The sequence below is a fragment of the Elaeis guineensis genome, chromosome 16, assembly GCF_000442705.2.
Source record: "Elaeis guineensis isolate ETL-2024a chromosome 16, EG11, whole genome shotgun sequence".
Taxonomy (NCBI): Eukaryota; Viridiplantae; Streptophyta; class Magnoliopsida; order Arecales; family Arecaceae; genus Elaeis; species Elaeis guineensis.
This window is the reverse complement of record NC_026008.2, coordinates 38,542,337-38,657,866: the sequence shown is the minus strand read 5'-3', so window position 1 is coordinate 38,657,866 and position 115,530 is coordinate 38,542,337. Positions and strand designations below refer to the sequence as shown.

The 115,530-nt window shown below is 40.9% G+C and overlaps 5 protein-coding genes across 5 annotated transcripts; 2 read left to right on the top strand and 3 right to left on the bottom strand.

Annotated features, from left to right (window-relative positions):
- The first annotated feature begins 20,818 nt into the window (after positions 1–20,818).
- On the top strand, positions 20,819–24,048 carry LOC105059626 (protein NUCLEAR FUSION DEFECTIVE 4). The gene is made up of 3 exons (XM_010942997.4): positions 20,819–21,257; positions 21,337–22,151; positions 23,351–24,048. The coding sequence occupies exons 1-3, from the start codon at positions 20,928–20,930 to the stop codon at positions 23,832–23,834; spliced, it is 1,629 nt and encodes a 542-aa protein (XP_010941299.1). The 5' UTR covers positions 20,819–20,927; the 3' UTR covers positions 23,835–24,048.
- Positions 24,049–44,486: 20,438 nt separating this feature from the next.
- LOC105059625 (uncharacterized) lies at positions 44,487–51,504 on the bottom strand. The gene is made up of 5 exons (XM_010942995.4): positions 50,571–51,504; positions 49,202–49,307; positions 48,984–49,096; positions 48,597–48,664; positions 44,487–44,801 (listed from the first exon to the last, which is right to left on the bottom strand). The coding sequence occupies exons 1-5, from the start codon at positions 51,374–51,376 to the stop codon at positions 44,731–44,733; spliced, it is 1,164 nt and encodes a 387-aa protein (XP_010941297.1). The 5' UTR covers positions 51,377–51,504; the 3' UTR covers positions 44,487–44,730.
- Positions 51,505–57,687: 6,183 nt separating this feature from the next.
- Positions 57,688–66,310, top strand: LOC105059624 (endoplasmin homolog). The gene is made up of 15 exons (XM_010942994.4): positions 57,688–57,844; positions 58,013–58,139; positions 58,239–58,392; positions 58,482–58,562; positions 58,648–58,759; positions 58,853–58,979; positions 59,099–59,237; positions 63,035–63,152; positions 63,270–63,451; positions 63,621–63,836; positions 63,951–64,116; positions 64,242–64,383; positions 64,516–64,666; positions 65,123–65,527; positions 65,786–66,310. The coding sequence occupies exons 1-15, from the start codon at positions 57,715–57,717 to the stop codon at positions 66,050–66,052; spliced, it is 2,517 nt and encodes an 838-aa protein (XP_010941296.1). The 5' UTR covers positions 57,688–57,714; the 3' UTR covers positions 66,053–66,310.
- A 7,524-nt stretch (positions 66,311–73,834) lies between these two features.
- Positions 73,835–76,152, bottom strand: LOC105059622 (thaumatin-like protein 1). The gene is made up of 3 exons (XM_010942993.3): positions 75,859–76,152; positions 75,027–75,702; positions 73,835–74,204 (listed from the first exon to the last, which is right to left on the bottom strand). The coding sequence occupies exons 1-3, from the start codon at positions 75,923–75,925 to the stop codon at positions 74,045–74,047; spliced, it is 903 nt and encodes a 300-aa protein (XP_010941295.1). The 5' UTR covers positions 75,926–76,152; the 3' UTR covers positions 73,835–74,044.
- Positions 76,153–86,693: 10,541 nt separating this feature from the next.
- Positions 86,694–87,775, bottom strand: LOC105059621 (cold shock protein 2). Its single transcript, XM_010942992.4, has one exon. It carries the CDS (start codon positions 87,678–87,680, stop codon positions 87,009–87,011), a length of 672 nt encoding a protein of 223 aa, XP_010941294.1. The 5' UTR covers positions 87,681–87,775; the 3' UTR covers positions 86,694–87,008.
- Positions 87,776–115,530: the final 27,755 nt, after the last annotated feature.

The following is a 115,530-nucleotide window of genomic DNA, read 5'->3' as shown; positions in this document are numbered from 1 at the left end:
ACGAACCCATTACAAGTAGAACTCAAGCTCAACTGCAAATGCTTAGATTAATTAATGCAAATTTCCTTATATGACAGAGGACTTATACCTAAAAAAAACCAGCACAAACACAAAGAAATCCTTGATCCGATAACACACAGCAAGAAAGATGCTGCTATCTCAGAAATCACATAACACACTTACGTACACGTATGCTCAAAATGATTTAATGTCAAGGTCATCAAGATTTTGCATTCAATGAAATTTTCAACTTTGGCTCATGGTTCCTCTCCCCTGTTTTACATGTCATCCAATCCTCACCCACAATTTGACTAGAAACCAATACCAAATCATTGGTTTTGAATATTTGATGATGGCAAATGACAGAAGAATGGATTCAGATTGTATCTTCCACATGAAAGAGTAATTATTCTCTTCTCACAATATCGATCATTAATCCAGACTTTACATAAATTTTAAAGCATAAAGCTTCATGATCTATATTATAGATGAAAATAAGAGATTGAAATGCTTTCAAAGATGTATAAAATATGATCTGATATTGAGAAAGAAGATTAATCATTTTTTTGAGCAAAAAATATGGTCCGAATCCCACGTGGGATAAGATAAAGAGAAGATAATAAAATAGAAGATAAGGGCGGGGGGTACGACGAGAGGAAAGAGGATGGAATCTGCTTATCACCCTATCTGCCGGCCCCTCAGCGGCCATTTGGTCTTTCCGTACCTATCAAAGCTGTCCATCCTTGGATTGCCTGCCGGAGACGCCGACCCCTGAATGGAACTCAAGCGTCCAAGGCCAGACGTGGGACCCAGGGAAAAAGCAACCCAGAAAAGCCGATAGCGAGCGTGGGGTCCACTACTTTTGGAAAGTTTCTAGCTGCCACGGCCGCAGTTGGGCCCCAAAGAGACGTGCACTACTGGGCTTCAGATGCTGACACCCACTTGACGCTCGAATACACCCCACAAATGAATACTGGCCGTACTTTTTTCCAGGACCAGCTTAGAAACTTTGGATGGTACATTGATGGGATGATGTGTGCACCATGGAAAATTTATGTCCTCAGTCCAAATCTCCATTGCTAGCAGGTGGTTGTCCAACCCAAGTGGTAGGTGCTCAAATGTCAGAGAGAAGATAAGATTCTGGGTACTGTTGTCACTCTCATCAAAAGCAAGTGGATGATATGTACATTATGCTTTATTCACTGAGAGAGATTCTACAATAATCTTATCAATGGAAATAAAAACTTTAGTAACTCAGAGAGCTTTGAGCTTATCTTTAGCTCAGCTCACTGCTTTCACCAATTACAGCTAGGTAGCTCAAATGAAGGAGAAGGGAGCCTCACTTTTTTCAGACCCCAAAAAAAAAAAAAACAATGAAAGTGAAACTAGAAATCAAATTAAATGCTACAAGTGTAATTAATACTGGTTCCATTGTTGTGGGTCCATAGAGTATGAAATATTTAAGAGCAAAGAGACATGCAAAGGTCACCAACCACCAAAGTTGCCTTCTGGTCTAAAGGAGGGCTAGATATTTTTGTTGATAGAATTAGTTATCTATATATGCTAAAAGCCACCATACTTGAAATCCACTTTAAAAGTTAAGACTGACAAGTTTGGCAAGATGAGCATGGATCCAGAGGCTGAGTTGCCAAATGAGAATGAATGGCTCTCATTTGACAACGTGTTCGATATGCTTGCCACCAAATAAGAAGAAAAGTGAAACTGAAAATAAAAAAATATTTTAAAAAACGAGGCTTCATAGTTCTTTTTTTTCCAGTCCATAGTCCATCAGACTAACAATTCTCTGCCGTCTTTTACCTATGATGATAAGGTATATAAGAAAAAAGAGAGATGAAGGAATATTGGGGACGTCTTCTATTTAACACTCAATGTCTGATATCCTAAACTACAACTACTAGATGATTTATTGCTCCAGAAATAGACATTATATCTTCCTATAAATCTTGTTGACTTATTTGACACTAAAGTTAATTATGACATTAGTTGATTTGATCTCTTGCTTTGATAACAGTTAAAGACAACGATTAACCAGTTTTGAGCATAAAAAATGTTTTGTATCATTCAAATAATTTAATATATTTGGTCTCATTTTTGCTTGTGCATTTTCTTTCTTTCCATCCTTAAAAGAAAGCAAGGATTGAACTCAAGTTTATTTATTAAAGATAATAATATGCATATGCAGTGGAGGATGAAGACAGTTCTATAAGAAGATACAATTTTTTCCTTCTCGTTTTGTTTTAATTCCAACTTTTAAGAAGTGAAAATAGAACGGCGCAGACACGATAGAGTTTGTATTGCAATTGTAAAGCTTCATAGAAAATTTGAATATAAAACTTATCACATATTTGGCATCAAAGACATGATATCATCAATCAAAGTTGGAGTCAAGTGCGATTGCTGATCACTTTTGAATTAGAAAAGAATTTTTGAAGAACGGTGTATTATTCTAAATAATTGGCTTGGGAAGTACATGGAGCACATAAACTGCCAAACTTGAGGTCTAGTTTTTGGTGGTTGATCCTTAGATTATTTAGAGATCAGCATATGATTTCCATAGATAGCGATCGACGCACTTGAATCTACAAAAATTTTTCATTAAAGGCCTTTTCTTGTCTTGACCAAATACTTTCTTAGCGTCGTTACTTTTATTTCTTTCTCAAGCTTACGTAGAGATTCTCTCATCTAAGATAGACTGAGTAATTTTACTAGAAATTTGCAAGGTTAAAGATTCGATAAAACTCCAAAATTTACATCCAACTTAACAAAAGGTATGACAACTAGAGGATCTTTCAAATATCCCACAAAGAGCAGTTAACTTATCCTAGGCATTAATCTAATTAAGATAACTGCTGTTAGTCACCTTTATCCCGGTATACTGCCTGCTATTTACTGTGAATAATAGCTGTTATTTGATAATTTCATTGTTCATCAAATTTAAAAGATAATGTTTGAGATTCAACTCTCCATGTTATGTCAGAAGATTATGATTAACAATAATAAAGTCAAGTATGTTATTATTTTGTATATTTTCCAATATGATGGTGACCATTTCTGAAGATATCATCAAGGAATCAAACTTACAAAAAGAAAAACTTGTACTCCTATTGTAACAATAAATAAATATTTCAGAAGGGCCTATTATTTGTATATTTGGCCATTTTAAAATTTTGGACTAATGTAACTAGAATTGGTTAACTTGGTTATATATCCCATTCGCTGCACTTTCTTTTGCTCACAATTGGGTTCTTGGTTTAAAATCTTAAATGATGCATCCCCATAGAATTTGGCTAATTTATGTGGGGTTTGCTCCCTCCCCATGCAAAGAGAGTAGAATAGATCAAATATATAATTTAATCAATACAGGGTCAAAACCCCTTGTTTATTATCACATAAAGTTGGTATAGTATATTTCTTTTTGTTTTTTCTTTTTTTTTTTTTTTTTGGTTGAAGCTATAGAAGGATGATTAGCTCCTCCTACCAGGTAATTTATCAACAATTAGACATAAAGGAAGAACAGAAAAATGAAACAATAGAAATCGGACTCTCTACTATCAACGAGATGATAAAAGATCTCGTGAAGGATTACTGCATGGACTAGGTCCAAGTGGATCGGGGCAAATCTCGAAGCATTTGCACGGTGGATAACATGCAATCATGAATTGGTGAAATACAAGGGGTAATGCGGCGTGTTATCGACCTTAGGATTTGGTGTGATCCATTGGACCTGGTCCAAGTAATTATTTGACCTCATGTTAGAGAAGGATTTATCAGCGATTAAATTCCAAATTGGTTTATCTTAATAACTTTGGGGCCTAACTGATTGGACGAGACCATAAAGGTTCTCAAGTGCATCCTGATCCTATCTAGGCAAAGGCAGAGAGTTACACTAATATCCCATCTCAAAGTCCTCTATTTTCATTGCAAATCTACCGAGTAATTCTTTCTCCACATATGAGTATATATAGAGGGAAACAAATTCATGAGAAGAATACCATTCAGCCACCCATCTTCCAAAAAAATAAATATCTTGCTATATATTACCAAGTCTAAAAGAAACACAATTCCAAAAAGCATCAAGGTTTGTGTTGATGTCCTTCCAAAGTGGTGAAAGACCAGCTAGAAACTTCCCTATTCTACATCCCGGTCTTCTTCTTGAATAGTAGACAGCTTGAATAATTTGTTTTGTTTTCTTCCTCATTTTATAGTGGATTACTGTGATGAAGGTGCCAACTTGCCAAGCTAGTAAAGTCCCGTGGTAGTAGGATTAAAGATGGATTGAAATCTCATTTTTACAAGGAGAGGTAGAAATTTATATGGGTGGGCTATTCCTTATTTTGTACATATCTCATTTCCAATAGATTTCTTCCACAAAACCATGCTGGCAGAGACTTTTTGGAAGTTATGGTATAATGACAAATTTTCATGTCTGTACAGTCAAGGCTTCATCCAAATCACCAAGAATAGTTGGTGTTGGGACAATTCAATCGATTCTTGATTCTGATTCTGAATCGACCTCATGGATACAAAATACCGACTAACAATCAGTTAGCCGACCTACATTCGGCTATCTTTAGCCATCGATCAACTTAGCCATGATAACTCTGCTAATCTTTGACCAATGACCATCGACATATCAGAATTACCGACTGATGCTCATTCAGATCTTCACGACTACTACCAACATACGATCATTATTACCGACATAAAGTCGGCTTACCTGAAACTACCAGTACAAGAAGCGCATAATGGCCAGAATATGATCAGTGGCAGGTATAACCACTCACCCCACGATCACATGATGCCGAAACGTACGGGATCTACATATCTAACCGTTACAAACGGTTACCAACTACTTATCTATAAAAAGAGGTAAATGAACAGCATTTGGTAAGGCACTTCTGGGTTGAGACTTTGCTATTTTCAAAATTCTATCTGCTATTCACCACTTCCTAGTGACTTAAGCATCGGAAGATCCCCGCCGGACACAACTTCGGTCAATACGGACTTCTTTTGCAGATGCTTTTCTCTGACGACAGGCACGACAGGGGATTGACCGCAACAGATTGGTGCGTTAAGTAGGAAAAAGATACGAGTAACTATGGCTAAGACTAGAACTCAGCATTCAACGAGATCTGCGAGGCAATCTTTTCACCGGAAAGATATTCCTCCTCCTTCTCCATTGGCAGAGCCCAACTCTTCGTGTCCTGTAGTCACTACGGACGCACAAATTACTGCCTTAATGCAGCAAATGAAGGTATTAACGGAGGCAGTTCATAGCCTCCAACAGCAACAAATACAACAGCAACAGCAACCGTCAGTGGAGGAGCCGGTGGCTCATTTAGTGCCGTCTAGGCACAGTCGTCATCCTACACGGCATTCACACTCCTTATCTCTAGAGCAGTGACCGTTTCGACACTCTCATCGAGACGGATAACCTCATTCTCGATACTTCCATCGTGCCACCCATCCTTCGCAGCACTCTCCTTCTCATTCCCGTGTACATAGTATCAAGAAGGGGAAAAGGCCGCGTACACCTTCTGCTTTTCCATCCTCAAATTCTTTGGGGGACTCTACCCATGGATTGTCTTAGCAGCGGCGGCTCGATGACTACAAACGCATATTCAGGAAGATGGACCGCCAACTTGCCCGACTGCAGGTGGAAGATTGAAAATCTTCTAACGATTATGGCTTCCACATAGCCCAACCTCTCTCTCAGTGCATTCTGGATGAGTCGATTTTGTCTCAGTTCAAGATTCCACAAATGAAGCCATATGACGACTCCACCGATTCAATTGATCATCTGGAGAGCTACAAAGCCCTCATGATGATCCAGGAGGCAACCGACGCCCTCCTATGCATCGACTTCTCGATGACTATTTGGAAGGCTGCTCGAGCCTGATATTCTAGACTTCAGTCAGGAAGCATAAACTCCTTCGAGCAGCTTGAGCATTCTTTTGTGGCCCATTTCAGCATTAGCTAAAAGGTGCCACGGACATCAGACAGTCTCTTTTTCATTAAGCAAGACGAGACAGAGACGTTAAAAGATTTTGTGGCTCGCTTCAATACGGCCACATTTGAGGTCAGGGACCTCAATGAAGATATGGCCATATCGACTATGAAAAGAGATCTGAAGGGATCCAGATTCACCTATTCTCTAGATAAGACTTTTCTCCGGACCTACGCTGAACTTTTAGAGCACGCATACAAGTATATTCACATAGATGAGGATGCTTTTGACTGACGTCAGACAGAAGAAAAAGGTCAGAAAAAGAAGCAAAAGAAAAGTGAAGCCCCAATCGAACTAAGTCGGTCAATTACCAATAAGCGAGCTTCACCTCGACAATAGAGTCCAAAATCGAATAGCTATGGCAGGTATGACTCCTATACTCCTCTTTCTACTCTCTATACGCAGATCTTGTTGGAGATCGAAGGAGAAGAGTATCTTCGACACTCTCCACCGATGAAAGCGCCATCAAGGAGCCATGATAGAAAAAAATACTGTCAATTTCATCGTGATCACGATCCCGATACCGAACAGTGCATTCAACTCAGGGATGAGATAAAAGCTTTGATTCGATATGGCTATCTCAAAAAATTTCGACGAGATCGTCCGACTCAACCTCCCACCAACCAACAGCCTCAGCCACAAGCTGAGAAAATAATCAATAATTGACCAATGATATAAGTAATCAATATGATCTCTGGATGACAAAAAGATTGGGGGGCAACTTTCGAAGAAGAGTCGGCGAAGAAACGAAGACTTGATAATGTAATTTTTTTTTGAAAGATGATATCTAGAGAATACAAACTCTCCATGATGATGCTGTCGTCGTCTCGACGATGATAGTAAATTATGACATAAAAAGAATTTTAGTTGATAATGAAAGCTTAATTGATGTTCTATTTTACTCGACTTTCTTCCGAATATGACTACCGACTGACCGACTCAGAAAAATCTCGATGTCATTACTCTCCCACTAACTGCAGGAATAGATCCACAATAAAGTACTATTTTTCTAACATTCACAGTCGTCTGAGTTCCATCGGCTTATAATACCATACTTGGACGACCTGGACTTAATATCCTGAGAGCAGTAGTTTCGACATACCATTTACTAGTCTAATTTTCAACAAGAAATAGAGTCGGAGAAATGCATGGAGATCAACAACTTGCTTAACGTTGCTTTCTGGTATCCACAAAGAATAATCAATCTAAAGACTCTTTGTCCATTGATAAATTGGACAAAAGAGAAAATGAAAAAAGGGATAAACCAGTCGAACAACTGGTTTCCATCCCACTAAAAGAAGAAGATCCTGAGAAGACGATCCAAATTGGATCGCGGTTGTCTGATCCGGAGCGGCAACAACTGGTGAATTTACTAAGAGCAAACGTCGATATTTTTGCTTGGTCGGCAATGGATATGTCAGAAATTTTTTCGAAAGTAATAACCCATTGACTGAACATTGATCTTAAAATTAGATCAGTGAGATAAAAGAAAAGATCTTTTGCTCCTGAAAGGCAGAAGGTTGTCGACGAAGAAATCGACAAGCTCCTCATGACTGGCTTCATCAGAGAAGCTAATTATCCCGACTGGCTCGCCAATGTAGTGATGGAGAGAAAAGTCAATAAAAAATGGAGAATATGCATCGACTATATAAATCTAAATGAAGCTTATTTGAAGGATAGTTTTTCTTTGTCAAATATCGACCAACTAGTTGATGCGACTTCGAAACACTGACTTTTAAGCTTCATGGACACCTTTGCGAGCTATAATCAAATTTGAATGGTATTCGAAGATGAGGAGCACACTACCTTCATAACCGACGAAGGTATCTACTGTTACAAAGTAATACTGTTCGGGTTAAAAAATACTGGAGCTACTTATCAACGGCTAGTCAACAAAATATTCAAAACATAAATTGGGCAGAATATGGAAGTCTATGTTGATGATATACTGGTGAAAAGCCTCCAACTTCTGATCATATTTAGGATCTGGAAGAAGTCTTCAGCACACTTCGACGATATTAGATGAAATTAAATCTGACTAAGTGTGCATTCAGAGTAACTTCTGAAAATTTTTTTAGATTTCTTATGTCACAACGAAGAATTGAAGCCAATCCTAAAAAAATAAAAGCTATCATCAATATAAAGCATTCAAGCTCTAAGAAAGAGATACAACAGCTTAATGGAAGGATCACCGCACTCAACCGATTCATCTTAAGGTCGGCAGAAAGATGCTTGCCTTTCTTCAAGCCTTGAGATAGGCAAAAGACTTCTCATAGTTAGAAGAGTGCCGACAGTCCTTCGAAGATCTAAAAAGATATCTAATATCTCCACCATTACTTACAAAATCAAAGGTCAAAGAAACTTTGTATATCTATTTGGTGACTTCAACGGAAGCAGTTAGTTCGGTACTCATTCAGGAGGAAGAAAATCAAATTCAATGACTTATTTACTATACCAGCAAGGTGCTTCATAATGCTGAAATAAGATATTCAAGGGTGGAGAAGATGATCTACATCTTAATCATATCATCACAGTGACTTCACCCATACTTTCAAGCACATCCTATTATTGTCTTGACAGATCAGGTGTTGAAGATGATTTTATACCGATCTGATACTTCAGATCGAATGACGAAGTGGACAATAAAACTCAACGAGTTTGACATTCAATATCGCCCACATCCATCGATGAAGGCACAAATTTTGATCGATTTTATCATCGAGTGTACCATACTTGATAATAATTCTGAGGATGAACCCAATGACAAAATAAAGTAAGTTGAAACTCCCGAGCCTAACTTAACATCGGTGTGGGTGCTACATATTGATAGAGCATCCAACGCACAAGGTAGTGGAGCCGGTCTCTTCCTCACCAATGTCGAAGAGATTGTAACTGAATATGCCCTTCGATTTAATTTCAAAGCTTCAAATAATCAAATCGAGTATGAAGTTCTCCTAGCCGACTTGAAGATTGCTAAAGAGCTTGATATTGAAAACTTGAAGGTCTTCACCAACTCACAATTGATTACCGGATAAGTTAAGGACGAGTTTGAAGCCCGAGACCCCGTTATGATGAAGTATCTTCAGAAAGTGAAAGATCTTACATCGATTTTAAAATATTTTAAGATCTTCAGAAAGTAAAAGATTTTACATTGACTTTAAAATATTTTGAGATCTTTCATATTCCAAGAATAGAGAATACTCGAGCCGACGTACTTTTTTGACTTGCAACAACTTCATTCAACTCGCTGGATCGGACATTCATCGAATGCCTTGAACAGCCGAGCATTAACAAAGTCAAAAAAGTGATACAAATCAATGACGAGCCAAGCTGGATGGACTCGATCATTCAGTACCTGACTGATGGAACTCTACCTGTAGATTCTTCTGAAGCCAAACGACTAAGATGGATGGCCTCACAATATATCTTGATGAATAGATAACTCTATAAAAAGTCGTTCTCTCTTCTCTTCTTAAAGTGTTTGAGACCAGCGGATGCCGACTATGTACTTTGAGAAGTTCATGAAAGAATTTGTGAAAATCACTTGGAGGGTAAATCTTTGACTTATAAACTTTTACGACAAGGATATTATTGGCCTACCATGAAGAAAGATGCAGTTGAACTCGTCCAAAGATGTGAACTGTACCAAAAGTATGTTAATATACAACATCAACTGGCCAGTCAGCTGACATCAATTATTATGACAAGGATATTATTGGCCTACCATGAAGAAAGACGCAGTTGAACTCATCCAAAGATGTGAACTGTACCAAAAGTATGCTAATATACAACATCAATCGGCCAGTCAGTTGACATCAATTATTGCACCATGATCCTTTGCACAATGAAAAATTGGCATACTTGATCCTTTCCCTCCGACATCTGGTCAGAGAAAGTTCATTGTAGTTACCATCGATTACTTCATAAAGTGGGTAGAAGTTGAACCTTTGGCACAGATCACTAAAAATAAGATGAAAAACTTCGTTCAAAAATCAATCATATACAGATTCGATCTACCACACACCATCATCACCAATAATGGTCGGTAATTCGACAATCAGAACTTCAAAGAGTTCTGTGCGAAATTTTATATTACGCATAAACTCACATCAGTCGGTCATCCACAATCTCACGATGAGGTGGAGGTAACCAATCGAACAATCCTACATGGTCTCAAGACCAGACTGAATAAAGCTAAAGATCTCTGGATGGAAGAACTGTATCCGGTCTTATGGGCATATTGAACAACTTCTCGCATACCGATGGTAGAATCACCATTCAACCTGGCTTATAGAATAGAGACGATGATTTCACTTGAGATCAGATTGCCATCAGTAAGAGTGAAACAATATAATGAGCCAAGCAATTCAGAATGTCAGAGAGTCGATCTAGACCTACTTTCAGAAGTCCGATAGCAAGCTCAAGTTCGGATGACAGCATATCGGTAAAGAGTAGTCTGGTATTATAATGCAAAAGTTAAGCCAAAGGTCTTCCATCCAGAAGATTTGGTCCTAAGAAAGGCAGAAGTTTCAAAGCCTCTGGACCAGGAGAAGTTGTCTCCAAATTGGGAAGGACCCTACAGAATAATCAAAATACTTCGACCCGATGCATATCGACTAGAAACTTTTGATGGAACAACTATTCTTCAGACTTAGAATGTCGATAATTTAAAAATATATTATCAATAAAGTTATTCACATGTACAATATTCAGAATGAAATATTGGAATTCAGAATTATGAAAGCTTCAATCAACTACATCTACAAAATGGCATTAGGCTGATAAATAATCGATCAATTTTATCAACTGTATCTTGATTTTTCATTGTAAAAGTCGACATACCAATTATATCTCGATTTTTCACTGTAAAAACTGACTCTAGTCGAATGACTACTTATGTCGACTTAATTTTAATTAAGCAAAATATTATGTCAATTCAACTCTGATCGAATCGAAAATATCTAAACATATCAACTTCACTACGATCAGTCGAAGGATATTCTGCTTACCACCATCTATCAAATATCTAAACATACTAACTTGACTACGATCAGTCAAAGAATATTCGGCTTATCACCGTCTATCTAAATGCCTAAAAGATGTATAAGGTATGTCAACTGACATTCGACTAATGGACAAACTCTACTACAGTTATTACTAAACATCCGATTTATCGATAGGTAATTGGTTATCCAACTGTGATTCCACGATATTGAAAATACAAATATAAAAAGAGAGTCTGTACTTAAAATAAAAATTTATTCATTGAAAAGAAGGTTACAAAATTGGACCTAAGGTCCGATTACAAAATTTGCCTGATTACAAAAAAAGAAAAAGAAAAATATTACATCGATCACCAGTTGGTTTCTTCATCACTTTGCTTCGAAATAGCTTCGATAGTTGGAGCAGATCCTGATGCAATCGGTGTATCTCCTTCAGCCGGTGTGGTGCCCTCTTCAACAGCCTCTTCTCCCAAACTAGGAGAAACAATGCTGCTCAAGTCCAAATTCGGATACAATTTTTTGACCGTATCTCGACTGTTCTTGTATCCGACACAGTAGGAGGCGAATCCATCCTCGAGAATCTCCTCCTTGAATTCTTTCGAATCCTTAAAGTTCTCAATAGTCAGATTCAGGACATCTCTTGCCGACTCTGCTTCAGCCTTTGCGGACGTCGACTCAGCATCAGCCAATGCCAACCTCTCTAGGATGGCCCGATGCCTTCCACGCTCCATTTTCAGCTCTTCAATGCAGTCATCTCTCTCTCTCTCTCTGGAGCTGACTGATGGAGTGCTTCTTGCTCCTGATCCGAGACTCGAGAGACATGATGTTCAGATGAGCCAACTCAAGCTTGGCTCTGGAGGATGGAAGATCGGCCGTCAGACTAGAGATTTCTTCCTGAAGCTTCTTCTCCCATTCAGTTGCCGCTTGGAGTTGTTCGACTGTAACAGTTTTTTCGGTGTTGGCAACTGTCATCTTATCCATCCATGACCGACAAAAGTCAGTAATTTTTCAATATCCGCTCTCTAAAGCGTGCATATCGTGCACCCACTGAAAATAAAAAAAAATGTCAGAAAATTTCCCCAAGTATCGTCAGATAAAAAGAAGAAAACATCTCGGACACCATCCGATTCTTCCTGTTCTTCTGATAAGTCAGAAGAAGAGTAGCTTTGATGAGTCATCTAGCCAATAATGGATTGGCCAGAGTTGACTCACCAGCAGAGATTTGAATGTTGAAGAAGGAAGGAAGGCCCGAAGATGACCCATCATTGGCGAAGATTGCCGACGCCTTCCCCCGATCTCCAATCGATGGTCGCACGCATAAGACCACTGCGAAGTCATTGCTTGACTGCGCCTGAGACCGCTCTACTGGAGGAACAGCTGGCACAGCAACAAATTATTCAGATTCGACCGCAACTACTGATTCAGCTCGAACCCCCACTAATGGAGCCATTGATGGTTCTGCCGCAGCCCCTTCGTCTTTTGTCGTCCCGACTCCAGCGGATGGCACATCAGTTGGAGGAAGCGTTGTCAGGGCCGACAATGCTAGGATCAGCTCGAGAGCTATCTCTGATGGAACATCGAATTTTCTTGCTGGTACCGATGGGGTATCAACCCAACTCTTTCTTGGCGGTCGGGAAGATCCAGCATCGGTCGCTGTCCTCTTCTTGACAACATGTGAGAAGATATCAGAAACTGAAACTCATGCCCTCATCCACATAGCTGCAATCAAAAATAAAAGATCAGTATAAAGTTCGGAAACAAACAAAAGAAAAAGTAAAGTGACTGATTATGTTATACCTAAGGAAGTTATCAAACTAAGTCCGACATCATAGAGAGCCTGTTCGGTCATCAGCTCTCGCTGTAATGAAACTTTCATATCTTTTAATCGAAGGAAGTCTTCCCGATCGACAGAATCCATCTGACTATTCTCATTGGGACCAGTTCTCGGATTGCCCCAGCACAAAGAAAAGCCCCAGGGAGTTGAAGAAGAAGCAAAAAAAAAAATTAGTTCTTCCATCCGTGAATAGACGATGGAAGATCAGAGATAAAAGAAAGACCCTTTCTCGGGTTTAAAAATCACTAACCCTTGGTCTTAGGATGAGGACGGAGAGCAAAAAAAATCTGAAATAAAGAAGGATGAAGATCAATCGGGATAAGACGACATAACAAAGCAAAACTAATAATCAGTCGAATGAAATTTGAAGCCAGCTAAGTAGGACAAAGACTGTAATAGTTAAAAAGATTTCGGACGAACTCCGAAATCAAAAATTGAAGATCGATCTAAAGATCCTCGACATAGAATGCTACCTGATCTAGAGGAGGAGAATTCATCCGACCATCCGAACTAGGAGCGGAAAGCTGATATTGCTCTGAAATATAGTACAGTTTCTGGAGCTGTTCAATATTGGACCCAGATAAGGAAGAGACTTCCATCTCCAGATCTGAAGGAGAATCGTCGGTCGAATTTCCCGACCGACTATCTCGAGAAGATGAAGCCTTTTTAATTGCCATTGAAAATGAGAATCAAAAAAAAAATCTTAAAAGAAGGAAAGTGGAACTCAACTTGGAGCCAAAGATGATGCAAGGAATAGAGCATGGAAAGCTCCTAATACTGGGGCAAAACCTTCTGGCAGAACCTTCTGTTGTAGAGGAAAGCGACAAATGCAAAAGTAAAGTCCAAATGAAAGCAATTTTATATATATAGAGCCCCTCAACGGTCCAGATGAAGTCATTCAAATCAGGATCTCCTCAGATGTCGACACGTAGCTGTATCGAGACCGACCATTGATCGGACAGTTCGATGCACCTACTCCCAAATCATGCCACCTCATCATTATTCGTATGAATGGTACAGAGCCAATAACATCTGGACATGTGGTCAAGATCTATTAGTCAGAATCAAATCGTTCGAATTTTCTGGACGTCGAATTATCTTTCCGAAATGATAGTCCAATGATGATCTCACATTATCGAAACAATAAAATAGCTGGAGATCCCTCGTATTTCAAAAAGGTTATTAATGCCAGCAGCTGAATCGGGGTTCGAAACAGCACATGACAACTCCCTTCGTCCAACATAATAGATTACGTGACAACATGCACATCAGACTGCCTTGGACTTGGGAGTGGGGGGCAACTATTGGGATAATTCAACCAACTTCCGATTTCGACTCTGAATCAGCCTCATGGACACAAAATATCGACTAATAATTAGTTAGCTGACCTACATTCAACTATCCTTAGCCATTGACCGACTTAGCCACGATAACTCGACTAATCTTAGACCAATGACCATCAGCATATCAAAGTTATCCACTGATGCTCATTTGGATCTCCACAACTACTACCGATATATGATCATTATTACCGATATACAGTCGGCTTACCTGAAACTACCAGCGTAGGAAGCACGTAATGGCCAGAACATGATCAGTGGCGAGTATAACCACCCACCCTATGATCACATGATGTCGGAACATGTGGGACCCACGTGTCTAACCATTACAGATGGTTACTAACTACTCATCTATAAAAGGAGGTAAATGAACAGCATTTGGTAAAGCACTTCTGGGCAGAGACTCTGCTATTTTTAAAATTCTATCTGTGGTTCACCACTCTCCATTGACTTAAATCTCGGAGGGTCCCCACCGGACATAACTCCAGTCAGTGTGGACTTCTTTTGCAGATGCTTTTCTCTGACGACAGGCGCAACAGAAGATTGACCGCAACAGTTGATTTTAAAATGGAAAAAAGGAATCATCAAAATTTTTTGTTCCATCAAAATCTATATTGTACAAAATTGTACTTAGTATTTGAGCTTATGTTGCAGAGGATTAGTATTTGAGTTTATGTTGCAGAGAAATGGCTATCTAAAATTCACATTTCAAGTCTTCTTTGAAGGAATATTTGAAGTAATTAAGTCACAAATTTTATGTGCATCAGAATTCTCCATGTTGAAGAGCCTCATTATTACATCCAATCAAAAATTCATATATTCAATATTTGACAGCATGGAATTATGTAAAAAATAAGGCCAAAAAACACCGATCTGCACACACACTACCATTGTTTTTCTTTGAGCATTGCCCTGATACAGTGACATCTTAGTAAAATATCCCTTGGTAGTTTCATTCTTAGGACCTACAACAATTGGGATCCCTCTTTTATTGGAATTTGGAGATAGATACTTCTTATGCTTATGCTCTGATATCACTTTGTTAAGATGGATAGAGGAGGAGAGGAGTATTCAATCACATATGATAAGAAATACTTGAGAGAGGAGAAAAACAATATCATAATTTTTATTCATTTCATATCCAATTACTACTACACACTAAGAAAACCACTTCTATTTATACTACTTACAAGCACATTAATTACTAGAGTTACATGACTCTTTGATTTCTACAATATATTAATTAATATCTCACACACTTCTCTAAGAGACACATACATATTTCTAAACTTCTCACACATATTTCTAAAAACACAAATATATTTCTAGATATAAGTTCATATATCCATATTTAATACATCTCTTATACCTAGACATGCATGGATAATCCCACTCACATAGTTTAATGTAATTTATGAAAATAATAAATTTATGTTTATCTTCCAACATCCCCTCTTAAACATGAATTTTTGTTTAACTCTCTTTCAGCTTCTCACAACTGATCCATATCCTGAAGGAAAATCTCTGACAACTGAAATATGTTTTCGATATAAATATTCTTTCTTCCTCTCATAATTGCTATCGAATTCCTCTGCATTATTATCCAATATTGCCAGTTTTTCTTTCAATGCATCATATTCCTCTACCACTTTTTTGTACATCTCAGTTAATTCTTGATGGTTATATTTCAGATCCCATAGTTCTTTGTAGTTCACGTCTCTTACTACAAAGTCATACATAGTTCTGAGATGCCTAATTACTTTTAATATTGCTCTTTGCTTTGCTTCTTTCTCTATACTAGCTTTACTTCCATTAATCACATGTCTCCTATATTCATCATCTAGATTAGTATAAGCCATAAAAGTAGGATCGTAGTCTGATCCATACTTTTTACATAAAAATGAGACTGACGGTAAATTTAATTTCTCAAGCAAATCTTTGAGTACTGTTTTAAATAAGATTGTCACAACAGTTGACATTACCTCACCGGATTTATTATTCTCTATTGTATTTTTACCAAAATTCATAATTCTTTTGGCAGTTGCATTTCTTCAGAGACTTTCTTCATCTCTTACACGAAAGACTTCTTGTCTTCTTCTCTTGTGGAGTATTCTTTTCGACTTGCACTGTCTCAATGGATATCTATTTTTTATCTTGAACCCCGAGTATCACACAAATTGCAAACTGCACACTCAACAGATCTTCTAGCCTGGAGTTTTCTGCTTCAACTATGGAAAAATATTCTTCCACCTTTCATGCCTCTTTGAATTATACCTTGCTTTGACTGTTGCCTTAGAATTGAACCGGCTCTGACTATTATCGTAAAATCGAATCTTGCTCTGACTATTATCGTAGGACCGAATTTGGCTCTGATACTACTTTGTTGGAATGTGGAGATGGGTACTTCTTATGCTTATGCTTTGATACTACTTTGTTAAGGTGGATAGAGGAGAAGAGGAGTACTCAATCACATAGATAAGAAATGCTTGAGAGATGAGAGGAACAATATCACAATTTCTATTCATTTCATATCCAACTCCTACTATACATTAAGGAAATCACTTCTATTTATATTACTCACAAGCACATTAATTACTAGAGTTATATGACTCTTTGATCTCTACAATACATTAATTAATATCTCACATACTTCTCTAAGAGATACACACATATTTCTAAACCTCTCACACATAATTCTAAAAGCTACAAACATATTTCTAGATATAAATTTATGTACCCATATTTAATATATCTTTTATACCTAGACATGCATGGATAATCCCACTCACATAGTTCAATATAATTTATGAAAGTAATAAATTTATGTTTATTTTCCAACATCTTTATAGGTAGTGCAGCTACAACGAGGAAGATAATGCATTTTTTTAACGACAATGATATATTTCCTTCTTATAAAATAATTCAAGAAACTTTCATCACCTTGCCTGTAGAACAGAGCAGGTCCTTGAAAGCTACTGCATGGTTTTTTACTCTAAAACCCTCCTTGTAAATATATTTGATGACAACTGGACACTAACATATATCAAACAGAGAACCTCACATTCAAGCATGTGGTTCTTCATTCCTTACATCACTTAAATGGATGCTAATTTGGTTTCATGATGGGAATTCTCACAAGATTTTGTTTTGGCATGTCATAATTCTATAATGGAAATCTCATGACTAGTTTGTCAAAAAATAATAACACGACGAAGCATGAGTTTAGCAAATCTTTCATTGCAAAATCATACTTAATTAGATAAGACAAAGCATAACTTTAACGTGCCTTTCATCAACTAGTCATAATTAATCACACATAGGCCATGTTTGCAGGTGGTGGATCATGCATGGCAGAATTTTCAGAGTACTGAGACTAGCAAGCGGATTTTTCAAGTTGTATCCTATCACACAGTATTGCTGGCTTGACTTCCAACGCTTCTAAGAAGGCCATGTGAGAATGCATGAGATGCCTGAAGAAGCTCCAAATACAATGCGCAGCTTTACTACATGCATGCAACGCCAAGCGATCACGTCCATGAAAACTACATAAGCATTCTATACTCAAAAAATATCTCCATTCTTTGAGCCCCACCAGATTTTTTTTTCCTTTTTTTTTTTCTGAGGTAAGAAGCTAGCAGCTTCTTTCTAGTAGTTAGATTAATTATGTTTCACATCACTGACAGCTTTCATCTCTTCCGAGTATTGTATTGGGGAACACATGGCATAGCACTCCATCAGACATTAGTAACAGAGGGATTGGTGCGGTACACAAGTGGGATCCATGTGTTCCTTAGTGAAAGAACAATTTTATTTTATTTTTATTATATCGATCAAATCTATCTGTTTTATCTCGATATGCACGGATTGAGTACGATTAAGATGTGATGGCTACTGGCGAACTACTACAATGTCCTTTTTTTTTTTTTCTTTCTTTTTTTTTTTTTCTTTTTTTGTGGTGTAGAAGGAGAAGGAAATGGACAACTCGTGGGCAGCTGCTGCATCTTCGCTGCCCGGGTGTCTCCACCAAAACAATATAAACAGCGGCTTAAACGCAGTGGTGAGAAGAAAATTCCCGCTCCCAGAGTATTTTTTTTTTTTTTTTTGACAAATAGAACAGAGTAATTAACGGTATTCTCAAGCTACTGGAAACTTTTCTGAGTCAATGGATCAAGAATTTTAATGATTTATTATTTACTGTCAGAACTTTTTTTTTTTTTCACTTTGGAGCGAGCTTTCATGACTTGTTCAAAATCCGTGGACCACCTAATGGTTACCATCTGCCGGTGGAGACAGCCGATTCTGTAACATTGCCTATTGAGTTGAACTTTTCTATTCTTATCCATAACTTATTACAAAGATATACATTTATTAATAGGCTTTTTTTTTTTTTTTTTTTGATCTTTTGACAAATTTTTTACTTTAAAGTTTGAACCTTATCAAAAGTTTCTGATTACAGTTCCACTGCCCTGGATACCATAAGGCTGTTGATACAGCAACTAGTTAGGGATATCTCCTCTAGATGGAAGTATATCATATCAAACACCGCAAAATTATCGTGGGATAAAGTTATTCGGTTAATAGTAAAAAATTGGTGTTGGATAGGATACAAACTATTAGACCTCTAGGATAAATACTTTTGTTCCATGACATTGGATAAGAAAATATGCCACCCAATTACCATTTTGTCCCAAAGTTGCTTTCATACACCATTCTCTTTTATACTTAGCTATCTTCCACAAAAAGAAGGGCAATTTCATCAAAACAAACTTATCTCTCCAACTAAAGATCTAGTGAACTTTTAGTTTGGGGATGGAGGAGAACAATGGCGTAAAATTATGAACTCCTTTACTTTTGCAATGGAGGAGAACCATAACCTATAATTATGAACTAGAAAGTTGGCATTAGTTTCTCAAATGAACCTTTTTCTATCTGACCTATGTCATTGGAAAATAATTTGAAGCACTTGCTATTCTGTATGAAAAGTTCCTTTCTCTATATATAATTCGAACTTTCATGATTAAGCTCCACCTAAGGGTCCAACTCCATCTTTTATTTTTCGAAGGTGCTTCAACATATTTTTTTGAAGAGAGCGCAAGTCCAACCACCTCAGGGTGCAGCCTTCTATATGGTTCGCATATGCATGGTTTTAGTTGCATAGTAATATGGCTTGGCAACAACAGTATAAGCCACCCTTTTTGTATCTTATGTTGCATAAAAATTGTACCTAATCTTACAAGGCAGGAGGAGTTTTCTTTGTGCATGAAACAGATGCCCTATTTACCATCAATCCATCTATATTAATTTTGGCATAATCCTCCATGAAGGGTCTCCATCAAACTATTTAATTCTTTTTCTTTTGGTCAAAACCTTTCCTTCTCATTCCACCAACTTGTAGGAATAAATTTGTCTTCCAGAATATCATCCTCACTTTTATAGTCGGGCATTACCAAGTTCCTATCCTATCCTCACATAAAGCAAAATACTACAATTGCACCCATATCCAACTTACCAGCTTGGAACCCCAGCAATTTAAGCATCCAATACCATGCACGCCGTAAGCCCCATCCTACGGATTCCTTCCTAGAGCTAGCTTGATTTTCCCTAGGGCAAGAGTGCAAGGTAGATTCAAGGTTAATGTAACGCTGTGGATGGATAACGAGCCAAAAACTAGATATCCAAGCTTAAAATAGATCAACAAACACTATCAAAAAATAGAAAATCTTTAGTAGTTCTACAGTCTACTACTGGCCTCAGTTTTGTTCATTCTTTGCTATTTCTATCCTATGTAATGTTAGTATAACTTTATTCTTTTTTACTTCGGTTCATGGAACCGCATTTGTACAGTCCCCCCCCACCAAAAAATTTAAAAAAAAAAAAAAAAGATTTTCCTAAACAATCCCCTCAGGCCTATGACATGCCTTCGTCAGCACATCTTCCTGCCCCCAACTTCTTGTCTTCCACTTCAAAACTCCTCAAGCTGTCAAACATATACTTCCCCCCTGTTAAGTTTTTAAGCACTCCACTTGTCTTTTCCTTCTTTGCCCAAACAGGCATCGTCCTTTCTTCCAACGGCATATTCCCCAAGCCGTAACGGTGGAAGCGCCGGTGCCGGTGCCGGTGCCGGTGCCGGTGCCGGTGCAGTTGTGCTGCCCACGCAAACGCCCCCTTGCACGCCACGTGTCACTACTACTACTACTACTCCCTTTCTCTCCCTCGAACCTCGTATACAGCGAGCCCTCCCGGGATAAACCTACGCTTATTAGTTATTTTTTTTTTTGGTAAAGTTATTAGTTACTTATTAGGAAGCGGAAAAGTCAGCAAAGGAACGCCGTCGAAATCTTTGACGCCACCCTCCCCAACTATTCCTCAGTCATTCCTGACCAATTTCCAATTTTATTACCGTTCTTTTCTAATTTGAGGATCTGGAAACCGTTTGGTCCACCGGAGCCCCAGGATTTTGTTTCTTTCTCCCACCTCCTTTCTTGAAGACTAATTTTAACGTCGACATCACCACCCAAAAAAATCCATATTGCCTTTAATTTATCCCCAACTTTGGCCACGAAATCTAAACCCCCAAGCCCTCCCTATAAGTATCCCCGCCATTCCCCCTGTTTTCGTTGTACCTCTCAAATCTTAACCCCTGCCTTGGGCTTGTGGACTTGAGTTCGAATTATAGTGAAAGAAAGTGAGAAGGAGATATAGTGAAAGAAAGTGAGAAGGAGATGGAGGTTTGGGCGAAGAACGGGAGTGGGTTGGGGAAATGGCTCGGGTTCGTGACGGCGGTGTGGGTGCAGTGCATCTCCGGGAACAACTACACTTTCTCCAATTACTCCGACGCGCTGAAATCTTTAATGGGGCTCACTCAGCTGGAGCTCAACAATCTCTCGGTGGCGAAGGACGTCGGCAAGGCCTTCGGCCTCCTCGCCGGTCTCGCCTCCGACCGCCTCCCCACCCCACTCATCCTCCTAATAGGCGCCGTCGAAGGCCTCATCGGCTACGGCGCCCAGTGGCTCGTCGTCCGCCAGTCCATCTCCCCTCTTCCCTATTGGCAGGTTGGTAATTACTGTTTCTTTTGTTTTACTTCTCGGAGGCATCTTACCGAACAGTTGGTGCGGTCATCTCTTGGGGCAGATGTGTGTTTTCCTGTGCCTGGGCGGTAACAGCACCACGTGGATGAACACCGCGGTTCTGGTCACCTGCATGAGGAATTTCCGGCGGAACAGAGGGCCGGTGTCGGGGATCCTGAAGGGCTACGTGGGTCTCAGCACCGCCATCTTCACCGACCTCTGCTCCGCCCTCTTCGCCGACGACCCGGCCTCCTTCCTCCTCATGCTCGCCATCGTCCCCGCCGTCGTCTGCTCCGCCGCCATGCTCTTCCTCCACGAATCCCCCGCCGGGGATGACGAGACCGAGGCGAAGTACTTCGGGGCAATCAACGCGATGGCGGTGGTGATCGCGGTCTACCTCCTCGCCTTCGACCTCACCGGCGACCACGGAGCCGCCGTCTCTCGCGCCTTCGTCGCCGTGCTCCTCGTCCTCCTCGCCGCCCCGGCGGCGGTCCCGATCTACGTGGCCTTCAAGGCCAGATCCAAGAATCCGGACGTGGAGGAGGGTCAGATCGAAAAACCACTCTTGATCGAGGAGGCGAAAGCAGAACCGTCGGCGACGGCGGTGGTGACGCCGGATACGGCGGAGGAGAAGGGGAAGAGAGGGCCAGCGATCGGGGAGGATCACACGATATTCGAGGCGGCGAAGACGGTGGATTTCTGGATACTATTTATCTCGTTCTTGTGCGGGGTGGGGACGGGATTAGCGGTGATGAACAACATGGGGCAGATGGGGCTGGCGCTGGGGTACACGGATGTGTCAATATTCGTGTCGATGACCAGCATCTGGGGCTTCTTCGGCCGGATCGGATCGGGGTCCATCTCCGAGTACTTCCTCAAGTACGTCCCCTTAATTAGATCTCCCTTTCGCCTTATTATTAGTAGATTACATAGATTAGATCTTTAATTTAGTATCAGTACTTAGTTTAATAATGAGTTTTTTAGGGTTTGGTTTATTATGGTACTATTTTATCTACAAAGGTTGGTAGAACTAATTAATTTGGGAGTGATGAGGGAGTTATAACGGAACGGACTTTTGCGTTCTGGGTCCGTTGGGAGGGCGGAAAAGGGGCTTCGGGGCACGTGAACATGGGCAAGCGTGCAAGAATCTTTTTGTTTTATAATTACTTATTCAAAAGTAACAAACCGTGTGCGGTCGCTTGCATGGAAATACTAAACGTTTAAAGAGAGAAGTATTTTTTTATTTATCAACCATTTCTTAATGTCTGGTGGTCTCCTGGTTTGCTAAAAAAAAATTAGGTTCGCCCTGAAAGTGGATAAAGTTTTGAAAAAATAAATACTTAAAAATTTTGATTATTTCAAGCAAAATTTATTATTTTAATATGATATAAAATAGTGAGACATATGGAATATCCCAACGAGGATACAGTACCTTTAAGATAAATAAAAATATAAAAATATTGTATATAATTTTTGTAAAAAAAATGAATTATATCACTGTTGCCACAAATATTTTAAACAAATGTAAGGCATGTGATTGCTTCATTCTTATTAATAAAGCATATAGGCCGTTGGTATTTTAATTAAAAAAAAAATTGACGTGAGAAATTAGTCCAGTCTCTAAAAGAAAGTTATTGATTAAAATTATTGTACCATATGAATTTTGGATCATCTAATAAAACATCATCGCATTATATAAAATTAAAAAAATTAATTAGATAAAAAATAACTAATCATAATTAATTATATATTTTATTTTCATTCATACTTTTCAACCAAGCTACGGGTTTTAAAATTTTGAATCATCGAATAATATGATGATATTTAATTGGATGGTCTCAAATTCATGTGATGAAACACTTCCAACTAATATTTTTTTGGCTTCCAAGGGCCGGCATAGATTCTCTCCGAGGTCCGGTTAACAGTGTCAAGTTAAACAGGACAGGGCATATTTGTTGGTGGATTTCGCTCTCTGTACCTGCTTTATTCTATCCCTTTCCCAGTGACAAAAGTAGCGTTCTTTTGCTTGTATTCCAAGTCACGAAACGCTTTCTACTCACAGTTCTCATAATTTGCAGGAAAAGTGCAACGCCAAGACCTCTATGGAACGCAGCCTCGCAGGTTCTAATGGCAGTTGGGTACGTGGTCATGGCTTTGGCCTTGCCGGGATCCCTCTACGTGGGATCCATTGTGGTGGGGTTATGCTACGGCGTCCGCGTTGCCGTCTCTGTCCCTACGGCCTCTGAGCTCTTTGGCCTCAAGTACTATGGCCTTATGTACAACATTCTCATATTAAACCTTCCCCTTGGTTCCTTCCTCTTCTCCGGCCTCCTCGCCGGGCTCCTCTACGACTCCCAAGCAACGAAGACGGCCGGGGGTGGCAATACGTGCGTTGGAGCTCACTGTTATAGGCTTGTGTTTGTGATCATGGCCATTGCATGCCTCATTGGATTTGGATTGGATGTGCTGCTGGCATTACGAACAAGGAAGGTATACTTAAAGATTCATCACAGCAAGAAATCAAGGAAGACGGCAGCAGGGCAACAGACCATTAAGGGCTGAGTTGGGCTCTGTAAGAAGTAGTTTCTCCATTGTTTGTTCCTTCTTTTGTTGGATATGTGGATTATTAGACTACGTGATGTATCATGGCAGCAGCCTTCATTTTTTTGAGAAGAGTGTGAATAATATCCATTCTTTGAAGGAAAGAGGCTAATGCTTTTGGTAAGAATGAGAGGAAATATTTTAGTAAAATACAAAGATCGCTCGATCATTTGAATTTGATGAGTCACAAGTTGTATGCTCTTTGATGATGACTCTACCTGCCTTAGATCGAACGTCAATGTAAGAATATCCACCTAAAGCATTGGATCTAAAACAGCATTTGACATTATTTTTGGATGTTAGACTTGCAGGTTGCCTTGGTTTTCGTCTCATGCCATAGGCTAGCATCAAAACAATTAATCTAACAGTGAGGATCCAATTTAAGCTCGTTAGCAGTCTTTATATCATAACAACAGCAACAGACAACATTTTTTTTTCCCATGCTGTCTGGTGCTTTTTGGGTCGAGCAATCCGAGTATCTTTGTTGCTGGAGTTCCCTACGTGACTGCCTCCAACAGCTGCAATGAAGAAATGAGCTACAGCTTCCAGCTACACTTGCTTATTTCATTATTTTCTTCGAAAGTTGTTATGCTTGCTGTGATTTACTCTCTATTTATACCGTGCATTTCATACACTATTGGAGAGGTGGACCCCAGGTCCCAACTCCTCTCTACATCACTGGTAGTGTTTATCAGTTGTTCATTGTTCATGTACGGAAAATGGTGATGCGAGTTGAGGTATATTCTCCGATCCCAAAGGGGTGCGTGGGCATCGTACATGGGAACAATTAGTAGCTGCCGGCCTGACAACTGACTCGGGAAAAGTTGGAGGCATAAAAAAAAATGAAAATAAAAAATAAAAAACTGTCAATTTCATCAGTTCAATTCTCAATTTAAGAAATATATTTTTTTTTTTCCCTATTGGGTTCTGCAGTGAGAATTTGAAGACGGAAGTTGTCAATAGCCTCTCGTGCTCTCATGGCTTCTTTTTCACAAGACCATGTCGCCAAAACAGTTCCTGATCATGGAAGGACAGAAATCCATGGACATCCATGCGTAGATGCAGGAGAAAATTCAGGTAGCAGAGTAGAGAAACAGATTTTTCTTATAAAAAAAAAAAAAAAGCATGAATGCCTTGGGGGTTCATTTTTGGTTGGAGTATATCAGATTACAAGTGTTGGGATATACCGATCGGTCTCCCTCACGTCGACTCACCGTCGGTCCCGCCAGACCAGCATCCGACTCTGCCGATACCGACCGATCGAGTATACGTCGGTCGCTCCCGACTGGCCGAACTGTGGAGCCCGATATCCGACTCCCGCAACGCCCCCGACTATCCATCGGAGGGTCCCTGGGATCCCATCCGACATTCCTCAACCAGACACCGATGTACAGTCGGTCGGCTCCCCCGAATGCCGTACGACTGCTGTGGGCCACCACCCTGACAAAGGCGTGCGGAGTAGCCGCCCTGGGATATTGTCCCACCTAAGGCATGGGTCAACCCTAGTGATTTGATAGCCCCACGGCGACTTGACCGTCCCACGGTGACTCTGACAGTCTCCGACGATTTGACAACTCTCCCATTGTCTGTGCCATTAATGACGGCGCCATGCCGCGCCCCACTATAAAATGGGGAAGGCAACAGTGCTGGAGGAGGTTCTTTTTCGAAATCCCTGAACTCTTCCTCTCTAGCTCTCTCTCTTTCTCTCGCTGAGCTTCTTGATTCTTTTCTACTGTTGCCTAGTCTCCTCTCTGACTTGACCGTCGAAGGCTCCCCGCCGGAGCCACCTCCGGTCAGTGCGGACTTCTTTTGCAGGTGCTCGCTCCCGGCGACCAGGCGACGAGGGGATTGGCCGCAACAGGTTTTGGCACGCCAGGAAGGGGAAGGATAGGGATTACGACCCCCGCAGAATTCAAAACATCCTTTCGAGATGATAAGAACCAGGGCTCAGCGATCGAGGGCCATCGGATCGGCGAGGCACTCTTTCCGCCGGGAAGAGGCCTCTCCTCCACCCTCCATGGCGGAACCCAGCTCTCCGCATCCTGTGGTGACCACGGAGGTGCAGATCGCGGCGATCGTGCGGCAGATGACCGTGCTGACGGACGCGGTCAAGAGCCTTCAATAACAGCCAACCCGATTGCCGCACTCACCGGCAGGGCAGCCGGCGGCACGCCCAATGCCCTCCAGGAGCAGCCGCCGACGTCCGCGTCGGTCTCCGTCTCCTCTTCGGGAGCAGTTGTCACAGCCCTCCCACCGAGAGGAGGAGGGGCGGCCACGGCGTGATACTCATCAGTCTCGACGACCGTCTCCTTCCCAGCTGGAATGAGCGAGGAAGGAGAAGTGGCCGCGAACACCGTCCGCCTCCCTCTCAGATTCGTTGGGAGACTCCACTCCCGGGATCTCTCAGCACTAACGGGCCGACGACTACGAATGCAGGTTCAGAGAAATCAACCGTCGCCTTGCCCAGCTGCAGGTGGACAGACAGAAGTCCCCGAACGACGTCGACTTCCAGACCGCCCAACCTCTCTCCCGACTCATCCTCGACGAGCCGATTCCTAGTCGGTTCAAGATGCCCCATGTGGAGCCCTACGATGGCTCCACCGACCCAGTTGACCATTTAGAGAGCTACAAGGCTCTCATGATGATCCAAGGGGCGACCGATGCTCTTCTTTGCATCGGCTTCCCCGCCACACTTCACAAAGCTGTCAGGACCTGGTACTCCGACCTTCGTCCAGGAAGTATCCACTCCTTTGGACAGCTTGAGCATTCTTTTGTGGCCCACTTCAGCACCAGTCGGAAGCCGTCACGAACCTCGGACAGCCTTTTTTCCCTCAAACAGGGAGAAAATGAGATACTCCGACACTTTGTGATGCGATTCAACGCGGCCACGCTCGAGGTCCGGGACCTCAACGAAGACATGGCCATCTCAGCCATGAAGAGGGGACTAAGGGGGTCCCGATTTACCTACTCTTTGGACAAGACCCTCCCCCGGACATACGCCGAACTGCTGGAGCGCGCGTACAAGTACATGCACGTGGACGAAGGAGCTTTCGATCGGCGCCTGACTGAGGCCAAGGACCCGAAGGAGAAGCGAAGGAAGGGTCAGGCCCCCGACCGACAAACAGATCTCACCCCAGTGGCGGAGCCAGAGGTCGCCTCGACGGCAGAGTCCGAGGCCGACGCATCCCAGGTATGACTCCTATACTCCTCTCTCTGCTCCTCGTGCGCAGATTTTGATGGAGATCGAAGGAAAGGAATATCTGCGACGACCTCCGCCTTTGAAGGCAAAGGGCCTCGACCGATGAAAGTACTGCCGATTTCATCGGGGCCATGGCCACAACACTGAGCAGTGCATCCAACTTAAGGATGAGATCGAGGCCCTCATACGCCGAGAGTATCTCGGTAAATTTTAGAGAAATCCACCGACTCGACCCGTCCCCGACCGACGATCCCAGCCAACTAAAGAAGCGACGAATAACCAACCCACGGTCGGGGTCATCAGCATGATCTCCAAACGACTGGGCCCGGGCATGACTGCTGGAGGGGAGCCGACGAAAAAGCTGCGCCAAGATGATGTAATTACTTTTACAGACGAAGATGTTCGGGGTATCCAAACTCCCTATGACGATGCTGTTGTTGTCTCGGCGACAATAGCAAATTATGATATAAGAAGGATCTTTGTTGATAATGGAAGTTCGACGAATATTTTATTTTACTCAACCTTCTTCCGAATGCGACTGTCGGCCGACCAGCTCAAAAGAGTCTCTATGCCCCTGGTAGGTTTTGCTGGAGATGCTGTCACGGTGGAAAGGGAAGTTACTTTGCCCGTAACAGCTGGAACCGAACCACGACAAAGCACAGTCCACTTGACCTTTGCGGTCGTCCAAGTACCTTCGGCCTACAACGCCATATTTGGAAGGCCCGGACTAAATGCCCTCAGGGTGATAGTCTCGACGTATCATCTGCTGGTTCGGTTCCCGATCAAAAATGGAGTCGGGGAGATGCACGGGGATCAACAGCTCGCTCGCCAATGCTTCCAGATCTCTGCTCAAAGCAACGAATTAAAGGGCTCCCTGACGGTCGACAAGTTGGACCAACGAGAAGAGGAAGAACGGGGTGAACCGACCGAACAGCTTGTTCCCATCCCGATAACGGGGAATCCCGAACGAGTGGTCTGGGTCGGGTCTCAATCACCCGACCCCGAGTGATGACAGCTAGTGGAGCTGCTGAAGGCCAATGCCGACGTATTCGCTTGGTCGGCAGTGGATATGTCGGGCATCCCTCTGGAGACAATGACACACCGACTCAACATTGACCAAGTAATGAGGCCGGTAAGGCAGAAGAAGCGGAATTTTGCTCCTGAAAGACAGAAAGCCATTGACGAAGAAGTAGACAAGCTACTCGAGGCAGGCTTCATCAGAGAAACTGCATACCCCGATTGGCTCGCCAACGTTGTCATGGTGAAAAAGGCCAACGGAAGCTGGAAGATCTGCATCGACTATACCGACCTAAATCGTGCCTGCCCGAAGGACAGCTTTCCACTCCCGAAAATCGACCAGCTGGTAGATGCGACGTCCGACCATCGACTGCTTAGCTTCATGGATGCTTTTGCCGGATACAATCAGATCCGGATGGCGCCTGAAGACGAGGAGCACACAGCCTTCGTGACCGCCAAAGGCCTCTACTGCTACAGAGTAATGCCCTTCGGGCTGAAGAACACCGGAGCCACTTACCAGCGACTCGTCAATAAGGTCTTCAAAGACCAAATCGGGCGCAACATGGAGGTGTATGTGGACGACATGCTGGTAAAGAGTGCACAGACTATAGATCACGTTCGAGATCTCGAGAAAATTTTTTGTACTCTGCGACAACACCAGATGAAGCTGAATCCGACTAAGTGCGCCTTCGGGGTGACTTCGGGGAAGTTCCTTGGATTCCTCATTTCTCAACGAGGAATTGAGGCTAACCCTGAAAAAATAAAGGCAATCATCGCCATGCGGCATCCGAACACCAAGTAGGAGGTCCAACAGCTGAACGGAAGAATCATCGCACTCAGCCGATTCATCTCTCGGTCGGCTGAAAGATGCCTCCCGTTCTTCAAACCCCTGAGATAGGTGAAGGAGTTCTCTTGGTCGGATGAGTGCCGGCGGGCCTTTGAGGACCTGAAAAGGTACCTGGCCTCCCCGCCACTGCTTGCGAAGCTGGAAGTCGGAGAGACGCTGTACCTCTATTTGACCACTTCCCCTGAAGCGGTTAGCTCGGTGCTCATCCGAGAGAACACGAGCTGAATCCATCAACCTATATACTACACCAGCAAAGTGCTCTACGGTGCTGAAGTTCGGTACTCAAAGACGGAGAAGATGATATTCGCCCTGATCGTGTCTGCACAACGACTCTGTCCGTATTTTCAAGCGCACGCCATCGTGGTCCTCACCGACCAGCCCCTGAGAGCGATATTGCGCCACCCCGACACATTGGGATGACTGACGAAATGGGCAATGAGGCTCAGTGAGTTCGACATTCAGTATCGATCGCGACCTGTCTTGAAGGCCCAGGTCCTGACCGACTTTATTGCGGAGTGCCCGACAACCGACTAACGATCAGAAGGCGGGAGCCCCGGAGAAGTTGCAATCTTGGAGCCTGACCCCGGGTCTACCTGGGTGCTGCAAATCGATGGAGCTTCCAATGCTCGAGAGAGCGGGGCCGGGCTCCTGCTCACCAACTCGGAGGGGGTAGTCACTGTGTACACCCTCCGATTCAACTTTAAAGCCTCCAATAATCAAGCCAAGTATGAGGCACTCCTCGCTGGCTTGAGGATGGCGAAAGAGCTTGAGATCGACAGCCTCCGAGTCTTCTCCGACTCCCAGCTGATCGTGGGGCAGGTCAAGGGCGAATTCGAGGCGCGAGACCCGACTATGGCAAGATATCTTCAGAAGGTGAAAGATCTCGTGTCATGCCTCGAATATTTCGAGATCTCCCACATCCCTAGGTCAGAGAACACTCGGGCCGATGCACTCTCTAGGCTTGCGACTTCAGCTTATGATGCCTTGGGTCGGACGTTCGTGGAGAATCTCGAGCAGCCAAGCATCGACAGGGCCGAAGAGGTGCTACAACTAGCAGCCGAACCAAGTTGGATGGATCCGATCGTTCAGTACCTGACCGACGGAACTAGCCCAGAAGACCCCACGGAGGCCAAACGGCTTCGATGATCGACCTCCCAATATGTGATAATAGATGGCCGACTCTACAAAAGGTCGTTCTTCCTTCCCTTGCTGAAGTGCCTAGGGCCAACCGACGCAAACTATGCACTCAGAGAAGTACACGAAGAGATCTGCGAAAATCACTTGGGGGACAAATCCTTGGCCTACAAAGTCCTACGACAGGGTTACTATTGGCCTACTATGAAGAAGGATGCGGCTGAGCTGGTTCGGAGATGTGAGCCGTGTCAGAGGTACGCCAACATACAACACTGACCAGCCAGCCAAATCACCCCTATTGTCGCCCCGTGGCCCTTCGCCCAATGGGGGATCGACATACTCGATCCTTTCCCTCTGACATTTGGCCAGAGGAAGTTCATAGTCGTCGCAATCGACTACTTCACTAAGTGGGTGGAAGCCGAACCTCTGGCACAAATCACCAAGCGGAAGATGGAAGACTTTATCCAGAAGTCCATCATCTTCAGGTTCGGATTGCCGCACACCATTATCACCAATAATGGACGACAATTCGACAACCAGGACTTCAGAGATTTCTATGCGAGGTTTCATATCACGCTCCGACTGACCTCGATCGGGCATCCACAGTCCAACGGTGAGATCGAGGTGACCAACCGGACTATTCTACATGGACTGAAGACCCGACTAAATGAAGCAAAAGGCCTATGGGTCGAAGAATTGAACTTTGTCCTGTGGGCATACCGAACGACACCCCGTGTCCCGACCAGAGAATCTTCCTTCAACTTGGCCTACGGAATGGAAGCAATGATCCCGCTGGAGATCGGGTTACCGTCGATCAGAGTCGAGCAGTATCATGAGCCGGACAACTTCGAATGTTGGAGAGCCGGCTTAGACCTCTTACCCAAACTCCGATGCGAGGCACAGCTCCGTATGGCTTCCTACCGACAAAAGGTGGCCCGGTACTACAATACTAGGGTTAAGCTGAAGCTTTTCCGACTCGGAGACCTGGTCCTAGGGAAGGCGGAAGTCTCGAAGCCCCTGGACCGGGGGAAGTTATCCCCGAACTGGGAGGGACCCTACAAGATAGCCGATACCTACGGGCCAAGAGCTTACCGACTCGAGACTCTGGAAGGAACGGCCATTCTCCGGACCTGAAATGCCGACAATCTGAGATTGTACTACCAGTGAACTTTGTATCACCTCATCCGGAATACAAATTCAGTTTCAAAATTTCAGAGTCCAGAATCTCGACTCTTCGACTGAGGGTCGGTGCTCGCCAGAAGTACGAGCCCCGACACCCCGACTTGGGCCCAACGTCCCATCAAAAATCAATGGCCCGATCACCAACGACACATCGGATACTTACGAGGATCGATATATCCATAACGACGGGAGTCGCACTCCTTCTATAGTCAAACTCTCGGGCGAAGCGACCAACTAACTTGCCGACTTGGCCCTGGACAAGAAAGGCAAAGCACCAATGCGACCAATGTCGCATTCGCAACTTACCGACCAGGTCACAACCGATCGAAAGATATTCGGCTTACCACCGTTTATCACATGGTGCGACGTATGTACCCGACCTAGGTCTGGATAATGGGAACTCGACTTGTCATCATTTTTTCGACTGGACGCATCGGATGCCATCCGACTGAACGCATCTGACGACATTCGACTATCGGATCCTACGGAATGATCCGGCCATCAAGCTATGTCCAGAGGTCGGTCGACCTTCGACTCAACGAACATGCTCGACTCACGTCTGAGCGACGGGCGTTCGACTTAAGCTCTCGACTGACGAGTTATACGACAGTCGGGAGGCTGGTCTAAAGTCGGAGTTCGTTCTGCCTTCGCCATGGTGCACACTACCGACTATTCCGGATCGTTACCTAAGATCCTACCGAACGTCCTAACTAATACGTCGGGCTCACGACTTATGCGTTCAAAAGCATTTCGGCGAATTACACCAGACACGTCCCAGGATACATAGAGATAAAAAAAAAAAGGGAAGAGGAAGAAGAGTCAAAGCTAAAAAGATTTCGATTTCATTGGTGCTCGAGCTAAGTTTACAAAATTAGGCCGAAGCCCGATTACAAGTGTACCAAGCAAAAATAAGAACAAAAGACCGACTAATCCTCGGAGTCGGCTTCCTCCATCGGATGGAGACTGGGGGCGGTCGGCGCATCTACTTGGGCTTCAGAGGTCGGGGCCGCTTCGGGAGTCGGAGCCGCCTGGCCTTCGGTAGACTGGTCTATGTCGGCTTCCACCACGACGGTGCGATCTCCCGACGATAGGTCAGCCATCTCCTCCGCAGCTTGGGCCTCCGACTCCGATGGGATGATGCTGCTGAGGTCGAGCTCCGGATACAAGCTCCGGATGGCTTCCCGAGCATCCTCGTACCCCACTTGGTACGAGAGAAAGCCGCTCTCCAGAAGTTCCTCCCGGTACTCCTCGGAGTCGCGGAAGTCCTCCACAGCCCGACCCATGGCTTCCTTCGCCGACTCTGCCTCCGCCCTTGCGATGTCCGCGTTAGCCTGAGCGGTGGACAGGTTCTCTTCAGCCTTAGCGAGGTTCCCTAGGCTTATTCAGAGCTGCTCGCGTTCAGCCTTGAGCTCCTTGGCGAAGTCATCCTGCTCATGACGTAGCCGACGAACGGTGCGGGACTTCCGCTTGGCGTCATCCCGGGCTGACTGCAGCTCGATCCCCGAAGCAGCCAGAGCGCCTGTGAGTCGGGAGACCTCCTCGGTGAGGCGGGAGATCTCCCCCTCAAGCCGGGCCTCTCGGTCGACCGACTGCTGCAGCTGGTCGACCAGTATGACCTTATCGGCCTCGACAGCCATGGCCTTATCCTTCCAGGCCGCGCGCAGATCGTCGAATCTTCGATATCCGATCTTCAGCTCGGATATGTTATAAATCAGCTGCAAAAAATAAAGCCGACCATCAGAAGACCAAACTTACGAAAAACGGTAACGAAAACGAAAAGGAGGAAGACTTACCCGGATCATAGTCGGGTAGAAGGAGGATAGCATGTCGGATACCTGCTGATTCTTCATGGCCTCGACATCGGCCGGAAGGATGAGCGCCTGGCATAGCCTCCTAGCCAAGTCATGGTTGGCCAAGGCCGACGTCCCATCGAGAAATAGGGAGTCGGTCGACGCTCCGCCCCCGGCCGACCTCCTGTTGTCGTCGGGTGCCATCGGGGCCTCCCCCCGCACGGACACCCAGGCCCTGACGTCAGAAAAGGAGGGCATGCTTGAGCCCGACTGGGTCCCTTCCGAAGGCGCGGCAGTCGTCGATGCAGGTTATTCGGGCTCGCACGCCTCTTCCCGAACCTCGTCTACCGGCTGAGCAGCCGGCACACCCTCGACCGATTCCTCGGCCACCCGTCCCTCGGGCGAGGCTACTCCCTCGATCGATGGTCCCTCGGACGGGACTTCAACGAGCACCGTCGGCACCGACAGTGCAATGACGGGCTCCCGGTCCGATGCCCGTTCAGAGTCAGGCCCCGCCTCCGCCCCGACCGGCTCGCTCGACGGAGCTACCTGAGGCCTCTTGGGAGGCCGCGATGGTTCGGCCCCTTACGCCGGCCTCTTGCGTGCCGCATGCTGTCGGATGTCGGTTGCCGTCAACCTCATCCTTGGCGGCATATCTGCAACAACAACAGACGATCAACATCGAAAAAAAAAACAACACACAACAACAGCAAAGACACAGACCTAGGCGGGGCACCGAGCTGAGACCGGCATCATACAGGGCCTGCTCAGTGACGAGCTCCTTCTGCTTCGGCATCGAGATGTCCTTCAGATGGTGGAAGTCTTCCCGTTCTCCGACCTCCACCCGACTGTTCTCATTTGGTTGGGTTCGGGGGTCCCCCCAACGGGTAGGGAACCCCCAAGGAACGGAAGAAGAGACAAAAAAGAACTGGTTCTTCCATCCATGAATCGACGATGGAAGACCAGTAATGAAGAAGAGACCCTTCCGAGGATTGAAATACCACCACCCTCGAGCTTTAGAGTGGGGTCGGAGAACAAAAAAAGCTCGGAAGAGTAAAATTCGAGGATTGGTCGGCAAAAGCCGACACAATAGGGCGAAGCTGACTACCAGTCGGACTGAGTTCGGTGCAAGTTGCGTCGGACATAGCCCGTAGTAGTCCAGCACGTTCCGGACGAACTCCGGAACCAGAAAGCGAAGACCGGCCCAGGAGGTCCTCGACGTAGAAGGCCACCTGGCCCTCAGACGGGCTGTTAACCCGACCATTGGCTCCAGGGGCGAACAGCTGAAATTACTCCGGGATGCAGTACTACTCCCGGAGCCGATCAACGTTCGGCCCCGAAAGTGAAGAGACCTCCACCTCCGGGGTCGACCGAGAATCGTCAGTCGGGTTCCCCGACCGACTTCCTCGAGGAGACGTTCTAGCCATTATGCCGGAACAGAGGTCAAAGAATAAAAGAGGAAGAAAGAGGAGGACTACGAGGAAGCGAGGAAGAGAACAAAGGACAATGGGGACGGTTACCTGAGACAAGGGACCGCTCAACCAGAGTCTCGACAGTAAGTTTGGAAAGTGAAAATCCAGATGCAAGTGACCCTGTATATATAGTGCCCCTCGACGGTCGAGATGAAGGCACGACCAGCAAGGATCTCCCAGATCGTGATGCGTGGCGACATCTGGGCCTTCTTTCGGCCCGACGGTTCGATGCACCTGCCTCAGATTAGGCCACGTCGACTCTATCCGCCTGAACGAGTTCGGCCCAACGGCTCCCCGCCACATGGCGGAAGAGTCGTGGCGGTTCGCGTTCCCGAAAAGACGGCAGAAATGGCGGTTTCTATTCCCGATGAGTCGCCTGACACCGATGAGACGTCTGATACCGATGAGTCGTTTGACACTCATAAGACGCCTGACATCGGACCAACCAACGGTATGTTCGCCAAAGTCGGGACACAATATGGTGGATATCCACTCCTTTCGCCCGACGCCGCCGCCCACGCAAAGACGCTGGCCAGTACACCATCCGACTCAGGAGTGGGGGGGCAACTGTTGGGATATATCGACCAGTCCCGCTCATGCCGACTCACCGTCGGTCCCGCCTGACCAGCACCCGACTCTGCCGACCGACGACTGCCGACACCGACCGATCGAGTATACGTCGGTCGCTCCCGACTGGCCGAACTGTGGAGCCCGATATCCGACTCCAGCAACGCCCCCGACTATCCGTCGGAGGGTCTCTGGGATCCCATTCGATATTCCTCAACCAGACACCGACGTACAATCGGTCGGCTCCCCCGAATGTCGTACGACTGCTGTGGGCCGCCACCCTGACAAAGGCGTGCGGAGTAGCCATCCTGGGACATTGTCCCACCTAAGGCATGGGTCAACCTTAGTGATTTGACAGCCCCACGACGACTTGACCATCCCACGACGACTCTGACAGTCTCCGACGATTTGACAACTCTCCCATTGTCTGCGCCATTAATGACGGTGCCATGTCGCGCCCCACTATAAAACGAGGAAGGCAACAGTGCTGGAGGAGGTTCTTTTTTGAAACCCCTAAACTCTTCCTCTCTAGCTCTCTCTCTCTCGCTGAGCTCCTTGATTCTTTTCTACTGTTGCCTAGTCTCCTCTCTGATTTGACTGTCGGAGGGTCCCCGCCGGAGCCACCTCCGGTTAGTACGGATTTCTTTTGCAGGCGCTCACTCCCGGCGACCAGGCGACGAGGGGATTGGCCGCAACAACAAGATAATCTGATAATTTATAGGAATCACTTATCTGAAAAAATAATTATGGAGAAAAATAATTTTTATTATGTTTGATCGATGAAAAATTATTTTGAACAATAATACTGAAAAAAAATTACTATGTTTGATTGGAGGTAAATTTATATACAAATATGGTTAAATTTATAAATATATCTTTCAACATAAAATATTTTTTTGATACTAAGATAGCATTGTCATCTCCAATTAGTTTTAATATAATAATTATAATCATATAGTTTTTTATATAATGTCATATCTATTTTAATTTTTTTATAAAATTTTTTTGTTAAATAAATTTAAAAAGACATCAAAACAAATTCAATAATTGCATATACGATTTTTTTAGATGTATTTTATCAAGTATGGATTACCACCACTCAAAAATTTAGTAAATACCAATTTCTCATAGTATTTATTTTACCTTCTCTCTTCGAAAAATAAATATAAGATCCGTCAATTTTTTTATCATTTCTTCCTTTTATTTTTTATATCAAATATGATAATCTGATATAAGATTTATTTTTTCATAACAGATTATCTTCAATCAAACGAATCCTAAAAGTTTTCAAAAAAAATTCCAAAACAAGCCCAGCATCACAGCTAAAAAAAATTCCAAAACAAGCCCAGCATTACAGCTAAGATCTAAAAAGTTTCTCCTTAAGAAATAGAATGGAAACCAAATCGGCCAGCCAAGCAGAGCCAATATGTACCCATGAACCAGAAACACTTTTAATAAATTTAAATAAAAATACCTTAAGATCCATAGACATCTGGGCATGAGTTTGATAGAGCTAGGTATGATATTATTTCATTATCCTTCGTCTTGTTGGGATATATCAACTAACCCCTGTACGCCGACTTATCCTCGGATCGGTCTGACCGACGCCCGACTCTATCAACCGGACAGACAAACGACTCCGACAATAACTGTCGACAATGACTGTCGACAATATCCGATCGAAGATATGCCGGCCAAACAGACCAATACTGGTTTTCAATCGACCGAACGACCAAACCCATATCACCGACTCACTGTCGAGGGTGGCAGCTGACGTCCGACTTCCACAAGGCACCAGATCAACCGACGGTGTTCTCGAGTCATCACCCGACGTCCTGACAGCCGAATATCGATATATAGTCGGCCAGTCCGTTCGAATGCCGTACAAGCGCTATGGGCTGTTGTCCTGCCAAGGACATGCGGTACGACATGCGGTATGACCGTCCTGGGACATTGTCTTGCCAAGAACATGGATTAATTCCAATGACTTGACAACCCACGGTGATTTGACAGTCCCCGACGAGTTGACAACTCTCCAGTTGTCTGCACCATTAATGGCGGGACCATACCACGTTCTACTATAAAACGGGGTAAGGCAACAGTTTTGGTAAACGTTTTTAAGCTCTCAAGCTCTCTCTCCCCCGCTGAGCCCCTGATTTTCCATTGTTGCCTAGTCTCCTCTCTGACTTGATCGTCGGAGGATCCCCGTCGGAGGCATCTCCAGTCAGTGAGGACTTTTCTTACAGGTGCGCGACCCCGGCGATCGGGCGACAAGGGGATTGGCCGCAACAGATTTGGCGTGCCAGGAAGGAGGATTCGACAGAGGTAAGACAGCGAGCTCCATAAAGCTTGAAAAATCTCTCGAGATGATGAAAATCAGGACTCAACGATCGAGAGCTGCCGGATCGGCGAGACACTCTTTTCGTCGGGAAGAGGCCCCTCCTTTGCCCTCCATAGCGAAACCCAGCTCTCCGCATCCGGTGGTGACCACGGAGGCACAGATCGCGGCGATCGTGCGGCAAATGACCGTTCTGACGGACGCAATCAAAAACCTCCAACAACAACCAACTCGATTGCCGTAATCGCCGACGGAACAACCGGCAGCGCATCCGATGCCGTCCAGAAGTAGCCACCGACGCCTGCATCAGCTTCCGTCTCCTCCTCAAGAGCAGCCGTCTCAGCACTCCCACCAAGAAGGGAGGAGGCGGCCACAGCATGACACCCGCCGATCTCGGCATCCCTCTCCTTCCCGGCTGGAGCGAGCAAGGAAGGAGAAACGATCGCGGACACCGTCCACCTCACTCTCAAATTCATCAGGAGGTTCAACCCCTGGAGTTTCTCAACACCGACGGTTGGACGACTACGAACGTAAGTTCAAAAAAATCGATCGTCGGTTTGCTCAGCTCCAGGCGGATGGTCAGAAGTCTTCGAACGACGTCGACTTCCGGACCACCCAACCTCTCTTCCGATTTATCCTCGACGAATCGATCCCTAATCGGTTCAAGATGCCTCATGTGGAGCCTTACGATGGCTCCACCGATCCAATTGACCATCTGGAGAGCTACAAGGCTCTCATGACAATTCAAGGGGCAACCGATGCCCTCCTCTGCATCGATTTCCCCGCCATGCTTCGTAAAGTTGTCAGGGTCTGGTACTCCGGCCTCCGCTCAGGATGTATCCACTCCTTCGGACAGCTCGAGCATTCTTTCGTGGCCCATTTCAGCACTAGCTAGAAGCCGCCACGAACCTCGGACAATCTTTTCTCCCTCAAGCAGGGAGAAAATGAGACACTCCGATACTTTGTGGCCCGGTTCAACGCGGCCACACTTGAGGTTCGAGACCTCAACGAAGACATGGCTATCTCGATCATGAAGAGGGGGCTAAGGGGGTCCCGATTCACATATTCTTTGGACAAGACCCTCCCCCGGACATATGTCGAATTGCTGGAGCACGCGTACAAATATGTGCATGCGGACGAAGGAGCTTCCGACCGGCGTCTGACCTAGGATACGGGCCAGAAGGAGAAGCGAAAGAAAAATCGAGCTCCTGCTGAACCCAACAGGTCCTCAACCGATAAACGGGTCTCGCCCCGATGACGGAGCCCGAGATCATCCCGACAGCGGAGTCTGAGACCGACGCATCGCAGGTATGACTCCTACATCCCTCTCTCTGCTCCTCGTGTGCAGATCCTGATGGAGATCGAAGGAGCAGAATATCTGCGACGGCCTTCGCCTCTAAAGGCAAAGGGCCTCGACCAATGCGGCTGGCTAACTTGCCGACTTAGCTTCAACTAAGAAGGGCAAAACGTCAAAACGACCGCGGTCGCACTCGCGACATACCGACTTGATCACGATCGGTCGAAGGATATTCGGCTTTCCATCATTTATCATACGTCCCGACGTGCACGTCCGACCAAAGACCGAACAACGGATATTCGACTTGTCATCGTTATCCTATCCGAATACATCGGACACTACTCGACTACCAAATTCTACGGGATGATCATATCGACTCGACTATCAGATTCTACGGGATGATCGTGTCGACTCGACTATCAGATTCTATGGGATGATCATGTCGACTCGACTATCAGACTCTACAGAATGATCGTGTCGACAAGCTACGTTCGGAGATTGACCAACACCCGACCTGACGTGCATGCCCGACCAAGGGCCAGACAACGGATATTCGACTTGCCATCGTTATCCTATCCGAATACGTCGGACGCTACTCGACTATCAGATTCTACGGGATGATCGTGTCGACAAACTACATTCGGGGATTGACCGACACCCGACCCGACGTGCACGCCCGACCAAAGGTCGGACAACGAATATTCGACTTGCTATCGTTATCCTATCCGAATACGTCGGACGCTTCTCGACTATCAGATTCTATGAAATGATCGTGTCAACGAGCTACGTTCGGAGATTGGCCGACACTCGATCCAACGTGCACGCCCGACCAAGGTCCGGACGACGGATGCTCGACCTACAGTCGGGACGGCTCTCGACCATCGGATCCTATGCAACCTGTACGACAGTCAGGATGTCAGCCTGCGATCGGAGCTTGCTCTGCCCTTAGCATGGCGCGTGCTACTGACTACCTTGATCAACTACGCTGAATCCTACCAAATGTCCTAACGAGGTATGTTGGGGCTACAACTTATACTCTCGGGGATGGCTCGGTGAGACATACACTTTGAACCGCATGCAAAAAAAAGTTTGAAAAGTTTTTAATTTCATTTAGTTGAAATTAGACTTACAAAATTGGGCCAAAGTCCGATTATAAGTATCAAAGGCAAAATAAAAATAAAATAAGAACTACGGAACAGACACTCTGACTATTCGTCGAAATCGACTTCCTGCACCAGAAATAGTTTGGGAGCAACCGATGTACCCGCTCGGGTCGGAGTGGGACCGGAGGTTGGAGCCACCTCACCTTCGGCAGCTCGTTCCACCGGCCCAGGGTCGGCCTCCTCCGTAGCCGTCGGATCCTCTGGCATTGGGTCGGCATCCCCCTTTGCGGCTTGATCTTCCAACCCCGGAGGGACGATGCTGCTTAGGTCGAGCTTCGGGTGCAGACTCTGAATCGCATCCCGGGCGTCCTCGTACCCAACCCGGTAGGAAGGAAGCCGCTCTCGAGAAGCTCCTCCCGGTATTCGTCCGAGCCGTGGAAGTCCTCCACCGCCCGGCTCAGCGCTTTTTTAGCCGACTCCGCCTCGGCTTTCGCTATGTCGGCGTCGGCTTGGGCGGAGGACAGGTTCTCCTCGGCCTTAGCCAGATTCTCCAGGCTAATCCGAAGTTGTTCGCACTCGGCCTCGAGCTCTCCGATGCAGCCGTCCCACTCGCGCCGCAGCCGGTGAATGGAATGGGTCTTGCGCTGGACCTGCTCGCGGGCCGACTGAAGTTTGGCCTCCGAGGCGGCTAGGCCGTTGGTGAGTCGGGAGATCTCCTCCTCGAGCCTGGCCTCGCGGTCGATCGACAGCTTCAGCTGCTCAACAAGCGTCGCCTTCTCGGCTTCGGCGGTTTCGGCCCTATCCTTCCAGGCCATCCAGACGTCGCCGAACCTCCGGTACCCGATCTTCAGCTCGGACATATTGTAGATCAGCTGCAAGTAGAAGGCCGATCGTCAGAAAAATGAAATGATGAAAATAATAATGGAAGGGAAAGAAAAAGAAGAACTCACCTGGATCATGGTCGGGTAGAAGGAAGAGAGCATCTCGATCACCGGCCAACTCCTCAAGAGCTCCCGATCGGCCGGGAGTATGGTTGCCTGACACAACCTCCTGGCCAAATTATGGTTGGCCAGGGCCGACGACCCCTCGGGAACCCGAACGTCGGTCGAAGCGATGCGGCCCACCGACCTTGAGTCATCCACCGGCGCCATCGAAGCCTTCCCCCGATCGGTCGTCCAGGCCCGGAGATCGGAGAGAGATGGGAAGCTCGAACTCGACTGAGTTCCTCCCAAGGGTGCGACGGGAGCCGCCGCAGGACATTCGAGCTCACATGCTTCGACCTGAACCTCTTCCACGGGCGGGGGCACCGACACTCCTTCGGCTGCCCCCTCCACCGCCCCTTCCTCGGACGGTGCCTCGGGTGGCACCGTCGGTGCCAATTAAGTGATGACCGGTTCGAAACCCGACGATCGTTCGGTGTCGGACTGCGCTGCCGCCGTCGCAGTGTCGATCAGGGATGATGTCTGAGGCCTCTTAGGGGGCCGCGAAGGTCCGGCCCCGGGCGTCGATCTCTTCCTCACCGCATGCTGTCGAATGTCGGCATCTGTCAGTCTTACTCTCGACGGCATGCCTGCAATTTCAACGAAAAATTAGCACAAGTCCGAAGATGGATGAAAAAGTCAAAAGACGACCGACAGACCGAACTGTACCTAAATAGAGAACCGAACTCAAGCCGGCGTCGTACAGAGCTTGCTCGGTGACGAGCTCTCTCTGCTTCGGCACCGACACATCCTTCAGTCAGTGAAAGTCCTCTCGATCTCCAGCCTCCACCCGACTGTTTTCGTTCGGCTGAGTCCAAGAGTCGCCCCAGCGAGAAGGAAACCTCTAAGGTAGCGAAGAAGAAGCAAAGAAAAATTGGTTCTTCCATCCGTGGATCGATGATGGAAGATCGGTAATGAACGAAAGACCCTTCCGAAGATTGAAGAACCACCACCCTCGGGCTTTCGGGTGGGGTCAGAGGATGAAGAATGCCCGGAAGAGAGAGATACGGAGAAAGATCAGCAAGAGCCGACACAGCAGAGCAAAGCTGATTATTAACCGGACTGAGTTCGGTGCCAGTTGCGCCGGACAAAGCCTGTAATAATCCAAGACATTCTGGACAAACTCCGAAATCAGGAAGCGAAGACCTGCCCGAAGGTCCTCGACATAAAAGGCCATCTGACCCGGAGGCGGGTTGTTAATCCGACCCTCAGCCCCAGGGACGAAGAGTTCGAACTGCTCTGAGATACCATACTGCTCCCTAAGCCGTTCGATGTTCGGCCCCAAAAGTGAAGAAGCCTCCACCTCCGGGGTCGATCGGGAATCATCGGTCGGCTTCCCCGACTGACTTCCTCGATGAGAGGTTCTAGCCATAATGCTAGCCCCAAGAAGAGAGAACAAAGAGGAAAATGCCAAGGATGCAAGGAGACAAGAATGAAAAAACTTTGAGAAGAGCTTTCAAAGAAGAAGGACGGAAACAGCTATCTGAAACTGGGGAACAACTCGACGGGGCCTCAGCGCTAGAAACAGGGCAGCAAAAAGTGAAGCTTTGGATGTGAGTGGCCGCATATATATAAGGTCCTTCGACGGTCGAGATGAAAGTGCATCGAACGAGGGTTTTCTGGATGTCGACACGTGGCAGTGTCTAGGCTCTTCCTCGATCCGATGGTTCGATGCTCCTGCTCCAGATCGAGCCACGTCGCCTCCATCCGCGTGAACAATTCTAGCCCAATAGTCCCCTGACGCGTGGCGGAAAAACTGCATCTCGAAATTAATTAACCAACGGCGGTTTATGTTCCCAATGAGACGGTGGTTTGTGTTCCCAATGAGACGTTTGACACCAGATCGTTCGTTGGTACGATCGTCAGAGTCGGAGCATAACGTGGTGAAAAACCACTCCTTTCGTCTGAAGCCGTCGCCCACATGGAAACACGGACCAACACGACATCAGACTAAGGAGTGGGGGGGCAACTGTTGGGATATACCGACTGACCCCTGTATGCCGACTTATCCTCGGACCGGTCCGACCGACGTCCAACTCTATCCACCGGACAGACAGACGACTCCGACAATAACTACCGACAATGACTGCCGATAATATCCTGCTGAAGGTATGCCGGCCAAACAGACCAATACTGATTTCCAACCGGCCGAACGGCCGAACCCATATCACCGACTCACTGTCGGGGATGGCAGCCGACATCCAACTTCCACAAGGCACTAGATCAGCCGATGGTGTTCTCGAGTCATCACCCGATGTTCCGGCAGCCGAATACTGACATATAGTCGGCCAGCCCGTTCGAACACCGTACAACCGCTATGGACTGTTGTCCTGCCAAAGACATGCGGTACGACATGCGGTACAACCGTCCTGGGGCATTGTCCTGTCAAGGACATGGATTAATTTCAATGACTTGACAATCCACGGTGATTTGACAGCCCCCGATGATTTGACAACTCCTCAATTATCTGCACCATTAATGACGGGACCATACCGCGTTCTACTATAAAACGGAGTAAAGCAACAGTTTTGGTAAGCATTTTTAAGCTCTCTCTCTCCCGCTGAGTCCCTGATTTTTCACTGTTGCCTAGTCTCCTCTCTGACTTGACCGTCGGAGGGTCCCCACCGAAAGCATCTCCGATCAGTGAAAACTTTTCTTGCAGGTGCGCGATCCTGACGATCGAACGACGAGGAGATTGACCGCAACACATCTGTTATAGTCTAGCCTAGCCCAAACAACCTACATTGGCAGATCCATTCATATTTGCCAGGTTTATTCTTTGAAGTTTGAAAAAGATTTTTGAGTTTTTGTCCAAGAAAGGGCAAGATTCCGAAAAGTTGAGCAACAGTTCGTTAACGATTCTGAAGTAGTGAAGTTGTTTATATTCGCCACGTACATTATCTGAAACAGAATCTAAAACATGGAACAATAATTTGCTAGCATTTTAAGGAAGTTCAATTCATGACTATTACTTAAAGGGGCTTACTTGTCACATCATCGCTACATGTTTGTCGAAGAATGATAAAAGGAAGATAACAAAGTAGTCTTTTATCCAACAACCGAATTGCTTTTATAGTTATTTTAAGTGTATGGGTATTTCTATGAACAATTTTACTTGATGAACAAACGCTAAAGTCTTCAATAAAAGTGGTTTTTCATTAAATATTTTCCATTAGATACGTGATTCCTGTCGTGTAATTATTTCTGGACACCTCTCATTCTTTAAACAAAAACAGTGTACAAAAATTAGCATTGCAACCACCGAGTCCTGTACAGCAGTCAGAACATATGACGTTGTTAGCATTTCATAAATTTTCATATAAATTTACTTAAATATATCTAAATTTTAGTGCAAAAGTGCGACCTAACACCAAGCTGTAATGTACCATTGTAACTGCTAAGTTTGCAACAAAAGAACAATGCCACAGGGATCTCTGATTTTTTCATTTTGAACTTAACAGCAGTCCATTATCTTACCATGATCCAAGAAGGTTCAGCTTTCTTTTCGGATCATCACTGCTAGATTTTAATAGCTTCGGACCAAGAACACTGCCCAAACAGACCCTGGACTCGGCAGCACAAAACCGTTGCCAACAGAAGCCAAGATGAACCAATCTTGCTTGTGCTGCCCACATATAGGTCATGTCTTCACATCCAACAGGTATATAAAGATGACATTTGGTACCGTGCAGGAATCATCAAGAATATATTACTGATAAAATAACAGCCCCAAGTATACAATTACCAGTAATACATACCTTATGAACTATGTACACATATAAAGTCATACACACCATGCAAGCTTTACAGTGAGACTAACCGTGAGACTGAGGAATAACAAAAGAAGACATGATCTGCCTACAGCCACCTCTCCAGAGCAAATAGTCCCAATTAGAACCATGAGGATCCTCAGATATAGGGTTAGCCCAGCTCATAAGTAGAAACTTGCGAATGTCACTCTGGTTGGAGAGAGCAGGTTAAAAAGGAATGTCTTGGTCAGCCCTGCAAGAAAGGTAGACCAAGTCAAGGAAGATACTAAAATAGAAGAAACAGAAGCAAGACATACGGAAGAAAGTTAAACTTGAAAGGGGGGTAAAAGAATAAGTATAAAGCACATGATTTTTTTGTCCAATAAAAGCAATTTGGTATAGAATATTGCATATGGGCTTTTACACCTGAGGGCAGAGTTCATAAAACACCAGAGTCAAGAATCCAGATCAAAATACCATGAAAGACAAAAAAACTTAAATGGGTAAATAATAAATGTTAAGCACCAAAACAGAAATTGGTTCACCCAGTTTCACCACATAAGAGGAAGGGTAGGCATGTAAAATCATATGCTTCAACAGACAGCACACATGCGAGTTTATAATACGTGTAGAAATTCAATAAAATTCAAAATTAGTTGGAAAATAAAATTGCAGTTTAACTAACAACTCATTTTGTATTGCTATTGTTTTCTGCTTTTATGTTCAAAATCCAAGAAGAAAATTGAACTTGACTTAAAAAATATGAAATCCTTTTGTTTTAAAATTGTTTGTAAAACCTTTAGAGCTTTTGACAGCAGAGATTTATTGCTTTCAAGAAAACTGAAAATAGAAGCAAGGAATGACACAAGTTCTGTGCAAATGCTATCTCCAACATCAATCTCCATGTGATATTTCATCTATCTTTAAGTTAACAAAAACATAAAACAACAACAATATCAACCAGACCCTAAGTTCGTCAGAAAGCTATGAGTTACAACCACTTGCATGTATGACAAACCATCCACCTCAGGTGAATGGAACGGTTATTAGACACGTAAGTACAGATACCGCACATGCACCCATGCATGCCTGCACATGCCCCCCTCCCCCCCCTCCAACACACACACACACAGAGAGACTTGAAGCTGCTCAAATATAGTGTGCATAGGGATACATTTATATTGTTCAAGTGAGCAAAATCCTGATACAAGAGTTGTCATCACGAGCCATGATTTACACATCCCTTACTTGCTAGTGATGTCTATCATTCCTAGCTAGAAAGTCCTTTATCAATTACCAAAGTGTGTGCCAATCACCCAAGCATAATTCTGATCGGCGACTTAGCAACAATAACAAGCATGACCTACATAACCCACTGAGGTATCATATTCAAGTACATGGTCAGTTTTGTCATTAGTCCGTAGAAAAGCTTTTGTTGAACACTGAGGATTCTGAATAATATTATGTGGAACTGTTACATAAATGGGATGGTTGCAGTGGAAGATTATTTATCTCTATCTTCGTCTGACCATAAATCCACGTATATGCAAACTTAACAACACAGTGAAATTATACACACGAACGCACACGCGCACGCGCACACGCGCACGCGCACACACACAAACACTGTTTTAGGCAACTACACCATGGGACTAAGGGCCCTTTGGTTTTGGCGGAAATGTAATAAGCAGTAGAAGTGTAACACTAACATTGCAATGGGGCAACTTAAAGCTCCAAAATCATTGCTTGTTTCAATGAAACAAACTGTATTTTCAGTGACACTGGGCATTTGTTTCAAGTCGAACGTTAAATTTGACCTTGGTTTGGTCATGACGGGTCTATGAGGACAGAGTTGGTTAACTCAATTCGGGTCTAGTTGAGGTTTGAAAGTTTGGGTTGAGGCAGGTTCGGTGACCAAGTCAGGATGGGTAAGGTTAAGTCAAGATGGGTTGAACGAGGTAAGGTTAAATTGACTTGTGACAAATGTCATCAGACTGAATCCAGATAGGCAAGCCTTACCTAGATTCCGCCATTAACCCAGTGAAGTGCAATTGCAATTCCTTTAGCCTGATGTAGACTAGGATTGGTTAACTCTATTCTGGTAATTTGTGTTTGAAAGGTTGGATTAAGTCAGGCCAAGTAGATTAAGGGCCTCTTTGGCAAAAGCTCTGCGACAAACTGGGATTACAGGTCTATTTTTTAATGTACCTGGAAGATTAAAAATTGACATTATGTTTTGTCTAGTGGGATCCATATCTGTCCCTCTCTTTAAGGTAGGCCTCAAGCCAATTTCTTGCCTTCTTTTTTCCCCTACCTTCTTTTTTATTTTTCTATCATATCCGATATAACTTCTAATCTAAAAGCGAAATATAAACTTGATATCTACTCAAATCACAGACTGCAAATTTATAAGAGCAATCAACACACTATATCCAATTTCACCCATAAATCAGAGAGATAGCAGTCGACTATCTACAGAATAAGACAATAAATAGACTGAAGAATCTGCATACGGTGGCTGGTTAGCTCTCACCCAAACCTCTTAAACATATATAATCAGCAGAATATGTCATCCTTTATGTTTGCTAATATTGCAACCAATATATATACATTTCAACTCTCACAAGTACATGCTTGCTTCAAATGAAGGTGGACATGAAGATCATAGTCATGCATGAGGAGGACCTTCAATGCTAGGCTGGGTTATTAGGTTCACTTTGTTTTGACGGCTTATCAAAATGGCAACAACCCCCAAAATCTTGAATCAATCAGTATTAATTAATTTCAAACAGAATACTCGGCCTTTTCCAACATCATTTCTGCAGAGAAAGTTTTCATGTAACAGGAGACCAATTACTGAACATATCATTGCCTTACAAACATTTGGTCAAGCTTTTAGGCATGCGTGGATCGGATAACATTCTAGAAACATCTCTCTACCTCAATGAAATGCCTTGATTCAATTATATGTCTGAATAGATCTACTTCTTTTGTAATAATCTATCCAAGATGACAAAATTTATCATGTTGTAGTATAACATATATACCATGGTACCCTCTATTTTGAAATAGCAAAAAGTTTCTAAAGGTGACCTAGGACTTCTATCCATGGACCTTGGCAAAAGAAATGATGGATAAGGCAATCATAGAATTCAACCTATCAACACCTATGTTATAGAGTGAAATAGCATAATAAATATTCCAATAAAATATATAATCGATGGAGACAAAAATATACTAGACCACAAGAAGCTTCATTGAGAACTACTTGCTAATATGTCATCTTAAATTCAAGTTACACAAGGTATGAGGGCCATTAACAACCAACAAAAAGGCCTCAAGGACACAATCCAACTTGAGCATTACCCTGATAGTTTGTCGAGTCCCCCAAGTCTTCACTGATCAAATGCCTTTTACACAGCAACTTTAAAAGAATACAACATAGTGATAGACCAAATGTATGATGTGTCAAACATTCATTTTGTTTAAGCTCCAAGGAGATCAAAGAAAAAATCCATTCAAAGGATGTCTGCTTGAGAAGTCATGAGGATAGCCTTCAACTACAGATGCATAGATTCTTTAGTAGAAAATAGACTACATAACCAGCAAAGAATCATTAATTAAAATATGAACTCTGTTTCTTGCTCCTATCTAAACTAATTTGCTTCATAATCTACCCAGCTTCGTATCCACATTCCACACTGCTTACATATTTCATATGACTAATCAATACATTAGCTTGCTCACGAGTTTGATAGTGACTGCACAACTATGCACTCCACCACATCTACATCAGGATAATGGCGAGATGGATATAGAACTACAGCAAGCTTATCCTGGTGCTCTACAATAAAAAATGACTTGGCAATTTACAATATGCATATTAACATACACAACTTTTGATTTCTGCTGGATAATTTTTCTTAAAAATAAAATGAAATATCACATCTACTTTAAAAAAAACATCACTTAGAGCTTTTTCCCAACACACCATTGCATCATTAGAAGACTAGTTGATATTTGAAGACCAGCTATCTCATGGACATACCTTGCTTCAAAGGCTTTGGACCACCACTTACACTGCCACCTTGAGTGCAAGAAGAATCTTCTGATAAACTGCAGGGAATTGCAGTAATCAAGTAACAATTGAGTGCAGCCAAATAAAGGTTGGGGGAAGATTCAAGATCATGAAATTCCGTGCTAGGCCGAACTGCCCGGCAGATAGGCCGAACTGCCCGGCAGACCTAGTATCATACTGTACCGAGACAGTGCCTCATACCGTACCGATACTCAATATTCCATCTCGTACCATACCGAACCACATACCGATATTATAATAGAATAGTATTGATCCAGTATCGAGATGGCAAGCCTTATTCAAGAGTTCTTCAATATTTGTCACCCAAACTTACAGATCTTAAATTGTAATGATTACCTTTCAGTCGGCAAATTTGGTTGGTAGAACGAGAATAAGCTTGAATCAGGTGTGCCTTTTCCAGATACCACTGCTATGGGAGAATCATTGCCATCATTATGTTTGGCTTCATCCTAGCAAGTTTTGTGGAAAAATTGTATGTTATTTCACGTTTGCTCTTCTACATAAAGAATCACATAAAGATGCAATTGCTTCCTGCCTTCCAAGCATGAACTTACTTCAGGTTTTTCTCCCCTCCATCCAGGAATGCTTTCAGAAAGAAGGTTGATGTATTGTTCCATAGCCACCTCTGGCTCCATACTCCCCAGTCGTTGCCAAGCAGACCTGGCACAACATAGGTGACATCATTACTCGGACATAGCATCTCTGAACTCTGTTATTAAAACAAGCAAATCAATTACATCCTAAATTCTATGCAATCACGAGTCACTATTCCTTCCATTTTGTCAATGTAAACCTCCAAAGAATGTTTGTCCTAAAGTCTCTTAATTTTCCAGCTGAGGAAGTTTAATGCTCTTGTCAACCTCGAATTAGGGGCAATGGGTGTGGCAAATAATATTGAAATCTTAACACTTGCACAATGCAGGATAGCTTTATTTAGGCTGATAAATTTAAGATTGCCAGACTATTTATAAAAGGCTAATCAGAGTAAAAAAAAAAAAAAACTTCAGAAGAATTTCATTTTTAAAGTAGAATAAGAAATGCAAGTTAGCAGAGTAAAATAAGAAAAGGCCAGAAGGACTGCCATGATAATCATCCTGCAGTAAACTGGAAGAGCATATCAGCTACCCTGTTCATAGTAATTGAAGCAAGGATATAACAGAATTTTACAAACAGTCACACTCTTTGGTCTTCAGAAACTAACTTTACAAATGGTTGCAACATCTCCTACAATGTTTCCTTTTTTCCTTTACGTAACCAAGAAAGAGATCACACTTCATGTATATACAAGCATGCCCACCGGCATAAGCCAGATGGAACAAATCAGCTAGAAAATCACTAGTCTAAAATCACTGGACATAGAGAGTGGCTCTCAGATTAGAGAGCCAGTCTGCTGGAGCATTGCCCTCTAAATACAAAAAGGAGACCCTAAAGACCTACAAATTGGAAGACATCTCCACAGGCCCAAAAGGTTAGGCACAATATTTACCAAACACATATCTTTCCTGTCCCTAATCCTGGTTTTCCATTGTTTGAACACTTCCATCTTCACCGGTTATTTGTTTTGATGCTTTTCACATTCTAATGATCTCATACATCAATTTCATCAGTTTTTTAGCAAGTAAACAGTTCTTTAATTAGATTTCCAGAAGCACATTCCATTTAGCATCTAGTAATAACTAGCTGATGTCCAGCTTTGCCAAATTAATTTACATCTCTTCTGATCCGAAAGTTCTAATTGACATCTTTCTACACCCACTATAAATCACCCAAACAGGTAGCTCACAAGCTTCAAAAGATGACCACAATTAAGCACAGCATGCCAATTTCCCATGCAATTAACTACTCTAAGCGTAACGAACCCAAAATACGTAGGAGCTTATCGATCGAGATGACCCAATTTATAAAGAAAGAGATCGGTAATACCATTTGGAGCGAGCAGCAACCTTCAAAGCCATCGGCTGCAGCTCGTAGCACGGCCCCTCGGTCGCAACCTTTAGAAGCCCATACAACTGCATCTGTGTATCACCACTAAGCCTCGACACCGCTTCCTTACCATCCTTACTATCAACATAAGCCACCGCCACACCAAAAAGCTTCTCCAGCTCACTCTTCTCGATCCCCTCCCACTCGTCCTCCCCATAAAGCAACGTTCCCCCCTTCTCCTCACTTCCCCGCTTCTCGTCTTCCTTCATCATTTCTCCCTCGTCCAATCCTGCAACTTTCTCCACATTAACTTCATCCTTAGAAAATCCCTCTTCTTCTTTGACTAACAAAGCATCAGTCTTTCCAATCTCCTCTTTAACTGTAGTTTCTTCCATCGTATTCTCCTTCTCTCGATCAAACTCACCAGTTCTCACCTCCTCGGCCTTCTCCAAGATATCCTGCAAGGATCGCTCTCTTTCCGATATCTCCCCTTCTTCTTCCACCTCGCTAGCCTCCATTCCGTCCGATCCAAGATCCGCTTCAACTCCGCAACCAACATCGACATTTTCTATACCCAAACCACCACCCTCCCCCAATCCTTCCCTCCTCTCCTCAACGTAAACCCCTCCTCCGCCGGCGATCGCCGCCGGTCGGAGCCCGATATCCTCCGGAAGCGCCGCCGCCTCCGCCGAAGCGTCGCTGCCGAGATCGCCCTCCACGCCGCCGAGGGCAGCGAGTTTGCTGATCAGGAGGACGAGGAGGATGGAGACCACCGCCGTCCAGATGAACTCCTCGTAGAACTCCATCCCCCCTTCCCTTTATCTCTCTCCTTGCCTTAGCTTCGACTTGAAGAAAAAAGAGATGAGAAATAATTCTTAAGAGAGAGACAGAGAGAGAGAATGGGACGGTGGCGCTTCAATTCAATGATGATGGTGGGATTTTGGAGAGCGCCAAACAGCATATTCGGTTAGCTTGGCTCGGCTGGCGACGTTCGCTCGGAAAAAACGTGTCGACCAAATATCTCCTCGTTGCAGCTTCGCACGTTGACCACACACACGTGGCCTAACGGCGTCCCTTGTTATTTTCCCCCCGATGTTTTGGTTCCTTGCATCCACGTGCGACACGTAGCGTGTTAACCACTCCCGCGGGTAAGCTGACGCCCGACCGAAGTCGTCGCTATGCCGCCGCTTGCACTCTGGCTGTATAGGTCTAGTGTATAGTGGAGCAGTTTACTGGTGCAATCCTTGCCCAAGGAAATTGATCAGAACCGTTGAATGAGTCGATGATCAAAGAGACAGTGTCATGAGTTACGGGATTATACATTAGGCTGCGAGGCATCTTAAACGGACACCGTCCGAAAGGAAAAGTACGTGCGCTGTTACACCAGATAGGTTGCCGTGCACCGGCGGCCTTTTGATCCGCCGGCTACGTATACGGATACGGCGAGGAACTCGCGGTCAACGCCTGGGTGGACTTCTGAAAATTTAAAGTCCCAGCGTATACCGATGCTTCGGGGCACCAACGGGTAAAAAGCTCCAGTTCCCGCGTCATGAGGACCGGGTACCATTTCTCCGACCGAACAATCGCCTTGTGCCATATGGCAAAGAAACGTTTGGGTACCTCTTTGGGCTCCGCGATATGACCCTGTACTGAATATAGTTCTCGATTGACGTGACATGCCCTTGACCAGACCTTATACCGTGCACGGCGTGCTCCACGTGATCATATACGTGTCTCGGACTACAGCCGTTCGTTTCTGTAAATACTACATCAAAATAAATATTTGATGAATAAAATGTATAAAAAATGACCAGTTATGGCTAGCAGCGCCTATCACGTAGGATGTAATCCCGTCGCGTTTTGTGGTGTACCTCCGAGGTTAGGTGGGACATAATTCTTCATTAGAATTATATATATATATATATTTAATTTATTTATTTTATATATTTGTGTGTGTGTGTGTATGTGTTTTGTGTGGAGGTAGGAGGATTGGATTCTAGAGAAATGAAGAGGGGAAGGAATTTTTAGACATGGTGCAAGGTATCGTCTATATATTTGCCAAAAAAAAAAAAAGGTGGTATGTTTCTTGTGGGGTTCTCTCATCGCTATCTTAAACATAGGGACATCATAAATTCGGGGGAATTTCAGGAAGGATCCGGGCCCACCTTCTCTATGCGTGCTAGCTGTCTATACGAGCAGCCTTATTTTAACCACCGGTAGTGGGGTCATGGGGTTATGGTTGATGGGGTTATGATTGATAGAAGAGTGGTTGGTGTCTAGTGAACATAAATTCTAGCTCATAGGTATGGAGCTTGAAGTTGCCTCCTGCTCTACTTAATTAGTAAGTCCTAACCAAACATGATTTTTTTTTTTTTTTTTTAATGTTTTTCGGCAAGCAACCTCACATGATTTAAAAAGGATGACAGTTACGAAGCACTTCCCAATCCTTATTGATAACCCACTTTTGTTGCTATTTGGGATGGTATTAAGATGGCGTTTGATGTATTATATAGATAATATTATTATGATAATAAAATTATAAAAAAATATAATTATCTAATAAAATTATAAAAAATTTATATTATAATATTTAATATATACAATAATATTATTATAAAATTATAAAAAAATTTATATTATAGTATTTGATATATAATTTATATTACATGGAATATAAGCTAATTTCTTCAAAGTATCCCATCCTTATTGATTATTGTCTTTTTTCTAGAGGAACAACTTAATTTTGAGACCAACCATCTTTTATGATATTAACCGTTATATTTTTTTTTTATTTTTACCCACTGGGACTACTCATAATTTATTTTGATTTATTTTGATGGAGGTATTTTAGTTCTGAAGTTATCTTATTATAAATTTGTAGGATTGTCAGATTACATGTAATCACATAGCCATCTTCTCCTAAATAATCATATTACTTCCTTTTGAGATAATGTTGCATTACATGTAATACAGTATTACCTGTGAAAGTAACGAAATAAACAATATAATCTGATTATCTATTATAAAATTATATGTAATCTTGTCAGAATTACATGCTACCAAATGCTCCATAAAATTTTAATGATTATAGTAGCGATGTGATGCTATCACTCGATGTTAGGAAATACCGTAAATAAATTAATTTGTTATAAATTATTTAAAATTTTATAAAAATTAATATTTTTTGAAAACAACCAATGATAGAATTTATAATTATATCTAATTTAGTTGCCTGAACAAATTAAAGCTACCTTCCAGCATTTATTCCACCAAACAACCACTTTGGTATAAGTAGAGCCGTCAAAATGGACCGGCCCGGCCCTTCACAAACCGTGCCCATTAGGGCCGGACCAAAAAAGCTCTTTTGATAAACGGGCCATCAAATAGGCGGCCCAGTCCTAGCCCTTATAAATGAAGGGCCTAAACGGGCCAACCCTTATAGCTCACTAAAAAAATTAAAATAATTATAAAAATTATAATAAATTAAAAAACTCTCAAACATAATACTTCATCAAATAAATAAATAAAATCAATCCCTACATCAAATTTTAAAACACTAAAAGTAAACATGAAAAAACTTCAAAATTTTTGTAATAATATCATAATCTCTATTCTCCATAAGAAAAAATACCACAGACTAATTAAACTCCACAAAATCAAACAAACCAAGAAGTAATAAATATTATTCAAATAACATTGAGTCCAACTATTGAAATTCAGTCCCTGTTCTTAAGATTTTTAGTAATGACTAATGAGGCATAGAAATGAGAAAAATAATATTTTAGAAATAATTTGTTACTTACTAATTACTTTAAGTAGTTAAGTTATTTTAAGATAATTTTTTTAAAAAAATGGACTGGTCCGCGGGCTAGACGGGCCAGCCCTTCACAGGTCGGACCATAAACGGGTCGGGCTAAAAAGCCCTTTTGTTAAACGGACTGCTAAAATACTAGCCCAGCCCTACTATTTTAAGGGCCTAAACAGGCCGGCCCACGGGCTAAGGCCCATTTTGACGGCTCTAGGTACAAGGATAAAGTGTATTAACAGAGCAAAGATTTTTGGTAGCTACAGCTTTTCGGATTTCAGGATCCATTTGCTTAGAGGTAATTTGACATAAAAAAATAAATTTTATATCAAATTATTATATTTAAAATAAAAAAATAAAAATAATAATTTTGAAGATAAAATAAATATCACAGAATTTGTATTTGAAAAATTTTCGAATGGTGATAATCTATACTTGATAAAAATATATCTAATAAAGTTATATATATAAGCATTGAATTTATTCCGATGTCTTTCCAAATTCATTAAATAAAGAGTTTTTGTAAAAAAATTAAGATGGAGATGGTATTATGCAAAGGGTTATATGATTATAGTCATTATATAAAAACTAATTAAAGATGATAACGCTATCCTAATATTTAAAAAATAATAATATTTAAAAACCATATATATAAATTTTATCATATTTTTATATAGGATTATCTTCAATCAAATGTAATAATTTTTTTCGATATTAATTTTTAAATAATTTTTTTATCAATTCAGTATTTTTTTATGATTATTTGTTTAAATAAATAATTTTTATAAATCGTTAAATTATCTTGTATGTTGGTACACTCCAACTAAGCGAACCCTTCAGGGTAAAAAAAAAAGCCCAGTTAATTCATAAAGGAGGAAGGTTATTTCGTGGTTGAATTACCTCATTCTGGAGGCCTAGCTGACCCATTTGTCCTTACGATGGTGCAGACGTCAAGTCAACCGGCCATGTCCTATTTAGTCGCGTCTGATCAAGGACTTCAAGATTTTGGACATTACTACTCAAGCTGTCGACTTTGGGATGTGATCAAGGACTTAATTTTTTTGGCAAAGTGCCTAAGGTTTTATTCATTCGACATCCTTCTACCAAAAACTTTTTTCAAGTTCAATCTACTCCTTTGCGTACGTTTTGGGAAAATTAGAGGGCTAGGAACAAAGTTGTATTCAACTCCTATCCACTTAAGATCCTCCAAAAAAGGAAAATTTTCTTTATCCTGACTCAATCACGGTCTCCACGTTGCACAATATTCCAATCTGGGTTGGGATCTCCTTGATTGATATTCCAATAAGATTTCAATCCCACCGTTAAAATTTTTTATCTTCTAAGAATGTTTGGTTCGCGATCGAAATCAGAATCAGAATAAAAATTGAAATAGATTGAAATCAGAATTGGAATGGCCTAATCCTCTGAAATGTTTGATTCGTGTTCGAAATGGATGATTCTCATTGTTGTGGTTTGGTTTATATAAAAATAGCAATTGAAATCAACTCAAAATTTTATTTTTATTTTTAATTAATTTTTTTAAAAATTAATTATTTTAAAAGTTAATATTAAATAAAAATTAAACATACTAATAGTATTTTTAATTTTTTTTTAAAAAATTAAAAAAATTAAATTTTAAAAAAATTTAAAAAAAGAAATTAAAAAGAAGGGAAGAAAGGGATTCAACCCTACCATGGTCTTTCCACTCCTCGGATCCCACGAATCCCCATCACGTCCCAGCTGCCTCCCGTCGCCATGAATATCTCCCTCACCCTCTCCTTTCGGAGCCTCACTGTCGCCCCAACCGGCAGCACCGCCTTGCCTCCCACTCCCCCAAGTTCTAGCCCTTCCATCATCTTCGCCACCCCCACCATCGTCGGCTTCATCATGGTCATCGTGGTGGCGGTTGTGGCGATGGGGGCACCATCCTGGAGGTGGCGCTTGATGCGGTTGAAGCGGATGGTGAACTCGATGTGGAGGTGGTGGACATCAATGAGGATATGGGCAGGCATCTGGCGCTCGAGCCAGCGGGTGATCCATCATGGGGAGCGGCGGCCTTGCGGGCGAGGTTGAGGGCGAGGCGGAGGTGCTTGGCAAGGTCGAATGTTTGGACTGTCGGGCCTGCAAGAGCTCTACATCTGGCTGTGTTCGGATGATTTTTTTTTTTTTAATCTCATTTCGTTAGAATGAGATTTGACTCCGTTGAAATGAGGTCAAATTTGGTTACGCGAGGAATAGATCATTCTCATTCTTCAGAAAAAAAAATCAAAATGAAACTCCCCCCTAATCAAATAGTGGGAATGAGAGTTATCTATTCTAATTCTTATTTCGGACTTTAATTATCCCAACCAAATATTTTCTAATCATCCACGTGAATAATGCAATATAATTTGACTAGTTTTTGTGAATCGAATGGACTTTCTAAGCGTGACTCGAGTCAATCCAACACCATGCAAAATCTTTTTGGGAAGAAGAAAAATAAAAGTCCCGATGAACCTTATTTGTTGCTTCTGAAGAAACATTAACTTAAAACACAGTAAAATTTATCATAATGAATCAAAGCATCTATTAATATTCAAAAAATTAGCATAATAAATCAATGAAACAGCAACAAAAGTATTTGTCAGTATATAATAGTCAATAATAAAGAGTCAATAATTATTTCAAGAAGTTCTTTGAGTCTATATGCATTCATAAGCCTGACATTGGCCACTGGAGTGGATGGTCAAGTCCTCAGGCATCGCTATTCAAATCCATGCCCGTCCCTATGCCCTGTTGACCCAAACCGGGTCCTTCTGGGATCTGAAGACCGTAGAACCGATTTCCATGCCCCAACACTCCGCACTCACCACCTTTTGAGACCATAATTGAGCTCGTGAGCTGCAGCACAACCAACTAGTACGTCAGTAGTCACAAATAATGGTCCCAAACTCATGGCTATAATCTGAGCAGATTGGCTCCAACCACGTCAAGGGCCACGGAGACCACCAATCGTTTAACGCCACGAATCGCTGATGCAAAACCCATGGACCAGAGCTTCATCTCATGAATCCATCAACACCGTCCATGAGACTAAGTCCATCTAATGTGCGGTCCAGATCCCATAGTCCGTTCAGAACAACAAAGTCTAGTTAAACGAGTCAATAACGAATCAGTACTGCATCAGTAACATCACCACGTCACGGACTGATACTTCTCCATTAGAATCTCGCCACGTGGCAACTCCAATTATCGACCGTCTGATCGTCCATGCTGGCACGATGGGTTAATCTTCACGGGGTAAGTCGAGCGTGGAAGTCTAGTTCCGGAGGCCGGCCCTCTCAGAGCAGCGTCCGTTTTATGTGCGACCTCCCTCGCAGTCTCCAACCAGAGAAAGCGAAGCGGACTTCCGGTTTGATCGCCATGAGGAAGTGGGCGCTCCCTTCAGCTCTCCTCCTTCTCCTTCTCCTCTCCTCATTCCCTGATCAAGGTAATCACACGATCTAGGGTTTGTGGATCATCTCTACTGCTGTTGCTACTCTCTAGCACCAGATAGATTCTTAGATCGTGGAGGTTTTCTTCTGCGCGATTTTTTTTTTTGGGTAGATTTTTAGGGTTTTGGAACTGGTTTTGATTTGATTTGTTGCGGATGTTGTAGGTCGTAAGTTACACGCGAATGCCGAGGACAGTGGCGACTCGGACGAGCTCGTGGATCCACCGAAGGTGGAGGAGAAGCTTGGAGCCGTTCCTGGCGGGCTGTCCACTGATTCTGATGTCGCAAAGAGGTATTTGATCTGATTCGTTTTCTTTTCTCTTTGGTTGCTCTGTTTGATTTGTTTGGATTTCAAAGATGCTATCTTTTCTCATTTGTTGTTAACTTTTAGAGAGGCGGAGTCGATCTCGAGGAAAACTCTGGGGAGTAATGCAGAAAAATTCGAGTTCCAAGCAGAGGTTTCTCGGCTGATGGATATAATTATCAACTCCCTCTACAGCAACAAGGACATCTTCTTGAGAGAACTCATCTCCAATGCCTCTGATGTGAGTGGATTTCTCCAAATTTTCGCCCTTCTATGGTTAAATTGTGATTTTGTTTAATTTTTATTTGTTTAATTTTTTTTTTTCTGTAGGCATTGGATAAGATCAGGTTCCTTTCTCTCACCAATAAGGAGATCTTAGGGGAAGGCGACAACACGAAGCTTGAGATCCTTGTGAGTGGCGTTATAAAAAAGGGTACTTTTAGTATGTTCTAAAGGATTTTCGGTTGGTTAAACATATGTTAATGTGGGGATGCAGATTAAGTTAGACAAGGAAAAGAAGATCCTCTCCATCCGTGACCGAGGTATTGGTATGACGAAAGAAGATCTTATCAAGAACTTAGGAACCATTGCGAAGTCTGGAACTTCAGGTATCATTACTGTTATTATTTACCTCTTAAGTCCTCGTGATCGCTGTAATGCTAGCAAGTACACACTGTTCTAATTTTTATATTGCTGTCTAGCTTTTGTGGAGAAAATGCAGACAGGGGGTGATCTAAATCTCATTGGGCAGTTTGGTGTTGGGTTCTACTCAGTCTATTTGGTTGCTGATTATGTTGAAGTCATTAGCAAGCACAATGATGACAAACAGTAAGGATATATAGCCGTTTATTTTATATGTAATCTGCCATGTAGATGCAGTTTTTTTCTTTCAATGGTGTAAATTGTCCTGGTCAAATGATAATTGGTGTTGCTTTGTTGTCTTTCAGATATGTATGGGAGTCTAAGGCTGATGGGTCATTTGCAATTTCCGAGGATTCATGGAATGAACCCCTTGGACGTGGAACAGAAATAAGGCTCCATCTCAGAGATGAAGCCAAGGAGTATTTGGAAGAAGACAAGCTGAAGGTGGGTAGATTCTGGTGCTTCCATTACGTGTTTTTTCTGCAACTGATTAAACTTTATATTGGAAGCATTTAACGTTAACTTTCTATAATCGTATTTCTTATTTTTAGAGAGGATGCTATTTTTAATTATTCATTTAATCTGTCTAAACATCACATTCCACCAGATCATGTCCTGCTGTTCCCAAACATAATATTTTATGTGCTAGATCTTCTCATTTGTTGCTGTTAGAAATAATTCCTATTTTAGAGTCAGTGTAGGATTTATATTAATTAAACCAGCAAATGGTAAAAAAACAAACGAGCAAATATGTAAACGAAGAAGAAGATAGAGAAATTGTGAAGACATGTTTATGCATGTCGTTTGAGCCCCTCATGGTGCACAGGTCCTTGCGCTTGTCTATTCACGAGATATAAACATGTCTGCCTCTTCTGACTCTTACACACATGAACATAGACAGAAAAATCTTTGAACTCGCAGCCTTTTGTAACTCATAAAAAACATATTGAAAGAAAGAAGTGATAAAAAGTAGGGCCTTTGGGGTTCTGCCCCAGACAGAACCATAATGGAGTAGAGAAGAAATAACGATGATGTGATAAGTCATGGGAAAGTTTCTAACAAATTGAGAGTGAACCACTGTGTCCTAGTGAACATCTGTAAGATCCAAAAGCTTATTTTGAACAGGGTTATAGAAAATATAAAATAGAGGATAAAAACATAGAATAGATAACAGGGTTTCCACATACAAAGTTGTGATGGAAAAAGATCAAAAGTACTGCCGAGTTCCCTTCTGCCCACCAATTAGAAACTTCTGAAACACTGGAGGAAGAGTCCAATGATCACTGCAGTTGTGAAAAATATTTGAATGGAAACAAATTTTAAAGGATTTAAAATTCTAACAATGGCGGCCCAAGCCCTGTTGTCTCATCATTGCACTGCCATTCTATTTAGTATGTGATATTTGCATAGTTTTGTTGCATATCTGTGATGCTGTTTTGGATGCTTTTGTCTTGTGTATTTTATAGATGTGGAGAGCAAGTACCAGTTGGGATTATACAACTGTGTAGCAATACCTTTTTTTTTTTTATGAAAAAGCTGTTTTGAGTTTTTTTTTTTAATTCTCTGAATTGATTTTTATGCTAGTTCTTAGGGGGCTATACCATATATTTCAGGCATTCTGACCTATGTACTACTGTTGTGGTTGATCTGATGATGTCCCCAAGAGTAAATGGAGTACTATGTTAAACCCATGTGCAAAAGATGTGCCAATAAATGATTCTGAAATTGCATGTGTTACATTATTGCACTTATTCAATGGTTTGTTAATGATGTAATAACCAGTGTATCAATTCTCTCTTTGAGCACATTGTAAGGATGTCATTTTTTACTTTTCTTATAAAACATTGTAATTTTGAAGTTTGATTAATGAGTTACAGTTGGCATCTTAAAACACAAGTTTCCTTGATATAAAAAAATTATATTAGAATTTTTTTAGTGAAATTTTTACTTACTCAAATATATCCACTTGCATGGATGCCATGTGGACCCATTTTCATCTTATTGTTATGACATAATCATCTATATACAGCACAAGAAATTAGAAGTCAGTATTTTGTTTTATTGAGAATCCATACTGCAATATGTTTGATAGCTTCACTTTATTTTGTATAGGGCTTAATAAGTATGTTGCAAATTGTATAAAAAATGAACTGTTGTTTTTTTCTCCATATCTGTTGAAGTTATCTCGTCTTGCTTGTCTGTCCAGCTTGTTCTATCACAAATCATGTAATTTTCTGCCGAAGATATCTGCACTTTTCACATGATTTTTTTCAGAGTTAATTACAGATCCTAATTCAGTGAGTATGATCATAAAGTAGGCTGTATTGTAGTCTAGGCAGTAGTTTGTGTAGGCCTTTGCCATATCTGCTAGATGAGTTTAACCATGGTGTAGAAAGGGTTTGTGCACTAACTTATAGTACTTCATATAGTTTAAATCAAAAACATGCTTATTCTGTGGTCGCCACTTTGCAGTTTCTTTTTCTTCTTTACTAGATATATATTTTTTACTACTCTTTCACAAAAAATCAAAGTTCATATTCTGCATGAGAAATGTACTGCTGAGCTCAGGGTGGTCAATCGTTTGCCAAATTTGAATTTGGAGTTTGGGTCCCAATAATCTATAAAGTTTGAGATTTTGTCTGAAATTCAATGTTCCATCAGAATCATTTCAATGCTTTTAATGATTAAATGGTGGAAGCAAAATGAAGCTACATAGGGCTGCAAGCGGGTCTGGTGGGATAATGATAATGCTCAATCAAGTCTGATATATGTTGGATCAGGTTGAAAATTTGAATTCAAGCGAAACCTGTTTCCATTTGGGTTGGGCAATGTTTGGTTTGGGATTTATCATTTTGTGGCCTTTGGTTTCCTTGGTTGTATCGGGTCCAAAACATGCAACATGGACCATAGGAAACAGGCTCAGATCGGGTTATTTCACTGTCTCCTAGACATACTACAGAAGTCAGAAACAAGGAGAACAACATATAGGCATATTTAACAGCACACTCCACACAAGATCAATTAACAACTGTATATGATGTTGTTATTGACAACATAAATTGATGATTAATGGCATTAAACATTCTTCTTAGCAGAACGTTAATGTTGTAAGTTTGAGGACTGGGGTGGGTGTGGAAAAATATATTATACTTGTTTCATGTGACATGATAAGATCCCCTGTGATTCATATCCAAAACATATTTGAAACTGATCACAATGTTTGATCCAAGTCTGCTTCTAGCAACTTTTGTTTCGATCCTGGTTGCATCTGTTGTGCTTGAAACTGGGCCTGTCCTGTCAGTAGCCATCCAACTTAAATGTTGTATGTATCTCATAATTACTTTTAGACTTTTAGTTATAACTTTTTTTGATCCTTACCCAGTAAGGTATTAACTTTTGATCATAAGTTTTTAGACTTTGAATAAATTTCAGAATATATATCTCTGTTAATGAATGCAAGCACAGTGCTTTGATGTTGAGCATAAAGGTGGCTGAGATTTGCTTTAGAACACAAATTTGAAAACTTGTTCCTACTGATTGTATGCCTCCCTTGGTTTGATGTCCTAATGAATTATGAAATCTACCTAAAAACATGTTAGTCATTTATATGCAAGCAACTTATATCTTTTTAAAACTCAACATGAATTTCATAACCAACTGTTGAGCAGCGCATGGGGGCTGAGCATACAATCCTTTTTGACCTGCTTGAGCTATAGGATTTGCTTTTGTAGTTATTTAGTAATGTGATCTATTCTGTATTTTTGACTTTAAGATTTGTATTAGAGGTATTATTTTGGTGTTCTTGTAGCTGATATTTTAGGCGATCACTTTTTCAATCTTTCAAATTAAATATCCGACTATGCAAACTAATAAGTAACTTCAACCATTTATTTTTATTGTTGTCTAGATTTGAGGCATCACTGATTGCTTTATGCTGTGGGAGAGGAACCTCATAGTCCTCCTATCTTCTTTCCTCGACATATTATAGTTTGATTATTTTTATACAGTAATTTCGCCCTGGAAAGAAAATCTTCCCATGCAGTAAGTATTGCACTTATATTGCCTGGTAACTTACAACTAGATGACCAACTAGCATAACAAGCTTGAATTTTAATTCGTAACTTTATGCTATAGCAGTAACAGGCAGGAAAAATGTTACCCATGAAATATTTTTTTTTAATATTTAAGTTATAGTGCTAGTAAAATTCTATATACTTACATTTAGAGCTATCTTATTGCAGGAGTTGGTGAAGAAGTATTCTGAATTCATCAACTTCCCCATATATCTCTGGGCAAGCAAAGAGGTGGATGTGGAAGTCCCATCTGATGAGGAGGAATCTAGTGATGAGGAAGAAACATGTATGGCCTTGTGATATTTCCCCCTCTTTGAAGATTCTTTTGATTGAATTAAGTCGTGATGCCATTTTTGGTCTACAAATGTTCCCTGAGTGCATGTGTTTCTACTTCTTATGACAGCGGAAAGCAGTTCTGAAGATGAAACAGAAGAGGAAGGTGCTGAGAAAAAGCCCAAGACAAAGACAGTGAAGGAAACAACTTACGATTGGGAGGTGTTGAATGATATGAAGGCTATTTGGCTTCGTAACCCGAAGGAGGTTACCGATGAGGAATACTCAAAATTCTACCACTCTTTAGCGAAGGTAAAACATTAATGTATCCTAGCTTGAAAGTTGGGATTTTATCAGCCTTTGTTTAAGTTGCCTTGCTTTCAATTATCTTTCTTCAGTGGAGTTGCTGCTAACGTAGCTTATTCCTTTTGGGTTTTGGCTACTAGTTTTTCTAATGGAATTACTCTTCCTGTTATTCCAGGATTTCAGTGATGAGAAGCCTTTAGCTTGGAGCCACTTTACTGCTGAAGGTGATGTAGAGTTCAAAGCACTGTTGTTTGTGCCTCCCAAGGCTCCTCACGATCTATATGAAAGTTACTACAACACCAACAAGTCCAACTTGAAGTTGTATGTTAGAAGGGTTTTCATCTCAGATGAATTCAATGAGCTTCTTCCCAAGTATCTTAGCTTTTTGAGGGTAAGCAGAGTGCACTCTCATAAATATCTGTCATGTAGTCTGTTCTCATCAGGATGAGCTGTCTGGTAGGTCCTTTATCTCAGTTCAAATGCCTAACTCTTTTCCTTTGTGCAGGGTCTAGTTGACTCAGACACATTACCACTTAATGTTTCTCGAGAAATGCTTCAACAGCACAGCAGTCTGAAGACAATCAAGAAGAAATTAATCCGCAAGGCTCTTGATATGATTCGACGAATTGCAGATGAGGATCCTGATGAGTTCAGCAACAAAGATAAGACAGGTATGATCATTGACTATTGTTTCACAATTGAATTAATTTCTAATTTTTGTTTTGTATGGCCTCTATTTTTGCTGGGGCTAATCATGTTAATTTTTGAATTATATTTATTTCTTATTAAAAATCAGAAACAGAGAAAGCAAGTGAGAATGATGAGCAAAAGGGGCAATATGCCAAATTCTGGAATGAGTTTGGCAAATCCATTAAGCTTGGCATCATTGAGGATGCCCATAACAGAAATCGCCTTGCTAAGCTCCTCAGATTTGAGAGGTTTGTCCTTCATTAATACTAACTTTTTGCCCTTATGGCATTTTTTTAATTTTTTTTCTTTTGTTTTTGGATGCCGTAGTTAGAAATTTTGTAAAATAACAAAATTCTTATGCTTTCTGTACTTCATTTCAGTACCAAGTCTGATGGCAAGCTTGCATCACTGGATCAGTACATTGCCAGAATGAAGCCAGGACAGAAGGACATATTCTACATTACAGGAACTAGCAAGGAACAATTGGAGAAATCTCCATTCCTTGAGAGGCTTACAAAAAAGGACTATGAGGTAAGACATGATCTCATCTTATCTCTTTTTCACTTTTGAGGAAAAAAAATCTCATATTATGTAAGTACTACAATCGAGGATGATGAATGAATGTTCTGTACAGAACATACACTTAATTTCTTGTATCTCTTTTTGATTTTAAAATTTAAAGCATGTCGCTGGCTTCAAATTTTCAACTGTATTTGTGGTTACAGCATCATATTTTTAACAAACAATTTTTGGTTAATATGATAATTCAATATCAATTTTGCTTCCACTAATTGTCTGTTTCAGAAAAATAGTTGTTGCTTTTACCATGCATCTATCCACAGATAATCTCTGATAAAACCCTGAACTCATTAAAGCACATGCTTAAGCATATTCTGTTCAGATGCTCTGGCGTTCATGACATGTTGATTGTGTTAATAAAATATCTCTAATTATTTTTTCTCACCTGTGATAAATTTGTGATTGCAGGTTATATTCTTCACGGATCCCGTTGATGAATACTTGATGCAATACCTGATGGACTATGAAGACAAAAAATTCCAGAATGTGTCAAAGGAGGGTCTTAAGCTTGGAAAGGACTCTAAGCTGAAGGAGCTCAAGGAGTCCTTCAAGGAGCTGACTGATTGGTGGAAGAATGCTCTTTCCAGTGAGAATGTTGACTCAGTAAAGATAAGCAACCGTTTGGACAACACCCCTTGTGTAGTGGTTACGTCAAAATATGGGTGGAGCGCTAACATGGAGAAGATTATGCAGTCCCAGACTCTTTCTGATGCCAGCAAGCAAGCGTACATGCGTGGCAAGAGAGTTCTTGAGATTAACCCAAGGCATCCTATTGTCAAAGAACTCCGTGAGAGAGTTGCTCAGGATCCTAAGGTATTAACTTAGATGCTATTGGATTTTTTGCCTTCTAGTTCTCTTCCCATAACCTATTTTATTTTTCTTTCTTTTTTTCCTCGAAACAAAATGTTTCAATGCTAATGAATAAGTTCCCGATAAACTGGACCTGTTTCTATTTCTTATTACTTTTTCCTGATATATATTAAAATCTCTTTATCCTCCCACCTGAAATTCCAGCATTTTTTCTATGTATTTTACTTTGAATTTGAGGGAAATTCTTTACACAATCTACAGGATGAAAGTGTGAAGCAGACAGCAAGGCTCATATACCAAACAGCCCTCATGGAGAGTGGTTTCATCCTCAATGATCCAAAGGAATTTGCGTCGAGCATTTACAAGTCTGTGCAGAAGAGCCTGGACATCAGCCCTGATGCTACTGTTGAAGAGGAGGATGACACAGAGGAACCAGAGGCTGAAGAGAAGGAATCAACTACCAAGGGAGCTGAAACCGATGCTGCTCAAGAGGAGGCAGAGGAATATTCAGTGAAGGATGAATTATAGATTCGTAGTTCATGTTAAGCCTAGAACCCTTGTTTGTTTAGAGATTTTGATAACCAACTGATATGAGAGCCATCCAGAAAGAGGACAGGCTTCTTAGGCCTGGTTTCTAGTCTGTATAACATAATCAATGACATTTTGAGGTGTTATGTAGTTAATTTGATCCACAACTGGTACTGTTGATAAACTGAGTGCCTATCCACAGCCATCAGTTAGTGTGTTCTTGCTTTATTATGGATCTGCACTGTTGTATCTCCCATCCATGGATCCTTTGTTTGCGTGACTATTAGTTTTCCAACGAGTACGTCATTGCTAATAGAAGCTAACAGTTTGATGTTCTTTTATTTCTTCAAATTATTAAGAGGCCATCGAATTTCAACAGGAATGTGTCGTGGCTTCAAAATTTTCTTCTATGTTGTGATATTTGTTGTACTTCCAGGACTGATGCTAGCCAAGAGGTTTAAAGATTGACAGGGAATCAAGGAATGTATACTGTCTGGTGGTAGAGCTTTTGTGACATCCCCGTGTCTCAGTTCTGTGTCTGTGATCCATGAACACAATGGTTTGTTGTATTCCACCAAATACTGTGGTCTGTGTCTGTAACAAATGAAGTTGCAACCTTCAGTTCGGTGGATATTCTTCTTATCCAATTCATATAATGTGTAAATGAGATCTTAGAAAAATCCTAGCTCTTAGAAAAAAAGAAAAGAGAGAATCAAATCGATTCCAACCATTCTTTTTTTCTGGTATATATTCTAACCATTCTTTTAAGATGACCAGGGAAATTGCATTCTTTACTTTTATGTAAAGATTAGATATTTGTCTCTTAATAATATATATAACAATTTAAAATTATTTATATATATATATATATATATTGTCTAGAATGTGAGATGTATATGTCCTGTTGCCCGTGAAGATATATACATATTTTTTCCTTCTATTGCTTGTGAGTTTTTTTTTTAGAAAAAAGGAGAGGGGATTAGCTCAACTGAGCCACCTGAGTATGGATGGGATTCAAACTGAGATTATTAGGCACCACCTCTAATGACTTCACCAACTTGATGAGTTGGCATGTAACCGTTGATGGTGAAGTTATATGTAAATAGATTAAAATGATCGCACCTTGAAATCAAACAAAAGATTGAAGTGAATGGAGAGCCACTCTTTATTGCATATTAAGTATTTCATATTAAGTTGAAATTTGTAGAAAGTAAGGATGACATATAGCATCAAAGCACGTAGTACTATTGAAGGCTATCATTGATGAAGTTTGTTGATGGCTCTATAAGTATAAGGATAATGGCTTACTAATTAATTGCAAGGTAACTCGATATAAGAATAAAACTTATCTCAGATTTGGAATTGACAAGAAAACTGGGGTAGAAGTGGGAATTTACCTAAAAACAAATATGATTTGAGATTCAAGGCAATTCAAGTAAAACAATTTTTTCATCTTGAATGACAAGGTTATTGCTGTTAATTAGCATTCATTAATAAGTTGAGAGTCCCAGCTAGCGTAGTTAGCAAAGTTATTTGGATTAGAACCAATAACCCAAGTTCCAATCCCGCTCACAACCTAATTTTGACTGGACTTCATTACTGTCTTTGCTATAGTTTGATCCCCACTACTTGAAGCCATTTCATAGAACAAGGCAAATAAACCTAAAAGCAAGGTAGAGCTAGCTCATTTTATTAGAATTTTGCTAAGAATCTCATAAGTTAACAGATTGCGAATTAGTAGGTCTGATAGCTTAAGGTAGTATCATGCATCACTTATAGTTTTTGGTTTTCATTGTTTTTTTTAAATAAAAATCAGTTATTACTTTTTTCAAAACCAAAAATCCAAAACATGTTTGGTGGTCACTTGGATTGCATTTGGTGATGGCTATGGTGGCGATGGTGGAGGCGGCCAGCGGTGGGTGGTGGATGGTGGCAATGGCTAGCAGTGGACAACAATCGGTGGTTCATGACTGGCATCGGACAATAAGCGGTGGTGGCAAAAGGAAGCAATGATAATTACAAGTGATTTTGGTTTTCAAAATATTTGAAAATCATATTTTTAGTTTTTACAATTTTTCAAAAAAATAATAAAAGTAGAAATCAATTATCAAACACCAGTCTTGTCTCAGTTTCTGTGTTTTTAAAATAAACACTACAACCAAAAGTGATGATAACTAGGGCCTAACAAAGAAAAAAAAATCTGCAAGAATTAGACTACCATGGAAAGCTAATAAGCAATAGTTATTCAGTTTAGAAGTTTGCTTGTGGAATACATGACCTTCTGTAAGCAGTAATATATTTCAGCCACGATCGAGGCCCAAACATGAATCTGTATAATTCTCTCTCATATATGCATGCTAACAGCATTCCTGGTGTGCTTCATCACCACTCTATGATGTCAATTGTCCTTAGAGGATTCGCATAAAGATAGTGGGTTCAGATAGCAGGGCATCCCTCAAAAGATACAAATTAAGATGCAATTTAGGAAAAAAATTAGTTTAAGTAATATTCATCCCTTCTGAATTTCGTGAATATTAACCCTGAATTTTATAAGAGTTGGAACTTGAGTAAGCCCTTGAGTGGAGATGCTGGAATGCCAAGGCAAATTCATTTATTTAAGGAGTTTTTAATGCAAGCCCAAAACTTTAATTATTCTTGTTCTCACAGCAAACATAGCCTATTCAGTTTTCAAATTATGCAAATGACTGTGTGCTACTATTGGCTGAAAATTGCTTTCAAACTTATCAAAGAACTGGATTCAATGTGGCCTTCAGGGATAACATCATGAAAGAACTAACATGTTGCCAGTCATCTCCAGATGTCAAACATGTTACAATTATCTACCTTTCGTTCCCCCCGAAAGATTTGCTGCTAGGTTAGTAAAGTCAATTTTTGTGAGAGAATGCATCAAGTAGCTTTTTTCCCTTTATAATGCAAATTTCTTGGAGCACTCCGATTTATAATCAACCTTATGTCTTCTATGTGAATTATTTAATATTTCGGCTTGGTTAGAACCTTAACATTCTCTTGTCCTGCACTTCACCATGCATTAGCTATTTGATCCAGTGTGTCATTGCACTGATGGTAAGTTGATATCAAGCCAAATGAAATTTGAAAGTCTTTGTCCATATGAACTTGTGCAGTTATCACTAGGTTCTTGTTATGATCCAGTTTTCAAGTGTATTATTGACATTCTCTCTGAATACAAGTTTGATCTTCAAAACAAGATCCTATTATGTGTATGCCTCCAGCTTCCAACATTGCCACTCTTTTGAAGTTGATTCTTCTCTATCTCATCTTGAATGATTATATTGTCTTTGACATTGTTCACCAGGACAATGATATGTGGTTACTGGCCAAACAAGTTTCATTACTATTCTTTATTGTTATGTCTATAACTTTATTCCTTGATCAGTCAGTGCACCTTGAACTTTTTGATACAGTAAAAGATTCCTCTTCTCATACGCTTAATATAAATATGTTTGAGGGTATTATCAGCTGCTCTTGTAGTAAACTAATGGCAAAAAATGTTGAATAAAATGTAGTACCCTAGGTGGAATAGTAGATTCTATGAAGTACATTGATTAAGCTGTTTGGAAATGTGATTGGTTCCTCCTTATTTTCCAATAACATGCTCCAAGCATCAGATGTGGAAAGTAAGTTAAGCTGAATGGAAATGCATCTTAATGAAATCAATTGGGCCTTTCAAAAAAGTGGATCCAATTGAAGAGAGTGGTTTATACCTTTGTTGCTTTCCAATGGTATGTTTCAACTTTCAAGCATCCAATATTTTTTTGTTGCCTGTACATTGCTTGGTGAAGGAGGAATCAAGCTCATTGGGTTTATTTGAAACTATGTGAATTGGTTAGCTCTTGTTTTTTTTTTTTCCAAGTCGACTTATGGCACTGAAATTAAGATTTAATTTTTGCATGCATTCATTTTTAATTTTTAGTTGAGAGCCAATTGAGGATGTTAAAAGGATATATTATCTCATGTTATGGTCCTTTTCCAATAATAAAGAGAACTTCCTGAATATTAAAGCTTATTGTCTGCATGAAGATCCAATTCTTTCTAAATTTAAAATGCAATTGAAATGCTCATATAATGAACAAGTCTCACAGATGATCAAAAGAAACAAAGTTTAGCACCTAAAGTCATGGGTAGGGGTTAAGAGCATGTGCTCATTTTTAGAGATAAAGTGAGCTAAATCCTATTTCTTCATGGTGCCAGGAATTTGTTTAGCATTGCAAATCTAAAATCACCTTCTTTCTTTCTAAATTTGTCATTCGTATCAGAGAGTTGGTGGGGCTGGACAAGACTTACCATCCACCTGTAAAGTTCTATGCAATTTTATTAGCACTGTGATGAGAATCTCTCGTTCTTTAAAGAAATTTCCTTTTTTAGAATCCTCCCATCATAATTAGCACCCAAGGAATCCTCTTAGTAAGTTTTAATGGATAAAGAACAAGAATGCGAGCTTTTTATGGTGGTGATGCTACTTTAAAATGAACCATTATTTTGGAGTTGTTGCTCTGTCCTTTGAAGCACCCATAATATGGAGTGCAATTTTTCTTGTATCACAGCCCTCCATAGTTGAGATTTCTTTGACTAAAGATGGCGTCTAGAAAGAATGCAACCACCCATCATCATCTTATCTAAAAGTTGGCCTCATTCTTTCTATAGCTCTTGGGGAGATGCAGTCCTGCACCATTTTATACAAGTTAGAACAGCAATCTCAATAACAATATAACCACTAAATACAGAATAAGAATCCTGCCAAAGCCTTGTGGGGCTACTGGCTCCTTCAATTAATCTATGACATGAATCTTTCCCTTTATTTCAAGGTAGTTGGTTCTTCAGCCAAAATCTTGTTCTAACAGATATGATCTACTTTAAATCACTCGTGGGACAGTAAACCTTCTTTTCTGAGATTCCCTGTATATAAACTAAGAAATGCTAGGACTAATTAGTATATTGCTTACTCATACTCAAAGCATATAAAGGCTGTGTGTGGGGATAGAAAGTGAAGGATAAGGAGAGAAGCTAAAAAGAGGCCAAGTGGTCTCCAGTGCATTGGGACAGTGCTCCAGTGAAGATCATGCTTCCCATTAAAGGCCAATGTCAGCCACCTTGAATCACTGAAATTGTTAGTCCATAATCCACTGCTTAGTAGATGATAAATTTTGATTTGTAGTCATCATGTATTAGAATAGTAATCAAAGAAGAGAGATTCACAAAAGGACTATTATAATCGAACATATTATTTTATGTAATATGTTTGCCATTCATTCAATATATTTCTGAAAGCATCAAGACCGGTGTTTATAATCCTAAAAGGGCTTCGAACTAAGATATGATAATCCTCAAGCTTCCTCTACATACTTTCTCTCGAAACAGTGATTTCTTACTTTTTAATTTGTATTATTCTTTCGGAACCACTACAAGTTAAACAATACAGTAACCTTAATGAAATAGCTGGAATTGAGCCTACCACTTTTGTAAAGTGAAAGCCAAACCACATATTGTATTGCATAATGATTTTTCTGTTTTTGAAGGTTTTCCTCTCGGTCATCATTTAGTGCAAAAAAGTGTCTTAAAGCTTAACGCAAGGATGGGATATTTAATTAGGACAAAATTTTAAAGCTTGAATGAGATAATTTTAACGATATTTTAATTGATAGGAGCAACTTGATGACTACTTTGACATTGCAATATCAAGAGCATAAGAGGATATCATAAAATATAAATCCAGACTTTTTTTTTCCTCGACATTAAGATCCAATGAGGTATATGATCTGCTTATCAATTGCATTAAGTTGTATGACATTGATTGATTTGACACTGGATATAGGAAGGATTGTGATATCATGGAGATTGTTAGTTGCAGAATGCCAGTGTGAACTTTTAATCAACTTCATTGAGAAGGAAAGGAAAATTAACAACTTGGAAATTTGATGGACAGAGTATTGATATCACTTACGTATTGATTCTGCGCTTCTTATATTTCAGATAGCTCAAATTTTTGTCACAATTAGCTAAATAAACGGTGCATACTACTCTATTGGAAGCAATTTGTTCCAACTAAGTGGTTGATGGGGTTCCCATCTTTTACACCAAAAAAAAAAAAATGCAGCTATAGACAACTTGGTTATGCAAGAGGAGAAAAATATAAAAATTAATAGTGAATTCTTCCAATTAGCATCCACTCAGCAAACCATTTGAGAGGTATATCTTTTTTATTTTGTCTTGGAGCTGTGGAATAAAAACTCATGCTACTTGTGCTTTTTGACTGTTATCGGTTAGTACCTTGAAGCAAAAAAAAGACTTTGAGGCACTATGGATTCTCAGCTATACTCCATTTAAATAGCATGTCCCCATATGTCCAAAATGGCTTAAAAGAAAAGATAAGGGAGGAAGAAGTAAGAGTTCTTGATCTTGAAATTAATCTTTGTGTTCCTTTTTTTTTTTCTCTAAAAAAAAAGTGATCTCCAAAGACATCAGAATCCATCTAACTTCGTATACGTCATCTAAAAAATCTAATTATAATTAACATTATAGGGTATCTCAGAGATGGTGGTCGAAAGCTTGTTACATCCTATAGAAGAATTTCTTCCATTAGGATTGGAGACAATTCACACCCTCCATGTACATGATATTACTAGCATGTTGGCCGTATGTAATTCCTTTTTTTGTAGCTCTAGATACTTGTTATTCCAATTAGACGCCTATTCAGTTCTTAGGTTCATTCCTATTGACACTAATTCAGTTCTTCAGTTCATTCTTATACAAATCATTCTGTCTGTTTCCAACTTATGGCCAAATTGGTTATGTCTGAAACATTTTGAGATACTTGTTCAAGTGATACCTGAGTGTCTGTAACTCGAATTGTTATAAAGTTAAAAGCATTGTTCCATTGGTCAGCCATCAATATTTCCCAGCCCACTTCATGATAGGTTGTGACCCCATCAGAGAATTCCAAGCGACAAGTGCTAAGTGCTATCTAAAGCTACATCCAGCCTCAGGAAATTGACAAAGGACTAATCCATGACCTTATTTGCATGAAAGCATAATAAAGTAGGTGCCACCACCATGATTTGTACCCTGATCTCTCCCAAGCAGATGGGGCTGAACCCCTCAATTAGACATGTTCAGAAAAGTATCTACAGGAATCGACCTTGGCCAGTCTTGCCAATTTTGCCTCGAGTACGGAGCAGCCATAAAGTCGGCAGATTAGATGGATGGGCTCAAGAGTATATAAGCACCACAAGAGTCCTTTTACCTATCCGATGTGGAACTATTATTCCTCGACCCGATCTTTTATCTTGTCTAAAATGCATAGCTAAGCTCATCATGAAGCTTGGCAGGGAACTTTCAGTGAAGAAAATATCTAAGGTGGTAAGTTGCAGCAGTCTTTTCTTGATCCAACAAAATAGGGTCATTGAACTTCTATCCACTCAAATCAGTTTTGCTCAAAGCTAATTGACAGTATATAACATTTGACAGATATAGTTGGATTGCCACCTCCTAAGCGACAATATATGACACTCCAAGAAGCGCTTAGTTTGCTCGCCGACTTCTTAGGTGTTCTTGCTGCTAGAATCATTCCTATAATTTGTTCTGAATTAGAAATACTCCTCGAATACTATTTTCTAGGTGATCCAAATATCTGTTAATTAGCATGTCTCAAATCTGGTTGATAACACATAATGATTTCACCACTCGCAAAGTAAAAGATATTTACCATGAAATATACAAGTGAACTAAATTAAATGATCATTACCATAACAAAAATCTTGTGTAATGCATACCGAACCATATTATTAATGCAATAATATAAACTAACATCACTACATGAAATCAAATCTAAGAGCCCTAAACCATACCATAGTGTTAAATTACAAGTATGATAGGTGTCAATTGAATTGCATCAACCAACCTAACCAATATGAACCATTGTCTATACCCCCAAGCAAATGTGATGTTGCACATTAGTTAGAAAAGGAATAGGAGACAAGTAATGGTTCCAGTAATCAGCGAGGACTGTAGTAGTACCGGCATCCTCCCTGAGCGAGCTTCTCCGGTGGCCAGGTCTGCGATCCAAGAGAACACTTGTCCGGTGGTCTGCGGCGAAGTACCTTTTGTTGATTTCTGACTGTTAAAATTAAACCATAGTTCATCAACTTGGTTAAATAGATTCAATTGATTCCTAACTAGATCAATAGTTATTTTTTTTTAAAAAAAAAAATGGAATCCAACTTTTCCAAATAATACCCGTTCTTTTAATTCTAAAACACTTTATACTCAACAACCACCCCCCACTAGCGTCCAAAATGATGCATCCCCACCATGGTGGGGGAGAACAAAGTAAAAGAAGAAAGAGGAAGAAGAACAAGCCTCATTCTCTCCTATTCTCACCCTCCAATAAAACCAAAGCAATAAAGATGGATTAATAAAACAAAAGAAAACAATGATAAATTTTTTAATGAAAAAAAAAAGCAACAATATAGGAGTTTTCCAAAGTAAATTTTCAAGAATAAAGAAACAAAAACTATTGCTACTTTTCATTATAAAAAAGAAAAAATTAATCATACTATTTTATCAATTATCAATAAATGAAATAATAGTGGAAGGATGGCATTATTAGTTGCACATTGATTGCGAATTAAGAGAAAGTCTAATTTATATGAAATGTGATTTTTTTATTTCAAGAGATGTTTTTTAAAAAATACAACCGTGACATCTTATGTCATAGGCTAGAGGCCGAAGGGAGTCTCAAGAGAGTAGAGACTAAATATTATACTTAAAAATATGATATATAAAAAAAAGAGAAAACCCAAGTTAATTATTTGCTAGACAATATTCAAATAAGACCAGAGAAAATGATCACCCCCCGCCCCCCCCCCTTCTTTTCTAATAAAAAAAGATGGTAAAATAAGCATTTGGTGTAAATAATTATATTATGTGTATTATGTACCTAGGACTTGATCCGGGGCAGAAGGTAATGGAGAAGTCGCCGGCGGTGCATGTAAAGATGCTGCTGGCGTCGTCGTACGCGTAGCTGTACGACCGGGGACACGCGGACTTGAACACCTCCGAATACACGGACGGATGGCACGTGGCGGGGCTGGCGTACTCCCCGCTGCAGCAGAACTCCGGCCTCCCAAACGCCCCGCACGCGCTCCGGCACGCCGCCCCCTCACCGTCGCCGACCCTCAGCTCCTCCGGGCACCGCCGGTTGAGATCCGCCGCGCAGCCGGTGGCGGCGCACCCGCTGCCGGCCACCACCACCACCGGCAGGTTGTACCCGTCCACCAGGCTCACGTCGTAGAAGTCCTTCCCGTCGGCGCCGCCAAGGCTGAATTCCGCCAGGGTCGCCGGTGGGGTGGCGCCGGCGCCGTTGCACTCCACCTGGCCGGACCCGCAGTCGCCCGTGGCGCAGGAGCCGCTGCCGGCGCTGTCGAAGTTGCAGCCGGTGCGGGCCCAGAAGCGGCCGGACCAGCCGGCGGGGGCCAGGAGGACTCGGGACTCGCCGGCGGCGAGGGCAAAGCCGGTGGAATCCAACTTCGGGCTGCCGGAATTGGAGAGTACCCCAGGCCACACCGTGTCGCCGCAGTTGTTCACGAATGTGAACCGGGTGCAATCCATCATCCCTGCAAGCACATACATATATATACATACATGCATGCATGCATGCATACATACATACATACATAGATATCAAACCGGAGTTATTACTAAATTTCAGATTGTAATTGAAACGAAATAAAATGTAATAACGATAGATTGGAGGAAATAAGGTAAGTTACCTATGAAGAAGACTGCAAGAAGGGAGAGGAATAGAATGGGGTTTGAGGGAGATAAGAATGGACTCATTTGGGGTTGATGAGTGGTTTCTATATCTAATTAGAGGTTAGAGGAGAGTTGTAGGAATTGGAGCAATGGTGGTAGGGGACTTTTGGAAAGTGGAGAAGGTGAGGAGGGAGAGCAGTACTCAAAGCAGGGTTTTTAAGAGTGGTGATAGATGGCAGGAAGGAACAATGGTGGTTAAATTAGTGGTGGCCGCCACCCATATAACTATGACATTGGAGGAGGAAGGGGATGTCTGCTTGGCAGCTCCCTACACCTGACCTTTTTATAGTTGTGCTATCAAGTGGTCTTCTTTGGCCCCATGGAGTCGGTTTCTTTGATTATTTTTATTTCTCGTTGTAACATGACGAGTATGACCTTGGAGTTTTTCTCTTGTGACTAGATTGGGGATTGCGAAATTAAAATTGAGCTGCACTAAAAGAACAAAAAGCATGCACCCCTGAATACCGTACATTTTGGATAGTTGCCGTCAAAAGATGAACAACCGTCAAATAAAACAGTCCACGAGTGTATGCATAATACATATTATTTGATGGCCGTTCATCTTCTGATGACAGTTATCTAAAGATGTACAGCATTTTAAGGTACAGTCTATGCATCGTAGAAGATCCTAACTGAAGGTCAAAAATAAGTATAAAAAAATTAAAAAAAAAAAAAGATCAATTAGGTTTAGTTAGGTTTAGTAGGGAAGAATGGCATGCAAAATGAGATTTGTACGTATTAAGATTTTTTTGTGCACCTAGATTCTTTAGCCACAAAAATCAGGATCGGCAGACAAGTGGACAATGCTATCAAAGTGAAGTTTATACTATGTGCCAAATCTACAGTCTCACTTGTCCTTCGAACACTTTAACTACTTCAAACAAACACTGATGTCAAGCTCATAACTTACCTGTTTCTATTTCCTAGAGGAACAAAAAAGATGAGCTAGCTCACAGGGGACAAAGGTTGTACATTTTGCATGAAAGAAATGTTTGACATTGTTTTTAAAGCGAATTCACCATTGGATCATACAATGATCATTTAGAGATCTGTGCAAGTTGATGAAGAGTGGAGTGGTTTGCAAACTATATGAGGTACGATCTAATGATCAACACCACGAAAAAAAATCAATCATTTCTTCGCACGAAAGATATAATCTGAATTTATTTACAAAAATAATATTGAAGATGAATCAGATAAAGACACATTAATCACCATGCACTACCTAGAATATAGCATTGCTCGCAAATTAGTATAAGCATAAACCAAAGTGCAGCAAAATGATTTTATAGAGCAGATGGTTAATATTGTTATTTAATTTCTACCGATTTTAATTTTTCAGCTATTGCAAATTCAGCTTGTCTGTCATATTAGTTTTTATAGAGCTTATTAGAACATTGTATTCTATACAATCAATGGTTTGTTCTAGTTCCCATTTCACGACCTGTTCAATTGTAGATAAATATGCATCTTCTAGATTTTGGTGCAATTTTTTCGTGCATCTATAGACTATTAATAGTATTTCTCCAATCATACCGTATTGACCCAAGTGACAAGTGTGTAGGCGAAGATGCCCATATGCATTATGAGCTACTCCCATACTCTTGCTCCAAATAATTATCGGAACTACTTCACTATTTATTTTGACTTTAAATTATATGTATATATACAAACATATATACATACATTCTTATATGCATGCATATATAGATAGATAGATAGATAAATATTCTCTTATTTAGGTATCATGGTAAGAAATGTTTTATGAAGTCTATAGATACTGTGGAGGTTGGATGAGTGGCTATAATATCATTTGCAAGTTTGGCCCAGAATGCAAATTAGATAGCTATTAGGTTTTTCAAAGAAGGAGAAGGAGAGAGAAAACAAGAGGGCAACATGGCGAATTGGCCATGCTAGCTTTCAGACTTCAAGTTCATCAAATGGAAGGGCATCTGGTGTGAGAGCTACGTGGGGCTAAATTATTGGCAGTCTGTACACGTGGCACTATTTAAAGGATCCGGTATCAAAATGTGAGACGTAGCAATGGACGGTCGTCCCAAGACCGCGAAAAGAAGTAGTGGCATGGTGGGCAAGCGACCGTTGATTCTTTTTGAAACGGGACCGCTAACGCTAATTAGCATTCTGTTTGGAGGCAAAGAAAACATCAAATATTCTTCTTTGGGCAAAGCAACGGCAAATATGGCGTAGCTGGGGGCCAGAAGCTGCCGACCGTTCTTCGCGGTGTTCGATTGTTTGAAGATTTTTATTTTCTATTTTTTAATGAAAAAGATTTTTATTTTCAGAAAGGCCGTTGATTAATTATTTGGCTCGATATGGACCATGTTATGTTAGGAGATATTGCAATTGTCATAGTCTTCTCCCAAGTACTTGGATCTGTATAGTTTATCTTTACTGTCTCTAAAAAACACAAATCCAATCTATAATAGCTAGTTTTCTAATTCATCCTTCATATCATTTTAAATGCTATTTATATATATTATCATTAAATAAGAATATAGTTTATACAATAAAAATATGTTATTAAAAAAATATAATGATCGAAATTGATGAGTGGGAGCTTGGTCAAGCACAATCGTATCAAAAATTTTTAAAAAAAGAACCGAGTTAGATCTTAGAAGATTTGCTTGACCAGTCCAAGCTTAACTTCTTTATATTGATTGATATCAAGCTTGTAATTTTGATCAATATCTTAATTGTTATCATGTAGCAAGCTATCATATAACATATAAAAGATTATGATTCACAACCTTTTTATATCAAACTGTAGACCAATGCTTTCTCATTATCATCTTCTTTCTTTTTAATTTTTAAAAGAAAATAAAATTTAATTTTTAAATATTAAATTTAAAATAATAAATTTTAAGATCAATATATGAAAAAAATAATTATTAATTTAAAAATTATGATATCAATCTAAATTTTGATGTTATCATCTTGGGGATAATCACATACCGTATCTCAAACCTTTTTTTTTTTTTTTTGGTAAAATATCTCAAACCTTTTTCAAATATAATGTCTGGAATAAAAGTTGCGGCAGTATCATCTTTTACGTCACGTCGACATTAAAAAAATGATGAGGGTGACGGGGGTGTGAAGTGGACCCGTTACCCAGTCAGCACGTGACCGAGATGTGAAGGCGGGACCCGGCCTGACGTTATAGTGGGACCCTCGTGCAGCTGACCTTGTAAAGGCCGCAGGGTGACTGCGCTCCACTACGATCACCACCTCACATGCTGCAAGGCATTGGATTCTCCCATCCGCATCACACACATCGTGGGAGATTTGGTTCCACCGTCGCTCCTGTCACCTTTTCTTTCTTCTATTTTTTTTTTTTATAATTTTTGGTAAGAGACTCTACCATCTTTCAATTAAGTAAGATCATGTGAATCGGCAAATATGCTGCCGTATGGACCAAATATTCGCACAAAAAATGATTGCCTATCGTCAATCATTAGATCACATTTTTATCAAAAAAAAAAAAAATTTAGATCATGCAATAGCTACTCTAAGACTTATGAAAATGATAGAAAAAAAATAAAATATTTTAAAATTTATGTAAGATACGATTCAACAATTGATATTGTAAACTAAAAAAAGAAAACCAACCACTCTTCCGTGTTAAAGATGCAACTCGAATCTATGAATACCATCTCCATGGAATGAAGTTCCCATCTTTCCACAGGACCGCATGGGTTGGATCATATCCACATATCAATTAAAATGGGTGGCTCACATGGCATACAGGCAGATAAAAGCTGGCAAATCGTTAAGTAGACCTAACACATTTCTTGGGGTGGGTGGATGGGTGTGTGCAACATCTTGGGTGTGCATTCCATTGCATGTACATGTGTGCGTGTGTGTACGTGCGTGCATGCGTGAGTGCGCGCTTCGTGGCAGTCAAGTGGGTATTTTCTATAGTTGATATTTCGTGGCAGTCGAGCGTGCGCAAGTCAAGCATGAAGGGATTCGAGGAAGTTATCTTAAAGCTTGAGTGGGGTAAGCATATGATCCAGACGATTCGGGTAGAATATAAATGGATTGCATTCAGGGAAAGCTTAGTTCCATAAACAAGTTATTATCTTAGCATTTAGCTCACTACTGATATGATTGTTGAATGGTGAAACTTGGACTTTTCTCATTGCCAAGGTTTAGATCCTCAGAAATTTCAAATATATATATTTAAATGACAATATATTCTTCACTTGTTTTATAGATTTATTTGTTCCAAAGTCCGACTTGTACCATATTTTATTGGTTGATATTTGTAGGTTCACTGTTTCGTGATACTCGGTGAAATACTTGCTTCAAGATAATTTAATTTTAACAAACAGAACTATAAAACTAGATCTCTTATGGCTGAAATATGGGAACCAAATGACTAGGTACTGTGACTACTACTATATTAAATGTTCTTGTGAGCTGAGTATTTTAGAATCATTAGGATGGTTGATGCATACCAAGGGCATTAATAAATCACTCGAAAAAAAACCTCATCCAATTGGCTTCCACTTTAATTTTCATTGCACAACGGTGGAACAAAGAATGTATGCAGAAACAACTCGAGAATAATTAATTGACAGTGGTTGATACTGTTTTCTACTTATCTAATCACTCAAATAATCAATGTAGTTGCTCTATAGAAAAAAAAGCCAATTCATCAGTCTCCAAAGTAGATAAAAAATAAACATCTGACTAAAATGGCATTTGTATGCCATTTTAAATCTATGATTCTTTGTACGTAAGCAATTGATCCATGAAGCAATCTTGCCGTGTAAAGCTGAATGGATTGGATAAGGGATGAAGCTTTCTGTCTCTTGATCACCATTCCTTTCCTTTCTTCTTTCCAAAAGCTTCCTGTCACCCCCCATTTCGTTGTAATACTGACTTGGAAAGCCCATGCAGCGTGTACAAATTAAAGCAAAAGAGAGATTTTTTCGCCTCCTCCTGGCTCCCTTATCACCTTTCTTCTTTATAAACAATACAAGAGGTGATAGGCCAATATAAAGATGAATGAACAACCCTATCTCTTTGTTTGCTCAACGAATGTACAAGAGCCTGACGATTGAATCCTGTCAAGACTCAAAAATTATTGCTTGACCTCAAAATAGTTGGTGGTTGTTGGATACAAAATTGCAACTTCAGAGCTAGGATAATAAAGCTAGCTGCTATCAAGATATAAAGTGTGTTGATGGTGTTGCCTCCTATCAACTCGCGATTTTGTCAGTGGTGCAAGTGGTGTAAATGGCTTTAGTTTTGACTAAATTATCTTAATAGAACTTTGTTGGCTGATGATCTTAATTTATGGAAGTCATTCCATCACCTGTTTTTATGGTCTGTGGGCGATATTATTACATCATCCCTCCCCTTCAGAAACTGCTTTACTTCAAATGGAAGTAAAATTGACAACAGGCTGACTCTGGCTCCTTTTAGGAGACAATGCAGGACTAGAAACAGCCTATTGCATCAGCCCAGTTGTTGCAATGCTCATATATAAGGGCACAAAAAAGACTGCATAGTAGTAGCTATACAACATGTGAGCTCTAAAGCCCACACATAGCAGATCAAAATCTAGGAAATGTAAATAATGGCATCATTAGCCCGGCCATACTCAGAATCAGATCTAATTCTCAAAACAAGGCCCAAATCTAATTTATTTTTCTTGGTTGACATGCCAGGGCTTAATTCAATGACAAAATTTATCTGTATTCTTGTTTCTCCTGTATAACTAATAAACTGAACTTCTAGCTTGTCTGAATGATCTGTAATTTGAAATAACCAAGCATGATGGTTGCCACGGAATAGACCTAAAAGAGTGTACAAAAAAATACTAATCAGTGTAGGCCATGTGAATGATGCATGTGAACACACCTAACGACTTGTAAAATTTCCACCCCTCAAACCTGGTTAACAATAAATTGCCAAAAATCCTAATAGGGTTTTTAGCAGTCTTAGCTAATCTATGCTTTTCTAATTAGAAGCAAAGATATAGAATCAGCCATCAATCCTATTCACGCTTAATAAAAGCCATAATTTGTTGCCAATCAATCAAATTGCTGAAGATAATAATTTTATATCCACTGAAACATACACAGAGAGACGCTCCAAGCCTGGTTCTTTCACCCTAAGCAGAGGCCTAGGTTTGGCAACTTGAGGATCAAGCATGGGCCAACATTTTTACTGGGCCTTACAGGCCGACAGAGTAGAATCATAAACCAATCTGCATGGCCATCGTACTATTCAGAAAATGCCTAGGATCACTTCCCCCAGAAAGAAGCATCAGAAACTTCAAATAAAATACATCAATCTTTGTTAACTTGTAATGTCCGTCAGGCTTCTGATGCTGGGACCATCAACCATGACCAACATATTCACAAAGTCATACAGGCCATTACAGTATGTATCATCATCATACTAGTAAAGAAGACCTAGGTTTATTCAGCTCAAAAGATGCATCAGAGAAACTTCAATTGTTAACTTGTAATGTGCATCACGCATCTCATGCTAGGACCATCAACTAAAAGGATATTCTGATCCCCTGCTTGAACAACAATTGCTACTTGCACTAACACATGGACTCGTCATGCCCAAGAAGAAATAAGGATCTTAATGACCAACCACTGTAGCTTTTCTTATGTAGATACAAAACTGGCCCCAACGTGAAGCTGGAGTCATGAAAACTTAGCCTTGCACCCTATTTTCAAAAATGCGGGAAAATGCATGATATCACAGAAAAATAAATGAAAAAAAGGTTACCTTATCTCCTCTAACAGTATAAGGACTTAACTGCCATGGGCAACTGAAATGGTCTTCAACAAGGACCACAGATCCCATCACAACTCAAGATGTTACAACACAAACATCAGATCACAAGCTCAGTTCAACTTCTAGGATCATATAAGTTTGTCCTTGACTGCGGTTATACACAGGATCAAGAGACACTGGGTGAGCAGTGAGAGTACGAGAAGACAACTTTGGCTTTACCTTCCAGCAGCCAAAGATCATCAGTGGGTGAAAATAAGGTGAGAACTAAGTTCAGAAGTAGAAAGGATTGCAAAAGCTATTGAAATTAGAATCCCATGAATTCCAGGATATCAAAACCAGTGTCTGCATAAATTCTAACATCTGCTCTCTCAAGCTCTCAATCACTGTATGCATGATATCATGTGGATGATACAGCATCTAATATGTAATGCTAAATTCAGCCTCTTGAGGCCAGACTGAAACCCTCGTGAGACTAATTTAGTACCAAACACCCCTCATGAACCCTGGACCGCTTTTTAACATCAGGGAAGAGAGCTTCAAGTATGGCACAGGAGTACACATTCATGATGTGTGCGAAGTGAAGACGATTTAGCTTTAGCATTGGTTCAGTTGACCGAGGTAGAAGATCATCAATGTTTTCAGCCAAGAATTAAACTGAACTCTTTCAACAGTCAAATCACACAAGACCTACTAGGAATATTACAATCATTCATATCCATTTGAAAATCACAAGAAAGCCGATGACCAGACAGTTGTTTCTGCATCTTAAAACTTTTTGTTCAGACATTTCTACTAGTCACTCAGGGCTGGAGAAGCAGCCAACACCAGATTAATGGCTTATACCATTAAATCTGGATGATCAAACTGTCTCTATAATAGGTAAATCACATTTTCTTTAAACATAATCAGCTCAACACCAGAACAGGTACCAAAACTGTTCATGACCGTTCGTCCTTCTCATCTACTAGGCATGCAGAGAGATCACGTTAGCTAACCAACAGAACAAAAGCTGAAAAAAGCTGCAACAATAGGATTGCTTATCCACTCTATCTAGTCAGGCAATCTAGCAGGCCACAGCAATGGGATAGGCTCAGAATTTCCAACAGGACAAATAACATATGATATCTAAAAACTTGGTGGAACACATAAAATATACTAATAACCTCATAAGAAGAGGTCAGGCTAGACTTTTGGAACAAGAAATTCAGCAGCACCTTGTTAAATTACATAGTTCTTTCTACTCTCAAAACAAAATCAGATAGTTGTTTTAAATCCTACAATGCCTTTCCAAAAGCACATCAAGAATATCAGATTGAAAACCTGATTCAACCTTGAAATGGCCAATAAAAGATACCAGTAGTTCCTAAGAAAATAATCAAGTGCAGATCATGATGTTAAAACTAGTAATCTCGTTGGGGCAAGATGTTTACACTTGGATCCAAATTGGTAACAAGATATCTGATAAAAGATTTCCTACATAAGCATTATAGATTGGTTGCCTTCTTAGAAACTACATATGTCTCAAATAATTACAAACAGATAAACCGTCAAATTTGTAACAATTAGAACTTCTAATGGATCAAGATGACTATGAACATCAGTTTCTATCAGCTTGAGACTATGCCAAACATCATAAACATAGATAAATGATCATAAACGAGCCCATCCTAATCATAATCTCTTACCCTAATCATACTATCTAAAGAAAATCCAAACCAGCTTCCTCATCACTTTAGCTTTAGCTCTTGTTGGAACCTGACACAAATATAACCTGTTTACACCACTACCTTAGGAGGTTTATGGGTGTGGAATGGAAGGACAGAATGCAAAGGCAAGAATTATTTTCATTACTCAACCATCAATTGAAGTATGATATAATCCATCATCGAACCAAAACATCAAACAGGGTGAAAGATTTTTCACGAAAGAAAAATCTTTCTCAGGAGAAATGAAAAAAAAAAGAGGAACCCCCCAGTCCAATGGGCTAAAGCGGTAACAAGAAATTGCCTTTTACAAATAAAGCTATTCTCCAAAGCCCCTGTATAAGAAATGATCAAGTCAAAGATGCTGGAATGAAAAACTCAAACTGAATGTTGAATTACAAATCTGCCAGGATAGGAAGACTTTGCATCAGTCAATTACAGTTGGAGAAGCAACAGTTAGTAGTAGTTGAACTACTTGTTTAATGGAACAGAAAGCCAACAGTGATGAGAAAGGATGAATATATATCTACAAAATGACAGAACCAGCTGTAGGGATAATTTTTCTTTTATGTCAGGTTTAACGTATTTCCACCAGACTGAAAGATGGGATGGCCTCTATTTGGTACAAAAGATGGATAGAAGAGAAAGGATGGATGAGCAAGAGGATGGATGATATTAAAGTACCCTTTACTAAAAATGTATTATTATTATTAATTCATAACACTTATTTATACTAGAAAAGCAAGGTAATATATAAACCCATAAGTTTTATAATTTATAATTTTATAAAACTTATATAAATATTTAGTTTTAAGTTAATTAACTAAATAAATGATTTTATAAATTAATTATATATGAATTAATTTATTTATATATATTAATTATAAAAATAACTGATTAATTTATAATTTAATTTATGGTTAATTAATTTTATATAAATAGTTGACTAAAAAAATAGTGAAGAGGGAGGGTGACTAGAGTAGAGAAGAGATGGGGCACGAGTCTTTCATTTGATAAAAGAGTAAAGAAGTGTTAGGATTTTGTTAAAAAATTAATGAAAGTTAATTTTGTCAATATAGAGATCCATCCCTCATATGCTCCATCTATCCTTCCTTGCATCCTCCTAATTTGGGAGGATACATATTGGTGGCCAATGATGAATGGGCAATCCTTCCTTTTCATCTATCCTTTCTACGTATTTTTTGAACCAAATGGTAGATGAGGACCATCCATGCTTCCAACCCTATTCATCTTCCCTCTCATGATCCCAACCAAACATGGCATTAGTTCTCTTTCACATCAGTACCATGCCTTTATTACAAGGAGAGGGTGGTATTCTAAATAGAAGCTAACATCCAGAAAACCCATTGCGGACCAAGCCACTAAGAGATGCTATGCTCTCCATGCAAAAAGCCATAAACTGGGCAGTACAGATACAGCTGAAAGTCCAACGTTCACCAAGATATGCTAGCTACTTGCCCTTGCCCTTTCAGGAATCACTAAGCCTCTCAAGTAACCAAGTCTGTCACCTCTTCTCCTCCCACAATCATCACATAATCAGCTTGCATAAACCCAATAGTGAAACAACCAAACAGGGCCTTCACACTCAGATCATATAGTTGTACTTCAATCTAGAATGCTTTCGCACAAGCATCATATTATATTAAAATGTACTTCAATAGTATCTCTTTTTTTTTTTTTTCTCTATGAGCAAAATCACATAGCCAATAATAAGTGTTACAATACAGTAAAGCAAAGGACACAGATCAAAAAGGATATCAAGCAAAACTCTTGTAAAAATTGGTCTTCTACACATTCCCTTTTGATTTTACTTTTTAATGTCTGGACAAGTTCCTCTGCAAAAAGGGCGCATACCAGCATGAGATATTATTTAAAAACAAGACTGCTACCAACCAGTCTTAACATTCTTAAGCAAGATTCTCCCCCATCCTACTTTACAGCAATCAAGTTCCCAACACCTTTGCAACTGGGAACCAAAATAAAACCATGCCCCAACTTTTCTAGATAGAAATGATAGCTCCGCACGAAAAGGTGGCAGAACACAGACAAAAGGCAAAGGCATCACCTCCAGCATATGCCATGGAATCAACTGATTACTTGACCATATTTCCCATTAAAAAAATATCCTAATATTTGAAAAGGCATATATACATATGTCCAAAACTATTGACCAAAATTCACACCAGATGAAATTAAACATAAGAAACAAGAAAGCAACAGATAAGTTTTTAGTAGGCCAAGAGATCAAGAAGAACTAAAACATCAAACCAAACGGAACCAAACAATTAAAATATAAGGCATATGTATATCGAAAAAAAAAAAAAGAAGAGATGTAAGAGAGACACATTCAAAGAGTGTATACACCATTTGAGTTCTGTTTTCCCCCAACCCCAAAACAAGACCCCAATAGGAAAACCAAAACAGACCACAAATAACAAAGACCATTTCCAGAAAATCCATTTTAAAGGGAGAGAAAAAAGAAAAAAGAAAGAAAGAAAGGATAAAACCCCTCATTAACAATCCAAAAAACTGAGCTATTAGATGGGGAAAAAAGATATAAAAAGGCCAAAAAGGGAAGGAAGGATTAGAGACGGTAGATCTCACTTCGCGCTCGGGCATTCCCTAGCGAAGTGACCCATTTCGCCGCAGGCGTAGCATGATCCACCGCCACCTCCGCCGCTGCCTTTATAGCAATCTCTAGCCAGATGACCAGTTTCACCACATTTATAGCAGGCAGAACCACCTCCGCTGCCACCCTTATAGCAATCCCTAGCGAGGTGACCAGTCTCTCCACAGCTATAGCAGGCGGCACCACCTCCGCTGCCGCCTTTATAGCAATCCCTGGCCAGATGACCAGTCTCACCGCAGTTATAGCAGGCACCACCACCTCCGCCGCCACTGTAACCACCTCCGCCGCCACCGAAACCCCCCCCTCTCACTCCGCCGCTCCTGCCTCCGCCACCGTTAAACCCGTACCCCCCTCCATAACCACGGCTACTTCCACCTCCAAATCCATCCCTTCGGCCGCCGCCCTGGACGCTGGATCCATCAGGGCCGGTGACATCGACGGCCTTGGTGCGGCCATCGTCGCCCTCCGCGATGGTGAACTCCACGGCCTCGCCCTCCGCGAGGCTCCGGTATCCCTCCGCCTTGATCGAGGACTGGTGAACAAAGAGGTCCTCGCCGCCGTCGTCCGGCGTGATAAAGCCGAACCCCTTCGCCCCGTTGAACCACTTCACCGTCCCCTTCGATCGACCGCTCCCGTTCGCCATCGGAAAGGATGACCACGGAGATCCGAAAAACCCCAAACCCTAGAGAGAGGAGGAAACTCCAACTCGCCTCCACTTCGATATGCACCTCGCTTGCTTTTTCGGCGTAATATATCAAAAAGTGGGCGCGCGGGCGTCCCTTGGGCGTATCGGACGGCTGGGAATTAACGAGTGTGGAACGAGGACCGTCCGACGGACTTAGGTTTTCTGTGGGGTCGTCTTGTGGGCCTGTGGGCCGGTCTTCTGGCCCCGTGGACGTGGGAGAGAGCCAATGGAACGATGCTGGAATGGAATGCTTCAGAGGAGATGGTTGGAGTACGGTTGGAGATGATGCCACCTCAGCTGTCAGTGGGGTGTTTTTGTTGGCATGTTTTGTTTCGGTGCTTGTTTTTGTGGGCTCTTTTTTTCGTAAAGAGAGAAAAAAAAAAAAAAAGAAAGAAATATCTGACAACCATTTTTTTCATTTATTTAAATAACTACGAATAATATCGATTTATCTCACTCATAAATCTATGTTATCAAGTTTTTATTTATATATATTTTTTAATTTAAGAAGAGAAACAAAAGGTTCATCATCCGTTTACGTTGAGGGTACGATTAGGCAAGAAATATAAAATCTAATTTTATATTTTATGATTATTCTTTATCAAAAACCAGTCTCACTATTGATAAAAGGAGAAAGAGAAAATATAATTAATTAAAAAATAAAAAAAATTATATTTGATTAAATATTTTGAAGAAGAGAATTAAAAAAATTAGTTTTTTCATATAGATAAGATTCTTATAGTTTATCAGAATGAAAAAAATCACATAAAATATGAAAAAATTTAATTTCTATCTATTAAGAGTTGAAATTTTTTTTTCTAAACATATTTATAATCTTTAAATAAAACGAGTAAATTTTTTTTATTAAAAATATAATAAATATTTTACATAATTTTTTTAGAGAGATGGATGCTTAATTAGAGATAAGTATTTTTGAAATATGATATTTTTTTCATAATCAAATATATATATATATATATAATTAGCTTTTCATGAGGCATAAAAAAATATTTGTTTCCTATAAATCAAAGAAATCTTTGCAAATGTAGATATTTTTAGTATAACAAAAATACTCTGCTCATGAGATCAATGTTTGTATTTTATCATAATCTCAATAATATAATTTTGATTGGATCCATATCCTTTAAAAGAGGAGGACAGACCATTGCGAATCCTGGACTACCGAGGTTTTAGTGCGAGGACGGACATGCCTCTCACGTGCATTTCGGTGGTCTCACGGGCATTGACGTGCCAAAAACTAGTCTATTATATGTATCTTATGGGACCCATATTTTGTCGCTTCTGTAGATTTTGTGGCGGGGGGGTGCGGTAATCTGGAGTGCAAAAAAAGGCTTGATGCTTTCTTTATTACTTGTGGAACCAAGAACTTTTAAAGCCTGCAGGATTTCTTTTCTTGCTTGCCTTTGAATTGGGTCTCGTCTTGAAAGCCTTGCACATGTGGAATGAGAGACATGGATAAAGGGCGGGTGGGCAAGGAAGGGAATAAAGAGGACATAGAAGGAAATTGGAATGACAATGATTTATTAACATCTATGTTCTTTTCTGATTTTCTATACTAGTGGGCTCCTGCTTGTAGAGTAGTCAATTACTCAAAAGAAATGTATCATTTTAATATTTTGACATTGTGATTCGTTTGAATTATTCAACTAAGAAATATTTGATTGGAGGTATTTGACTCCGAAATAAAACTAAAAACGAGTGACTCTCGTTTCAATCATTTAATTAGAAAAAAATTTATTTTTATTTCAATTACAAAGAAGAATGATCTGAGCCTTTCTTTCCTTTTTTTGAGATTAGATGAATCGATAATTTTTGCAATGCTCCACCCACCCCGAGGCTACATAAAAAAAATTTCTCACTTTTCAAATTCAAATTTTAAAATCTGAAAGTTAGTTTTTTTTTAGTTGCATGGAAGAATTTGAATTTTAAATGTTGACCTAATATTAGAGGGGAATTTGAAATTTGAATTCAGTGTTGATGGGATGAAAGGGGATTCTTTTTTTCTTGTTTATTCTTTTGTTATTCTCTTTTTTCTTAATAAATTAGATAGATTTTTTTCTTTTTTATTAAAAAAAAAAAAGAAGAATGGATCGGCATGTGAATGCCCTAATCCTTCAAAATCCAGTTCCTATTCTATTCTAGCATTCAAATCCCATTCCTATTCCATGCATGAACTAAATGCGTTGAGGGACATGACCTTTCCGATTCTAATTCCAATTTTTTTTTTTTTTTTTGGGAAAAAGCAACTAAGGTATTTTGCTTGGTCTTGCACTTAATATTATTCCATTGCAGCTGACGCTTTCTGGTTAGGTATTGACCTGTCTAAAGGCCACTAGCTTTACTGGACCAAGCCCAAAAAATCTCCATCCATGAGCAGCAAATGTTTATTTCTTGATACATATCAATTACAAAATTAGATTATTGATTTTTCAAGTCATGGATATCACTGAAGATTGAAAAATGCATCGCAATCATCATGCTTCTTGAAGAGCATTTAACACAAAATATGAGCAAAAGGAGCATACCAGATGCTGTCCCAGGTTGCATGGAGCAATTTTTCACAATGACAAATTTGCAAAACTTGTCAATGAGAGGGTGCAATGAGTTCATACTGAAACGCCAACCCCATATCCATTTGTCAAAGCAACTTTAATTGTGCTGCAAAATTTAGCATCATGGTGGTCAAATTCCATCTTCCTGTCAATTTCCTCATGTCATATTTCTTCAAAACAAAATCATGCTGTAGCCTGGTGAAGCACCTGAAGAACAAACAGAGAGTTCAAAGATAGAAACTTAAGGATATTGGCGGTGCATTTTTATCCTCAGAGGATTTGGTGAAGATTGGATAGGTTAACAGTGTTTTCATTACAAAAGAAATATCAAACTCGGTATGCTATCTTTTTTTTTTTTCTCTTCTTGTTTCATGGAATGAACTATAGATTTGTGAGAAGCCAAAAAAACATGAAACAGGTTTTAAAGAAGAACAGTGTAAAGGTATTTTGAGGAGTAAACTTGTTCACCATAATAGAAGGCTGAATAAGAAACGAAACAGTCTGCAGAACAGAAATCTCATCAGACAAGCTAGAACTTATTACAAATTTATGATAGAGAAAAGGTCTTTGGCCAAAGAAAGCTAGTCGGTAGTCACGTAGTTTTGTCAATTCTATCAGCAGGTTCTTCATTCTGCTATTAACCTGAGCCTTCTGGGGGAGTTCTCAACTGATCATGGTCGAAGTAGATAAGCTGTCATTATCAAATAGATGCCATCTGAAACCAGCAGGAAGTGACTCACAGATCCAGCTGCCTGCTGTTTTGAATACCATATATAGTTCTGCCTTTCAGAAAGAGTTTTCTTCGAATGTAGACAAAAGTCTATGATAATGACTTTTAGCAGGTTACATCTGAAGGATATGGCATGCCAAGGGGGACCAAATTACTGCTTTGAGATGAAATATTAGAAGTAGAAAGTCTAATTTTGTTTTTTCAGCCTAGCTCATATGAAAACTATTGCTCGTAAACTTATTATGTGGCTTTGATTCATCGACAAACCAAACACATGATGCATTTAACATGTGACGTCATATGCAAAATGCTCAACCTTAGGATTCAGAAGTCTCTTCTAACATTAGTGAGCTATTACCGAACGAATTCTAGGAGCAACTCAGATTGCAAATTAACTATGAGATAATAAAAGGTCATTAGTTGTAAGTAAAGAAAATAAGTTGTCGTGACCCAAGCCCAAAGCCAATTAAGAAGACCCAAGCCCAAACCCAATTGAAAAAAAAAAAAAAAAAAAGGAGAAACAGAGAAATCGGGAAGAAGACTCCCGATGGGAGTCTTCTTCTCCAATGAGCCACCGTGGATCGGGAGTCCTAAGACCACTAGAGGTCCTAGGGCTCTCTATAAAAAGACCTTCCCCCTTCCTAAGAACCCCCCATCGGTCTTCCTCCCTCTCTTCCTCTCCGATTTCTCCGATTGAAGCCGCGGCCCCTTGATTCATGCTCACCACGATTTCTTGCCGGCGGGATCACCGGAGGCTGAGGTAAGCCTTCTTCCTCTTCCTCTCTTCTCTCTCCTTCTTTCCATGCCTCTGTGCACGACTGCCGGTGATAGTGTCGTCGGATTTCGTCGGAGAAGGGACCCCCCTGTTTGGCCTCTTCTTCTCTTTGATTTTTCGGTGCTAGCGATCACTGCCGACCGCCGGCCTTGGCCTCTCCAAACTCGAGAGAGTTGCCCCCCTGCCGCCGACCTTCGCCGTGCCGGCTACAGTCCGGACAACCGATCAAATGGAGGGAACGGTCGGTCCCTTGTTTTGGCCAGGGAAGAACACGAAAAGAGAAGAAAAGAAAAAAAAGAAGGAAAAAAAGAAAAAAAAGAAAAAAAAGAAAAGAAAAGAAAACAAAGAAGAAAAAAGAAAAAGAGAAGAAAAGAAAAAAAAAGAAGGAAAAAGAGAAAAAAAAGGAAAAAGAAAAAAAGGGAGAGAGAGAAAGAGAAGGAGAGAGAGACTTTCCCTCTCTGCTCTCTCTCTCTCTTGGATTTTTTTTAAGATTGATGGATTTTAAAAATAATAATAAAAATAATAATAATAAAAAAAATATAAAAAGAGTTTTCATGGGTCAATCCAAAAAATCCTGGACGCTGTCATCTAGTCGATCCATGTGAGGACATTGAATTTTAAGAAATTTTATTTTTTTTGTTTGATAAAATTTTGATCAAAAATATGATATTCGACGTACCAAGTTCAGAGAAGGATTTTCAAGATTTCTAAGATTCCTAGTTTGGATTTTTTTTTGAGGTAAATAGTGTTTTACTTTTATTGAATTTATCTGATAAATTATAAATTTGAATTATATAAATTCATGGCATGTTTGTGATTGAAAATATTTGTTGAAATTAATTGTGATTGAAAATAATTATTAAAAATTTTTATGATTGAAGATATTTATTGAAAATTATTACGATGATGTATGATCATAAAGAATGATATCATTGATTGACTCGAATATCACTTATTTATATCGAAATAATATATGAATTAGAAGATAAATTGACAACCTGACTATGTAAAGAATCCTGCCAATGGAGGCATATACGTTGGCAAATGATTTATCCTGAGGATTTATGTCGTCATCGAGACCAGTGACATGTTGCCAGAGAGACCAGCGGTTCCGAAGGACTTTGCTGCCAGATGCTTCGCAGCCTACCACAAGAAGATACGGGATATTATGACCCTGCCATAGAAAAAATATGGTCATAGTTCATGGTTGGTAAGAAGAACTTAAGAAATTTTATGAATTTAAGATGATAAGCATAATTTAAAATTATGATGAATTGAAATTTTATATATGATTGATAGTGTGATGAATTAAATTATGAATTCATGAATTTACATGTTGATTATGTTATTATTAGTAAACTGATATGTACAGTATTATTGTCTGATTTATTCAGTTAAAGGTATACACTGCTTATTGGGCTATTTAGCTCATGATGAGTTTTATATTTTTTTTCTTTACAAATCCAGAAAATTAGCATGATGCGGGATTTTGGTTGGAAGAGCGATTAGAGATGGAGTTAGCTCATTTGATTTAGGATTTTCTCAGAATTGATGCAAGACTTTTATTTTAAGTGTTGACTTTATCGAACAATTATTTTTTTTCTTTTGACACTGAGTTTTGATTTGTTATTTGAACTAAGGTTTGATCATTAAAATTAAAAATTTATTTAACTTTATGTGTATGACATCATGATGAGATGCCTTGCATGCTTATGAAAAAATTTCTTATAAGTATACGGCGATTGCCATGACCTTCGACTCACAATCTCGGATCGGGAGCGTGACAATTTATATGGTATCAGAGCATAAGTAGATAGATAAAGACATATAGAATAGAATGAACGAGTGATGGGTAGATATTAAGAAATTTGAGAGGTTAGTTATGATGATTATGATCTAACCTGTCTTAAGTAAGTTTATAACTTTATTAAGGATAAGTTATCATCTAAAATTTATCATAGGTCAATATGCCTCCACGATGAATGAAAAATACTCAGGGAGCGGTAGGAGGGACATCAAATCCATTTGGTGATAACACTCCTCATTTGAATAGCGGCACATCTCAGTAGGAGGGAATCATTAATCCTACTGAAAATACTCCGATAGTACAGAAAGAGCCGAACATGACTCAACTAATGCAAACTCTGATTGGAGTAGTTCAAACACAGCAACAGTTACTTCAACAACAACATGCATAGCTACGTCAGCATCCTCCACTGACACCTAGACATGGAGAACATCCGATGCAGAAAAACAACATCGTCGAGTTTAAAAAGCTAGCTCCTCCAACCTTCAAAGGGACCATCGAGCCACTGAAAGCTGACAACTAGATTATGGAGATGGAGAAGGCATTCGTCGTGCAAAAATGCCACGATGATGAGAAGATCCGCTACACAGCATATCTGTTACAAGGTGAGGCATACAACCGGTGGCGTATACTTGAACAAAAATATGAACACGATAGGATACCATTCACTTGGGAGAGATTTTGAGATGAATTTTTTGACAAGTACTTTCCTCGAAGTGTCAGAATACAGAAAGAGCAAGAGTTCATTCATCTGAAACAGGAGAACAGATCCGTTGCAGAGTATGAAGTCAAATTCATGGAGTTAGCCAAGCTCGTTCCAAGATTAATTGAAATTGAGCAATATAGAGTACATAAATTTGAAATGGGACTGAAGACGAAAATTAAAAAATAAGCTGTACCCTATGAGTTAACTACTTGTGCCTCAGTTGTGAATAAAGCTCTAATAATTGAGAGAAAAGTTAATGAAGCACATACAGAAAGAGAACGGAATCAGAAGAAGAGAAATAGGTTTGGTAGAACTCAAGGACGAAATCAAAATAATAAGGGTCCAGCAAAGAAGCCAGCAAATGATAAGAATCGTGAGAATGAGACGGCTAAATATTCGAGATGTGGCCGAAGAGAGCATGAGTCTTCTAATTGTCCATGAAATACTGGTTCTTGTTTTAGCTGTGGATAGAAGGGACACAAAATTGCAGATTGCCCCCAGAGGAATGAGAATAGATTCACACAAACAAAGGATGGAAGTCAAAAGCCGAAAACTCAAGGAAGAATTTATGCACTCATACAACAGGATGCTCAGACCTCTAATGCTGTGGTGACAGGTATCATTCCTGTATCTGGTATTTATTCTTCAGTTTTGTTTGATTCTGGTGCCACACACTCCTTTATATCCACTACTTTTATTAGACAACATGATATAGTATGTGAACCTATGAAAACTAAATTATATGTTGAGACATCAGTATGTGGTATTTTGAATTCCAAAAGTATGTGCAAGTCATATAGTATCAGAATAGGAGAAAGAGAAATACCGACAGATTTGGTGGTCCTAAATATGCATGATTTTAATGTCATTCTAGGAATGAATTGGCTTGCTACTTATCATGCCTCTATATATTGTCATGGAAAGAGAGTGAACTTTCAAATACCGAAAGAATTAGCATTCAGTTTTGATGGAAGTACAAGAACCATCCTTCCACGTATTATTTCATTTGTGCAAGCTAGACAGATGCTAAAAAAAGGATGTAGAGATTATCTAGTATCAATAAAGAATACAAAACATGATGAATTGAAGTTACAGGATATTTCTATCATAAAATTTTTTTTGGATGTATTCATTGAAGATTTATCCGGACTACCACCGGACAGAAAATTGAATTTACCATTGAGTTGGCACCCAATACCGGTCCGATTTCTAAAGCTCCTTATCGAATGGTCCTCATGGAGTTGAAGGAGTTAAAAGATCAATTACAAGATTTATTGGATAAAAATTTTATAAAATCTAGTGTGTCTCCTTGGGGAGCTCCAGTCTTGTTTGTGAAAAAGAAAGATGGTAGTATGAGGCTTTATATCGACTATAGAGGTTGAATAAGAATACTATTAGAAATAAGTATCCTCTACCTTGAATCGATGATTTGTTTGATCAGCTGCAAAGTGCATAAATTTTTTCTAAAATTGATCTTCGTTCAGGATATCATCAGTTAAAAATCAAAGCAGAGGACATACCAAAGACTGCATTTAGAACTCGTTATGGACATTATGAATATTTAGTGATGCCATTTGGGTTAACCAATGCTCCAGCGGCCTTCATGGATTTAATGAACAGAATATTCAAATCCTATCTTGATAAGTTTGTTGTCGTATTTATTGATGATATCTTGATATATTCAAGAAGCAAATTGGAGCATGGAGAACATTTACGGTGTGTACTACAAATATTGAGGAAAGAAAAATTTTATGTCAAATTAAAGAAGTATGAATTTTGGTTGGACAAAATAGTCTTTTTAAGACACATGTATCTAAAGATGAAATTTCTGTGGATCCAACAAAAGTGAAAGCTGTGATACAGTGGAACAGACCTACAAATATTTTCAAGATTCGGAGCTTTTTGGGAATGGTAGGTTATTACAAACGATTTATAGAAAGATTCTCTCGCATAGCTGCACCTTTGACTCGTCTTACTCAGAAATGGGTTAAATTCGAGTGAACTGAGGATTGTGAACATAATTTTCAAGAGTTAAAACAACGATTAGTTTCAAGCCCTATCCTTAATACCAACAGAAAATGAAGGATTCACAATATATAGTGATGCATCTAAAAAGGGACTTGGCTGTGTATTGATGCAACATGGTAAGGTAGTGGCTTATACCTCAAGATAATTGAAACCATATGAACAGAATTATCCGATACATGATTTGGAGTTAGCTGCAGTGATTTTTGCCCTAAAAATTTGGAGACATCATTTATACGGTGCGTAGTGTGAAGTATTTACTGATCATAAGAGTTTGAAGTATATTTTTATGTAGAAAGAATTAAACATGAGATAGAAAAGGTGGTTAGAACTGTTGAAAGATTATGATTTAACAATTCATTATCATTCCGAAAAAGCTAATGTTGTCGCGATGCCCTTAGTAGAAAATCCATGAAAAATTTGGCTATTTTAATCACACATCAAAATCAATTATTGAAGGATATAAAAAAATTAGAATTAGACATTCGAGTATATGACTCAACAGTACGATTAGCCAACATGAGGGTTAAGAAACATTCATTGAAAGAATTATAGTCGTCCAGAATGGTGATTCACAATTAATGAAAATAAGAGATTCAGTGGAAGCTAGTGTTCAATCTGAATTCAAGATATATGATGATGATTCGTTGAGGTTCGAAAATAAAATTTGCATACCCAATGATTCAGTACTCAAACAAGAAATACTTCAGGAAGCCCATCAGACCGATTATACAGTTCATCCGGGAGGTACTAAGATGTATAGAGATTTAAAGAAAATATACTGATGGAATAATATGAAGAGAGAGATCGCTCAATTTGTGGCTCAATGTTTGGTGTATCAACAAGTTAAAGCTGAACATCAGAAACCTGCAGGATTACTTCAACCTCTTGATATTTCAGTATGAAAGTGGGAACATATCACTATAGATTTTGTAACTGGACTACCAAGACTTCAAGTAAAAATGATGCAGCCTGGGTGACTGTAGATTGATTGATAAAGTTTGCACACTTTCTACCAATTAGAGTTGGATTCACTTTGGAAAGACTAGCAAAAGTATATATGAAAGAAATTGTAAGGCTACATAAAATTTCAGTGACCATTGTATCGGATCAAGACAACAGATTTGTATCACAGTTTTGAAAAAGCTTACACAAGGCATTAGGAACAAAGTTGAACTTTAGTATAGCCTTTTATCTACAGACTGATGGCCAGTCAGAGAGAACTATTCAGATCTTAGAAGATATGTTGAGAACTTATATTTTAGATATGAAAAATTTATGGGATGAGCATCTACTTTTGATTGAGTTCGCTTATAATAATAGTTATTAGGCTAGCATTGGTATGGCACCTTATGAAGCATTATATGGTAGAAGATGTCGATCACCGATTCACTGGGATGATGTTGGTGAGCGAAGAATATTGGGTCCTGAACTTATTCAATAAGCAGTCGAGAAGATTCAATTAATTAAAGAACGACTTCGGACAGCACAAAGCAGACAGAAAAGTTATGCAGATAACAGGAGATGGAAATTAGAATTTCAAATTGGTGACTATGTATTTCTCAAAGTGTCTCCTTCAAAAGAAATCTCAAGATTTGGCATTCGTGGCAAATTGAATCTTAGATATGTGGGTCTGTTCGAGATTTAGAAAAGAATTGGTGAGGTGGCTTATAGACTTGCTTTACCACCTTCACTTATCGGAGTACATGATGTTTTTCATGTTTCTATATTGAAGAAATATTTATCAGACCCAAGTCACATTGTGAAACTTGAACCATTGCAAGCTAGAAAGGATCTATCATATGAAGAATATCCTGTACGGATCGTGGACCATAAAGAACAAATGCTGAGACGTCGCAACATTCCTCATGTCAAGATACAGTAGAGTCGACATTCGGAAAGAGAAGCTACTTAGGAACTAGAGGAAGAAATGAAGCAAAAATATCCCTACCTCTTCGAGACCACAGGTATGACAAATTTCGAGGATAAAATTTCTTTTAGGGGTGAAGAATGTCATAACTCAAGCCCAAAGCCAATTAAGAAGACCCAAGCCCAAGCCTAATTTTTTTTAAAAAAAAGAGAAACAGAGAAATCGGGAAGAAGACTCCCGATAAGAGTCTTCTTCTCCGATGAGCCATCGTGGATCGGGAGTCCTAGGACCACTAGAGGTCCTAGGGCTCTCTATAAAGAGACCTTCCCCCTTCCTAAGAACCCCCCACCGGTCTTCCTCCCTCTCTTCCTCCCTGATTTCTCCGATTGAAGTTGCGGCCCCTTGATTCGTGCTCGCTATGATTTCTCACCGACGGGATCACTGAAGGCTGAGGTAAGCCTTCTTCCTCTTCCTCTCTTCTCTCTCCTTCTTTCCGTGCCTCTGTGCATGACTGCCGGTAACAGTGTCATCGGATTTCATCAGAGAAGGGACCCCCCCTATTTGGCCTCTTCTTCTCTTTGATTTTCCAACGCTGGTGATCACTGCCGACCGTCGGTCTTGGCCTCTCCGAACTCGAGAGAGTTGCCCCCCTGCCACCGACCTTCGCCGCGCCGGCTGTGGTCCGAACAACCGATCAAAGGGAGGGAACGGTCGGTCCCCTGTTTCGGCCAGGGAAGAACACGAAAAGAGAAGAAAAGAAAAAAAAAGAAAAAAAAAGAAAAAAAAGAAAAGAAAAGAAAAAAAAGAAGGAAAAAGAGAAAAAAAAAAGAAAAAAAAAGGGAGAGAGAGAAAGAGAAGGAGAGAGAGACTTTCTCTCTTTGCTTTCTCTCTCTTGAATTTTTTTTAAGATTGATGGATTTTAAAAATAATAATAATAATAATAATAATAATAAAAGAAATATAAAAAGAGTTTTCATGGATCAATCTAAAAAATTCTGGACGCTGTCATCTAGTCGATCCATATGAGGATATTAAATTTTAGAAAATTTTATTTTTTTTATTTGATAAAATTTTGATAAAAAATATGATATTTGACGTACCAGATTCAGAAAAAGATTTTCAAGATTTCTAGAATTCCTAGTTTGGATTTTTTTTTAGGTAAGTAGTATTTTATTTTTATTAAATTTATCTGATAAATTATAAATTTAAATTATATAAATTTATGGCATGCTTGTGATTGAAAATATTTGTTGAAATTAATTGTGATTGAAAATAATTGTTGAAAATTTTTTATGATTGAAGATATTTGTTGAAAATTATTACGATGATGTATGATCATAAAGAATGATATGATTGATTGACTCGAATATCACTTATTAATATCGAAATAATATATGAATTGGAAAATAATTTGAATTGACAACCTGGCTCTGTAAAGGACCCCGCTAATGGGAGCATATACGTTGGTAAATGATTTGTCCTAAGAATTTATGTCGCCAGCAAGACCAGCGACATGTCACCATAGAGACTAGCGACAAACTACCAGCGAGACCAGCGGTTCTGAAGGACTTTACTGCCAGATGATTCGCAACCTACCACAAGAAGATACATGGTATTAGAACCCTATCACAGAAAAAATATAGTCATAGTTCATGGTTGGTAAGAAGAACTTAAAAAATTTGTTGAATTTAAGATGATAAACATAATTTGAAATTATGATGAATTGAAATTTTATATATGATTGATAGTGTGATGAACTAAATTATGAATTCATGAATTTATATATTGATTATGTTATTATTAGTAAACCGATATGTACAGTATTGTTATCTGATTTATTCAGTTAAAGGTATATACTGCTTAGTGGGCTATTTAGCTCATGATGAGTTTTATATTTTTTTCTTTACAGATCCAGAAAATTAGCATGATGCGGGATTTCGGTTTGAAGAGCGATTAGAGATGGAGTTAGAGCTCTTTTCCTAAATAATATAAAAAAAATTATTTACAAAAATAATTTAAAATCTAACTTTTTTATTAAAGTAATGCAAAAGGAGAAAACGCCATTTTGAATGGCATTTTTTCCCCTTCCACGTCACCCCTTTTTTCCACGACGGCATCGTCTCAAAAAAAAAAAAATGAAACGCCATTTAAAATGGTATTTCTAAAAACACTATTTTAAATGGCATTTTTACAAACGCCATTTTGACTGACGTTTTTAAAAATGCCATTCAAAATGGCGTTTTCTATTTTTTCCACAAAAAAAAAAGGAAAAAAATTGAGAAAGAATGGAAAAAAATAATTTTTAAAATTTTAAATTAATAAATAAATTAAAATTTTAATTTTGATTGAAATTTAAAATATAAAAATTTGAATTTATAATTTAAATAAAAAAAATAATTTTAGATGTTTTTTTTTCAATTTTTTTTTAAAAAATGTCTAAAAAAATCTTAAGAAATTAAAAAATTAAAAATATCATAGAAAAAGAAAAAAAAGAGAAAGAAATATGAAAGAAATAAAAATTTTAAATTTAATTGAAAAACATCATTTCAAATGCTTGTCAAAAAAATTTAAAAAAAATTTAAAAAATAAAAAGTACCATTAAAAAATAAAAATTTTTAAAAAATTTAAAAGAAATAAGAATTATAATTTAAAATTTAAAAAAAATAAAATTTTTAAGATTAATTGAAATAAAAATATTATTTCAAATTACTTTCTCAAATTAAAATTAATTTATTTAAAAATATTTGAAAAAATAAAAAAAATAGCCTAAAAAAATTTCATAAAAATAGAAAGAAACGTAAAAAAATAGAAAAATTATATAACTATAAATTTGACTAAAAAAATTTAATTTGAATTAAATTTTGATAAAAAAATAAATGCATAAAAAAGTGAAAAAATGAGGAAAAATGTGAAAAAAAATTTATAAATTGAACTTTAAAAAAAATAAAAATTTTAACTTTAATTCAAATAAAAAATATCATTTCAAATTACGTTGTCTATTTAAAATTATTTTTTAAAACAATTATCTCAAGAAAAGTAAAAAATATTGTAAAAAAATAAAAAATACTCTAAAAAAGAAAAAAAGGAAAAAAATAGAATTGAAAAAAAATAAAAATTGTAATTCTAATTGAAAAACAAAATTTTTAATTTTTAAAAATAAAAATAATAATTATAATTGAAATAAAAAATATCATGTTAAATAATTAAATTAATTTAAACATAATTATTTAAAAAATATTTTAAATAAAAGAAAAGAATACGTAATAGAATGCTAAAAGGATAAAAATAGAAGAAAACTAAAATTATAATTTCAAATGATAAAAATTTTAAAATAAATTTAAAAAAAAATATCATAAAAAAATAAATAAAAAATAGTAATAAAATAGAAAATATAATTATAAATTAAAAAAAAAATTAATTTTAATTTAAATTAAAAATTATCATTTAAATTATTATCCTCATTATTTTATTAAATTTATTTATTAAAAAATCATAAAAAAATAATTAAAGAAATTTAAAAAATTTAAAAAAATCAAAAAAAAGGAGAAAACGCCAAAGAGAATGGCGTTTTCTCCTCCCCCAACCCCTTCTTCTCTCCTTCTCCCTTCTCCCTTCTCCCTCTTCTCCTTCTCCCTTCTCCCTTCTCCCTCTTCTTTGGCGTCTCTCCGGCAGCACGACGGCACGGCGACGAGCTCTCGACGGTGGTGAGCTCTTCCCGCCTCTCTCTCCCTCTTCCTCTCTCTCTCTCCCTCTTCCCCTCTCTCTCTTTTCCCATTTCTCTCGTGCCGACGGTGGGCCGCGCACCCCGACGGCGGGTCCCACACCCCGACGGCGGGCCCCGACCCTCTCCTTTCCCTCTTCCTCTCTCTCTCTCTTTCTCCCTCTCTCCTTTTTCCTTGGCCACCAGCCACAGACGGCCGGCGGCGGGCCGCGCACCCCGGCAGCGGGCCCCGACCCCCTCCTCTCCCTTTTCCTCTCTCTCTCTTCCTCTCTCTCTCCCTTTTCCTTGGCCGTCGGCCACAAACGACCGGCGGCGGGCCCCGCATCCCAGCGGCGGGCCCCGACCCCGTCCTCTCCCTCTCCCTCTCCTCTCTCTCTTCCTCTCTCTCTCCCTTTTCCTTTGCCACCGGCCACAGATGGCCGGCGGCGGGCCGCGCGCCCCGGCGGTGGGCCCCGCATCCCGACGGTGGGCTCCGACCCCCTCCTCTCTCTCTCCCTTCTCCTTGGCCGCCGACCACAGACGGCCGGTGGCGGGCCGCGTGCCCCGACGGCGGGCCCCGCATCCCGACGGTGGGCCCCGACCCTCTCCTCTCCCTCTTCCTCTCTCTCTCTCTTTTCCTTGGCCGCCGGCCACAGACGGCCGGCGGCGGGCCGCATGCCCCGGCGGCGGGCCCCGCATCCCGGCGGTGGGCCCCGACCCCCTCCTCTCTCTCTCTTCCTCTCTCTCTCCCTTCTCCTTGGCCGCCAGCCACAAATGGCCGGTGGCGGGCCGCGTGCCCCGACGGCGGGCCCCGCATCCCGATGGTGGGCCTCGGCCCCCTCCTCTCTCTCTCTTCCTCTCTCTCTCCCTTCTCCTTGGCCGCCGGCCACAGACGGCCGGCGGCGGGCCGCGCGCCTCGACGGCAGGCCCCGCGTCCCAACGTTGGGCCCCGGCCCCCTCCTCTCCCTCTTCCTCTCTCTCTCCCTTTTCCTTGGCCGTCGGCCACAGACGGCCGGCGGTGGGCCACGCGCCCCGACGGCGGGCCCCGCATGGTGATGGGATATGGCAGGTCCGACACGATGGGCCGCGATGGCAGTGGGGCCTACGGGCTTCGGCGGTCACTCTGTGATGGTTCTCGGCGGCGGCTCCACGACGGCCTCGCGAATGGTCGTTTATTTCAATCTTTTTTTTATCTCATTAATTTATTTTTATTTTTATTTTTATCTCATTAAATTCAGATGTATTTTAAATTTTTAAATATATTGCATTTCATGAAAACGTAGACCCATCAATTGACCAATGTAGAATATTCTACGTTATCTATATAAAATATATATTAAATATATATTTTTGTACGGATATCGTAAAATATATACATTGGTCAATTGATTGTCCAGTTTGGACAGTTTGAAAATTATATTTAATTCTATAGATAATTACATTATTTGAATGATATGCGGAGGGTTCGAGAGAAATTTCGGACAGTATTTTTCTTTAGTTCTCCTCACACATTTTGAGTCGTGTGGGGAGAACTAAGGAGAAATACTGTCGAAATTTTTTTCAGTCTTTTTTGCGTATCGTTTGATTAATGTAATTAATCTATAGAATTAATGCAATTTTTGAATGGGATAGGATCTATCTGTACCTATTTGTTGATGATATGGTGCATGTATCATATAAATCTTTTGAAACGATAAAATAATTAATAATATTAAATAATAGTGTTGATCTTTTTCGTAGGTTTCTCTGAGAAAATGACCAGTACTCGAGTTCGTATACTATTGTATTATGATGGCATGATATAGAATGATGAAACTGGTATGCAGTACAGTCACCCTGCAAATCGGATGATTAGAGTATCTTCATCATTATCACGTCAAGAATTATTGGATCATTTATACAGCAGTATTCCTGTAGACAAAAAAAAATATGAAATAAAATTGAAATAAAAATCTTCTAATCTGTCGGGACAGTTAATACAGAGTAAATATATTTTGATTCCAATTGATGACGACAAAGATGTCGAAGAAATGCTGACTTTTCCTTTGAAATTTTCAGAATGTCGATTTTTAGAATTATATATTGAAAAGGAAGATGTACCAAGCTTTGGATACCATAGTCGGCTTTTAACTCAAGCGGATAATAATGTTGGGCCTTTCTCACCTTTCGTAACTCCTATGATGCAAACCAATAGTGTTGAGGCCGATTTTGCAGAACAACATTCTACTACTGTCGGTCCTAGTTGTCCAATTATTCGAAGTGCTATGGTGACTTCTCCTCTGTCTTCTGCTATAGTGACTTCTCCTTTGCTAGAAGTAGTGGTAAGTACGGGAGACGATACTCATATAGAAAATGATGACTGGGTAGTCGGTGGAATAAATTCTGATAGTCTGGGTTTTGAGTCAGATGAAAATGGAGATGAAGACTATTGGATGGATGAGGACAGTGGCAGTAATGATGATGATGATGAAGATGAGAATGATGATGAAGATGTTCAAGCTAATATTAATGTGGAAGAACCTCAACCTCGCTTGCACGAACCTCCATAATATTTTAAGGATATAAATTTAGATGATGATGGTTGTGTTAGTGCTGGTCGAAGATTGAATTCTGACAATCAGTTTTGGGACTCTTCGATGACTGAATTTTCTAAAGGTCTAATGTTTGAGAGTAAAAATTATGTAAGGAGAGCTGTTGATCTTTATCACATTATGAAGCATCGTACATACAATGTAGTTCAGTCGCATTCGAAATTATGGTCCGTACGATGCGCATCATCAGATAATGTTCAGCATTGTAAATAGAGGCTTCGTGCTGCATTGTTGAAAAAACATGGATATTTTCAAATCATAAAATGTGAAGGTCCTTACACTTGTTTGTTTACGGGATTGAGTCGAGACCACAAACATGTCAGTGAAAGGATGATTAGCACATTAGTCTGACATATTAAATTTATTTAATATTAATACATTGTGAAACAGATGGAACGTTGCATTCAATGTTCATCACGTATCGACGAGAGTGGCACGGGTTTATAGGTGCCAGTTGGATACATTAGTTGATACATCTAGACGGATAAATTTTAAATTTTTTACAAATATTATTTTACAGTATTCATAATCTATTAAAATTTTAGCTTACTAATTTTTTTTATTTTAACTATATCAGTTTTTATGGGAGCCATATACAGATGGGATATTGGCTATACTACTGCAGATGTGTACAGTTGGACATGACATATGGACTGCTAGGGTGCCACTTATTTATTTTGATGTGGTAGAGTGACATCTTTCCGATCGTGTCCTGCGGTAGTTTGGTCAGACTCAGGGCATCCCAGAGCAGTTTGATACCAGCCAGGGACTTCATCGTATTGATCGATAAGGGAGAGCTCGTATTGACTGGCATATCAGACATGCAGAGTACATCGATATTTGGGATGCATGTCGAGATCACATTGTTCATGGTGATCCTATTTTGAGAGGCCATTCATATACTGATGACTACATGGCTTGGTTTTTTAGCATTACGGTGCGAGTCATTGGACAGTCTCAGTATGCAGTTTCTGGATACGAGGGCGAGAGTTCTACTGTGCGTTTTTTGATAAGATTACGAAAATTACTTTATATTATTTGTATTATATTTTTATTTTATATTTTACACTATACTGACTGTTTTATTTTTATTTTGTAGACTGATTCTATGTCGGATCTCGTGTTGGACGCTCGTCGTGCTTTATCTACGACTGATGAGGACAAGCGGATTCGGATACTGCAGGAGATAGAGAGAACAAGTTCTGAAACATTGGTGGCGATTGGTGTTGATCCACATACCTGTGCGCCTTGGTATGGAGCAGCTCTGGCGTCAGATATGAGTTATACGCCATCACCATATGTTTCACATATGCCATCACCGCATATTCCGCAGATGTCATCATTCGATGCTGCACAGATGCCACCGTCTTTTGATCCACAGATGGCAGCGCCTTCTTCTTCCTACATCCCCCAGATGATATCATCGGGTACCAGTTGGCTACATGAGGATGATACTTTTTTTTCAGGTCCATCCGTGTATCCAGATGAGAGAGTTGAACGGGTCTCTTAGTCCGTAGATGATCCGACAGCATCAGTTATTCCTGAGCAGCATGATCAGCAGATCTCCTCCACTGATATAGGGGAGGAGCCATCACAGCAGGAGCAGCCAGCGAGGACCTTCCAGAGAAGGTCCAAGCGACCACGGGCACCGCGACGTCCTTGTGGGACTTAGTCTTTGTTATATTTGTATTTAGTATTTTTTATATTTTTATTGTACTATTTTTTTGTACGTTTGACATTTTTATTCTATTTAATAATATTAAATATTGATTTTATTTTATATTATTTAATTTCAAGTGATCGGATATTATGATTTGTGCATATGGATATACATATTCGAACATGTCTCAGAACATTAGGAGAGAAAAAGTTATGCTAAAAGGACTATAAAAATTATAACGTAAATAATAATATATCGAATGTTGCTCTTTGAATTGATTTTGATGGTTACAAAGCATTTGAAAGGATTACTAATGATTTTGGCTTGAAAAAAGATTTATTGTATTTCAGGGGTAAAATCATAATTTTATCAGATCTGATTCGGAAGTCTCAAGAGCAAGAACAAAAGATGTGTAATCTATTGGAGGCAATTTCAACATTTTTGGAAGTATATTTTGTAAGAAAAACAGGTTTATATTTTTGAGTCGACCCCATGAATCGACTCATAGCTAAAAGGGCTGAACGGCACGTAAAATTTTTGGCTGCCACACTCTGTGAGTCGACCCCTTGACTTTCTTTCTGGTAATTTTTATTTTTTAAATTTATTTTTTTTATATTGTTTTTAAAAATTTTAATTTTAAATGAGAAAAGTAAGTTGAAATAATTTTTTTTATTTCATTTAAAATTAGATTTTTTTTAAATTCTAAATTATTTTTTATATTTTTTTACCGACCTTCTGATGCCGGTGGCCAACGAAAAAGAGGGAGAGAGAGAGGAAGAAGGAGAGAGAGGAGGCAGCTCACCGCCATGCCGCCGGAGAGACGCCGGAGAAGGGAGAAGAGGGAGAAGGAGAGAAGAAGGGTGGAAAGGAGAAAACACCATTCCCTTTGGCGTTTTCTTTTTTTTTTTCTTTTTTTAAACTTTTTAAATTTTTTTCATAATTTATTTAATTATTTTTTTCTAATTTTTTAATAAATAAATTTAAATAAAATTTATTTATTAAATTTTTTAATGAGGATAGTAATTTGAATGATAATTTTTAATTTAAATTAAAGTTAATTTTTTTTAATTTATAATTATAATTTCTAATTTATTACCATTTTTTCTCTTTTATTTACTTCTTTTATGATATATTTTTTTTAATTTAATTTATAATTTTTATAATTTGAAATTATAATTTTAGTTTTCTTCCATTTTTATTTTTTTGACATTCTATTACGTATTTTTTTTCTTTATTTAAAATATTTTTTAAAAAATTATATTTAAATTAATTTAGTTATTTAAAATGTTATTTTTTATTTCAATTACAATTATAATTTTTATTTCTTAAAATTAAAAATTAAAAATTATATTTTTCAATTAGAATTATAATTTTTATTTTTTTAAAAATTCTATTTTTTCCTTTTTTTTCTTTTTTAAGGTATTTTTTTATTTTTTTAAAATATTTTTTTCTTTTCTTGAGATATTTTTTTAAAAAATATTTTGAAATGGACAACGTAATTTGAAATTATATTTTTTATTTGAATTAAAGTTAAAATTTTTATTTTTTTAAAAATTTAATTTACAAATTTCTTTTTTTCATATTTTTTCCTCATTTTTTCACTTTTTTATGCATTTATTTTTTTATCAAATTTTACTTCATATTAAAATTTTAATTATTTATTCAAATTTACAATTATATTATTTTTTTATTTTTTTTCATTTCTTTTTGTTTTTATGAAATTTTTTAGGCTATTTTTTTTATTTATTTCGAATATTTTTTAAATAAATTAATTTTAATTTGAGAAAGTAATTTGAAATGATATTTTTATTTTAATTAATTTAAAAAAAATTATTTCTTTTAAATTTCAAATTATAATTCTTATTTTTCTCGATTTTTTTAAATTTTGGATTTTTTAATGGCACTTCTTATTTTTTAAAAAAATTTTTAGACATTTTTAAAAAAAATTTAAAAAAAAAACATCTAAAATTATTTTTTTATTTGAATTACAAATTCAAACTTTTATATTTTAAATTTCAATCAAAATTAAAATTTTAATTTATTTATTAATTTAAAATTTTAAAAATTATTTTTTTCCATTCTTTCTTGATTTTTTCTCCTTTTTTTTTGGTGGAAAAAATAGGAAATGCCATTTTGAATAGCATTTTTAAAAATGCCGGTCAACATGACGTTTGTAAAAATATCATTTAAAATGGTGTTTTTAGAAACTCCATTTAAAATGGCATTTTATTTTTTTTTTTGAGACGATGCCATCGTGGAAAAAAGGGGTGACATGGCAGGGGAAAAAATGCCATTCAAAATGATATTTTTCTCTTTTGCATTACTTTGGTAAAAAATTAGATTTTGAATTATTTTTGTAAATAATTTTTTTTCGTATTATTTAGGAAAAGAGCTCGATGGAGTTAGCTCATTTGATTTAGGATTTTCTCAGAATTGATGCAAGACTTTTATTTTAAATGTTGACTTTGTCGAACAATTATTTTTTTTCTTTTGACACCGAGTTTTGATTTATTATTTGAACTAAGATTTGATCATTAAAATTAAAAATTTATTTAACTTTATGTGTATGATATCATGATGAGATGCTTTACATACTTATGGAAAAAAAATTTTATGAGTATGCGGCAGTTGCCATGACCTTCGACTCACAATCTTGGACCAGAGGCGTGACATAAATGCAGATTTGGTGGTGGATGTGGATAATATATATTGTTGCGGCCAATCCCCTCGTCGCCTGGTCGCCAGGAGCGAGCACCTGCAAAAGAAGTCTGCACTGACCGAAGGTGGCTCCGGCGGGGACCCTCCGACGGTCAAGTCAGAGAGGAGACTAGGCAACAGTAGAAAAGAATCAAGGAGCTCAACGAGAGAGAGAGAGAGCGAGAGCTAGAGAGGAAGAGTTCAGGGGTTTTGAAAGAAACCTCCTCCAGCACTGCTGCCTTCTCCGTTTTATAGTAGGGCACGGCATTGGGCCGTCATTAATGGCACAGACAATAGGAGAATTGTCAAATCACCGAAGACTGTCAGAGCCGTCGTGAGGCTGTCAAATCACCGTGGGGCTATCAAATCACTAGGGTTGACCCATGCCTTAGGTGGGATAATGCCCCAGGGCGGCTATGCCGCATGCCGCTGTCAGGACGGACAGTCTCCAGCAGTCGTACGGCATTTGAAGGAGTCGACCGACTGAATGTCGGTGCCTGGTTGAGGAATGTCGGGTGAAAACCCAGGGACCCTCCGATGGTCAGTCGGGCGCGTTGCGGGAGTCGGATATTGGGCTCCACAGTTCGGCCAGTCGGGAGCGGAGAGGGTCTGCCCGACCGACGTATACTCGGTCGGTCGGTGTCGGCAGTCGTCGGTCGGCAGAGTCGGGCGCTGATCAGGCGGGACCGATGGTGAGTCGGCGTGATGGAGACCGGTCGGTATATCCCAACAGTTGCCCCCCACTCCTAAGTCGGATGGTGTGCTGGCCAGCGTCTTTGCATGGGCGGCGGCGTCGGGCGAAAGGAGTGGATATCCATCATATTGTGTCTCGACTCTGGCGACCGTACCGTTGGTTGTGTTAGGATTTGACACCTCAAGATTCAGCCCACATTGTGCCCACAACGAGGTTTGCGGCGAAAAACGGAGTCCAACGAGACTAAGATCACCTGAAACGGAGCTCGGATGGAGGAGATACGAGCTTTTGAAGTCGGCACGAGATTCGAGGCAGTGGAGGACTGCCGGCGACCGGAGGCGGGCGGCAGCGGTGCGCAGGACGCGCGACCTAGGCCAGCGCGGGACACGCGACCCAGGCCCACGGCCCATGCGGGCGCGCGGCCCAACCTGGCGCACAGCCCAGGCGGGCGCGCGGCCCAGGCGCGCGCAGGCCTGCGCGTGGGAGCGGGCCGGCCCAGGCCAGCGGCCTGCTGGCCCTTTGCACCGGTCCACCATGGACTGGGCGGTCCATGGCTGGGCCTGTGGACCGCATGGGCGTTTCCCATGCGTTTCTCGCGGTCCACGGCACTATTCTGTGGACTGGAGCGCGATCGGAGGGCCCAGGTGGCTCCCGGTCTTGATCCGACGGTCTGGAACGTGATTTGGGTTGATTAAGGAGTCCTAATCATGATCTAAATCGTGATTAAAGTCTATAAAAAGCCCTGTACACAGAGAACAGAGGGCGTGGTTGGTTTTCTCGCGCCGTACGAACCCGAAAAGAGAGAGAGAGGCGGAAGCGCTGAGAGAGAAGGAGCAGGAGGCTCCTGGACAGCGGTCGCCAGGCACTTCAGGGGTTCAAGGGGTCTTCCAAGAGAGAGAGAGCTTTAGTGAGGGAAACTTCTAGTGAGAGAGAATTGGTTGTACAAGGGTTGAGAGTGAGGTCTCCTCTTTTAAAATTTTTTTTTTCATAGTGAAGTTTGCATGCCCCGTGGCTGATCCACGTATTTTGATTGTTTTTCTTTTATTTTGTTTCTTCTTTCTTCCTACTGCATCGCATGGTATAGAAAAGATCTTGGGAGGTGGTGTCCTGGCCAGACATCCACCCAACAAGTGGTATCAGAGCAAGGCAGTACAAAGACGCAGATTGCAGTGGTGGTGAGCAAGACTGAAGATGGAGAAGATAGGAACAATCAAGATGGAGATCAACAAGTTCGATGGTAAGATTAATTTCTCCTTGTGGCAGGCAAGGGTGAAGGACGTGCTCATCCAACAGGGGTTGATCGAAGCTCTCTTGTGCGATGAGAAGCCGACCACCATGGAGGTGCGGGATTGAAAATGGCTACAGATGCAGACGGTGAGTACCATCCGCATGTACCTGGCGGATGAGGTGGTAATCTATGTGCTGAGCGAGACTTCTCTGACGGTGCTGTGGTCGAAGCTCGAGGAGTTGTACATGGCGAAGTCTCTCACCAACACTTTTTTCCTCTGGAGGCAGTTTTACCAACTGCGGATGATTGAGGGACAGAGCGTGCAGGAGCATCTGAGCCACTTCCAGAAAATCCTCACCGACCTTCTCAGCGTTGGCAAGAACGTTGAGGAGAAGACCAGGGTGCTGGTTTTGCTGGCATCGCTTCCCCCTTCGTACGAGTCCTTGGTGACCGCATTTCTAGTGGGGAAGAGCACCATCAAGATGGACGAGGTCACTGCGGCGATACTCCAGAACGAGGTTCTCAGGAGGGAGAACCCAGCTTCGAGCTCAGGTGGCGGTAGCTCAGCTTTGGTGGCTTCTGGAAGAGCAGGAGGCGGTAGACGGAGTGACAGGAGATCGCAATGAGGGCGGTCTAAGTCTAGGAGGGACTTGAGCAAAATCAGGTGTTACCGGTGTGAGGAGTTAGAGCATCTAGCCAGAGATTGCCCTCAACTCAAAAATCGGATGGTGGCTGCTGTAGCGACGGCTAGCAGCGATTTAGATGGAGATGTCCTGGAGATATCTGACGAGGTATCTACTTCTTCCCAGCAGTGGATATGAGATTCTGCATGCCCCTATCATGTGTGTTGTAGAGAGGAGCAGTTTGACTTCTTGGAGAATAGTGAGGGCACTGTATATCTGCCAGATGGATCGAGCTGTGCGATCAGAGGTATTGGGATGGTCAGCTAGAGGACACATGACGGTGCAGTGAGGAGATTGGGGGAGGTCCGATACATACCCAATTTTAGACGGAATCTTATCTCACTTAGCAGACTGGATTCGAGAGGCTACAGGACGGTAGCTGGTGGAGAAATCCTGAGGGTGCTACGCGGCAATAGGATTGTGCTGGAGGGGAAGAAGGGGAGCAGAGGATATTATTACCTGGCAGGGAGCCCAGTGCGAGGTGGAGCTTCGGGAGCCAAGTGGAGCCCAGAGCGAGGTGGAGCTCCAGGAGGCGGATCGGGTACGAGACAGGAGACTCGGGAGGACGAGAGGCGACGTCGCAAGGTAAGATTCCTATTGCCGTAGGACGATGCTCCGAGTAGGTCTCAGGTCAGAAGGAGCACAGCATACGATGGAGATGGGATCGAGCAGCTTGGCTCGACTCCCATATTTGCCCATCCATGATCAGCAGGCGATTGCCCTAGGATATGGGGGCGAGGAGATTCAGAAGCTCTCAGAGTTTGGAGGAGGCCGAATATCGAGTCGAGATGAAGATTGTTAGGATTTGACGCCTCAAGATTTAGCCCATATTGAGCCCACGCAAGGTTCGCGGTAAAAAATGAAGTCCAACAAGATCAAGATCACCTGAAACGGAGCTCGGATGGAGGAGATACGAGCTTTTGAAGTTGGCATGAGATTCGAGGTGGTGGAGGACTGCCGGTGACTGGCGACGGGCGGCAGCGATGCGGCCGCAAGCGGCGGCGCGCGGGACGCGCGACCAAGGCCCGCGCGGGACGCATGACCCAGGCCCGCGGCCCAGGCAGGCGAGCGGCCCAGGCGGGCGCGCGGCCCAGGCGCGCGCAGGCCCGCGCGTGGGAGCAGGCTGGCCCAAGCCAGCGGCCTGCTGGCCCTTTGCACCGGTCCACCGTGGACCGAGCGGTCCACGGCTGGGCCTGTGAACCGCGTGGGTGTTTCCCACGCGTTTCTCGCGGTCCACGGTACTATTCCGTGGTCTGGAGCGCGATCGGAGGGCCCAGGTGGCTCCTGATCTTGATCCGACGGTCTGGAATGTGATTTGGGTTGATTAAGGAGTCCTAATCATGATCTAAGTCATGATTAAGGTCTATAAAAAGTCCTATACACTGAGAACAGAGGGCGTGGTTGGTTTTCTCGCACCGTATGAACCCGAGAAGAGAGAGAGAGGCGGAAGCGCTGAGAGAGGAGCAGGAGGCTCCTGAACAGCGGTCGTCAGGCATTTCAGGGGTTCAGGGGGTCTTCCAAGAGAGAGAGAGCTTTTGTGAGGAAAACTTCTAGTGAGAGAGAATTGGATGTACAAGGATTGAGGGTGAGATCTCCTCTTGTAAAATTTTCTTTTTCATAGTGAAGTTTGCATGCCCCGTGGAGGTGAGTCCTTTTATGGCTGATCCACGTATTTTGATTGTTTTTCTTTTGTTTTGTTTCTTCTTTCTTCCTGCTGCATCACGTGGTACTGAAAAGATCTTGAGAGGTGGTATCCTGGCCAGACATCCACCCAACAGGTTGGTCCGGTGTCAGGCATCTTATGAGTGTCAGGCGACTCATCGGTATCAGACGTCCCATCGGTGTCAGGTGACTCGTCGGTGTCAAACGTTCCGTCGGTGTCAGGCATCCCGTCGGTGTCAGGCATCCCGTCGGTGTCAGACGTCCTATCGGTGTCAGGCATCCCACCGGGAATAGAAACCACCGTTTTCGCCGTCTCTTCGAAAATGCGAACCACCACGACCCTTTCGCCACGTGGTGGGGAGCCGTTAGGCCGAACCCGTTCAGGCGGATAGAGTCGACGTGGCCTGATCTGAGGCAGGTGCGTCGAACCGTTGGGCCGAAGGAAGGCCCAAATATCGCCAGCATCACGATCTGAGAGATCCTCGCTGGTCGTGCCTTCATCTCGACCGTCGGGGGGCACTATATATATAGGGTCACTTGCATTCGGATTTTCACTTTCCAAACTTACTGTCGAGACTCTGGTTGAGCGGTCCCTTACCTCAGGTAACCGTCCCCATTGTCCTTTGTTCTCTTCCTCGCTTCCTCGTAGTCCTCCTTCTTCCTCTTTTATTCTTTGACCTCTGTTCCGGCGTAATGGCTAGAACATCTCCTCGAGGAAGTCAGTCGGGGAACCCGACGGACGATTCTCGGTCGATCCCAGAGGTGGAGGTCTCTTCACTTTCGGGGTCGAACGTTGATCGGCTCCGGGAGCAGTACTGCATCCCGGAGCAATTTCAGCTGTTCGCCACTGGAGCCAATGGTCGGGTTTACAGTCCGCCTGAGGGCCAGATGGCCTTCTACGTCGAGGACCTCCGGGCCGGTCTTCGCTTCCCGATTTTGGAGTTCGTCCGGAACGTGCTGGACTACTACGGGCTATGTCCGGCGTAACTTGTGCCGAACTCAGTCCGGTTGGTAGTCAGCTTCACCCTGTTGTGTCGGCTTTTGCCGACCAATCCTCGAATTTCACTCTTTCGAGCTTTTTTTGTTCTCCGACCCCATCCTAAAGTCCGAGGGTGGTGGTATTTCAATCCTCGGAAGGATCTCTCCTTCATTACCAGTCTTCCATCATCGATTATGGATGGAAGAACCAGTTCTTCTTTGTCTCTTCTTCCGTTTCTTGGGGGTTCCCTACCCGTTGGGAGGACCTCCGAACCCAACCAAACAAGAACAATCGGATGGAGGCCGGGGACCGGAAAGACTTCCACCGTCTGAAGGACATCTCGGTGCCGAAGCAGAAGGAGCTCATCACCGAGCAGGCCCTATACGATGCCGGTCTCAGCTCGATGCCCCACCTAGGTCTGTGTCTTTGCTGTTGTTGTGTTTTTTTTTTTCGATGTTGATCGTCTCTTGTCGTTGCAGATATGCCACCAAGGACGAGGTTGACGGCAGCCGACATCCGACAGCATGCGGCACGCAAGAGGCCGGTGCAAGGGGCCGAACCATCGCGGCCTCCCAAGAGGCCTCAGGTAGCTCCGCCGAGCGAGCCGACTGGAGCGGAGGCGAGGCCCGGCTCCAAACGGACGTCGGACCGGGAGCCCGTCATTGCACTGTCGGTGCCTACGGTGCCCGTTGAAGTCCCGTCCGAGGGACCATTGACCGAGGGAGCAGCCTCGCCCGAGGGACGGGCGGTCGAGGAATCGATCGAGGGTGTGTCGGCTGCTCAGCCAGTAGAAGAGGTTCGGGAAGAGGCGTGCGATCCCGAACAACCTGCGTCGGCGGCTGTCGCACCTTCGGGAGGGACCCAGTCGGGCTCGAGCATGCCCTCCTTTTTCGACGTCAGGGCCTGGGTGTCCGCGCGGGAGAAGGCCCCGGTGGCATCCGGTGACGACAGGAGGTCGGCCGGGGGTGGAGCGTCGCCGACTCCCTGTTTCCCGAAGGGATGTCGGCCCTGGCCAACCATGACTTGGCCAGGAGGCTATGCCAGGCGCTCATCCTTTCGGCCGACGTCGAGGCCATGAAGAATCAGCGGGTATCTGACATGCTATCCTCCTTCTATCCGACTATGATCCGGGTAAGTCTTCCTCCTTTCCATTTTCGTTATCGTTTTTCGTAAGTTCGGTCTTCTGACGGTCGGCTTCATTTTTTTGCAGCTGATTTATAACATATCCGAGCTGGAGGCCGGATATCGAAGATTCAGCGATCTGCACGCGGCCTGGAAGGATAAGGCCATGGCTGCCGAGGCCGATAAGGTCATACTGGTCGACCAGCTGCAGCAGTCGGTCGACCGGGAGGCCCGGCTTGAGGGGGAGATCTCCCGCCTCACCGAGGAGGTCTCCTGACTCACAGGTGCTCTGGCCGCTTCGGAGAC

Excerpts from the sequence above, each read along its gene's own strand:
- LOC105059626 (XM_010942997.4), top strand. The coding sequence starts at position 20,928 with ATGGAGGTTTGGGCGAAGAACGGGAGTGGGTTGGGGAAATGGCTCGGG. Across the intron at positions 21,258-21,336 it reads CCCCTCTTCCCTATTGGCAG|ATGTGTGTTTTCCTGTGCCT; the intron begins GTTGGTAATTAC and ends CTCTTGGGGCAG. Across the intron at positions 22,152-23,350 it reads ATCTCCGAGTACTTCCTCAA|GAAAAGTGCAACGCCAAGAC; the intron begins GTACGTCCCCTT and ends CATAATTTGCAG.
- LOC105059625 (XM_010942995.4), bottom strand. The coding sequence starts at position 51,376 with ATGGAGTTCTACGAGGAGTTCATCTGGACGGCGGTGGTCTCCATCCTC. Across the intron at positions 49,097-49,201 it reads GGAGGGGAGAAAAACCTGAA|GATGAAGCCAAACATAATGA; the intron begins GTAAGTTCATGC and ends AAAACTTGCTAG. Across the intron at positions 44,802-48,596 it reads TCCAAAGCCTTTGAAGCAAG|GGCTGACCAAGACATTCCTT; the intron begins GTATGTCCATGA and ends CCTTTCTTGCAG.
- LOC105059624 (XM_010942994.4), top strand. The coding sequence starts at position 57,715 with ATGTGCGACCTCCCTCGCAGTCTCCAACCAGAGAAAGCGAAGCGGACT. Across the intron at positions 58,980-59,098 it reads AAGCACAATGATGACAAACA|ATATGTATGGGAGTCTAAGG; the intron begins GTAAGGATATAT and ends GTTGTCTTTCAG. Across the intron at positions 65,528-65,785 it reads GAGTTGCTCAGGATCCTAAG|GATGAAAGTGTGAAGCAGAC; the intron begins GTATTAACTTAG and ends CACAATCTACAG.
- LOC105059622 (XM_010942993.3), bottom strand. The coding sequence starts at position 75,925 with ATGAGTCCATTCTTATCTCCCTCAAACCCCATTCTATTCCTCTCCCTT. Across the intron at positions 75,703-75,858 it reads TCTTGCAGTCTTCTTCATAG|GGATGATGGATTGCACCCGG; the intron begins GTAACTTACCTT and ends ATGTGCTTGCAG. Across the intron at positions 74,205-75,026 it reads TGCCCCGGATCAAGTCCTAG|TCAGAAATCAACAAAAGGTA; the intron begins GTACATAATACA and ends TAATTTTAACAG.
- LOC105059621 (XM_010942992.4), bottom strand. The coding sequence starts at position 87,680 with ATGGCGAACGGGAGCGGTCGATCGAAGGGGACGGTGAAGTGGTTCAAC.